The 121896-nt window shown below is 38.2% G+C and overlaps 1 protein-coding gene across 3 annotated transcripts; it reads left to right on the top strand.

Annotated features, from left to right (window-relative positions):
• Positions 1-45221: 45221 nt before the first annotated feature.
• On the top strand, positions 45222-113190 carry Abca5 (ATP binding cassette subfamily A member 5). 3 transcript variants are annotated; one of them, XM_034505512.2, is made up of 39 exons: positions 45222-45386; positions 53943-54062; positions 55459-55663; positions 56806-56967; positions 62715-62803; positions 65139-65368; positions 67539-67680; positions 68740-68928; positions 70853-71000; positions 72461-72629; positions 73314-73372; positions 75797-75907; positions 77115-77290; positions 77840-77959; positions 79501-79639; positions 80764-80854; positions 81031-81170; positions 82545-82664; positions 84120-84324; positions 86917-87086; positions 89283-89410; positions 89818-89955; positions 91027-91140; positions 93342-93512; positions 95134-95247; positions 95612-95746; positions 96496-96570; positions 97952-98043; positions 105590-105716; positions 105927-106044; positions 106138-106229; positions 106999-107174; positions 107643-107718; positions 107831-107925; positions 108796-108915; positions 110097-110246; positions 111142-111221; positions 112060-112115; positions 112873-113190. In XM_034505512.2, exons 2-39 carry the CDS (start codon positions 53961-53963, stop codon positions 112978-112980), a joined length of 4932 nt encoding a protein of 1643 aa, XP_034361403.1. In that variant the 5' UTR covers positions 45222-45386; positions 53943-53960; the 3' UTR covers positions 112981-113190. The 3 variants fall into 3 exon arrangements, with proteins under 3 accessions (XP_034361403.1, XP_034361402.1, XP_076791652.1); XM_034505511.2 differs by having other exon boundaries at positions 45265-45484; XM_076935537.1 differs by having other exon boundaries at positions 45340-45484; positions 62718-62803.
• The last annotated feature ends 8706 nt before the right edge of the window (positions 113191-121896 follow it).

Below are 121896 nucleotides of genomic sequence, written 5' to 3' on the forward strand. Positions count from 1 at the left end.
ACAGGTTTACCTACTTAACCTTATCTCATTCTTAGCAGTCTAATTAACATAATATTCTTATTAGGACACGAATTTACATATCACCAGCTCCGCATAGGGCAGTTTATGGCTCCAGCTTACCCTGGTCTCCCTTTTGGTGTTCGTTTTCCAAGTTCTGCCCTCCATCCGAAATCATCTCTCCTCTTAAGATGTCCTTGATGACGTCATCCCTCTATTCTATTTCGAAAGAATCCTCGCCAATTCATTCTAGCACCATTTGAGCTCTTATGAGGCATTTATCTAGTGAGACATAAACTCAGTGGTATCTCACTGTAATCTTACTTGCAATACAAATCTTAGGTTTTTAAAGATTTACTTTTTGTTTCCATATGTCTACATATGTGTACCTGTGTGAGTTTATGTGCACCATATGTGCACAGAGAATTGGGGAAGCCAGGAGAGGGCACTGGATCCTCTGGAGCTGAAGTTACAAACTATTATGAGCCACCCATTGTAGGTGCTGGGAAGTAAAGCCATGTCCTCTGCAAGTCCGGTTAAATACTCTGCAACACTGAACCATCTCTGCCAACCCACATGGCTAACCCACTCCTTTGGAAAGACATCCTCCCTTGACTCTTTTTAACCCATGACTCTAAGCTCAGCTGCAAATGGTCACATGTTCACTGAGTTTTTCTGGGTTGCCAAAAAGACTTGTTCATCCGATTGTGCTCATGCTTTTATTACCTAGATAATAGATGAGTATCTATTAGTTTAAATTGGCCGTCTTTGTTAAAAGTTAAAGTAATGCTTGCATAGGGATTTGTTAGAGGAAAATTAATTATGATATTTAGTTTAAATATTTTAAGACTCCTATAATGATTCTAGTTTCAAATTTCTGTGAGTGAGCTTTCCTTCATAACTGGCCATGCTTGAGAAATGCTAACCAGCTACTCAGTCCTCATCTGACTGCATTCTCATTGAAGTGTGTGTGTGTGTGTGTATGTGTGTGTGTATGTAATATGAATATTGGATGTTCCCTAGCAACTCAGAAGTCATATAAAGATCCAACATAGTATGATTTTAACCTTTACTCCCAAAGCAGAGTCCTGGATAGGAATGTTATCCTGAGCTGACAAACAAGCAGTTATCGTTTCTAGGAAGGTAAAAGTGGAAATTATTCTATTCTACCACGAAACCTACAAACATTTCAGGGCACCATTTGTGTGGTGTGTTAATGTGTTGGCAAGTAGAAAACACCCCAAATTATTACAAACTAACACAGGCCCGACAGAGATTTCTAATTCTGTTCAAGAGAAAAAAATTGGGATCAAAACTTCTGCAATATGCTTGCCCCATTTCCTTCACCTAATGCCTGATGTGTCTCTCTTTTCATATGGAAACACATGCACACATGTACATATGTATTATACACATGTATATCTTAGTCAGGGTTTCCATTGCCATGAAGAGACACCATGACCAAGGCAACTCTTAGAAAGGACCCACTTAATTGGGGCTGGCTTATAGTTTCAGAAGTTCAATCCATTATCATCATGGTGGGAAGCATGACCTCGTGCAGGCAGACATGGTACTGGAGGAGCAGAGAGAGAGAGTTCTATTTCTTGATCCAAAGGGAGCCAGAAGGAGACTCTCTTCCACCCTGGGCAGAGCTTAAGCATAGGACCTCAAAGCCCACTGCCACAGTGACACACTTCCGCAAACAAGGCCATACTTTCTAATAGGGCCACTTCCCTTGGGCCAAGTGTATTCAAACCACCACAATGTATGTATTCATATTCATATGTATATGTATATCTGCATAATTTTCCCTCTGACACAGTACTGGTAGGTAGCAGTCTCCTTCAAGGTAAAATATTCTATCTTGGAGGAAACCTCATTAAGATGCAAGATATTCTAATACAGTACTGGTAGGTAGCAGTCTTCTTCAAGATAAAACATTCCATCTTGGAGGGAAACTTGTTAAGATGCAAGGTATTTTACAAGTGGAGTAAGGTAGAATGGGAATGAAGGGGAAGATGTGAACCATCCAGTCCTTCAGAGAAGCTTTTTTTTTTTTTTTTTTTTTAAAGTATAACCCAACAGACAGTGGATAGCTTTTTATGGTACTGGCTTGCCTTGCCATTCTTTTTTAAGATTTATTTATTTTATGTATAAGTACACTGTTGCTGTCTTCTGACACACCAGAAGAGGGCATTGGATCCCATTACAGGTGGTTGTGAGCCACCATGTGGTTGCTGGGAATTGAACTCAGGACCTCTGGAAGAGCAGTCAATGCTCTTAACCACTGAGCCATCTCTCCAGCCCCCAGAGAAGCTTATTAAGACTCAGGATATTCTAAAGGAAGTGAAACATTCCCACCTTCAGGGAAGCTCCTTAAGTTTAGAAAGCAAACAACTCAAAAGTTCCAGGAAGTCCCTGAAACTGATGAAACTCACCAGTACCCTCCTTCTGCAAGCAAATATTAACATGAAGGAAGTTGGGAGACTCTCACACTGGCCAACCTGCCTGGAAGAAATACTGACCAATCTGTCAAGCTTCCAACATTTGTGTAATAAGCTCCAGGTTTCCAGTTTCCATGAGTCACTATCCATGTTGAGGCAGGCTTTCGGTGGTTCAGCTGTCTTTGAGTCATTTCTACTCTTAAAAATAACACCTCAGACATACTGAGGTGAATAACTTGAATAAGACTCATTGGTTCACCAGCTTGGACTTTGCTGATATTCTTATGTAATTTTGTCCTTGGCTCCCTGTGTAAGTGAGTCCAACGTTTGTTTACTTTTCCATAGGAAATAGTATCACACAATAAACAGTTATTAATTTCCTACCAGAATCTAAGCCCTTCTCTGTCTGACTTCATAAAAATGTGAATAACCCACAGCTTTGTTTTTTTAAAAAAAAATGGTAATATCTAAATCTAGGGTTCCTATGACATATACATTTGGTGTTTCTTTGCCACATACCAAATCGATTCTACACTTAGCTAATCACTAACGTGTACTATATAGGACAATTGAAAAGGAATTGCATACTTTTCACCCAAACCCCTAAATATCTCACCCTGTAACTCTTTCAGGGAGGATGCTCCCACAGCCTCACACTGGTGGTACTTCATCTTCCTTTAACTCTAAAGAAAGGAAGATTGGTTGTGGCTCCCTTTTCAGATATCAAAGGTATTTTACCAGCAGAGCCCACATTAAGCCGAGCATGCATATAGTCACAGTGCTGGAGAAGGAGAGACAAGAAAACCTCTGAGATTCGCTAACTAGCCAATCTATCAGAATTAGCATGAACACAAACAGACAGACAGACGCACAGACACACTGACAGAGAGACAGATACACACACACATACACACACACATGACAGAGCTGACATTTTTTTTTTATCTAAGGGACCAAAAGAAATATAAATTGATATTGATATCCTTACCTTTTAAAATAACAATAAGACTTTGATTAAGGTCTATACTTTCGGTAGAGTATGGATCAAGAAAGTAAATGAAGCATGGTCTCTGGTGAGGATGTCATAAAGTCCTTTGGGTACTGTGCATAGCATGTCTGTACTAAAGACACTAAAATGGATTGCCCCCACACCCTAGTTTACTCTCCCTTCATGTGGTTGCTTTTACTTTTTCCAAAAATAGATGCTTGTGAACCACCACACTGACACAGGAAACTGAACCTGGATCCTTTACAAGAACATCCAGGACTCTTAACCACTGAGCCATTACTCCAGCTCCACTGGGTAACTTTTGATATGAGTTCTAAAATGTACCTTCTTTAAGCTAAGGGGGAAATGGTAGCCTGTTGAGTCATTTTATTATAGTTTAATGATACAGCTTCATCTTATGACCAAGTAAGTCCATACAAGGTCTGTATATCTTCTTTACACTCTGTACCTTGGACAAGACACTGTGACAACTCAGTAAATACTGTAGTTTTTGTGGATGAGTCAGAAATTCTGATACAGGACATAGTGTCATGCCCTTCAAGCCTCCTTGGTCTGTTTACGTTGATATTAATAGATGGTTCTGGGCTCCATTCATAGACACGAACTATTCCGGTCATGCTGACCTGATGGACTTTGTAAAAAAAAAAAAAATCCTATTAAGTATTCTGGGAAATTTCTTAGGTAGATGACATATTAAAATATATAGAAAAAGGTATAAATGTCCACAAAAAGTTAAGCTATTTGTAGTACAGTTGTACAGAGATAGCATGACAAATTTTTTCGTAAAATCATTTCCTTTGGGTTGATATCCAAAGGATATATTTTATAATTGACAGTGTGTTTATGCCAGAAAAGTTTAAAAAAATGTTATTGAATTTTTTAAATTTTACTATCCCTTTTTAAGATTTATTTTATGTTTTTGAGTATTTTGACTGAAGGTATGTATGCCTGTGCACCACATGTGTGCCTGGTGCTCACAGAAGTAGACATGTGCACATTAATGAATATTCCCTCAGAGGCCAGAGGCATCATATCCCACCTCCCCCCCCACCCCACGGCTGAGGTTGCAGGCAGTTATGAATTGCCTGATCTGGGTGCTGGGAACCCAACTGTGGTCCTCTGGAAGAGCAGCCAATTCTCTTAACCTCTGAGCCATCCCTCCAGCCCCTCCCCACTTCTTTAAGATATGTCAATTCTAGACCAAATTTTAAAAAATGAATGCAATTTATCTTAAGTAATATATTGCATAACCGAGTAATTTTTATAAATATTATGTAAATATAAAGTATTTCTAAGGCACTATTTGAAAACATAAAAACATCTGATTAAAGTATTCTTTTTATCATCCATAAAAGGTAGTGTTGGACTGGAGAGATGGCTCAGCAGTTAAGACAACGGGTCCTCAGTTCAATTCCCAGCAACCACATACATGGTGGCTTACAACTATCTGTAATGGGATCCCATACCATGGTGTGTCTGAAGACAGTCAAACTGATTCTGATTTTAGCTTGATAGAGTGAAGGTGATGTTCAAGTTTGCTTTGTTTTAATTTTAGTTTTTTGAAACACACCCCTTCACACCCCCACACACTAGTGCTGAGATTAAAAGCATTGCACCACCACCTACCAGCGTCATGCCACAATTTTTTTTAAATGTGTGTCATTGAGTACACTGTAGCTGTCTGCCTTCAATCCCATTACAGATGGTTGTGAGCCACCATGTGGTTGCTGGGAATTGAACTCAGGACCTCTGGAAGAGCAGTCAGTGCTCTTAACCTCTGAGCCATCTCCCTAACCCCTCACATCACAATCGTAAATGACCTTTATATGAGGATGACCTCGAGCCAATAACAAGGCAAGATAATAAATCGTTACTGACTAGTCTCTTTTCTATTTAAATGTTTTCAGAAAGACAAAGGCTTTGAAAACAGGACTAAAATAATATCAAACTGGACATTACCAAAATATTAATATACTTCCAGTCCAGACACAAGCCTCTCTCAGTTGTTTCAGGTTCAAGCATTTATATAATCAAGGGACATAGACTCTGTATTTGTTGATTTATTTTGTTTTTAACGTTGCTTCTGCACAGCTCTCTCTCTCTCTCTCTCTCTCTCTCTCTCTCTCTCTCTCTCTCTCTCTGTGTGTGTTTTGTGTGTGTGTGTGTGTGTGAAGTGTGCACAAATGAGTACAGTTGCCAAAGAAGGCCAGAGGGAGCATGAGATTCCTCTGGCTCTATAGGCTGTTATGAGCCTTACAATCTGGGTGCTGGAAGTTTAACTGTGGTCTTCTGTAAGAGCAGTGCCCAGCGTTAACTCCTGAGACATCTCTCTAGACCCAGTGTGGATTTGTTTTCAAACGATACCAGTGACTTTAAAAGATGAAATTTACTGGCTGATTGTAGCGCTCAAGTGGCGGTGCATATATGTAATATGTTTTGGGGGGTATATTTCAAGCCCATTTTCAGTTAGTTTTAACAATGCGCACATACGGTGGTAGTGCAAAAGTAGATACATACACATGCGTGCAGGTGGCCTTGGAGGCCAGAGGCATCAGATCCTCCTAGATCTGAGACTGCAGACAGTTGTGAGCTGCCTGACATGGTTGCTGAGAACCAAACCCTGGTCCTCATCAAGAACAGTGCTGTGTGCTCTTAACCACAGAGCCTTCGCTCCAGCCGCCTCAAGTCCATTTTAAAAATAAGGAGTTAACATGTATTGCAGGAAATATTATTCTGATGTCTTCTGGATATTTTTTTTCCCTCCCTCAGATATTCAGCTTTAAATGGAAAGGTGTCTTAGTTAGGGTTTTACTGCTGTGAACAGACACCATGACCAAGGCAACTCTTATAAAAACAATACTTAGTTGGAGCTGGCTTACAGGTTCAGAGATTCAGTTCAGTAGCCTCAAGGCTGGAGCATGACAGCATCCAGGCAGGCATGGTGCAGGAGGAACTGAGAGTTCTACATCTTCATCTGAAGGCTGCCAGTAGTAGACTGGCTTCCAGGCAGCTAGGGTGAGGGTCTTAAGCCCATGCCCATAGTGACACACCTACTCCAACAAGGCCACACCTTCTATTTTTTTTTTTTTTTTTTTTTTTTTTTTTTTTGGTTTTTTGAGACTGGGTTTCTCTGTGTAGTCCTGGCTGTCCTGGAACTCACTCTGTAGACCAGGCTGGCCTTGAACTCAGAAATCCGCCTGCCTCTGCCTCCCAAATGCTGGGATTAAAGGCGTGCGCCACCAATGCCAGGCAAGGCCACACCTTCTAATAGTGCCACTCCCTGGGCCGAGCATATACAAACCATCACAGAAGGGAATTTAACAAATAAGTCATAAGTCTGTGCTGGGTTTTCATCTCTTAACTTATGGTTGCTATGGCTTCAGGCTCAGCCAATCACCCTTCTATGCTTTGATTTACATCGCCTTTGAAAAGACATTAGTGACAGGACCTACCTCATGGAGGTGAGAAGAGTATTTCAAGATCTGTACATTCAAAGCACTAAGGTCCCTGGTACTTTTGTGCTCCAAAACTCCTATTGAGAGTTTTTCCCCCTTTGTTTTGATTGTTTTATTTGTATACATGCTTTGCCTGCATGTATGTCTGTACAACTAGTGTGTGCCTTCAGAGGCTGGAGGAAGGCACTGGATCCCTGAAACTGGAATTACTGGCAGTCATAAACCACCATGTGGGTGCTAGGAATCAAAACACAGGCCTTCTGCAACAGAGCTGCTAGTGAGGGTTTTAACTCTGGGTTGTTACCGTGTTGTTATGAAGCACAGGCTCCGTTCTGGAGAATGAAGGCATTGCATTAGATATGGAGTGTACATATCTGTATCCTATCAAGTAAAATGGAGGAGAAAGAACCTTGATTTTAAAGCCGCAGGAAAGAAAATTCTGAAATTTAAATGTAACTACCAACATGAGAAAATATGAATAAAAGCTCTCAGACAAATGGGAAGAAAAAGAAGAAGATATATATATATATATATATATGTAATTTATTGCAGCAAATCAAAACACTGTTGGATGCTTGCATAGAGGAAATGGAGGCCATCTGGAGAAAATTTCATTCCATGGGGTGGAATGGATTCTAAAAAACAAGGACTGGCTAGGGTTAATGAATCACATAGGCCTTGGGCCATAGGGTGTCAGAGTTGAACAAGGCAAACAGCAGGGCCTTGGTGGTGGTTAATGAGGGACAGGAAAAGTTGCCCCGAGCCCACCAGCAGGATTTAGGATGTGGTTTTTTACTAAAGGAATAACAGCATATTTATTTTGGTTCTTTGCAATCACCTGAGAATCTTAGGACCTTAACGATAGGAGCTTCTGGCTGATTTACCCTCTATATCTTTCTTTCTTCTTATCAAATTAATTCTCTGAAGTTTTCATTCACATGTAACATGCATTCTAGTCGGTGTTCTCTCCCATCCCTGTCAATCCCCTGCCTCAAACCCCTTGCCCATAGTCATGTCTTTTTGTTTTGCTTTGTGACCTATTGACCTGAACCCATGGCTGTCTGTTATAAGCAGGGGTTCAGAACTATACTCTGGAGCTTGGTGGGTACACAGCAAGTACACAGCTGAAAACGGTGATTCCTCCCTCTCCCCAAATCTTTCTGTAACCAACATTTCAGCGGGGCTGGGCCTGTCTATGTACTTCTTATGGCTGTCGAGTTTGCGTCTGTCCTTCCTTGTAGCCATCACTAGTAAAGGTTTCCTTTTTGATATTTAACTTGTCAATGAACTAGCACAACATGAAAAGTTACATTAAGCGTATTTTAAGATCTTCAAGATGGGTTCTCCACCCCCCACCCCACCCCCCAGTTTCTTACTTATCTAAAGGATAAATACTAGAGGGATGTTTCATTATTAATCGAAAGCTGAAACCTTTCATTAGTGATCAATGGAGTCTGTATTTAAGGTAATTGTTTAATGTCTGTCCAAAGTGGTCCACATAGCATGTTTCAAACTAAACAGGGGCAAGAAAAGAACAAGAAAGCAGAGGGGGAAACTAAGATGATTTTTCTTATAACTAAATACGTTGTTTCCCATTGCAATGAGTTTTAGAGACCTTTGTGGAAGTTGGATGTGGTGGCACTTGACTGCTATCTTATTACCAGGGTGGCTGAGACAACAGTATGAGGCCAGCCTGGGCTACATATCAATAGCCTGCCTGTCTCTATATGGAAATTGAACAACCTTCCCTCATTGTACTAAGAGAAGCCAAGTCATAAACAACCTTCTGTAAAAATCTGCAAAGCCCAAAAGCTTAGAAAGTATTATACTGAAAATTTTTACATATTCAAAAAAAACTTCAAAAGCCTAACCTATGTTAACTAGAACATACATGCTGCCACCTTTTTCTGAAATGTCATTACCATTTCCTCTGGTTACTGTGACTTCTAAAGCCAAGTTTCTAACTTCAGGGGAAAATATACATATATTTAACCACTTATTTATTCCGATCAACTTAATTTTAGGAACTAATGGTTTTGAAAAGATAACGAATGAAAAAAAATTAAGATTTCGATTTTCAGGATGCCTGAAATTCCATCAAAGACAAAAGTTCCTGCAGGGTTACATATCCACCAACATCCCTTTAAAAAGTGAACTGAGCCTTGTCTCTGGAAAACAGTACCAAAAAAAAAAAAAAAAAAAAAAAAAAAAAAAAAAAGTCACGGGAGGGTTGGTGAGGCAGTTTAGTGGTTAGAGCCACTCTTGCCGAGGACCTAAGTTTGCTTCTTCCCACAACCAATGTCAGGGACTTCACTACGGCCTGTGACATCAGCTCCAGGGGATCGGACACCTTCTTTTGGCTTCCACAGGTACCTGCACACACACACCCATTTAAGTAAAGTTAAAATTAAATAATCATTCGTAGAGGAAATGAAGACCTGGAAGCTGTACCCCTCCGTGGTGGGTGGTAGTCCAGTTTCCTTTTCTATCCATTTTATATACTGCCTTGGATACAGGATGACACCTGATATATAATCATCTTTCAAGTCGCTGTGTGCACACACTCTTGGTTCTATTTGTGTATTCACTGGAACTGACAATTTAGGTGATGCACTTGAAATACTCACATAACCAAGACCAATTTTCCCTGAAGGTTATGAGCACTCTTGAGTTTTACAAATACAGAGAGGGAAAATTATTTCCCTGTTGTTGTAACATTTACATAATGATGTGGGCCAGGTTTACAGAGTCCCCAGGATGAGCCTCAGGAAGCAAGCCCACTGTGTGTATTGATTTTATTTGGGGATTCACGGAGTGGCTGTAAACAGTTCCTAAGCCGCATTGACTGCAGTAAATAACAGTGAGCTCCGAACGTGGGTTATCTCGGTTCTTCTTCTGAAAGCAAGTGCGCTATTGGTCTGTTTATCTTCCTGGGTCTAGGTTTTGGGAGCAGAACGCGAATCTGTGTGCAATCTGACTGCAACCAACCACCTGTTTTCTTCAAATGGAAGTGAGAAGGTCGCCTAAGGACAATACAATAATCCCTTTGGCACCGGGTAGCCATTTGCTTGTTTTGTTTTACTTAGAAGAGATGCTTGGAGCTTTGAGTAGAACGGCCTTCCATTTGGACCCGTCACGTGACTCCACCCAGCCTCTCAGCAGGCTGTCCAACACACAGTAGTAATGTAGGAGATTCCAAAGTTCAGAAGAGCCCTGAGCCTTGGCTCCCTCTGCCTTTCTCCGGGGATGTTTACACAGTGACACCGGCTTTAATTGCACCAATGGTGTCTTGCAGGAGAACTGAGTCCCTCGACATAGGCAGGAGCAGTATTCATGTTTAAAGCGTTCCTAACTGCCTGGTGAATAATCAGAAGTGCACATCCACGTAACACAAAAAGTGCAGCTCCTGCACTGCTCGGTTTCCTTTTCCTGAGCCCAGAGACTGGTTGCTTTGTCTGCCGCACAAACTTCCCCTGAAGTTCCTCCACAGTTGGGGGCGCAGTCCTGCCTAAACTTGCTTCTGTCACATTCCACACCCAGGGCAGAGTTCTGCATGTAGGAACACCATGCCCTTGCCCGGGCCCTTGTTATGTAACAGCCATAAATGCTCTGGTGTGCCAGTCTACAAGCTAGGAGGAAGAGGGGAATGCAAAACTCAGTTTTGAAGCCAGGTGTGGTGACACATAGCCGCAGTGCCAGCAGCCAGATGGCTGAGGCAGAAGGATCGTGAGTTTGAGGGTAGCCTAGGCTACACAGAAAGACTCTTGTCTCCAAGTAAACCAATAACAGCTACAAAATAAGTCAAACTAAGCCTTGGCTTCATTTCTACCCAAAAGAAAGCACAGGGGCTCTCTCTCAGTGTTTAAGCTCTGGTGTAAAGGCACCATTGCCTGTTTTACTGACTGCACTATAAGATCACAGAAGATTACTGAAACGGAAAAGGGGGTAGGAGTTTATAAGCCTTGCTTTAGCCCTGAGTGCAGAAAATGACGGCTGGTTTAAAGTTTTTAATAACCTGCTTTATTAACTGGTAGTTGGATTCTGGCTGCTTAGAGACCAACACGCTCATCCAGGTATACCCAGACATGGGAGCCATCGCGTTCTGTGACTGGATGGACTCTTTGGTTGGGGGTGGGAGTGGGGCGGAGTGGAAAGAGGGGGGCTAAAGGCACAAGGACCTAACGTGAAACTGCGAGCATGCTTTGAGGTCAGCTGAAATAAGTCTGAGTAGAACTTCACACATTGGCCCAACAGACTGAGAGGGAAAATCCAGTCATAGAGACACGGCAGGCAGCCTCTTTAGTTATTCCACTAATTTAAATGCTGTTTTTCATTGTTCATTCCCTCACTCACTCATTCACTCACTCATTCATTCACTCACTCATTCATTCATTCATTCACTCACTCACTCATTCATTCACTCACTCATTCATTCATTCATTCACTCACTCATTCACTCACTCATTCATTCATTCACTCACTCATTCATTCATTCACTCACTCATTCATTCACTTATTCACTCATGCATTCATTCATCCATTCTCTCACTGATTCATTCATTCACTCATTCATTCACTTAGTCTGTTTTGCAAGGAAGATCAGAATAGGGACAATAGTAGACCTTCCTATCTTCTTTGGTGACCTCTTTCTTCTGAAGTGGTGTGCTTTTTTTGTGTTGTAGACAGAAAGACCTTTGATTGTAAAATCAATTTTAGATAGCGATAGCTAGTTGGCAGTCACAGCAATTGCTTTTTCTTGACGATGGGTCTCAGGGCTTTGGAGTATAGCTCAGTTAATCCTCATTACTGAAAGGGGAGAAAAGAAGAAAAGGAAAAGGAAAAGAGAGAGAAGCAAAGAAGGGAGGAACGGAGGCAAGAAAGGGGGAGGAATATTATGCTTTGGCAATCTAAGAACCTATCACCACCAATGTTGTAGTCTTTGGTCAAAGAAAAAAGTAAAATAAATAGATTTTTAAAAAATAGGGGCTAGAGAGATGGCTCAGAGGTTAAGAGCACTGGCATCTCTTCCAGAGATCCTGAGTTCAAGTCCCAGCAACCACATGGTGGCTCATAACCATCTGTAATGAGATCTGATGCCCTCTTCTGGCCTGCAACCATACATGCAGACAGAATGCTGTATGTATCCATCCATACATCCATACATCCATACACACATACATACACACACACACATACATATAAAATAAAATAAAAATTTAAAATTTAAAAAGCTAATAAAAAATAAAGCCACAAAAAATATACCCTCCTACTCTTTAGGGCAACCATTAGCAAACATAAGCAAAGCCAAAATAAAGAAAACCAGAGCTGAGCATGGTGGTGTACTCCCATACCCTCAGTGCTCTGGAGGGAGAGGCAGGAGGGTCATAAGTTCAAAGCTAGCCTGGCTGACAAAATGTGACCCTGTTTCAAAACAAGCAAACAAAACCCAAAAAACTGGAAAAAACAAATGCTAGCAAAAATATAGTCATGGGCTCATTTGTGTATTACGGGTGAGACTGTAGGAGAATGTAATCATGTGGGCGCCATTATAGAAGTTATCTCAAAATTAAGGATAGAATTACCATATGATCTGTTAGTTCCATTTCTAAGTTAATACTTAACCGAAAGCAAGAGCTTGAAGAATATTTGCATTATCTGTATTGTATCATATTCACAGTGACTAAACATAATTTCTATAAGAGAATGGATAGAGAAAAGAGGGTGTCTGTGTACAGTAAAATATTATTTAGCCTTTTTTTAAAAAAATACAATTCTGATGTAAGCTACCACGTGTGTAAATCTTGAGAGCGTTTTGCCTTGTGGAATAAACTAGTTACAAAAATACTTCGGTATTTATTTTCTGTGCAGTTGCTACCATGGTGAAATAGAAATAGAAAATAAAATGGTTGCCATGAACTTGTGCTAATAAAAGTTGGTGTGTGTGTGGTGTGTGTGGGGGGGGGACTTACTGTTCAACTGGTGTAGTGTTTCAGTTTTACAAGAAGAAAACTTTATAGAGATCAGTAACAATTTACAACAATGTGCATGTTGTGGAGGTCTGAATAAGGATGACCCCCTTATATTTCTTTTAAATTTATTAAATATTTATTTTTATTTGTGTGTGTTGTGTGTTGTGTGTGTATGTGTGTGTGTCCAAGGAGGTCAGAGGGGCATTGACTCCCTGAATGCAGGTTTGGGAATCAAACTTTTGTCCTCTGCAAGAGCAATGTGTGCCTTTAACCACTGAACCATGTCTTCAACCCCAGGCTCATCTATTTCTATACTTGGTCCCAGTTAGTGAAACTGCTTGCAAGGGTTTAGGAGGTGTGGCCTTGTTGGAGCATGTGTGCCACTGGATGTTGGCTTTGAGGTTTCAAAAGTCTCTCTCTGCTTCATGCTGAAACCAGGTGTAAGTTCCCAGCTACTGCTACAGCACCATGCCTGGCTTCTTTCTCCAATCATGGTTGTAAAGTCTAACCACCTGGAATTGTAATCCCCCAAGTTAAATGTTTTGTTTTTACAGGTTGTTTGGGTCATGGTGTTTTGTTGCAGCGATAGGAAAGTAAACAAGACACACGTAAATAACACTACTATGCTACAGAGCTACAGAAATCAGAGTGAGGGACGCTAGTGCATTTTGTTTTTTTTTCTGTCCAGGATGTGATTGGCTCGCACCATCCACAGTGGGCAGGTCTTTCTACGTCAGTTAACCTAACCTACACATTCCCTCAATGGTAGACGTGGATCCCGGGTGATTCTTGAGCTCATCAGGTTGACAGTCAGCACTAACCATCACACTTCCCACGGCTCATCTACTGAGAGGAAGAGCTAAACATACCAGTCACCTTGACACGCCTTGAAATCCATGTGCAACTGATCTGTGAAGCTTTTCCTATCAACTTCTTCTGTTTCAAACCTCTCCCTTACCCAGATAGCCATATAGCTTACTTCTTCGGTATTCAAACCTGTGTTTTGTCACAGTGAGGCTTTCTTTGACTATTCAGTTTAAAGGCACACAGTTTAAAGGAGGACCCTGGTGTGTGTGTGTGTGTGTGTGTGTGTGTGTTAAAGAAGTTTAAACAATTATCTGTACATGCATACGTCTTTGTACATATGCCACAGAAATACATACCACTGGAGGTGAGTGGAGGGTATGAGATTCCCTGGAGCTGGGGTTAACAGTGAGTTGTGAACCCACTTGATGTGGGTGCTGGGAACAGAACTTGGATCCTCCACATGAACAGTGCATGCTCTTAACACTGAATCATCTCCAGCTCCTGACTATTCACCTTGTCTTAGACAAGATGGACAGAACAGAAGTGAGCACAGTACGGTACCTAGTCTAATTAACACACACACACACACACACACACACACACACACACACACTACATAAGTAAATAAATACGGTTGAAAGAGATGTATGGCAATTTGTGAAGTTTGACGGAGGGCACTGTACTGAGGGGGGAGAGGCAGGGAGAGACACTATTTGAGGGGCCCTTTCTGACTGTCCATCTCCAATCTGTTTGTTACCTGCAGAGCTTCTGCTGTAGAAATGTAGCCTAGGCAGGGATGTCAAGCCTTGTTCCAGTGGCTCTGCATCCAGCACACCTCCATCTGCAGGGTGGAAGCACCTTTTATCACATGACAAAAGTAGGTGACTCAAATCCTAGCTTCCTGCCCAGACTTGCCCACTGCCTCTCTCCTGAGTCCCTCCCTCTGAACAGATTGATGTAATACAGGGAAGATGAGTCCATTCAACTACTTTCAAGTATTTTTAGATTTGTTAATATGTGTGTGGATATTTTGATATTTTGCCTGCATGTATGTATATGCGCCATGTGCATTCTTAGTAATCTGGGAGGTCAGAAGAGAGTTTGAGTGATCCGAAACTGGAGCTTCAGATGGTTGTGAACCTAGCATCATGTAAGTGCTAAGAACTAAACACGGTTTCTGTAAGTGCTTTTAACCCATTAGTGAGCCATCTCCTCCATCCCCATTCAAGTATTTTGCAAGGCAGATACCCCAATCAAATAGACAAGAATGATTGTTATAACCAAGATTCAAATGACCAAAATATATGATGTAGAATTGTATCTCTATATGACTATTTCTATTTATCCAGCAAGCGAATGGTCCAATATTCAGTTGGTTATTAAAATTAATATCTAATTGGATAATTCTGTAATTGGAAGCTTAAGAGTTAAGCATTGTGCTAGGCTTATGACATATTGACAAATTCTGTAAAACACATTCTGTTTTCTCCATTAAAGAAGAATGAGCCTGACATGGAGATGCACGTACATAATCCCATCGTCAAGGTCGGCAGATCTCTCTGAGTTCCAAGCTAGCCTTGTCTAGATGGTGAGTTCTAGGACAGCCAGGGCTATATAGAAAGACTGTCTCAAGAAAAAAATAAAAGCTGGGCCGTGGTGGCGCACGCCTTTAATCCCAGCACTTGAGAGGCAGAGAGGCAGGCAGATTTCTGAGTTCGAGGTCAGCGTGGTCTACAGAGTGAGTTCCAGGACAGCCAGAGATACACAGAGAGACCCTGTGTATCTCTGAAACAATAAATAAATAAATAAATAAATAAATAAACAGATAAATAAATAAATAAATAAATAAATAAATAAAAGATAATAGGGAAAAAAAGTAAAGAAAAAGCTGGACAGATTATGAATGTTTGCCTGCATGTATGTGCAATGCCCTTGGAGATCAGAAGAGGGCATTGGAGGCCCTGGGATGGAAGTTAACAGTTTCTGAGCTGCTAATGAGTGCTGGGTATCAAACCTGACACCTCAGCAAGAGCAGCCAGTGCTCTTGATCACTGAGCCACCTCTCCAGCTCTTTATTCTTAACACGACTGTGCATTTCTGCCTGTGTGCTACTTAGCTGCAAGATTTCATCACGAAGATAACGAGAATCAGAACTGAAGAAACCCTTTTCGACTAAACATATTGATATTTTGGATGGCAACTTGTATACCAGGAGTTGTGGTTATTCAGAGACCTTTGTCTGGGCAACGCGTAATCGTATTCTAAACTCGTTGAAATTAATAAATCAGCGGGTAACAGTCTGAGGTCAGCATGTTGACTTGGGCAGGTGCACGGTATCTAACTGCAGAGCAAGCTTTTGTAAGAACGGAAGATCTGAAAGCCTGCTATCAGCAATTCCTGCATCCCAAGAAGCAGCTGACAATCCTTTGAAAAACCCCAGGGTATGAAAGATTTCCATTTTATATGAAAATGCAAAGCAGTTGAATTTCTTGTAGCCGAATGAATCCCTTAACTGTACACAACTTTTATCACTTATTTCTCTATGCTGATCTTGGTTTTTTGTAACTCTGCAAAAATATCAGTGAAGATGCAAAAAAGCCTGGAAGACAATATACAAAAGAGAGTATTTTGGGGCTAAAGAAAAATGTTTGATCAAAAACTCATCTAAATCAAACGAGTTGTTCTCCGATTTTGAAAATGCCTGGTTTTCTATTTTTATTTTTAGATAATATTTTAATTAATTTTTTGATCACATAATGCAATGTTTTGATCATGTTCATGCCCCCTTTCTACCTCCTCCCAGATACCCCAAACTCCCTTACCTTCCAAACATGTTCCCTTTCTACCCAGGAAGTTCAATTTGTGCTGCCTAGATACTCTTAGGTATGAGGCCAACTCTGGGCATGACTGGCTGACCTCCCAGGGGTCAGCACCTTAAAGAAAACTGATTCTCCCTCCCTCAGAAGCTATCAGTTGCAACAGGTCCTCAGATAGAGGTGGGCAACTTCACGCCTACTTCACCTTTTTCACGGATTTTCTTATGTTCACTATGCTTTCCTTCAAGTATATACATTTGTTTGAAGTAATTAAGCCAAGGGAGATATATTTAAAAAAAAATATGAACATTTAAATGCTGACAGTTTCAGCATTAAACACCAGCACAGGTACCACTCATGCATAACAAAAATGTTGGCATTTTTTGGAGCATGTTCAGCAGATAAAGGACCCGTATGTTACTGTAATTCGAATATTAAGCTTTCTTGAGTTCTGTATAAGACAAAAAAAAAAAAAAAAAAAAAAAAAAAAAAAAAAAGAAGGAAATGAAATTGAAGAAATTGGTGAACTTCACACGTTTCTTCACCACAAAAGAACTCGTTTCCTGAAATATGTCTGTCTGTAAGGTTAACAACAACAACAACAACAACAACAAGGCAGGTATAAAAACAGGATCCTTCTACTATTTTGTTTGGTTTGTTGCTTTTTATCTAGTTTTCGCGTGGTGCTGCAGAGAGATCTCTAACTTTATGCTACTTAGGCAACTCTGTTTTGAAGTACATTCTACTTCGATCTTGGTCCCTGTGGCATACCTTCTGTGAAACAGTGAAAATGCTCACCCTCCCGTTTCCCACGGTGAGCTAGAGAGGTTTTAACATTTATCCCGTCGGGTGTGTTACCTTCACGCCCCCTCTCTCACGACAGTCTTCAGGGCTGTGTGGCTCTCTGTTCCGGTAGATTTAAAGTCAATACCCAGCTTTCACTTCTTCTTTCTTTGTTCCTAAATTCTTTTCTTTTTTTTTGAGACATCTGAATTTTGTTGTCTAGCGTTCAGAAGGGCTTGTGATGGCTACTCTTTAAACCATCCCATGCTTGCTTGAGCGTGTGACCTTCCAAACGGAACGAACGGCACAGCAAATACAATATAATACTCTTTGCGGCGTCTTCCCATTCGCGCGTGTAGATGCTCAGACTTCAGTATGCACACGAATTACCTAAGACTTTACAGGTTGGCTTTTCTTTATATAATAATATAATTATCATTAATATAGTTAATCATACAAGTTAAGTTTTGGCTGACCATCTCCCCTCCCACCCCTGTCCATCGCCCTGCCTGCCCCGCCCCCACTCCACGTACATCTGTCTCCCCTACTTTCATATCACATATCACGTGTGTTGTACTCTCTCCCCACCTTCTTCCTTCAAACTCTCTCGTTCGTCCCTCCCAACCCCCATCCCCGTCTTGGGCCACTTTCTGGTTTCCTGACTCCCATATAATTATACATGTAACAAAATTCAGGCGTTAGAAGACAAGAAGGAAGATCTCCTTCACTGGAGCCCTACAAAAGAACTCTAAAGCTTGAGGGACAGCTGGCCTTCCAGAAGAAAGCAAAACAGGTTTCAGCTGGATTCTCCTTGTTAGACCTTAAGTGCAGGTATTCACCTGCCTCTGGGCCTTCTACTTGGAATCCCGCCCTCTCATCCCCCCACCATGGCCTTAGGGCCTCCTTGACCTTAAAGTCTCCTTAAAGTTACTTTCTCTGACCCCTGCTGACTTCCGCCCTTTCTCTGCTTGTTTCCACCTCTTTAATTTCCCATCAGCCTCTTCTGCTTTACTCCTCTCTCCCCACAGAGGTAAACCTCCCTAGAGCAGAGCTTTCTGTCCATCATACAACACCTGACGAGAGGTACTTCATCAACGTGATTGTTTTTCTAGCTCAACAGGACAGGGAGGATAGTAATCCTTGGTGGGCTTTTCTACTGCCACCTCTGTTCTCAATCTGCTCTAGAACCCACGCCGGAGCGTCTGACGAAAGCAGTCTTGTACCGAGAAAACCTGTCCAAGAGTGTGGTGAGATTGTAATCTGGAACCTTCTTATTCACCCAAACTGCATCTCTAACCTTAGCCAGCTTAGATAAATAACATATATTAATATTACATTAATATATAATATCATATATTATATAATATATGTTATTAATTTTCCACATCGTTCTGATGAATTGTATGCATGCACACACATAGAGAGAAACACATACATTAATATACAAGAATATGTAATGTATGTTCTTAATTTCTTTACAGTGTTTTGATGGTGAATTAGGCTAGGGGGGAAAAATTAAGGCACTTGGGAATTAGTGAGGCTGGGGGTGTAGCTTGGTGGTAGAGTGCTTTCTTTGATACCACAAAGGCCTGGGGTCCATCTCTGGCACTGCAGGAGCCAGGAGTGGGGTCTCATGCCTGCAATCCCTGTGCTCTGGAGGCAGAAGCAGGAGGAAGAGTAATTCGAGGTCATCCTCAGCTGTAGAGACAGTTGAGCCCTGCCAGCCCTACATAAAAATAAAATAAATAAATAAATAAATAAATCGTGAAAAAGGAAAGTTCCGTTATTTTTAAGTTGAGTTTTATTTATTTTTTAATTAAAGATATTTTCTGTGCTGGGAATAAAAGCCAGGACCTTGTTCGTGCTGGGCACTGAGCCACCTGGCCAGTCCCTGACTCCCTCATTTTTTTTTTTCTTTCAGTTGCCTTTTCTCTTGGCAACTTCTGCCACGATGCGAAACCCACTAATAGGAATTAATCTTCAGTAAGCAGGCGACTCCTGTAAGTGGCAAAAGCATGCTGCAAACACCAGGCCCTGCTTTATAGACTGTTTCCTGGGACCTCAGGATCCCAGGCACTTTTGGTGGAAGCTATAATGATGTCACCTCTCTCCTGGATTTCGGGGCTACTTAGTCAAAAATCAAAACCCATCTTACCATTGACAATTATCATAACTGTGCCTTCGACACTATGCCAAGTGCTTAGTATATCTTATCCTCAAAGTAGCTCAGTGATTTAGGCAAGTTAAAAACCTTTATTTTCACTGGTGGGGACTGAACTTAAGTCTAAGCAAGTGTCCTACCGCTGAGCTTCACCTCCAGCTCCGGGATTGGCTTTAAAAGACGGAAATGATGACTCTTTCATAAGCATCAAATGAACACACGTCCAAGTTCTTACGAACGTATTAGTTAATAAGGAAACCCATGGGTTGTTGTAATTGGTTCAGAGGAAAAAATTATCAATCGCTCCTGTACAGCTGGAAGTGAATTTACAAATACATGTACAGAAAGGAATTATCAGCAAGGAGCAGATGTTAATATAGCTTCAAAGTACCCTTTGTTTCACTGATAACCTCAAATAAATTGATGATGATCAGAAATAGCCCCATCTGTCAGATTTCTAACAAAACCTGATATGACTGGATGCGTCCCATTTGGCCACTTTAACCTGTTGAATGCAGATTCTACAACCTTGAGCTAAGTATCCCCAGGCACCCAGTTTCTTTCCTTCTTGATTCCTTGAGACAGGGTTGCTAGGCAGGAAACTTGGTCAGGGCCAATCACAGTTTCTCTCATTGCACTATCCCCTCCTTAATTGACATACTGTGCACCAAACACACTGTCCTCTCATGGTAAAGAAAAGGAAACCAGCTGGCTCGTATGCTCTCTTGGAGCTTTAAAATCATTGCTAGCTTCAGACCCCCTAGGAGCTGGCAGTTCCCTAAATCCCTGTCAAGATGAGGAATGTGTAACCTTGAGCTGATGATGCTTGGGCAGTCACAAGACACGGAAGACAAAACTGACCTCACTGTACTACGACCCACATTGTCACCAGCGTAAAGGATGAATATTTAGAACTTACGATCACAGCGGTGGAACTGGTCAAGTTAATCCCACTAAATACTCCCTTCTCCTCACCACACATGAGCCTGTAAAAGCAACACCTCAAAGTATCCCTAGTGTGGTCCTCACTCTGAGTTCCCTGACCGGCTTTATGCCTTGTATGCTTTAAAAACACAAAAACGAAAACAAACAAACAAACAAAAATCGTTCTCTTCTAAATAAGTCATGGGTTTGCTGGCCTTCTGTGTCTATAAATTCTTTCTTTTTCTGGCATCATAAGTTTATTTTAGAGTAACACATGTATGACATGGCACATGTATGACATGGCACATGTATGGCATGGCACATGTATGACATGGCACATGTATGGCATGGCATGTAGGTGGAAGTCAGAGGACATATTGTGGTAGTTCTTTCTTTTCTTTGATCTTGTGGATCCTAGGGATTGAACTCGGGTTGTGGGCTTGGTGGCAAGCACCTTTATTCACTGAGCCTCCTTGCCAGCTCCTGCTTGTATATTTGTCCATGCTAAAGGTTGAATTGAGGGTCTTGTGCATCTTGACAAGTGCTTCCCCAAAGCTGATCTTTAAACAAAGCAAGGAACCATAGAATATTGTAATGTGACAGATATTACAAACCAAGGCTCACATTTTATAGATAAGAGTCCAAGGTGAAGCAGATTGCCCCAAATCAGAAAGCTGGCTATTAGCACACCTGAGAGATTAGCAAAGTAAATTAGAGATTTCTCCTTAAGTGTTAGTAAGAAGCAAACACCAGTTACATAGCTTCCCCAAGCAAGATTAGAGACTGTGTTAGTGCCAGGAAGCCTGTTTTCTTCCACCACACAAAATATCATGAGTTCTTATTACTTAATTATGCAATTATAATCATTTTGAATTATGAATATGTTCTCCAACTGTAAGTTTGTACTGAGCTAATGACTTGATTTAATATATACACAAGGAGACATTTTCTGGGAAGACACACTCATCAACTGACATTCTCCTTTTAAATTAAGTCAAAATATTCCTCTGCCTTAAAGATACATTATCAAGGAAGTTCAATTATGGATGTGAAGGCTAGTTTTGTATAATTAAGGGTGTGCCTGCCATTTAATCCAACAGAATGCTATAAAACTTCAAGTAAAAGTTCAATCATGGGCCAGGCCCAGAGGCACATGCCTTTAATCCCAGTGCTCAAGTAACTGAGGCAAGCAGGTCTCCCTGAGTTCAAAACTAGCCTGGTTAACATAGTGAATTCCAAGCCCCCTAGGTCTGCATAGTGAAACCCTGTCTCAAAACAACAACAACAACAACAACAACAACACCATCATGTGCTGATCTGACTCCTATGTAACAAATGTGTATTAGAGAAAAGTCATTTGTTCTCACTTAAGCTGTGAAACTGAAATACAGGGCATCAGGCAACATATAAATATTTTAACATGTTGGAAAGTCCTAGAAACTCACTGAGGTGCTTATTCAATTTTATATTATGAATATAACAAAGAAAATACACGAAGGACCCTGGGCCAGACAACTGAAGTAGCTCTGTTGTTCAAACTTGTCTAATTAAAGCCCCTTGTTCGATTTGAGAAATACTCAATCTGATTTGGGGACAGCATTTCTTCTTCGATTATAGTCACTGATCAGTATTGGGAAAAGGTCGATTAACTCTTTGCTTGATCTCAGCCCAAAGGCCCAGTAGCAGTGGCTCTCCGAAATGACCCAAAGGCTGGAGTGCACCTGGCCAACAGGGGAAGCAGTGTTGCAATCTGCGTTTGGAACAGAGCGTGCCAGTCTTTAGGATAATGTGTGCTTGGCTTGAAATAATCCTTTGTGCTAACAAGGGCATAGACTTTTTCCAACATTCAGTGAGTGTCTTTCCAGGTAGATCTTGCACTGGGGGGGGGGGGGAAAGAAAATGTGGGAGGATCTTCTGCACATGTCCATTCTGAAAAGCTGCTTTTAAACAGTCCTTGATGAGTTCTTGGGGACTTTCCTTAACAGACAACACAAGCGCCTGGTTATCTGAAGAAGTAGCACCTGACTAGGTCCAAACCATAGCCTGTCACCTGTCATTAAAACAATGCAAAATGGGCTTTGGATCATATTACAGAGTCTTAATCTGTTTGTGCTTTAATATCAAAATTCCATAAGCTGGTTGGCTTACATTCCAAGTATCTATTTTGTTTTTTTTTTAAAGGTAGAGACATGGTTTTGTCTTTGAAGCTTTATGTTACTTTACAAGTGTATGTGCGTATGTTCATGTGTGTGAGTATCAGCAAAGCCATAAGAAGGCTTCAAGATCCCCTGAAACTAGAGTTACAGGTAGTTGTGAATTATACAATGTAGGTGCTGGGAACCAAATCTAGACCCTCTGCAAGAGCCCCTATTTGAAGTTTGATTTTAAAAATTATCATTGTTATTATTATTGTTGTTGTTGTTGTATGTGGGTGTGTATACATGAATGCAGTATCCAGAGAGGCCAAAAGGGGGCATAAGAGCCTCTGGACAGAAAGTTACTTATGAAATTCCAGATGTGGATCTTAGCAATCCAATTCTGGTACTCTGCAAGAACAGTATGCATTCTTGCATGCTGGGTCATTTCTCCAGCTCCTATATTTTTAGTGTTATTTCCTCTCTCTGTCTTCAGAATTGTGTCTGTCTGCCTTTCCTCTACCTCTTTAGCGTCTAATACAGGGTAGCTAAGTATGCGGTAGGCACTAAGCAAATACTTTGATGAATAAATGAATGAATCAAATTAAACTGAAATGATTCAAGATGCCTCTGATAAACCTCACATAACTCTATCTTAGTTACAACAGGGTGGAAACGGTACAGGTCAATTCGAAGCCACAATGCTCTGGGATATAATGGCTCAGATACAGGAGAGTTACACTTACTGGGTTCTAGGTTTAATAACTGAGAAGTTTGGAAATGTACTGCGGGGTTACGCTGGCCTCGCTCTGAGAGCTGCTAAGAAGGGTTCATCTTTTGAAGATGCTCAGTAGAGACGGGCCGCTGAGCATTGCCATGTCTATATCATGGACGCCAACGGAACTCATTTCAGAACAGATGCTTGTAAGCAAACGTGGCTGGATAAAGGATGGGCTCCCTTCAACCAGGCAATTATTTGGGTGTGTGTGGGGGGAGATAACAGCAACATTGTGTTTAATAGGGACAATATCCCTTCCGTTCCGTGTGTTCAACACACCTGGCGACTTTTACTGGTTCTCTAACTCAGTAGCTGCACTTGGTCATGTGACTCGTCATAGGACAGCCTAGCTGGCAGAGGGTCCATACCTATGGCCCGTAGTACTTTCTCGACTTAAACTTGGGCATGCAGCACTGACAGATCCCATGATTCAGACTGCAATGAAGCTGGCTGCCTAGTTCCTGAGACTGACCATAGATAACTGATGGTTTATATCATCTATTTCCCCTGGGGGGGGGGGGGGGGGAACCCTCCATGGGTCTGAGTTGCTTCTGGATCTCACAGCCCATGGGATGGATGATGGTAAGGTTTTCATCAGAAAGAAGTGGGCCATGCTTCTTACCTGTAGGTGTTCCTTCTACTGAAAAATACTAGGCAATGTCCTCCTAGCTGACTCCTCCAGGAAGAAGGTAGAGCTGACCCCGTGCACGCCCATGTCATCTGTGGCAGTGCAGGTCTCTTGATGCAGGGCCTCTCGACATGGTCTCTTATTCTTGACTTGAAGGTGGCAACGCTGTTCTAATAATGTCCCAGGATAGTCCTGGCATGGCATCGGAGACCTCATTCTTGACTGAGTAGTGTATCTGTTGGTGCTGCTGCATCGGAGGATGGCACAGGTAGGAATAAAATATAATTTACATAAAAATTATTTAAAAAATATATGGCTGGAGATATGGCTTAGCAGCTGAGAGCAGTTAATTGTACTAATGTGTTTGGTTTTTAAATCTGCGTTTGTTTTTCAATAATTCACAAGGAGGTTCGCAACTACCTGTAACCCTAGTATCAGAGGCTCTAGCACCCTCTTCTGGCCTCCATGGGCATTACATATATGTGCTACATTTAGGCAGGCAAAAAAATAATAAGTCAATAGTTTTTATTATTGAAACACATTTCTGACTTTGTAATCTGTTTTCTTATATAGACATAATATGAAATTATAGCCCAGCATACAAAAAGTGACAGAATTGAGTTAGCAGGGAATGTTATCTATAGAAGAAATGTGAGCATGTGTTTACACAAATGTTTTCAGATATAGCTATATAGCTGTCTTGTTATTAGTGGAACTGAAATAAAAGTCAATTGGTAGATTTCTCTAAAGCTTTTATATTTGTCATAGGAAATTAGTGTATATATGTATTAGGGTAAGCTAATATTCATTTAATGGAGTATCATATATATGTAGATATGTTTTTATGTCATGTATAATATATTAAACTAAAATAGATATAATGTACTCTAATCTAAAGTGTATGTATATATGTATTTGTTTTTTTAAAAATAGGTTGAGTTAGTCCTTCTATTATGTTATGTTTTATTTTAATTTTCCCTTTTTTTGTGTTTTATTTTGTTTGTTTGTTTTTCGAGACAGGGTTTCTCTGTGTAGTCCTGGCTCTCCTGGAATTCACTCTGTAGACCAGGCTGGCCTCAAACTCAGAAATCCACCTGCCTCTGCCTCCCAAGTGCTGGGATTAAAGGCATACGCCACCACTGCCTGGCTTAATTTTCCCTTTATTTTTATATTATGTGCATGAGTGTTTTGACTGCATGTCTAGATCTGTGCCTGGTGCCTTCAGAGGCCAAAAGAGAGCATTAGATTCCCTGGGTCTGGAGTTCCAGACAGTTGTGAGCCACCATGTGAGTTCTGGGAATTGAACCTGAGGTCATCTGGAAGAGTAACTGGTATTCTCAACTGCTGAGTCATCTTTCTAGCCTGCATTATGTTGTTTTTGTTTGTTTATTCAGTTTGGTTTTTAAGATTAGTTTTTTAATTTTAATTGTGGATATACATGTGCAGTGGTGGTAGGGTGATTATTCATGTCAACGTGAGGCCTGTGTACTCCAGAAGACGGCATAGGATCCTCTGAAGTTAGAGTTGTGATCCATCCAGTGTAAGCTCTGGAAAGAAAACCCAGCCTTCTGACGAACAGTCTGTGCTCTTAACCACTGAGTTATCTCTTCAGCCCTTCCTCTGTCTTAGTCAGGGCTTCCATTATTGTGACAAAGCACTATGACCAAAAGTCAAGTTGGGGAGAAATTGATGTATTTGGCTTATGCTTCAGTATTGCTCTTCATTATTGAAGGAATTCAAACAGGGCAAGAACATGGAGGCAGGAGCTGATGCAGAGGCCATGGAGACGTCCTGTTTCCTGGCTTGCTCATCATTGCTTGCTCAGCCTACTTTCTTATGGAACCCAGAACTACCAGCCCAGGGAGTGGTACTACCCACAGTGGGCTGGGCCCTCCCCCATCCATCACTAATTAAGAAAACACCTTCCAACTGGATCTTATAGAAGTAATTTTCTCAACTGAGATTCCCTTCTCTAGATGACTCTAGCTTGTGTGTCAAGTTGACACAAGACTAGCCAGCACAGCCTTTATTATGGCTTTTAGATTATGGTAATATGATCACCAGCAGGCAAAATAATACTTTGAAGAGACATTCTGTCATTGGATGGTAGACATTTCCTGGGAAGGTGATAATTTATGTATGGGACATAGTGACTTTGAAATCTTAAAACAATTAAAGAGCTTCTGGAGGTTCCCAGAGATAGAATGTTTGCCTAGCATATGAAAGGTTCTGGGGCTAATCTCCAGCACCACAAAATAAACAAACCAACAAGCAAAACATCAGAGAGGAAGTGGGCAGGAAACACTTGGGACATATTGTCTTTGGAAGATGGGTAAGGGCATTAAGAGGCATAGGTTTGTCAACTCTCTGTATTGACAGCAATGCAAATAAGCAAAATAGTTAAGTTAGGGTGAACAGAAATAAATATATTACAAAACTGTATTGTCATCCTAACTACACACAGACATTACTAATTCATTCCTGAGATAATCAATGCTAATCAATGCTTTGAAAGTATAAACTACCAAAGAGGCCATCTCCATAGCATGTTCTCATCGGAGTCCACTACTACAATACAAGAAGTGGTTTTGCTAAGGGCTGGGAAACCAACTCAATGGGTAAAAAATCCTTGCCTTGCAAATGAAAGGACCCGAGTTCAATCCCCAGCACCTACATAAAAATGCCATGCGTGGTGGTGTGAACTTGTTAATGCAGCAGTGGGGAGGGAGGTGGCTTCAGGAGGATCCCAAGGGCTTGACATCCAATTAATGAGCTCCAGTCCAATGAGAGAGCTTGTCTGAAAGAAAGCTGGTGGTGTGTCTGAGAATGACACCAGAGGTCATCCCCTGGTCTCTAAACTTGTACACACATAAACATGCACAAACACACAAACCCACACACATGCATAAAAATAATTTTCAAACATCGTCCGGTAGATCCATAAGACTAGACTCAAAAAGAATTATGCCAGTCTCTCTTTTCTTCAATCTGTTTCAAACTTTCTTTTGCATTAGATTGTAACTTGCTTGAATTCCTTTTAGTGTATTGATCTGTTATTTTTGCCTGACCTAGAGGAATAATGTTACCTGGTTTACCTTGTTGAGGCTCTGTAAATCTCCTGGGCAAGACTCTTATTTTGTTACTAGTGTATATCTTTATGCAGGAGGTGGTATGTCCATATATCTTGCCTACATCTGAAGAATACCACATATAGTACAACTTGCATCTAGGTCACCAGTAAAGTCTTTCACAAAGCTTCAGGGAGTTCACACATTTTATATTTCTATATTTTTGGTGCTTAAATACAGTACACAGGATAGTGCTTGGACACATAGTAGCTGTTCAGTGAATACATGTAACATAAATGAATGGAGGTCTTGTACAAAGATGATTACTGTCTGAGTTATCCCATTGAGGTTATCCCCATCTTGCTAAGTATAAAATTTGATCAAGTTACTGGGCTGAGCATAGGAATATAAAAGACAGATTCATAGCATGTGAACTCTAACATAAGCTCTCAAAACATTCAAATAACCATTTCTGTTGCTGTGTGGAGTGCTAGGGATGTGTAGAAACCCAGGACTTCAATCCAGTACTATACTGCTGAGCCATAGTCCCAGTGAAAAAAGTATTATTGTAAACCTATTATTATTATTATTTTTATTATATTTCTCAGAGGTCGTCTTTTCCAAAAGACAATCACAGCTGGAGTTTCAGGCTACAAAGTTGAATAAATAACCAACAGCAAGGAGAGACTAGATGAAAAGCCAAAGCACTTTGCTTTCCACCCTCATCTTTGTCCAGCTTCCAAAACTGTAAGATGGTAAGCCTGGACCTAAGGGGGTTCTTGATGTCCTTTGCCCTGTCTTCTGTAATTTGCTCCTGAGAAGGTGATGAATGTTACAGTTCCGAGGTCCTAAAGCAGAAAAGACTCATGTGTCACCTCCCAGGTGAAGCCTGGAGGATGAAGTAAATCAACTATAGGAACCTTCCCAGCCCAGAACAGTGCAATAGTATCCAAGAGTAATGCTGTCATAAGCCGAGTAGCTTTAACTACCAATTTGAAAAGACCTAGAGTTATCTAGAAAGAGTCTCAGTTAAGGAATTTGTCTAAGTCAAATTGGCCTGTGGGCATGTTTATGGGTCATTGTTGCCATTGTGAATTGGGAGAGTGGGAGACACCATCCCCTAAATAGGTGATATTTAGAAATCTGAAAAGCTATGAGGCAAGCAGCATCTTTAAGGTTCTTGCTGTACTTCTTTTTTTTTTTTTTTTTGTTTTTGTTTTTGTTTTTTTTTGTTTTTTTTTTTTTTTTTTTTGTTTTTTGAGGCAGGGTTTCTCTGTGTAGCCCTTGGCTGTCCTGGAACTCACTCTGTAGACCAGGCTGGCCTCGAACTCAGAAATCCGCCTGCTTCTGCCTCCCAAGTGCTGGGATTAAAGGCGTGTGCCACCACCGCCAGGCACTTGCTGTACTTCTTTGACTATGAAGTGAGTCCCTTGGTCAGAGGCAATGGTCTGTAGAATTCTGAACAGGCTAGTCTTTAAGGTCTTGCCTTGACTTCCCCTACTGATGGACAGTCAGCTGGAATTGTCAGCCAAATGAGCCTTTTCTCCCTGCATGTAAGGTCTTTTTATCACAGCCATAGAAACGAAACCAGAACCACTCTATCCGTAGATGACCCGTTGAATACTGAAAGAAAAGACAGTTCCTGGATTTATTAATAATGAAAATGAACTTCATTATTGATGAACTTGAAGTGTCAAAATGATAGACATGTGGGACTGGTGAGGTGCTCAGTGGTTAAGAGCACTTATTTCTCTTGCAGATGACCTGGGTTAGCTTCCTGGAACCACACAGTGGCTCACCACTTTTCTAACGTTTGTTCCAAGGGATTCCAAGCCTACATCTGATCTCCACAGGCAAGAGCCATCTATGTGGTATGACCACCTAGGGGCAGGCAAAAACACTTACAAGCATAAAATAAATCTTTTGAAAGATGGTAGACAGACTTGATTACTCAGTCTTAGCAGAGAGCTTTGGAGGCATATTGCAAACTCAACAAATGACAAACCTCTCAACAGACGTTATTAGAAGGCAGAGGATTAAAACAGGCCTGAAATCTCCCCAACAATGATTCTGTGAGCACCCCCACCCCCACCCCCACCCCATCCCCTCTCTTGGCTACTGTGACAAATACCTGAAACCTTTTAGAGGAAGATTTATTTGAGCTCGTGATCTCAGAAGTGCATGGTTGGCTCTGGACTGGTAAGACTGGGCTCCATGATGAGAGATGGCACAGTGGAGCAGATCTGTTGATCTCATAGTGTCTGGGAAGCAGAACTAGATAGGAAAGAAGGGGCCTGGATAGGACAGAGTCCCCCAAACCCACTTCTCATGATCTACTTCTTCCAGCTAGTCTCTATCTCAGACGAAGCCAGCAAGCTATGAATCCGTGAAGAAGGACTAAGGTGAATACGTCTAAGCTCCCATTGAGGGTTTCAATCCAGTCTCCTTTCGTCTCCATCACAGCCTGTTCCACATACAAAGGAGAGAGTGGTAGAAGTGGAATCCCGAGGTCAGAATGTACAGACATTGTTCTGCAGACATTGCTCTGCTGTGAACTGTGCTGCCCTGTGAATCCAGGCTGGATGCCCAAGCCCAAATATGACCAGTCTGTTAATAGCGTTACTGGGAGGTACCAGACTGGATCCCAAAGCGGACTTTGTTTTTATTGTAAATGGAATATATTTCTTGTTCTCCTCCTCACTTCTGCCCAGGCAGCAATCTACAAGTAGTAAGAGTCCTCACGAGATATCAAGTCATCCAGGAAGGTGATCTTGGACTTCAAAGGCAGTTAATCTATACTATTTTGTTATAGCAGCAATAGCAACAGATTAATACACACATTCTAAGCAACACATGTGACCTATATCAACAAGTTGGTTTTAGAGAGTTATTAGCAGTATAAGCTATTCTAGGGGCTGGAGAAATGGCTCAGCAGTGCATACGGTTCTCTCAGAAAACCCAAGTTTTATTTTGTTTTTCCTCAACACCCATGTTTGTGAGGCTCACGGTTGCCTATAATTCTAACTGAAAGGGATCCAATGTCCTTTTCAGACCTCCCCAGGCTTCCCAAGCACACTTATACAAATGCACACGCACACACACACACACACACACACACACACACACACTCAAATAAAGGCAATGTACATCTTTAAAATAAACAAATAAACATCATTCCATTGACATGCAAGGAAGCTCACTCCCTTACACCCACAACCCAACATTCACAAGATATAAATTGTTTACTTTTTTTCTTTGCACTTTCCCACCTAGGTTTATGCTAACATTGTACTGGGCTCTCTACAGAAAAGGTGACTTCGGAGGCATGGATTCTTTGTGATTGAATACTGACAGAGTGTGTCGAACAATGACTGTTGACAGTCATCACGAGGACAATGGCGTGAGTCAGTGAGTGAGTCACTTTTCCATTCTGACTCTGTTCCTGTCTCACCTTCTCTATCCAGTATTACTTTCCTGCAAAGCACGCTTTGTTTTCCTAACTTTGCCCTGAGTTGGCACCGAGTCTTCCGAGATGAAAATATCTCTCACGTCAGTCCTCCTGCCTCATAGCATTCTCAAGCTGTTTTCCCCATTTTAGCATTTCAAGGGTCATTCTTTCCCACTGCAGCCTCTGAAAGCTGCTTGGGTTTCTGGGAAAGCAATGCTTACGGAGTCTACGGAGTTCATAATAGAACAAAGAAAATTAGATACATCTGTACTGGCCAAAGCAGGTTAATGGTGTGTTAGCATCAGCCAAAGGGTACTTCAAAAGCCAATTAAAAAAAAAAAAAAAAAGATATGCTTCCTTTTATATTATGTGTATTAGTGCTTTGCCTTCCTGTATCCTCGTTACCCTCATGCAGTGCTCTCCGCGCCCAGAAGAGGGCATTAGATTCCCTTTGAATTGGAATTGCAGACCAGTCATGTACGTTTTGGAATGGAAGGTAGGTCCTTGCGAGAGAAACCAGTGCTCTTAGCTCCTGAACCATCTCTTTAATCCCTCAAAAGTCAGTCTTAGTGGTGTTCTTTTCTCATGGAAAACTCAAGCAGGAATGTTCTCCGTCCAGAAATTTTTTTTTCCTATGGACTTTTGAGTTTGCATCTTGATGTTATTTTTATACCCTGTATGCTGGTTTTCATCTATTACATAAATAGAAAAAAAAAAATCAAAATCAACTAGAAACTAAGTTGAGGAATTTAATAGAAATTTGGGCAGTAAGAACTGAAGAGAATGCAGAATAAATAAAAAAAAATAGTTTTCCCTTGGATAGTTAAGATGGCAATTATAGCTAGATGTGATGGTGCATGCTAGCACTTAGGGGGCAGAAGCAGAAGGATTTCTGAGTTCTAGGCCAGCCTTGTTTACAGAGTGAGTTCCAAGATAGCCATAGCTACACAAAGAAACTTTGACTTACAGAGAGAGAGAGAGAGAGAGAGAGAGAGAGAGAGAGAGAGAGAGAGGCCGAGAGAGAGAGAGACACAGAGAGACAGAGAGAAGCAACGAGGCTTCTTTTGTTTGTTCAATTTAGAACTAAAGATATGCAACTCCTAATTTGCTTAATGTCTAATGTGCTTTAGACACAACAGAGATCATGCAATTGGGTGTATGCCATATACTTGGAATTAAATTAGTTTCAAATTTAGTATCTTGTTGTGGTCATTGCAGCGTGGAAAAAGATGACTTTCAGTTCTATAGAAAATTATCTGACTCTACATTAAAAGGTTATACAATTGAATGCAACGTAGATAATATTGTGATGTTGGTATTTTCAATGTAGACTTTTTTGTTTCTGTTTTTCAAGGCAGGGTTTCACTATGTAGCCATGACTGTCCTGGAACTCATTCTGTAGACTAGGCTGGCCTTGAACTCTCAAAGATCCACCTGCCTCTACCTCCTAAGTGCTGGGATTAAAGGTGTGGGCCATCACCACCTGGCTTCACTGTCGACCGTTTAAAAAGACTCAAGTATGAATCAAAGAACAGGAGCTGGAGAGATGGTGATGGCTCAGCAGTTAAGAGTACTTGCCGCTCTTGCAGAGGACCCAACTTCTCAGCATCCTAATGGTGGCTCACAACCATCTATACATCCAGTTCCAGGGGATCTGGAACTCTTTTCTGGCCTCTGAAGGCACCAAGCACACAAGAGATGCACGTGCATAAATGAAGGCAAACATCCATACACATTAAAAAAAAAACCCACATTTTAAAATTAGAAAAACCATGTTGATTCCTATAGAGGAAGATCAGGCGGATGGTTTTCCTTCTATTTTTGGTGAGTAAACTGTGTTCCCTCTGATAGATGGCAAACTAAGGCAATTCTGTGTCACAATACTTTATCCAGAACGAAGGAAATTTAATGTATTGGTATTTCCCCATCAAAACAAAACGTCCTTTAATATATAAAACTATGACATAAGAATAATAACTCAGCTTTACTGAGACTGTCCAAATGATGTGTATTGAAAACTTTTAGACTAGTTAGAGGTTAATAAGCCCTGACCTAAAAGCAAAATAACAATATTATGTGATTAATTTGTGGCAATATAAGTGTCACCCACAGCTCCAATCACAACTATCTTGGGCAGTTTTGGTCTTGGCTGATAAGACTGTTCTTGGTTTTAGAAAATAGCCTTCCCCTAACACCAGTATTTTAGAGGCAAAAAGGAATAAAATGCACAAAGTAGCCCAAAATATAAAAACTACATATAAAGATATATTGAAAGGTAGATTCTCTTAGATCTTCAAGAAACAAAAGATCTCCAATCTCCTGTCTCTAATTAGTGTCTAGTCTCTCTCTCTCTCTCTCTCTCTCTCTCTCTCTCTCTCTCTCTCTCTCTCTCTCTCTCTCTCTCTCCATAGCCCACTTCCCTAAGACCTAGGTGGAGACACATAGCTATCACTCATAAAACATATAGACAATGAAAGTCTTGTCTTCCTTCTCTCTGAGCATCAGAGGATCTCACAGAGTCCCTTGACTGGCCAGGACTTTATCTATGTGTAATGGTCAGATTTTAGTGTCAACTTGATTGGAGGAAGAAACTTGAGCTGTGCTTCAATGAGAAGCGTCCTTGGGTGCCGGGAGCCAACCCCCTCGCCCCCGGCTTGGGGGTGAGAGAAGGGGAGAGAGAGATGCAGCTGGTTCTTCTTTCTTCTCCTCCTCCCACCGTCCGGTTCTTCTCCGAGGCAGCCCCTATGCTACTGTAGCTGACCTGCAGTCAGCATCCTGGCCCTAAGACCAGCAAGGTGTTAAGTAAATAGCCCTTTGCTATCCTAAAAACTTCTTCTGAGGGTAAATGGACTGCAGGCTAGGGTGATTAACACCTGTAGCCTAACAGCAGAGGATTAGGCAACTTGGTCTTTGTTCTATCTCAGCAGGAACTGCTGGGCTCTAACTTGCAGGAAGAAAAGACACTTTAGAAAAGTTACTATAGAGTTTATTAAGTGTAAAAAGTATCCTATGAAAGCTATCTGAGGGGAAACGTGGAAAGGTCCTGAGTGGGGAAGAAGAAAAGATTCTAACAAAGTAAAAAAACCCAAGGGAGAAAAATTCTAGGCAGGGGGAAAGGAAAGGGCGATGGGGTCCTAACTAACTAACTGACTAGTCTAACTCACCATCCTAACTGCCTATTCTAACTGCCTATTCTAACTGAACTCTCATCTCTTTGTCCTCAGAACTTATACATCTTTCAGAGTACATGGTCACATGTTACAAGGTTCATCACAAGTTCACACCAAATTTCAAGTCATAAATTGAAATAGAAGTTTACAACACAGAATGTTTACATGAATACCCATTAGGAGTAATTATCTAACTAGACATTCATCACCTGTCTAGCTCCACAGGTTCGCAGAAAGTTTGAAACTATAACTTAAGAAATTAGTGAAGTTTTGTACAGATAAACCCAGGCAATATTTTCTCTTCTGTCCTGGTACCTATAATAAATTGTGGATTCCCTCTAGTAACCTAGGCTAATTGTTTTATGACCTCTTGGAATGTGCTCTAAGCAGGAGAAGGTCCAGTTACTATCTCTCTCAGGACAATTAACTGTTAACACTCAGGAGACTGGCAGAGTTCTCATTGCAGTTTGACTATGCCTAAGAGACTTAATAGCAGTCCCGATATAAAAGAGCTTAGTAATCACTGATACAATTTTAGGAATTCTTATAGGATCATCATTAAGACTTAAGAAGTCATCTATTTGTCTATATAGTATCATTACAAGACAGTACATCTTCGTGGATCTGCAGAGATCTGCTACAAAGGGGTGGGCTATTGCTTAGTGATAGTTGCATATGTTTAATAATAATAATAATGGGAAAAGCATATTAATAGCAGGAATCTTTCCTAAAATCACGTCCACCACAGCCTTGCTAATGGGGCACACTCGTCGCAGATTATATAGTAATCCGAGGCAAGCATTTCAGGATGATCATCTGCTCATTATTAGCTTGTCCCATTATGGCTCCCGACACAAATCCATAATAGAATCAAGTGCTGTAAACCTCTGTGCCATTTCTCTAGTCCTTCGAATTGGCTTTTGAAAGGTGAGAATTGTTGACATTTTCTAAATTTAGGAAACTTATACCAAGAGCCATAAATCCACGCTTCAGATGTTCTTTGTCCCTGTTTCCAGTGTCTCTGGCAGACTTGCCTGATAGAAATGCTCTTTTCACAAACGTAGAATTTGGCTTTATAATTCCGGTCCATCCAACGTCCCACACAGTTAGTAATGGATTATGTGGAGAGGCATGACAATGAGAAACTGATTGTCTATCCTTGAAAGAAAGGGAAAAGTAATCACGTTTAACTGATTTAAAACAAAAATAATTTCTTAATTTCTTTCAGTCCTCTCTTGCTGCCATTTCAATCCCTCCTCGCTCTCCCTCCCTTCCTTTCTTACTCACAAGCTCTGCATCTCTACCTTTGAATTGAAGGTCAGCAGGCAATCATCTTGGTGCAGGCAACTGACTAAGAGAGACTCGGAGACCAAAGTGAGGTGCAGAAATCACTCTTTACAGAAGCAATCAAAGCACAGAGCAAAAAAGCAAGAGAAAGACAGGTTAGGCTACGGACACATTTAGAAAATTCGAGCCGGGCGGTGGTGGCGCACGCCTTTAATCCCAGCACTTGGGAGGCAGAGGCAGGTGGATTTCTGAGTTCAAGGCCAGCCTGGTCTACAGAGTGAGTTCCAAGTCAGCCAAGGCTATACAGAGAAACCCTGTCTCGAAAAACCAAAAAATAAAATAAAATAAAATAAAATAAAATAAAATAATAAAAATAAAAGAAAATAAAAGAAAATTCGAAATTGGCGTAGAAGGGTCAAAGCCACCGGAATTCCCTATCCGGAGGCGTTCATACATCTCTGCTCTCATCCTTCGGCATCATTTCGTTTCCCCGTGACAGCCTTGTGGTTGTAAAGACCCGAGTCCAGGCGGAGCTAAGAGCGCTCAGTAGCATTCAGTAGCTAGAAAGCACCCAGAGCCAATTTTTGATCACCCTCTCGGAAAGACATACGGGCCGGTATGCCTGCTAACACTGAGACCTTGCTAGCCAACCACACATATTATCCAACTGCTTTCAGTAAAGGATGTACGGAGCCAAAATGAGTCCTTATGGATATTCAGTAATTATCTGGTTCTTCCATTCCTTCCTGTCTACATAGCCAGCACTCATGAGGTTTTCTTAGGTCAAATCTAATATCAGATATATAAAAATATGTACATATATATAATATATAAAAATAAATATATTAAAATATATAAAATCTCTCTCTCTCTCTCTCTCTCTCTCTCTCTCTCTCTCTCTCTCTCTCTGTGTATGTACATATAACTGATCCCCACCCCCCCATGGTAGCGTGGACTTCAGGGTCTTGTACATTACTCCACATGAAAGCCACATCCCCAGCTCAGAATTCCATATTTTACTTTTGTTTTGTTTTGAGGAAGGGTCTCACTGTGAATCCATGGCTAGCATTCACTATGTAGACTAGACTGGCCTGGAACTCATAGAGATCCACCTGTGTCTGTTCACCCAGGAGCTGGGACTAAATGCCTGTGTCACATGCCCAGCCTCAGAATGGACATTTTCTTAAATGATACAGCAATATACAAGTAAGTAGTCACTCTTGACATTGCTTTTTTTTTTTCCCTGAGACATGATTTCTCTCGGTATCAGCCCTGGCTGTCTTGGAACTTCCTTTGCAGACCTGGCTGACTGTGCTACCACCACTGGCTGCTCATGAATATGAAAATGCATATTGAATCTTATAACATATCTAAAATTAGTAATTATAGGCATCCATCAAGAGACAAAATGTAGAAACATAACATTTATTTTTTATTTATTTATTTGATTTATTTGATTGTTTTCACACAGGGCTTCTCTGTGTAGCCCTGGCCATCCTGGAACTCACTCTGTAGACCAGGCTGGCCTTGAATTCAGAGACTGCCTCTGAAAGCCGTGTACCATCACCACCTGGCTAGAAACAGAGTTTTTAAACTGACTTTTTTCATGTTACAGTATCTTAATTTCTTTCTTTCTTTCTTTCTTTCTTTCTTTTTCTTTCTTTTTTTTTTTTTTTTGTTTTTGGTTATAATGTGGAACTTACATGTTAATATTTTTATATCTTCTCAAATATTTTAAACTAAATTCGTATTGAATAAGGGCTGAAGCAAGAGCCTGTCACTTCTAGGTAGAGAGAGAACTTGGTTTTGCTCTCTTAGCAACATGTGTTATTCAGATCACCTAAAATACCATTGATTCCCCCACTTCTCTCTCCCTCCCCCTCCTTCTTTCCCTCCCCTCTTCTTATTTTTTAAATTTTGGCTAGTAGGATAGTAGGGTTTGAAGAGATAGCTCAGTCTTCTAGAGGACCTGAGTTTAATTACCAACACCTTTGTGGCTGGGAACAGGTCCCTCAACAACCACCTATAACTTGAGCTCCAGGGTATCTGATGCCCTTTTCTGGACTCTCCAAGCAAGTACCTGCACACACACACACACACACACACACACACACACACACACACACTTAAAAATAAAGTAAAACAATTTTTAAAAGAAGCTTAGATGTTAGTGTTGTGAATATTATTATTAAAATCAGTTCCACAAATAGTATTATTATATTTAATATTTAAAGACATTGATGTCTAAGATATTATGTACACATAAGAGGCAAGCATTATGCAGAAACTGAGAGACACTCATAAAAAAAAAACCCACAACACAGGAAGTCCTTAAGTGCTGCAGAGATACACATGGCTCTTCAGAATAATGCATCTTTCATCTATTATTTAAACAAATTACTAAATTCTTTAAAGACTAGAACAGAATCAGAAGGCATTTTTAGCTATTGTCGTGTAACAGGGGACCCTTCCTGGTTAGCTATGCTAATTGAAATGTACCTTGGAGTATCCAAGAGATGAGGGGAAAATTTGCGAAGAGGGAGTGCCTCTTTCAAGTAGAAGTGAACATATTAGATTAGACAAGGAACTGGGCTGTTGTTAATAAGCTTAAACAGGGAAGGTCAGTCTCATTTTCCAGGTTCCGATGGTAGAAGGAGATTAATATTCAAATGTAAAATAGGGGAAAAGGAAATGAGAGTAACTCTTAGGTGGGGGTGGGGTGTGTTAAGGCAAGCATGGGTGGGGGCAGGGTGGGGTACAGCAGTCAGGGATTTAAAGGTAGTTTAATTTTTGATTTCTTAAAGGTTACATTGATCTGAGGAGAAAGGATATCTATCGTTGGGTTATTATTTAAGGATGAATTTATGCACCACGATCACTTGAAGTTTGTGTCGGGGTAGTTTCTTCTCAATGTTTGGATCCTCTCATTGGTTTTCTTACTTTCTTTAGTCTTCTGGAAGGTAAACTAGATCAGCATTTTGTCTCCCATGCATACAAGTACCATCTAGTGGTAAAAGAAGGAACCCACAAGGATAACCTTATAAAGTAAATGGGAAAAAACACACTAACTTATTTATTTTTTTACTTGCTATTTATAGTATTATTAACTAATAACAGAAGGCTATGTTCTAATTAGATAGGAAAATAAAGCAGCTTAAAGTCACCACTTTGCTTGATTTTTGGACTAAGAGAAACAACAAGTTATGAATCTGGATTTATAAATTCTAAAAAATATTTGAAAATGTCACCCGTCCAACCTCACATGTTATTTTAGATATAAACCTTGAAGCAAGATCTCTTTGAGTCTGGAGAGGGAGCTGAGAAAAAGGAAGGTCAGTGTAAAACACAAAACAAAATTGAAATAAAGAAGACAAAATGTTCTTCCAGAATGTTCTCTCTCTCTGTTTTGTAATGTTGCAGCTTGTAGTTGCCCTTCAGATTTTGAGATAGGTGCTCCTTCAGACACCTCCTCTCAGGTTTGGATTCAATCAGTCACTCATGTCCCTCTACAGACCAACATCTTGACTAGTGACCATTTTCCACTGTCTTCTCCTGTCTCCGAGTCCTCCTCAGATTCCACCGCTTAACAGTTGGTACCAAGCCTGTTTTTACCGTGACATCAAACATGCCCTTCATCAATATTTACTGAGCGAGTAGGCAGCATAATGAAGAGAGCAGCCATGGGGAAAATGTTCAAGGGACAGACATGGGAAGCCACCACTAGTCAGAGGAAAAAGAAAAACATTTCCAGGAAATGACTAGCAGTGAATGGTTTTGTTCGTCGTGTATTGATTTCCTGTCCGCTGTCCAGTTGTTTGTAATCTCGAGTGCCCTTTAGTTTTTGGCTACGCATCTCCTCTCTACTTCACTGATGGGGAGAAAATCACACGGTTCATTTTGTCATCAGAGAGGAAGTCAAATACTGCATAGAAAACATCCAGAGCGGCGCAGAGCACAGGCGAGGTGCTGAACAAGTGTATTTCACTATCTCACACAGCTCGTTTCCTGAGTTCTCTGACGCAGATGGTCAGACATGGCAGCTATTTTACAAATGAAGATGACGAGGAGGAGGAGGAGGAAGGGGAAGAACAAGGGGAAGGAAAGTGTGAGTGGTGGGTTATAATGAGAGAACGTTTATTACAGTGTTTCTGAATCTAGGATGTTTGAGTAGTAGGTTCAGTGTCATTTCTCTGGCATTGTGTTTATTAGCTAACGAAGGGAAGCAAAGAAGTGGCATGTGATTCTACAAGATCACAGTGCTGCAATGCAGAGAAAAGCCATCCTGACAATGAGGAGGGACTGAAGCGGAGAGATGGCTGAGCAGTAAGGAAGCGTGTTCATCTTACAGAGGGTCTGACTGGTTCCCAGCACCCATTGGTCAGCTCACAACTCTGTGACTTTAGGTCCAGGGGATCTAACACACTCTCTTGGCCTCTGTGGGTACACACACACACACACCCCTTTAAAAAGTGAATTACTGAGGGACTGTTAGTTTTCTATTGCTATTGTAACAAATTGCCACAACCTTGATGATTGAAAACAATAACACTGTTTTGTTTTACAGCCTTAAATTTTGAAGTCTAACACATCAGAGGCTCTGGAATAAAAATCAGATGTTAATTATAGATTCTGTTCCCATTTGGAAGCTCTACAGGAGAGTCTGTTTCCTTGCCTGTTCCAGCTTCTAGGCTACAAGTATTCCACATTCCATCTTTATGGGCTACAGTAGTGGATCAAGTTCCCATACTGAACCTCTCTCTACCCTCCCTTCCCCTTCTATCAGGTTATCTATGTATCTATCTATGTATCTATGTATGTGTATGTATGTATGTATGTATGTATGTATCTATCTATCTATCTATCTGGTTTATTTGTATTTATGTACATTGGTGTTTTTCCTGTAGGTATGTCAGTGTGGGGGGTGTCAGATCCCCTGGAACTGGAGTTAAACAGTTGTGAGCTGCCATGTAGGTGCTGGGAATTGAACCTGAGTCCTCAGGAAGACCAACCAATGCTCTTCATCACTGAGCCATCTCTCCAGATTCTCCCCTCTCCCCTGGCTAATCAGGATATATTTAAGAACTAGCGCCACTTAAAGTTTAATTCAGGCCGTTTTCTTTCCTTCTTTTAAATTTTTATTTATTTATTGTATATATATGGGGGGTTGTCTGCATGTGAATATGCACACCAGAAGAGGGCATTAGATTTCATAGGATTACAGTTATAGTTGGTTGTGAGCCACCATGTGGGTGCTAGGAATCGAACCCAGGACTTCTGGAGGAGCAGCTAATATACTTAACCTCTGAGTCATCTCTCCAGTGCTCCGATTTCCTTTTCTTAAAATCCTGGTCCTCTGTTTCATTATCTCTGACACTTTCCTCAGCTTCCTCTCCCTTTTAGGGACCCTTTTAATGATACTGAGCCCAGAGGCAAATCCTCCATCTTAAGGCCAGATGATTACTAACCTTAATTCCACCTACAGCACTAACTCCACACAAAATGACACCTTGCTTTGTTCCCAGGATTAGGAGACCAACATTTTTGGTGATTCATTATCCTGCTTCTTATATGTAGGGGTGGCGGTACTTAATTCTCAGGAAATAGTGGTTCAGGAGGAAATGAAGTAGGAGAGAAGAAGATGAGACTTCAAGTGGAAGCAGTACCGGTATAGCTGCAAATACCACCGGATATTATTTGTTCCCACTAATCTTGTCAGATAGCTGTGCCTTTTATATTGTTCTGACCTCACTTCTCCAGTGCTAGCTACAACAGTACATTTCACAGTTTGACACTTAAAGGAATTGTTAGGAGTCTGAAGAGAGGTAAAACTACAGTATCGAGTTCTAGTCCAGCCAATACTGCAGCAGAAAACCCTGCTTCACACAGCACCACCACCAACAAACTGTCAGTGTGCGAAATACAGTAAGGCATCTGCCTGCTTTGTACCTCATAAACTAAAATCCGTATCTTCTGCACCCCTGCAGTTCTATTGTTCTATTGTTCTTGAACTTGGGCATTCTCAGATGGTTCAGTTACATTTTCGTCTTCTAGCTCAGAGTTCAGTGTTCAAAACAATTTCATTTTCTATTTCGCTCTTTAATCATATTTTCAATGCTATGTAGTTTTTGTTCCATCCTTGGATTTGATCAGAAAGAATTCTGTGGTTTTTGTCTATGTAATTTATTAAAAAAAAAAAAACTATAGGAGAAAACTAAGGCATAGTTTTTCGACTAACTTTGAATTTGATGATCTTAAACACTTAATTTGGGGGCTTTGTCATAAAAATATCATGAAAGACAATAAGTAATTTATTAATTTATGTTTATTTATATCCCGCTTATAAAGTTTCACACTAACTCAAGGTTATGTAAGCAAGTGTGGTTTATTTTAGTTTGTCTTGTTTCTAGAGACCACTAAAATGTTTAATGATCTATTCGGTTACACTGTTCTGATCAAAAGTTTTCATGTCTACCCATTTCTGTGATCTGCTGTCTTTCTTGTTTTATAGTCCCTCGGAAGTTAGCAGCCTCGGGTCTCTGGTTACCTGTAAACACTGTGGGATGTAATTTGTACCTGGAAACATGAACTTATTTGAAACAGATAGGTGTCCCCTTACTGCCTCCTCACCTATCTCCAGTTTCAGTTATCCTTCCATGTTTCAATTGTACCAATTTAAAGTCCATCTCCTTTTCCAAAGTAGGACAGGGAATTCAAAGGAGACAAACCTGTCTTGACCTTGACCTTTTAAATCAACAGCTACTTCTGTTTATCGATGCCTAGGGAGGTTTCCCTCCTCTCTACTTTCTTGTATGTTCTCCTCATGAAACCAGTCCTTCCATCTTTGTCTTCTTGAAATTACCAGCTAGCTCTAGCTCTTGATAAAATTGCTCGACATAATTTGGCAACGAAAGGAATGTTATTTCCCATTGGTTGCTGTTTTTTTTTTTTTTTTCCGTTATTGTTTTTGTTTGTTTCTGAGATGGGTTTTCACTAGCTGACATACAGATTTCTGCCACACAGGCTCAAGAGAACTCCCTCCCCAGCTTTCTGAAGTCTCAGACTATGCAAGTTCCTTTTGTTTCACCAGGAAAAGTTGAATTTATTTATTTTGTAGAGATAGGATCTCTCTATATATAAACTCTGTTGACCCTGAGCTTTGGCTCCTCCTGCTTTGGTTTCTAGACTGCTGGGTTTAAGCATGCCTGCTTTTCAAATACCAGGCGCACTACCCAGCTAGGTAGCACAAGCCTTTAGTTAGCACTGGCTTAGCATTTGGGTGCTAGAAGCAGGGTGATCAGGAATTGAAATCCAGATTTGTTTACATAGGGTGTTTGAGGCCAGCCTAAGGTGTAGGAAGCTTTGGTTAAAAAAAAAAAAAAAATAAGAAAAGAAAAATTAAAATCAGTACAAATCAACAAACAACCAAAATCCAGACACGGGGCAAATATTTTTGTTGGGTGATCAAGTTTTAAACATTGATTTGATTTGATAGTTTCACATAACAATCTCTTTGTCAGCTTTTAAAAATCTCCCTGATTAGAGAAATCAGAAGGATGAAATACTCATTTTTATCCTTGTGAGATAGGAGCAGTTGTGACAACAGTCATGGTATTAACAGCAAGAAAGACCTCCAACTGGAAATTACCATCAGCACTCATTTCTTTGGCTGTCTCCCTAGCAACCATCCAGGACCATTACTCTCTTCTTGAGTCATTTAACAATCATTTCAGCCAGAGTTGCCATGATAGTCAAGAATTCTAGTGTTAACAGGTGCTTGACTCTTTTCCTACTTGGATAACCCAGTCTGATTTTTTTTTTTGTCATGCATTATGCTAAACCAAGATTATCTATTTGAAAAAAAAAAAAAAACCAAATTACAGCTATTCTCGAAGCCACAGGCCTTCTCTTGGCACCTCTCTAGACTTTCAGAAATGACAAATAATAATCATGTTTAGTAAGATTTTAAAATGGTACATATTGTTCCCAACACACTGTCAGTGATGCCAATACTATACAATACTATGCGTATTAGACACAAAGTTGTTATAATGATGACTTAGTTATTGTTCTCTTGCTGTGAGGAGACACCTTGAAAAAGACAATTTATTAAAGGAAGCATTTAATTGGGGGCTCGCTTATGGTTTTGGAAGGTTAGTCTGTGAGCATCATGGTGGAAACATGGCGGCCGGCAGCCAGGTATGGCACTGGAGCAGTGACTGAGAGCTCACATCCAATCTTCCATTTACAGGAAGGGAGAAAGAGTACTCTGAGGCTATTGTGGACTTTTGAAATCTCTGATCCTGCCCCACTGACACACCTCCTCCAAGAAGGCCTCACCTCCCAATCCTTCCCCAAACGGTTCCTCCAACTGTGAACCAAACATTCAAATACGCAGTCCTCTGGAGGCCATTTTCATTTGCCCCACCACAGATGATTTAGTAATCCTAATTTTAGCAAAATGGCCTAGAAAAATCCATTTAAATAAGTCTTTGGTGTCTAGCAAGCAAAAGTGGTGACACAACATAACCATTGTTCATCAAGTTGTAAGTTATTATTCTGTGTAGCAAGATCTGTTCTCCGCATTAAATATTGGTGAGAATTGTGACCCACTGTTAATTTTCTACAGCCACTGAGCTTCTTAAATATCAAGCTGGAACTCCCATGATCTATGAACTCTCATGTGCTTCATTTGTCTACAAGTCCTGTTAATGAGATGTGGGGATTTCAGTTGCCACCATGACAACCAAGATGTGCGTGGTGCTTGTTTCTATTTCCTAGATACAGAAGTGCAGAACGAAACATCCTCTCCATCTGCTGTTTTACTATTAAAACCTGGTAATTGTGGAAATTTAGGTAGACATTGTGTGACAAGCATGTTTACAAGATACAATGATATATAGCGTGCCTAGAGGCAGTAGATATGTCATAACCCACACATTAATTTGTAGCAATCTTTTTATTTAAAATATCTTCTTTGTGTTCTGTGTTATTCTAACAAACCTATAATCTTGTTGTCCATTTTAAAAGTTGTGTGTGTGTGTGCACATGTGTGTGTGTGTGTGTGTATGTGTGTGTGTTGCTGTGGATTAAAGCCAGGACCTTGTGCTATCTGGGCAAGCAGTCTGTCACTGAACTACAAGTCCAGCCCTGTAACACAATTTTAATATTTTCTGTTTCTATGGGTAGAATTTTGTTAGGTGAGTAGGAATAATTTTTGCAGATAAAACTATTTACATACTCTTTCTTGTAGGTGTTTTCTCTCATCAGTGGTATTATTAGCAGTATTTACCATAGTCTATGATTCATGAGACCTGAAATTTTAAATTAGTGTAAGAAAAAGCTCTTAACCTCAGGCTACTTACAGTGTAGCTAAGAGATTAATTAGCATGTAAGACAGTGAAAGGGATAGTATGGTGATGAGTGGGGTGTCAAAAGGAAAGAAAGCATTGTGTTAGGATGATGAGAAATGTAAGTATATTTATTGTATGATAGGGAACACATACATGCAGGCAAAAACAGCTACATGTATAATGAAGCAGAACAAATTCTATAGACTTATAGATAAATTTGAGAGGTACACACACATGCACAAAATATGTATGAATGATGTTCACATTCACAGAGCTGAAAACGTTTTAGAAAGTAACTGTGTAACACATAGCACCGGGGACTGCACGCACAAGACACATTCAAGATCAAGCCTGCAAAAATCCCAGCATGAATGGTGTGTGTGTGTGTGTTAGTGTGTGTGTTATGAATTGGCAGTTTGTGGCTTTGGATAAGAAAAGATCAGTCTTTTTCAGGGATGTGTAATCTTGGTATTGTGAACTTTACTTTGCAATAACGTTGGCCATTGTTTCCATCACTTTGGGTAACGAAACTCCTAACATCGGTTTGCATTTTAAGTAAAAATTAAGTGTGGTATATAGCCTCTACCAGAAGTCAACACTTGCAGATTTTTAAGAGGAACCGAAAGGAGGTGCAGGGTCGCAGTCTGAGGCTGAAGTGGGAAAGGCCATCTTTACAGAAGGGGGACACTGCAGCAGGAGGCAGGAGTGGCAGAGAGACTTTCATCAACTCTTTAAATACAAGGAAACAGAGAAAGATGGGAGGGTGGAGAACCAAGGCGGCACTTCAGTCTCCTTAAACCCAGCGAGCCTCCGTAGAGGGTGCGGTTAGCTCCGTAGGAGGCTCTGCTCACCGGAGCTAGAGTCTGCAGGGGCCGCCAACTTCGCTGAAACCCGACCGGTGCGCATACCTCCGTCGTAGCCCCGCCCACCAGTAGCCCCGCCCCCAAGCGCGCTCCCGTCTCGAGTTCCAGGAGCACGCGCGTTACGCACGCCCCGCCCTCAGGTGCATTCAGGGGCGGCAGGGGGCGTGGCTTCGGCGGCGCGCGCGGCTCTCTCGGCGTAGGGGTGGGGGGCGTCGGGCGCGCGCGCGCTCGGCCTCGCGGACTGCGTCTGGTCGCAGAATTTCCGAGCACCGTCACTTGCCGCGGTCTCCGCAGGTAAGCTAGGGCTTGGGGCCCGACGGCGCTGCGGCTGCGACTGCGACGCCGGAGTGAGGAGACGCCGAGGCCCGCGTCATTCGCGACTGCGGAGAGAGGTGACGGGGCGGCGGGGGGACCGCGGGGACGACGGGGACGGCCGAGCATCTGGGGGGCTGAGGAGAGGGTGTGACGGGCCGCGGGAGCCCGAGGATGCTGGCGGGTGGCGGGCGCTGACAGGGACGCTCGGCCATGGGGCTAGTGACATCCTCAGAACTTCGAGGCAGAAGGAAAAAAAAGGACAAACCGAAATGAAATACCCCCCCCCCCCCCAAAAAAAAAAAAAAAAAAACAAAAACAAAAACCCGAAGTCAGTTTTCCTCCTGAGGGCTCAGGAGCATCTCTCTGCTTGGGGGACAGATGGGTTAGCGGGTCCTGTGTGACCAGAGGACTCGGGGTGAGAGGAAAAGCCGCAGAGCTCGTGACACGGTTTTGGGGTTGAAAATATCTGAATTCCCCAAACATAACTAACGAAGATTGCCAGGCGCGGCAAGGTTTCAGGGAGGAGGAGAAAGCGGCCTCTATTTGGGGCGGGCGGAGTTGAGAGTCTTTCCGCCCCAGCTCTCTAAAGCTTGGCTTTCCGTTTTCAAAGAACCAAGTCTGGGGACAAAAGTTAAGGACACTCTAGAGCCCAAGATGAGGTTAGATCCTGGCTCAGAGCCAGGGTCAGTATTACTTCATCTTGACAGCAGCCCTGAGGTTGGAGAGGGTACTCTGTGTGGGAAATGGATCCTAAAGAGGTCAAATAGCTTTATTAAGGGTCCAGCTGGGAAAAAAATGAGCTGCTGAGATTCTCCCTCAGAGATTCCAGACTCTTTAATCCTGGTGCTTTTCCCACTGTATTTTATGTTTGCCCACAGAGCATTTTTATGTATTGTCAGATAAGACTCAATAGATGAGAACGTTATTAGAACACTGTGTGTGTGTTTACCCTGAAAGTGATCTTTGAATGTGAGTCGTTTGATCTGATGTGTTTTTGATAACACAAAACCTCAAATTATATTAAACACAGGGAAATCTTAAATTTTGTATAAATTTATTAATACGTTTGTTACATGCTTATTGTCTTTTACATCCCAGATAATCATTTTGTTTCTAAAGTTCCGAGATGAATATAGTATGTGTCATGTCTGCCACTGAGATTAATTGAAAGAGTAATTATGAAAAGCAATTCATAATAGCATAAATTGTAGTCTTCACTAAAATTAGACTGGAAATTTTTTTTTTTTTTTTTTTTTTTTTTTTGGTTTTTTGAGACAGGGTTTCTCTGTGTAGCCCTGGCTGTCCTGGAGCTCACTCTGTAGACCAGGCTGGCCTCGAACTCAGAAATCCACCTGCCTCTGCCTCCCAAGTGCTGGGATGGAAATAGTTTTGAGTGCAAACTTGAAACTTTTATATAGTGTGAACTTTATACTTTTATAAATATTATATATAAGAAAAGCTATTAGCTAACTTGCCATATGGGCGCTGTTACATTGTTTTTTTCCATACTGTCATAAAACTTAGGTTAAACTTTATTGGCATTAATATCTTGTTTTATTATATCACTACTTTTGGTCAATTTAAAAAGATCAGTGAAAAAAGCATTTATTAATGCTTTCTGTTAAGTTTAAAGGTTTCTTATATTCATTGTGAAGGCAGTAAAGTAGCTGCATAGGTTTTTCTTTCAGTGCATTGCTGGGTAGATTAGCAGCTCTTTTTCAAAAAATTAAATCTTAATTTAAAAATATAGTTAAAAGCCGATTGCATTTATGTTTTTGTGGTTTAGAGTTCTGGGGGGGGGGGAGTGGGGTCTGTAGGCTGCCATGTGCATTGTTTAACATGTAAATTATTGGAGGCACGGTGGATGGAAGAGTGGAGACATTTCTTTTGATTGTTTCTGTTTTCTCAGTGAAGTGGGAATCCGGATCGTGGTTTGGAGATGATGCTAGAGATGGTGATGTAGGAGTTTTGAGGATTGGGGAAATGCATGGACTTGTAAAGTGTGACGCATCTCCCTTGGGTGTAAAGGTACAGAGGAGGACTGGAGGTGCCGCGTGGGGTGCATAGAATCAGTGCTTCGTCTTGTATACAAGGTGCCCCACAGCCTGTTGTCAGTTTCGTCTTTACCTTGCTGTCTCGGGTGTACACCCTTGCTCTGCAACGTTCCTGGGTGTCGTCTGCCTCCACTGGGTTGTGGAGAGGTCTCTATTTTACACAGATCAAGTCTTTTGGGAATTCAGTGTCTCCATAGTTTTCTCTCTGCTTAGAAATTCTTTTTTTAACTCTTCCCCTCAACTGGAATTACAGTATCACATTTAATTTGATTTACTTTAAGTTAGTGATAGCAAGATACTTTGTTTTGTGCAGACATTCTTTAGAACATGTTAGAAAAGTGACCTGCCTTTTCCACTTACCTCCGTCTCCTATAGCTGCTAAAAGGAATTAGTGAATCTCTTTAGATGAGGAGTAAAGAAGTAAACCTCTTAGGCTTTGAAGACTGAGTAGATTGTCTCAGCTTAAATTTGCCTTCATAGCTCACAGTGGTCCAAGACAATGCATGTATGAAGCAGCAGGGGTGTGTTCCAAAACAGCTCTATATATGACATATGGAGACTCTGAGATTTGAATTTTTTATTTTCACCTGTCACAGTTATTGCTATTTTTTCCCCTCAAACACTTAAAAAAATGTGGCTATTTGGTAGGTAGGTGGATCTCTGGGAGTTGACAGCCAAGTGCTTCACAGTGAAACCTGGTCTCATTCCCCTCCCTCAGCCACACATGTTGTTAACTCTTGGATGGTGCAGAGTGAGATGTGGGCCGGATATGGACACCACTACCTCTTCCATCTTAGCTTTCAGACCCTTAATCTGTAAGTCCCAGGAAAAGGCTTGATGAAGGAAACTGCATTAAGATAATTAGCATTGGTGGTGTCAGAAAAGCAAATAGAAATAAGTGTCTACTTATTTTTCATTAAAGATTTTATGAGTTAGGGTCAAGATGAAGACATAAAAATGGTAATACACTATGTTAACTAATTGCAGTTAGATGTATTTAGTATAAAAAGGAATAAAGCAGTGGTAATTAGTTTTGCTTGAGTTGGCCAGAAATGACCTCAGTCATCTTTTGGAAGTACAGAACATATTTTCAGACGAGAGCCTTCTCAAGAATCTCAGATATGCTAAGAAGATCATTGACCACATCATATCAGCAAATAGCTCTGAATGTAAAGATTGCTAAGGTTTTTATATGATATAATCATACTTCATACCTCATAGAAGTAAACATGGATTTAAAATGAGCTCTACATAATAAATTTTAATTTCAAGGTGATTTTAGCCTTACAAAATAAAATTATATTGTTTATTCCAAAATACTTGATACATTGTTGCTAAGAATGCTGGACAGAGGTAAAGGTAATTTTAGGTAAGTTAGAGATTTTTTTCTTTTAAATGAAGAATCTCTTAAAAGCACATTTTAAACAAAGGCAATTAATTAAGAAAACGATAGGCTTCTCTTACATTTAAAAAATACTTTATAACTTCAAATTTCTGAGTTAGTAAACATTCTCAGTCCAGTGAGATGGCTTAGTAGCGGAGTGTACTTGGTGGCCAAGCTTAAAAATCTTGAGTTTAGTCCCTTCAGCCCACATGAGGAAGAAGAGACCCAGCTCCCAACACACGAACACACAGACATACACACACAGCTAATAAAGAAGCATACACACATAGTAAATAAGCAAAGTTTTCTAATTTTTCTGATTTTCTGGTATTTGGCTTGTGAAATGCTTTATTTGTAAGTTGATTACTTGTATATTAGGAAAGAAAGGTTACTTTAATGGACTTGGCGAGTTTCTCTTTACCTTTGTTAGCATCCCGGTCACTACTGTCAGGCTGTACTAACTTGAATGAATAGAAGCTCAAAAATGCTGAAATGTAATATTTTCCACACAGTTAGACCTGCTCTTCAATAATAAAGTTATAGAGTCATCATGTGATTCCTGTGTGTTCATCTGTAATGGATTTTGTACTTCATTGTTTCTTCTCTTTGTTCTTTCTCGTCATCCTCCTCCATTCTGGTGGAGTCACATGATTCAGTTTTACTTATGGTTTACCAGCTTGTCTTTAACAGCTGTCGACACTATAGAGACTCTTGTTTCTGATAATTTCATTTCCATCAGTTTTCCTTTATTTACCCTATTGTTCTTCCAATAATATGATAATGTTTGTTATTCATTTAATGGTTCTACTATTTTTGGATGTAGTATTGATCAACATCTATAATTAATCACTTGCCTTGTGCCAGGATTTCAGTTTTACGTGTACCAACTCATTTAGTCTTTTAAGGACCCCAAGTAGGCACTGTAATTGTTTTACAAATGGCAAATGGAGACAAAACAGTTCATATAACTTTTCTAACATCTCATAGCTATGAAGTGACAGAGGCAGAATTCATGCTAGTTGGTTTGATTATAGAGGTCACATTCTTAATCACTATACAATACCACTGCTTCAAGCACTGGTAATCGTTATATTTGTTGAGTTTGGTGCCTCTGTTGTGTTGGTTAAGATGCTTTTGGTTGAAAAAAATAATTATGAGAAGATTGTAGAGCATTACCCCAAGGAAGAAAAACCAAGTTTGAGCATAATAAGAATTTCCTACTAGGAGCTGGAGTGATGGCTCAGCTGTTAAGAGTACTAGCTGTTCTTCCAGAGGTCCTGAGTTCAATTCCCAACAACCACATGGTGGCTCACAACCATCTGTAATGGGATCCAATGCCCTCTTCTGGTATACATAAAACAAATCTCTCTCTCTCTCTCTCTCTCTCTCTCTCTCTCTCTCTCTCTGTCTCTGTCTCTGTCTCTCTGTGTTTATGTGTGTGTAAAATTTCCCATTAGGAGAAAACCTAATGGCAGAAAAGTGATATTGTCATAAATGTTGACTTTAAGGTAAATTCAGTTCCTATGACTTTTCAGTCTCTGATCTCCTGATTAAAAATTCCATACTGCTAGAAGAAGATGTAATAAATGCAATGCGAGGGGTAGTTGTAAGGAGGAAATGGAGATGGCGATGTATTTGTTGTGGAGATTGATGGGTGGGAAATTTGATTTAGGGTTTTTTATTAGTTTATTTATTTGTTTATTATCATTATCATCATTATTATCATTATAAGATAGATATCGTCTCTTTAGCCCTGACTGACCTGGAACTCGCTGTGTAGACCAGGCTTGCCTCCAACTCAGAGACCTGCCCATCTCTGCTGGGATTAAAGACATGGTCCATATACTCAGCTTGGATTTAGTTTTGTTTAAAAAAGTTCTCACTAGATGTGAAGTGGATAGCTAGGCTTGTGGACTTCAGACCGGAGACTCAAATATGAATTCAGGCAAAAGTTCAAAGAAGTGATAATAAGAATCCAGATATTCTGTGGACAATTCGGTATCTAAAAATGGACTGTTAAACATTCAACTTGAATTAGTGATGTAGTGGTGTTAGTAAGGTGGGTTTGCTAGACATATGGGGAATGTTCGTGCTGAGGTGGTTGGTGTTCTGTTTGTTTTCTATCAAATTACCTTTGAATGAATGTGGTTTTTCTTCTTTTTATTTTTTTGTCTTTTTATTATTATTTTGGCATAAAGATGATTATCAGTGTACTCTTGCTTGCATTTGTTGTGCTGTTTCTAGTTCCTTCTTATACCTTTATAATATATTATTGTTTTTTCCCATGTAAGTAATTACATATCAGTGACAAAGTTAAAGTTGTAATTTCATTGTTAATTTAAAAAGCTCTAGTATAGTCACTTTTCTCTGCACATAAAAAGTTAACTTTTAACAATGAACATTTACTCTGGAGAAGACAAACTGCTTCTAAATGTTCTTTGCTTTTTAAAATTAAAGTGGACACGATCAGTACTGGAACAGATTGTCTTTGTTTTGGAGAGGATTCACATCAGTGGCCTTTGTTTTGTAGGTTTATGTCAAACAGGCTGCACCAGTTGCTTTGGAAGGTTGAACAAGAAAACCTTGGGGTTTTTTTTTTTTTTTTTTTTTTTTTTTGTTGTTGTTTATTTGTTTTCTTTGTTTTATCAATTTTAACAATTTCAAGAAAAAAAATATGCACTTCAGTCATGTTCCATTCATTATCTTCTCGTACTTTCTTGCCCTTCCATCAAACTTCTTCCTAACAAGACCCTTCTTATTTTTGTGTTAAAATAATAATAATAAAAGAGCCAAACCAGAAACAACCTCTTATTTTTGTGGTACACTGCATTTAATTAGGGCTGCCTGCCTGGGTGAGTGGATGGGGGCTTTTTTTTTTTTTTACTTTAGTAAGGAAAATGGCACACTACAGAAGACTATGCCTTCCCCTCCATGAACTGTTCATGGCTCCTCAGGGAGAGGTGTGGTCCCGCTAAGCTAATAGTCACACTATTCTATGGGCATACACTTAGTTATTTAGAAGGCAGTTTGAGACACACGTCATGTCCATTTAGCAAAACAACTATAGTAGTTTTCCCTCTGGGGCCCAAGATTTCCCTAGGCTCGCTTTCAATGGGCTTACAGTATCAGGTGTGAATTCCCTTCTGGTGTGGTTTCATGCCCTTAGAAAGTGATTGCTGATGTCTGGAACAGACTTGCCACTCTGCATCAGTCATGCTATTGACTCCCTTCTTTGGCTGGCTGGCAGAGTTGCAGGCGGGGTCTGCAGTCGAGTGATTTTGTTCAGGGCTAACCATCAGTATGTGTGTTTCCAGTCTAGTGTCAAGTTGATCTCTCTGTGCCTCCCAAGAGAGCATTACCTACTTTGAAACTTTTTGTCAGATAATTCTAAAATTTGTGGGTGGGAATTTTAGTCCTTCAGATCCTAGCTAACCAATTCCTGTCTTTGAGCAAACACCACTTGCTGTTCTGTATGCCAGACTGAAGCCAAATAGATCGTTCTTCCCATGGTATGAGAGTTTTCTGAGAGCATCGGAATCTACAGTAAGAGCAAAGACAGCGCACGTGCAAATATGTAACCTTCTCAGAGTCTGATTTTATCTCTGTCTTATGTCAGGCTTTAATTCCTGCTCCTATTTTGCCACTTTAGTGTTGATTCTTAGCCCAGGTTTTAATTAATTAACTAATCAGTCATTTTTTTGCTGCACAATTATAGCTGTGTAAAATAAGGACTTTTTAATGTGGAGATGATGACTCTGGCCCACCGAGAGTCATCTACCACTCTATCAATATTTTTTTTCTTATTAAGCTGAATTTGTTTAAATTTTCTGATTTGACAGCACCATCATAGTTTGAAGGCAGATGCTGTGCTTCTTCTTTTTTTTTTTTTTTTTGAAGGGTGGGGGAGAAAATATACCTCATAAGTGACTTGGATCCAAAACATGTACTTTTACAAAACTAAAGACAACTGATCACATGAAAATATGGTCAAATATCAAGAGACCATCTTTCCAATGAGTATATAAGTAAGCAGTAAATATGTGAAAGCAATTTACTATCATTAATCACTATGGAGGCACTGAATAAAATAATAGAGAAATAGCATCTCTCACCATGGTGACTATAATCAAAGAGTTGCAAAATAAGTGTTAGGATGCAGAAGGATCCTAAGTACATAGTGCTATTATAATGTGACATAGTTTATGCAATACTGTCATTTTGACAGTGAGATGTATTGGACACTTGCCAAGTAATTTGGGGTTGTTTGAAACATGAAGCTTGTTCTTAATTTTGTAGAGGATGTTGATAGCTTCTCTTAGTAGGCTGTGGAAGTGTTTAAGTTTGGCCTGTAAGTTTCTCCCCACATACTGTGAATGCATCTTCTTTGATGAAATGTGTATTCTGGAGCTCCTCATTTTATTTGATCTCTTTGTTTTCTCCTTCCCTCTGGCTGCTGTTTTGGTCCTCTAGTGAGAAGTTTCACTGTGCCACTTAATGTACATACGCAGTGATAACTACCCCTCAGGACCCAGTGCTAGGAGAGTAATGTACAAAGAACAGTGGGGAAGAATAGGAATTGGCCCAGCTTGTTTGGACTGTAGCCCCACCAAACAGAGAGGACATTTGTCTTCGGAGTTTTGTTACGTTAGGCTTTGTTACTATAGTGGGTGTGGTACTACCCATCAAGTTGTCAGGATAAGGACTCGGACTAGAGTGGGAAGGAATGAAAACAAACTGAATACTTCACATCTCCTTGAGTATTGAGACTAACTTTCTTTGAGTCAGAATTTTAAGTTAACTTCTTAAGACCTTTCTGTCTTGGTGCCCACTCCTCATGTGCTCACTTTGAGGGGTCCCTAAGGAGAAACAGCGGTAAGCTCACTGCTTGCGTGGGGGTTGTTTCAGATTTTGATGCTGCCCTGTTTCACATGTCGTTATACATTCTGTAGTGTTGCCAGATGGCTCTGATGCATTCTGTACAAGTCGGAGAGATGGCATAACTTCATTTTACCTGGGAATGAAAACATGTATGGTATTGCCATTAGATAACACACGTGCTTTACTGTGTAGTTCAAGGGTTGTTTGTTTTCCTTTTAGTAATCTGACCTAGAAAACATGGCTACCGCAATTAGGGATGTGGGAGTTTGGAGACAGACCAGAACACTTCTACTGAAAAATTACCTAATTAAATGCAGGACTAAAAAAAGTAGTGTTCAGGTAAGTTAAAATATTTATCATGTCTTCTTATAGTTTGTTTTGCTTTGATGTGTTCTACTTTGAAGAGATAATTTTGCCGAAAATATTTTTATTGTAATTTTATTTTCTTCAGTTTTTTTTTTAAAAATAATATTGGGGGAGGTGAAGTTTTTTTTTTTAAAGATTTATTTGTTTATCTTTATTTTATGTATATGAGTACACTGTAGCTGTCTTCATACACACCAGAAGAGGGCATCAGATCCCATTACAGATGGTTGTGAGATACCCTGTGGTTGCTGGGAGTTGAACTCAGGATCTCTGGAAAAGCAGTCAATGCTCTTAACCACTGAGCCATCTCTCAGCCCCTCTTCAGGTTTTTAAATGAAACAAAAGCATATTGTATTGCTTATGATAGCGAGATAAAAAGGAATGAGCAAATGATCCTGACTGTGTCAGTGACTCCTCACTGCAGTTCGCTTCTGGCATCAGCATGGAATTTTGAACCTTAGCCATGTATTTTCTCCCTACTGAGGAGATAACAGCCAATATTATACAATTTTAAGCCCCCATATTTTCCCATTTTATGGTCTCTGAAGTAAGTTGTCAAAGAATGCTAAAATTATGTCACAAGAGTTGTACCATAAAATGGAGTATTTTTGATAAAAGAAAGTACAAAATATAGCTAACCAGCTTGCAATACTTTCAAGTATGGGGAATCTTCTGAAACTTGCAAGACAATTGAGGAATAAGATAAAATAATATCTCATTCCTAGATTGGCAGATAATAAAGCTAATTAAGTGTAATTTTAGTAGTATAATCTTAGTATTAGTAAGGTAGTATTCTAAAATTTGGGACCAAAGGGTTTTTTCATTTACTTACTTATTTTGCTTTTACCAAAGCATTTAATGAACAAATCCTTGTAGGGATTTGTTTTATAAGTTGCTTTAAGATTTTAAGAGTAGATAATGTTGATAGTGGGTTTTTCCAAGACAGTGTTTCTTCTTGAAACAGCCCTGGTTGTCCTGGAATTGCTTTTGTAGACCAGGCTGGCCTCTGCCTTCCCGGTGCTGGGTTTAAAGATTTGCTCCACCACTGCCTGGCAAATATAGTGGCTCTTGAATCAGTATCCCTAAGACATTTAAATGTTATTTTTATGTAACTTTATTATATGAGTATTAAAACATTTCAGTAGAATTGAAATTGATTCTTGATATCGTATTGAAAAGGATTGACTATGTTTGGGTTTGCTGGGATGCTCAATACAGTAAGTGTTTTAGGATAGGATTACTTTTACTTTCTCTACCTATGAGAGGGCCACAGTATTAACCCTTACATTACATGTGCTATTTGCAAAGAGATCTTGACTTTTGCCACCATTTCTGTACTTTGTAATCACTTTGTTTTTGTTTATTATAGGAAATTCTTTTCCCTCTATTTTTCTTATTTTGGCTGATATTAATTAGCATGATGCATCCAAATAAGAAATATGAAGAAGTATCTGATCTAGAACTCAACCACATGGACAAATCTAGCCTCTCTAACTTCATTCTTGGATATACTCCAGTGACTAATATTACAAGCAGCATTATGCAGAGACTATCTACCGATCATCTTCCCGATGGTATTGTAGTCTTTTAAAAATATTTATTTTTATTTATGCCTATGTTGTATGTGTTTATGTGAGTGTATGTACACGTGTTTGCAGGTACCCATGGAGGCCAAAATAACCCTTAAGATTCCTTGGAGCTGGAATTACAGCAGTCCAATGTGATCAGCTAGGTTCATGTATGAGAATATTAAAACTTAGAGAGTTAAGTCACTCATCTGAACTTACGCGGTCAATGAATAATGAAGTTAGATACCAGTCCCCTTGACCACAATTCTGGAGCTTCTGGGGTGAAGTCAACTTAATACAAGCAAAACTGCAGGAGAAATATTTTTTAAAAATAGTCTTAATTTATATGATAGAACAATTACATGGTTTTCTCCATTTAGCTAATTGCTGACATGCATCTAAGGATGTTCAGCTGTGGGTCACAGGCTACGTGTAGTGGAGGTAGTGGGTAGCTGTGAAGATGGCTCAACATAAATTCACTTCAAACATTAGGATTTATTGTTTGGTAACTTGGTTGAGTGATTCTTGAACATGAACCTTGTAGATAATCATGTTGTATCACAGTGTCAAAAAGCTGGGCATGCCTGGAAGAATTTTCTTCCTAGAAACAAATATTTAAAAACAAAATTTAACTACTTGGAGTTATTTTTACTTTGAAACAGGTAATTGAATTACATCATTTTTTTACAATTTCATTTCTGCCTGAAAACTTATAGACTTAAAAAAATTTTATAGACTTACCTAGTATATTCAAGGACAAGGGTTTATTTCAGTACCAAAACCTCCTAAGAAATAAAAGTGTATGATATCAAACTGTTCAGCATTAAAATACAGAATTATAACATATTATAATGCACTGAAATTTTCAAATAGTATATTTTGATGAAATAGCCTACGTACCGTTTTATATTTTCCTGTACTATAGACACAAATTATATATTATGTAATCTTGATTTATGTAATCAGGTCACAACTTAATATCTATAAAATAATACTGTTTATAATTTTATGTCATTATTTTCTTTGCAGTTATCATTTTCCAAGAATTTAGTAAGACAAAAATAATAATAAAATATTCCAATAATATACTATATTATAGTATGTTGTTGCCATTTGTGAGCTCATTACATTGTTCTAATATTTTATAGTTATAATTACTGAAGAATATGCAAATGAGAAAGAAATGCTAGCATCCAGTCTTTCTAAGCCCAGCAACTTCGTAGGTGTGGTTTTCAAAGACATCATGTCCTATGAACTTCGTTTTTTTCCTGATATGATTCCAGTATCTTCTATTTATATGGATTCAAGAGGTAAATAACTTTATCTGATCATTGAACTCAGTGTTAAGTGTGTTTCTTTATGCTCAAAATAAGATGGTGTCCAATACTGTCAATTTCAGCTGCACTTAGTTTTTGGGAAACTATCATGTGCAGCATAAATAAATTTAGGTGTGAGGTTGGATGTGGTGGTACCCACCTTACTGCCAGGCAGCTTTCTATGTGTTCAAGGCCAGTCTGGTCTACACAGTGAGTTCTAGGCCATCAGGGGCACATGGTAAGAACCTGTATCCATAAATAAAAATTGGGTATGTACATATATCCATACATCTGTGTACAGTATGTATACATTATATAAAATAGCGATAATATAATTTAAATATACTTATGCGTCATTTATATTTAAAAGACAAAATTGAATCTTTAATTGTATGCCTTTCTAAATATATTTTTCTTTCATGTAACCATTCTCACTGTGATCTGATATAAATATTTAAGATCTCAATCTCTTACCAATGAAATTTCTTATTTACATTTGAAACATAGAAAACTGTTGTTAAAACCCATGAAAAGATAGTATCATCTATTTATTGTACAATATTAAAGTCACTGTATTAAGTATGGAAAGTTTCCCCTTTATTCTAAAAGCTTATGTGGAAAATTCTTATTTCTTTTTATGAATTTGAACCTGCTTATGTGTCAAATGCTTTGAAATGTGCACTGTAGAATAATTTATCCTAAAACATAAAAGCAATTTGTTTTTATTTTATATTTATGAATATTTTGCCTGTTTGTATGGATGTGCATCAAGTGCATGCCTCGTGCCCACAGAGGTCAGGACAGAATTTTCAGATGGTCGTGAGCCACACACTGGGAATTGTACCTAGATCCTTTGGAAGAGCAGCCAGTGTTTGTCAGTCCTTTCTTCCTCCCTTCCTCCCTCCCTCCCTTCTTCCCTCCCTTCCTTCCTTCCTGTCTGTATTTTTAGTATTATTTATTTAAAAGAATTTTAAAATTTAATTATATTAAATATTTTATCTTCAAGTTTGTCTAGATTTCTTTCCTCTTCTACTCTCACCCAACATTAAGGTTTTTTCAAAAAAAAAAACAAAACAAAACAAATCAAAAGCTCAATACAACAACAAAACACTTAAAACCTAGAAAACACATCACCCAAAAAGAAAAAATAAGCAAACAGAAAATTCCCAAACTGTTGTCTAATTAAAAGTATACACACATAACCTGTGGTGTCCGATTTGCTGGTCAGCTATCTCTGACCATGTGATCAGTTCCACAGGGGTTTATACACTCAGTGTCACTCCACTGGAGAAAACTGATTCTCCCTTCCTAGCAGGTATAACTGACAGTTCCATTATCCTAGTGGGTGGCTTTATATATATTTATTCATCTTTAAAGGAAATATAACAAAATAAAATATAAGATAAAACAAAAACTATCACATTGAAGTCAGACAAGACAGTCCAAAAGAGAGCACAAGAGACCCACTCATTCATATGCTCAGGAATCCCATAAAAACACCAAACTGGAAGTCACAATATAAGCTCAGAGGACTTAGTGCAGTCGTACACAGGCTCTGTGTATGCTGCTCTAGTCTTGATGAGTTCATGAGCCATGATCATACTGATTTAGAAGGCCCTTATTTTCTTGGTGGCCTCCATTCACCTTGGCTCTTATATTCTTTATATATATAGTATATATCTAATGAGCTTTAAGTCAGATCAGCTATTGGTTGGTTACAACCACAAACTTTGTGCCATCATTGTCTTAGCATATCTTGTAGGTAGTTCACCACTGTAGTTTACATTTTTTTTCTTTTGATAGCATATAGATGTAGTTCTATAATAAAGGTGCTGGAACATAGGGGTAAACAGTCTGTGTAAGCACCAGCTCAACAGCTCCATGTTCAGTGAGTTGTGTAGGTGTTTTCTTCAACAGTGGGGCCTTGCTGTCAGTGTGTGGAAAGTAACCTATAGTTGGTAACAGCCTAGGCTATTTGGTGATTCCTGTGGGGCCCTTTTGGCCAACAACTCAATTAGATGTAACCCAAACCTGGTATTGGATGACAAGAGATGGCCAGTTTGGTCTTTGTCTCTCCCACTGGTGTTTTCATTTAGATCACCTTCATACATGTATATATCTTAGGTTTCTACTCTATTAGGTTTCCATACTACCCCTCAAAGTCCCTTAACTTTAGCTGTTTCTCCCCATACTTCCTCCTTCATCCTCTTCTCCACTTCTCATCCCAACTTGATCTCCCACTCATCAATATATTCATAAATATTAGTTATATTTTCTTTTTCTCATGAGAGCTCTCTATTCCCTCTGGTCCCCTACTCTATACCTACCTCACATGGTTTGATGGGTTGTAGCTTGGTTGTCATTGACTTCACTGCTAATATCCACATATAAGTCAATATAGTCCATATTTCTGGATCTGCAATACCTCATTCAGGATGATGTTTCTATTTCCATCCATTTGCCTGAAATTTTTATGACAGTCTTCTTTCCCCCCCAGTGGCCGAGTAGGTAGTACTCTATTGTGTAAATGTACCACATTTTCTTTATCCAGTCTTCTGTAGAAGGGCATCTAGGTTGTTTCCAGTTTCTGGTTATTATGAAGAGAACAGCACTGGACATTGTTGAGCACGCCGGGCAGTGGTAGGATGAAGCCTTCTTTTGGTATATGCCCAAGAGTTGTAGAGTTGGGACATGAGTCGATCAATTCCAATCTTCCTGAAGAACAGCCACACTGATTTCCATAGTGGCAACTAGTGTTCTTTTTTGTTTGTTTGTTTGTTTTTCGAGACAGGGTTTCTCTGTGTAGTCCTGGCTGTCCTTCGAACTCAGAAATCCACCTGCCTCTGCCTCCCAAGTGCTGGGATTAAAGGCGTGTGCCACCACCGCCCGGCGGCAGCTAGGGTTCTTAACTACTGAACCATTTCTCCAGCCCTAGAAAAATGACTTTTAAATAATTACATTTATAATGAATTTTCATTTTTATTTATTTATATCTGCTGGGGGCCTGCCCGGCCTTAGGGGCTGACGTAGGACACAGCATGGGACACAGGCCAGAAGACTGATGATCTCCAGCCTTGTAGGAACTTAACTCTTTCTTGCTGTCCTGTGCTAAAAACTTAATTCTTACTGTTCTGTGCTTCATTAAGCACTGGGGAAACTTAATTCTTTATTTATCATTTACTTTATAATTTCCCTGTGCTTGAATAAGCACTGGAAAACTTAACTTTTACTTTATAAACTTTATAATTCTCTGTGCTTGAATAAATGCTGAAAACTTTACTTACTTTATAATTTTCTGGCAATTAATATATACTGTATAGCAGCAGGGAATTCAGTAGAGGAATTTTTGCTAAGGTTCCTTTAGCTCTCTTGCCCAGAACCCTCTTCTTTTGCTGGCCAGGCAAGAGAGAGGCTTGGAGAATTAACTTTTAGTGTACCAGGAAAAGAAAGTCATGTTCACAGAAAGAAAAACTTTTACACAGGCAGTATGCACAGAAACACACACATTTATACATGCATACTATTTACATTTTTTGTTGGGTCTAACCACCTGTCTCATCCACTCTAGAAGTATTCATGCATATTTACATACATACATATATACATACATATAAAATATAGATACTTACATATATTATATATATATGTATGTATGTATGTATGTGTAAATATATATGTATGCATGTTTGGTGGCTAGAGCAAAGCAAACCTCTATGAGCAGGTTTCATTGAGCAAGTGCCAGTGCAGAAAGAACTCAGTTATTCTGGATGAAAAATAAGCTCAAACCTTTATTGCTCATAGAAGGCAAAAGCTATCTTTTTATCAAGTATGAAAAGCCCTGTTCTTGTCAGTAAGAAGAAACCACTGTTAAGAAAAACCCTGTGTCATGGTGAGAAGCCTGTGCTCGCTCTCTCTCTCGCTCTCTTTCTCCCTCTTTCCCTTTCCTTCTCCCTCTTTCCCTCTTTCTGTCTTTCCCTCTTTCCCTCTTTCTTTCCCTCTTTCCCTTTCTCCCTCTCTCCCTCTCTCCCTGTCTCCCTCTCTCCCTCTCTCCCTCTCCCTCCCTCTCCCTCCCTCTCTTACCCTCTCTCCCTCTCTCCTTCTCTCCCTCTCTCCCTGTCTCCCTCTCTCCTCCCTTTCTCCCTCTCTCCCCCTGTCTCCCTCTCTCCTCCCTCTCTCCCTCTCTCCCTCTCCCTCTCCCTCTCCCTTTTCCTCTCCATCTCCCTGTCTTTATCTCTCTCTATTCTCTCTCTCTGCTCTCTTTGCTGTCTTTCTGCTGTCTGTCTGCTCGCTTTGTTCTCTTGTCATAGTTCCTTGTGCTTTTTCAGGATTCATGATCACATGGTATTCCAAGCATCTTTTTTCAAAAGTTCACAAGTTTAAACATAAATTCAAATCATAAATTGAATAAGAAGTTACAACAGAGATGTTTACATGTGTTTCTATTAACACTAGTTATCTAATTACAGATTCATTATCTGTCACTAGCTCCACATGTTCATTAAGAGTTTAAAACAATAATTTTTATGTCTTAAGTTAGCATTGTTTTGGTCAAGTGGCAAATCATCTGCCTTGTATCTCATTAGTATTGAAGTTTTGTATAGATAAATCTAGACAATATTTTATTTTTTATCTTTGTATCTATAATAAATTGTCCATTCCTAGTTTATGACATTAGTTATTAGATAATGGCTTTATAGCTTGCCTAAAAGGAATGTTTTCCCTGATCATAAATTTGTTTCAAGCCTGTTTTCTATCTTAGTGGAATTAGCCTGTGACACATGAAGGTTTATAGAGCCTTAAATGCAGCCTTTTCTATAGAAGACTCAAAATATACTTGTATAAATTTAGGAATTCTTTAGAACCATTATTAGGAATTATGATATCACCAATTTGTCTATATTGTATTGTTACAAGAGAGTACATCTTTGGATCTGCAGAAAATCTGCCCAATAGGGTGGGCTAATGCCCAGGAATTATATCAACTTAATAATGACAGGAAAGGCATATCAGCTGCAAGAATCAATTCTGAGATGAGATCTCTAAAGGCCCTGCAAACTAGAGTTCACCCATCGCAGACCATTTAATATGATGTGTCCCCTCCAGAATGCCACTTGCATGCCTGTAGCCTTTCCTAGATGGCTCCTGACAACCATCCAGTATTCTATCACATATAATTTTTACTTTAAGTGGGGTATGTGTGTGTTATGTGATGCATATGTATGAATATATGTATGTATAGGATTATATAAATTCTGCTGCATCTGTGTTAGAGGTCAGAGGAAACTTTTAGAAGTTTTTTTTCTTTTCTATTTTGTTGAGGCAGGATTTCTTCTGTGGTTTCTACTGCTTCATACTCATGTTAGCTGGACCATGACCCTCTGGACTGTTTTTCTATCCCTGTGTTATCTGTCATCTCACCACAGGAATGCTCGGGTCACACATAACCACCATATCTGGCTTTTTGTGGCTTTCATGTATAAAACTTGGGTTATCAGGCTTATGTGGCAGGTGCTTTTACTCATTGGCCCATTGTGCCTGCACTTAACATGTATGATTTAGTCTGAGCAGTCAAGTCAATAGGAATTGTAACAGATACTCATCTTTAAGGAGAGTACCAGGTTTTCTTTGGTCCTGTAGAGAATGATTGATTATGCTACTTTAGTAACCTGCCATGTACAGTTTCAGAAGAAAGCACTTCTATAGAGTATCATACAGAATCTTATGTCTTTTTCTCCCTATAGCAGGCTGTTCAAAGTCATGTGACGCTGCTCAGTACTGGTCTTCAGGATTTACAGTTTTACAGGCATCAATAGATGCCGCCATTATACAGGTAAATGTAACAAGGAAGAAAACTGAACCACACTTTAACAATTATTCCTTAATTCTTTAAAGTTGAATTTGGTTAATTTACTTAAAAATGTAAATAATACATAACTTATAATCATTTAATAAAAGATAAAATAAATTTTTGAAGCCTTTTTTTGGATAGTTGTATGAATATGATTCAACATACTAAATATCAATATTTATTGATTATAGGTAATATTTCTGAAATATTCTTTTATTATGAAGTATCTGAGCTTTTAGACCTTTCCCCTTGAATTCATATAAGGTAAAGAAGGTAGCTGCTTTTATTATCTTAATTGTAGTGCTAGATTTTATTTTTTATTTCATAAACTTTTATATCTTATTCATTAAACAATGTTTTAAAAGTTATGTTCTAATATAATTCATTTAATGTTGAACAACCCTCTGAGAGAGAACCTGAAATAAAGTAGTATCAAGTAACTTCAGGACTCTGAATCACTGGCAGAGGACCAAATTCTGGCCTTTGGACTCCTGAATCTGTGCTTTAGTACAGTTTTGCATCTAAGATGGTATATACAATCTTCAATTATGTTCTAAAGATATGATGTGCTTCAACATTTCACACTTTAGAAACATTAGCCTTACATTCTGTGCCTTAGGATTAGAATTATTAGAATCACACAACACACTTCTCCATCTCCCCTCAGATCTGTGGGCTTTTCCTATAAGGTGTTTCAAGTTGAGATTTGCTATAAAATATTTTAGTTTGAAAATTGCATATGGCTGGATGTGGTGGCACATGCCTTTAATTCCAGCACTTGGGAGGCAGAGGCTGGTGGATCTCTGTGAGTTCAGGGCTAACCTGGTCTATAGAGTGAGTTCCAGGACAGTGAAGGCTAGACAAAGATAAACTTTTTCTTGAGAACAAACAAAAACCCAAACAAATAACAATAAAAAGAGAAATGCATATAAACAGTCTTCTCTACCAAACTATACATTCAGAGTATTTGTGAATGGCCGTACAAGTAGAATTGAAACCTAAGCAAGAGTCCTGGCTCTCCTTGTTGGTAAACTGCATGAAGCACATTGACTGTAACAGCGATGCTTTTCTTCGTGATAGAACTCTTGTAAAAACCAAATAAATTGATGTATGTAAAATTATTTTATAAATTCTTGTGGCTTGCATGCTATGATGGTATTATGGGTTTGCAATCCTGTGCTAATTCAATTGTATTGTGCTTAAGATAAAGACTGAAACATTAGATGATACTACAAAACTTAATTGTGTTTTAGTTAGACATTAGCAATTATAAGCCTAGACCACTGTGGGTAATACAGATTTGTTGTTTAAGCATTCATTTAAATATTAGAAGTATTAATTGGTAAACATCTTTATTACACAAATCAGTAACTACATTATTTCTACATGTATCAATTTTAAAACAGTAAGAAAACATGCTCTTTTTAAAAATCTGTTTGCCTTTTTTAAAAATGTGCATTGGTGTCTTTGCCTGCATGTATGTCTATGTGAGAGGGTCAGGCCTTACAGTTACAGACAGTTGTGAGTTGCCATGTGGGTGTTGGGATTTGAACTGGGGTTCTCTGGAGTGTTCTTAACTGCCGAATCATTTCTCCAGCCCTAGAAAACATGTTCTTTAAGAGAGCTTTTTAAAAAATAGCCATAGGAATGGTGGCTGTCAATCATTCCTTTGACTTGGCCCTCAGCTTCGAAGAAACATAGCTTTTCTTTTCTTTTCTTAAAATGTTTTATTTTTATTATATATACATTGGCGTTTTTCCTGAATGTATGTCAGTGTGAGGGTGTCAGATCGCCTGGAATGGAGTTACAGACTCCGTTGTGAGCCACCATTTGATTGCTGGAATTGAACCTAAGTCCTCTGGAAGAGCAGCTCTTAACTGCTTGTGCCATCTCTCCAGCCTCAGTTGAAATTTAAAGAAAGAGCATCATTTTGACATTAGTGAGAGTAGGGTGCACATCATTTATCCACCAGAAATGAAAGGTTTCAGAGAACTCGTTCCATTTTCATAATTGAAACATATTCTTATTATCCCTTTAATCTGCTTATATGGTAGTAAAATTGTATGATTTTATTTTATTGGATGAATTAATCAAAATTTATTCATCCACAGCCTTCAAACTTTTAATAACCAGAATGAATTTAAAGCAGAATTCTACTTTATATTATATTATGGCCATCCACACTTATTTCAGAAGTGTGGATTTTTGAATATTTTACTTGCACAATGTTACTTTTTTAGGTGTATAATAACTAGCTTTTATTAGGAGCTATTGTTAGAACTAGTTAATTTAATGTATTTACACTTTCTAATTATAGTTGAAGACTAATGTTTCTCTGTGGAGGGAGCTGGAGTCAACCAAAGCTGTCATCATGGGAGAAGCTGCTGTTGTGGAGATTGACACCTTTCCTCGAGGGGTCATCCTGATCTACCTCGTCATAGCGTTTTCACCCTTCGGGTACTTTCTGGCAATTCACATTGTAGCTGAAAAAGAAAAAAAGTTAAAGGAATTTTTAAAGATAATGGGACTTCATGACACTGCTTTTTGGTATGTTTAATGGTTTACTATTTAGTATAATTAACAGTTCTATTAAATATACTGTTCTTCAGCAGTGTACTTTCATTCACCCAATTTGTGGTAGTGCTGATCCTGATTCCTTCTGTTTCCATTTTCTTAGAATTTGAGACTAGTCGATTAGCTGCTTGTTTTATTGAAAGTTTCTGTTGACAATACATTTACATTTTATTTCACAATGTGTTCGAACCCTTGAGGCATGCACCATGTATATCATTGTAACATTACATGGAAGATAGGAAATCTCTAAAAACTAGAAGTTGACTACTAATGTCCTTCCCTGATATCAGAGCATATACTTAACACTGACAGCTCAGTTAAAAAGATTAAGGTCTACACATGTGGTTTCCAGATTCTTTTCCTCACTTCAGAACTTAAGGAAATTAAGATGAGGAGCGTAGAGGTAATTTATAGAGGTACAAGTGGAGAAAAAAAAGTTCCCATAGGTGAGGGTTAATATATCAGCATTTTTATACAGTGCTAATTTTATGATATTTATAAATAACTAAGTATTTTCTTCTCTTCTTTCTACTGTGTAATTAAGACAATTGTGTCTAAGCTGGCTGGCTTGTGGCTGCCTATGATGCTAGCACTCAGGAAATCAAGTCAGGGGTCTTGAGTCTCAGGCCAACCTAGGCTAGATTGCCAGATGCTGTTTCAAACAAAAATTGGTTTCTTCTTAGCTTATTTAAGAGGAAGGTTAGTACTTCTAGTAGAAACTATATAAAGTTTATAATTTTTTGTTATTGTATTTATAAAATAATTTTATAAATACAGAAATGCATTATACAATTTTTAAAAAAGATTTATTTTACTTACATGACTACACTGTAGGTATCTTCAGACACACCAGAAGAGGACATTAGATCCCATTACAGATGGTTGTGAGCCACCATGTGGTTGCTGAGAATTGAACTCAGGACATCTAGAAGAGCAGTCACTTGTCTTAACTGCTAAGCCATCTCTCCAGCCTGCATTTTGCAAATTTTTATTGGTCTATTGTGACAATTATAAAACTTTATGTAGTGGTATTATTATGTCTTAACATTTTCTTTGCTTTTTTATATTTTTATTTCATGTGTATGGATGTTTTACCTGTGTTCATGTCTGTGCACTGTGTATACATTGTCTGCAGAAGCCAAAAGAGGGGTTTGGATTCCCTGGAACTGGAGTTATAGATAGTTTTTAGCCACTGTGTTGATAATAGGAATCAAAGCCAGGTCATCTGCAAGAGCAACAAGCTGTCTTAACCACTGAGCCATCTCTCCAGACCCCCCACTGCTTTTTTGAGACAGGGACTCCACAAGTAACTCTGGCTGTCGTGGAGCTTCCCAGGTGAATCAGGCTGGCCTTGAACTCACAGGAACCTGCCTTCCTCTGCCTCTTGAATGCTGGGATTAAAGGTGTGCATTAGCACACCCACCGTTTTTTCTTAAATGTTCTAGAAATGGCCTTAAAGATTCATTGGATTATTATTTTTGTATTGAAATTGCTGGATGAATTTATCTCTAAGTGCTTAATGTGTATCAACTCAAATGTTTAAAACAAGTTTTCTTTAAAATATTTTTCAATGCTAATTGGAAAATAAATAAAATGTGAAATTAAATACTAATAATAATTCCATTGAGCTCTAACTGAAGGGAAGTTGAGTTAAAATAGTGCTTCTAGTTGATCTTATTAATCAGTAGCTTACATTGCATAAGTATGGTAATTATTGCTATTGATTGGTAAGGTCTTTTGGGTTTACGATAACCAAAGCCATCAGGGGTGTAAGTATATATCATTTCATAAAGACAAGGATTGTGTTGACTTAGTAAACTTTTACAGTTTAAGAGAATCAGAGGTGCCCTGCTCTCAGGCTTTTGAGAGTTTAAGCTTTAAATTAAGCATTCACTGCTACTGCATTCTAAAGCTTTTGACTCAGAGATCATTTTGTCTCTGTCAGTCACATCCACCTGCGGCTTGGCTCCTTCTTCATTCTTCATTTCCTAACAGCATTCGTGTTCAGTACATGAACACATGCAGATAAATTGATGTAAAGAATAAAATGGCTGAAACAAATTTGATGTTTAGTTTAAAATGGTGTTTTCACTACCAAAGCTTGTTCATTTGACATACCAGTGTATTTGTGTTTTCATTGCAGGCTTTCCTGGGTTCTTCTGTACACAAGTTTGATATTCCTTATGTCTCTTCTTATGGCCGTCATTGCAACAGCATCTTCATTATTCCCTCAGAGTAGCAGCGTTGTCATTTTTCTACTGTTCTTTCTATATGGATTGTCATCTGTGAGTACCTTACCTCAGAATGTCAAAGTACCATGGTAATGTACTTGGGATCTTTTTCTTTGGTAAACTTAGACAATTTTCTATTAAAGATATTTTTGCTAAGTTACAGATAAATAACTAAATAGTACATGATGTACTGTTATCATACTTCTTAGAAAAATTACAATATAATCTCATATTTAAATCTAACTTGTTTTGATATATTGTATTTTACACTTCTGTTGTTGTCTCTATTTGTCCTGTGAAAGACTTCACACTGCTGCACTTTTTTCTCCTTTCGTGAAGCCCTGACCTTTTCAAGTTTGCTGATTCTATAGGACAATTAGTTTTAAAGGTCTCAAGGTCATTTTTCTTTTTAAAATGTAGTTCTTCAGTAGTCTTGGTATTCATTTGGTATATTAACTGAATACTGAAATAATGACTGACTTTTGTGTCATGATTGGTTTATGTGCCCATATATATAGTTAAATAATTTTAGTATCATTTCCAGTCTTTAAAATAATAAATTATAAATAACTCATATTTCCAGCATAAAAAACTAATATATCACTTTTAACACTCAGACTAAAACCGGGTTTTGTTTTTTTTTTTTGTTTTGTTTTGTTTAAAGGCTACTGGGGACCTGTGGAATGACTCAGTGGGTAAAGTGCTTTTCTCACAGAGATAAGGACTGGAGTCTAGGTTTTCTGCACCCACACAATGCCTGGGTACAGAGTATCTGAAGCTTCAGTGTGGAGGTTGGGGATTGGGAGGTGAGGGGATAAAGGCAAGTGGGCCCTGGAGCTAGCTAGCTAACACACGGTTCCTTATGGACACTGTTGTGTAAATGTGGTTATATTTCCCTATCATACAGATAAAATGTAATCATTAATATTTGTCAGTTTAAAAATTTTAAATGTGTATCTCTGTTTGTATGAAAACAAAGCATCTTCCTGTAACAGAAACTGCATTTTAGTAGCTGTACTTTTCCATGAATGCATCTTTCTTTCATAAAAGTTTATTTTCCTTTTGGGTCAGTATATACAAGGTATACAATAACCTTACATTTATGCTTTCTAGGTGTTTTTTGCTTTAATGCTGACGCCTCTTTTTAAAAAATCAAAACACGTGGGAGTCGTTGAGTTTTTTGTCACTGTGGCGTTTGGATTTGTTGGCCTCTTGATAGTCCTCATAGAAAGTTTCCCCAGGTCGCTGGTGTGGCTCTTCAGTCCTCTGTGTCAATGTGCCTTTCTGATTGGGATTGCACAGGTGGGTCGTGCGTTCACCTGCCATTCACCCAGTACTTTCTCTTGTTGACAGTTCAGGCAGCCACGAGTCTTGTTGTGCCTCGAATATCACCTTTGACTTGTAAACAAACAACACTATCATCTCATGAGAAAGAAATGTCAGAAAACTTAAATTCCATCAGAAGAAAATGAAAATGTACATTGTATATCTCCTTTCTCTTAGAATTTCTTTAGTTTTAAGCTTTCAGTTAAACCTTGCTTATAAATTCCTCAGTTTTTGCTTTACTGTAGTGTATAACTCAGTTCATTGAAGTTACTTGTTTAAGTTCCAAGTAGTCTTCATTGCTCTATTGGAAACGTTTATACATTTACTTTAGAAGAATGCTGAACAGAAAATCATGCATGACAGAACAAAGTTGTCAAGATGAAAATAGTAAACTCTGTATTTGTGGTAGGTTTTCCTTGTCTAGGGAACTATGGGATTGTCATTTATCAAAATAACATTTACCATTAGGGGTAAGAGAAATGTCTTATTTGTTAAGAGAACTAGCTACTCTTTCAAAGGGTCAAAGTTCAGTTTTGAAAGCCACATGGTGGCTTTCAAGTGGCTATAATTATAGTTCCAGGGCTCTGATGCCCCTTTCTGCTTTCATGGGCAGCAGGCATACATGTGATGCTCAGCATACATGCAAACAAAACACCTGTATACGTAAAATATGAAAACATTTTAAAATGAAGAATATTTCGCTTTATAAATTTTATTTTTATTTTTTCTTATATGTGTAGTCAGAATCAAGTGAAAAAATCTCATAAGGAGCTATTTACAGAGTAGAACATAAATTCAGTTATTGTACAAAGAAATATGATTTCATACTATATTTGATGTTATATAGATGTTTTATGAGGTGGCATTACAATAGATTATTTATAAGCATATTAAAGAAGATTTAACTACTTAAGAGTTATTGTTCCAGCCGGGCGGTGGTGGCGCACACCTTTAATCCCAGCACTTGGGAGGCAGAGGCAGGCGGATTTCTGAGTTCGAGGCCAGCCTGGTCTACAGAGTTCCAGGACAGCCAGGGCTACACAGAGAAACCCTGTCTCGAAAAACAAAAAAAAAAAAAAAAGAGTTATTGTTCCACACTTTGATACTATACTGAGTTCCTCTTTTCTTCACAAAGTGGGACTATGGTCATAGGTTTTGTTGGGAGTGACAGAATATTTAAATGTCATTTGATGATCTTCAGTTCACAGACGAGAGGACTGAAATGGAGGGTGGTAAAATGAGTTTGTTCACACGGGAGGAACTCCTACCTGAGCAGGGCCTTTGCTTCTAGAACATCTCTCTCAGTAGCACAAGTGTCTGTTGTGTGTACTTTAGGAGAACCAAAGCACCTTCTTTCAGTATTACAGACATGCTGACCATAATTTTATCCTGCAGTTTTTATTTGGTTCTGTTTTCTTAGGTGTTTCAGCATTGCACATTGCTTTTATTTCCTTTGTTTATCATTCCATTAGAATTAAATGACTCAGGGAGTATTGTATACAGGCTTAGGAAGCACTGACTGGGAAGGACAATAAGTAAAAGGAGAGCATAGTGGTGCATGCCTTTAATCTCAGCATCCCCTTAAACCCTCCTTTAGTAAGGAAGCAGAAGCAGGTAGATTTTTGTGAGTGCAAGGGCAGCCTGGTCTACAGAGACAGATCTGGTCTCAAAACACAAAACAAACAAACAAACAAACCCCTGCACAGAATAGAAATGATAAAGTGAATCTTTTAAATAAACTTCTTTTGTGATCTGTTTTCCTTATAAGAACGTTACTAATTACTTTCTAATAATGTTGTTAATGTTACTCTTAATTTAATGAATTATGCTTAGTAATGTTAGCTTTGTTCTAATCATTTTTGTGGAGTAAAGTTGGTGGTCTGTTTTTTTTCCCCATCAGGTCATGCATTTAGAAGATTTTAATGAGGGTGCCTTGTTTTCTAACTTGACTGAAGGTCCCTATCCTCTAATTATTACTATTGTCATGCTAGCTCTTGACAGTGTATTCTATGTTCTCCTGGCTGTATATCTCGACCAAGTCATTCCAGGTATGTGGCTGGTTACTGTAAAGATTCTAAAGTAATTTTGCTCTTATGCTATCAATTTATTTTTTTCCTCCTAGCCAGAGTAGTTTACATCATATTGATGGTTCAATTTGCTCTTTTTAAAAAAATTTATTTATTTATTTTAAACTCCAAATTTTATTCCCCTCCCAGTCCACCCTCCGACTGTTCCACATCCAATACCTCCTCCCCACCCACCTGTCTCCGCTCCCCACCCCACCAGACCTCTAAACTTCCTGGAGCCTCCAGTCTCTTGATGGTTAGTTGCATTTTCTTTGACTAAACCCAGACCTGGCTGTCCTCTGCTGTATGTGTGTTGAGGGCCTCATATCAGCTGGTGTATGCTCCCTGGTTGGTGGTCCAGTGTCTGAGAGATCTCAGGGGTCCAGGTTAATTGTTGGTCATCCTACAGGGTCCCCCTCCTCCTCAGCTTCTTCCAGCTTTTCCCTAATTCAACCACAGGGGTCAGTAGCTTCTGTCCATTGGTTGGGTGCAAATATCTGCATCTGACTCTTTCAGCTGCTTGTTGGGTCTTTTGGAGGGCAATCATGATAGGTCCATAGCCTCAGTAATAGTGTATAAGTAACATATCCATATATTCACAATAAATAGTATATAAATAGCCCCTAGTGAACATGAAGAGATTGTGTAACTACAAAGATGTTTGTTTTGACAGCCTAGCCTGCACTTCATAACTCAATCCTTCATTATATTAATCTTTTAAAACTATTTTACCCTCTAAGATCCAAACACTCAGTTACAATGCCTCATAACTCCAAACACTTTTTTTTTATCTTTTTAAAATTTAGCTTTATTTTTAAAGATTAAAAACCAATTATATCATGTCTTTTTTCACTTTCCTCCCTCCAACTCTTTCTATGTCCTGCCTTACAACCCCTCCACCCCTACCCCTGCCTCAAGTTCATGGCCTCTTTGTTTTTGTTTGGTTTTTTGAGACGAGGTTTCTCTGTGTAGCCCTGGCTGTCTTGAAACTCTGTTATATAGAACAGGCTGGCCTTGAACTAAAAAATCTGCCTGTTTCTTTTTCCCAAGTGCTGGATTAAAGGTGCGCACCATCACTGACTGGCGTTGGCCTCTTTTTTTTTTTTTTTTTTTTGTAGTAATTGGATTTTTCTATATTCCAGGCCTGTCTAATATGATAACTACTAGTTAATATGACTTTATTTAATTAATCTTTACTAATTTTCTTTGAGACAAGATTTGCTGATTTGGAACTTGCTATGTAGCTTCTGCTGGCCTTGAGCTCATAGAATTCTGCATGCCTCTGCTTCCCAAGTGCTTGGATTCAAGGTGTGTGCTACCTACCATACCTATGTAATAGGACTTTTAAATTTAAAATTAAAGTAAGGTTATTTACTAACTATGATTTAGATATGCTTTCAAAAATAATTTGATATAACTCAGGTTTTAATGTTTATTTTTAGGGGAATTTGGCTTGAGGAGGTCATCTTTGTACTTTCTAAAGCCATCATACTGGTCAAAGAGCAAAAGAAACTATAAGGAGCTATCGGAGGCCAACATTAATGGCAATATTAGTCTCAATGAAATTGTTGAACCCGTTTCTTCAGAATTTATAGGAAAAGAAGCTATAAGGTATGTTTGATTTTTAGGTATGGTAGAACTGTTGCTGGAAATTGTGACATTTAAATCTTATGTTACACTATCACAGAAGATAAGGGATGAGAAAATCCACACTGTAGGCAGTTTGGTAGTGCTCACACGAACTGACACTGTAGCCCCTTACTGATTCAAGAAGCGTTTGATGAATGACAGATGAGGAGAATCTATGAATTCTTGAAACAAGTGCTTCACTTCAGTTGTCTCATCCTGAAACGGAGTGGTCGATGCCTAATGTGGAGACCAGGATTTCATTTCTGTAGCATCTTTAGACAATCGTGTCCTTAATGTCAATGTTATTTGGTTCTTTGTTTTAGCAGGAAGGTGGTTTATTATTTTTTTTATTAAATATTTCAGACTTTTCTTCTCTATATTTTGTATACAAATTTACTCTCATTTTGGACATGTGATTTCAGTATATCTCTCTAGTTCCCCTCATTCAGTATCTTCCCTCAAATTTGAATAACTGTTACCTTACTCTGTGTATGCAACCCTGTCTTAATAGTTTGGAAAGTGTCTTGTATTGCTAGAGATGTATATCTAGTTCAAAATTTAAAAGGTAATCTTAAAACAATTAAGACAGCTTGGATAAAAATATATGTTAACACATGTAATTAGAAAATTTCGTATATATTTTTAATATGAATCTGTGTTTTTCAGAATAAGTGGTATTCATAAAGCGTATAGAAAGAAAAATGAGAATGTGGAGGCTTTGAGAAGTAAGTAGCTGGCCCAGGATTTAGTCCATAGTCTCGCGTAGTACAGATGGAGAACCAGTCTGCATTGTTGTTGTCAAAGTTAAATTTACCCATTAAGATTTTCTGTCTTTCCACTGTAGATACTTTATGTGACTAATGTTGATAATACTTACAACATAGAAGTTATAAAGCCAGAAAGTAGTATCTGTTGATGTGAAAATACCTAACAATTTGAACCAGTTTATTTATATTCTGGTTCAACTATATTGTATTTTATTATTGTATACATGTATAAGTATTATTTATCTTGTTGTAAGATTCTTTTTTTGTGAAGTCTGTCCAGACAATTGGAGTACCTTTACTGATGTATCACTATCTTCCAGGATCCATAAAACACACTTACACACTGACAGTTTTAATTTGTGTGACTGGATCTGGTAGGGGACAGTGGTCTGTCAGTATGGTTTTATTTTATGTTGGCCCAATAAATAATGCTCCTTATCATCCCTTCAGTGGCCATTTGTTAGATAAAGGTATTCAAATATCCTATTCCAGCGTGAAGCCCGCCTTTTGGTTATGAGTAGTGTGTTTTGATGAGCATAAACAAATTCTTAAATTACACCCAATGCATGAATCTCATCATTTCTGGCTACAGTGCCATTAATGATAAATGATTATTCTATTGTTTAACTTAATATTAAAGGTTATCTATTGACCTCCACTGTGAGTTACTCAACTGATAGTCATTGCCAATGCCAAGAAGCAAGAGAAGGAAATGAGAGATACCTAGGTTGTAAAGGAAGCATATAAAGTGATCAGTCTCTGCAGTACATGTAGTGAAACTGAAAGTGTGTTTAGAAAGGTGACAATATAAGATAATGTAGAAAATCATTGTGTGCCTTCATTCCACCACTGAGGAACTGAAAATTAAAATAAAAACATCAAAATACTATGTACTTCTATGACGTATGTTGTAAAAAGTACAGATGATTGCTGACGAGTGTAAGAGCTGGACAGGTAGCAACACCGTGTTTAAGGGTTGGAAGTATGGATGTGTACATGTGAGTTCTAACCATGTAGTGTAGACTCACACTTAGACAAAAGTCTTTTAGATTTTTTTATTCATTTTGAAAAATGGATTCTGAAATTATATATAAATGCAAATGACATAGAATTGCCAAGACAAATGTGAAAAAAACCTAGCAAATTTGTACTTTAACATTACATTGTTTCAAGGTTTCATATAAATGCTATTGTAGTCAAGATAATTTTGGCATAAAAGAAATAGAAAAATCAGTGAAATAGAGAAGACAGAAATATTACTTATATTTTTATGAATAATTAAATTTTCATTCAAGTTTAAAACAAAACAAAAACTATAAAAACATGATCTGTGAGCCATGCTGAGCACTGTAGACAAAAACAAGTGAAGAGTGAGTCATGTAACCAAGTACAAAACTTAAATGACATAAAGCCTAAAGAATGAAAAACACGACAAGTATTTTGAGACCTGATTAAACAAAAGTTTTATGGGTTTGGCTCTAAAAGCGTGAACTGTAACTGATTGAAAATCTGAGTCTCCTGCTGCTTGTAAGATACTGCTAATGAAATGAAAAAAGTCCTGGATTGGAAGAAACGTCTGTAAATCCTGTGTCCAAGAAAGCACTTGTTTCTATATATAATATTTTAAAGTGCCTCAGAATCCAACAATAGGACAACAACAGCCCATGTGTTCTAGTTCTTGTTGCTGTGATAAACATCATGAGCAAATGCATCTTGGAGAGGAAAGAGTTTATCTCTTTTTACACTTCAGTCCATCAATGAAGGAAGTCAGGGCAGAATTCAGGCAGGAACTGAAGCTGAAACCATGGAGGAACACTACACACTGGCCTGCTGCCCAGGGAGCACTGTCTTGTTTCCAGAGGACCGGTTCAGTTCCCAGTACCTACATGGCAGTACACAGTCATCTAACAACAGTTCCAAGAGATCTGACACACATGCAGGCAACACATACGGACACACAAAATGAACACAAAACGAAAGTAAAAAGTTTCACAAGTGGAGCCTCTCTGTACTTTCTTACCTCTTAGCTTTTGTTGTCTATTCCTTGTTTTGTTCTTTTTGTTCCATTTTATTTAACTTCAGATACCTTGGTGAGGTAGATTTCTCTATTAACCTCTTTGACCACTGTTAAAAGTCAGTACACAGAAAACCTTTAAATATTTTGTATATACCTTAATTCTTAGTGTCAGAACCAATCAGTAACAGATGATGTACATCTCCTGCTACTTACACTATATCCAGAGTACTTCATATGCTTCATCTATGTCGGTGACTTTCTGCATTGAAGTTTGTCTTCCTTAAGATTATGTAGAATTATGAATTCCCTTACAGAGCTAAATGGATACATAAACATTTGAACCTTATTTTTTTTCCATGAACTAGATTTGTCATTTGACATATATGAAGGTCAGATTACTGCACTGCTGGGCCACAGTGGAACAGGAAAAAGCACACTGATGAATATTCTGTGCGGACTGTGCCCACCTTCTGATGGTAAGAGTTTTCTCACTTGAGAAAAAACAATTTCCTTTTTTTTTTTTTTAGTGTTATTAGCCAAGGAGTCACAGTATGTAGCAATCGTTTGTCCTCTTCACATGTGTGCTAGATGATTTATGTCAGTGATTTGGAATAGCTATTTATCTGTGAGGAAGTTTTCTCCATACTATGTATACTTAGTTTTTAAAATAAAAAATTGGTTCCATGGTATTTATTAAAGCAAGAAATATAATTTTAACTTTCTATGTATTTACTTTTTAAACATTTATTTTATATACCTATTTCTATCACATATTTATGTGTGCATATCTTTATTTCTTATTTGCATGGAAGAATAAATTAGTAACTAATTGGAAATTAAATTGATATTGGAAGATTCACAGATATCTCAATATACAGCTAAAAGAAAGAATGGTAACTAACACTGTGTTCCAAAATCAGATTTAAAGATCAGTACCTCAAAAGAATAATCTTGGCCTGGGATTATATTATAGGTGTAAACTCTGTGTGGAAGTCCCATGTTTTTGCAATTACTGAATACTGTCAATGAAATACATTTTATTATAAAGAGGCTAGATTGTATTGACTCTGCATTTCAACTTTGTAAATGAGACTTAACTTTCAAAATTAGTTTGATTTGTTCTTTATTTTTACTTGAGATGTTCTTGGACATTAGTCATAACATCTTACACTTTAGACACATGACTTTTAGAGTTCCCATGCATTATCACATTGACTAGTAGTTCTTAAGTAAAGCAAACTATCATTCCAATCTGATAATCAAATTATCACTTGATTCAGTTGAGATAAGAAAGCAGGAACTCAAGGCATTATGATGTTCAAGACTGACCATCCAGCCAGCCTGGCATGATTTATACAGCTTGCTCATTGTATCATAGTATTGGACGTGAAAGAAGTTGTGGCTGACCCATAAACGCTGTCACTGTAGTGACATATATGTTTTTTGTTAAGCTTGTAGTGTACTATTGCTCTTTCCACTGTATAATATGCCTTGGAAATGAAGTTGAAATATAATTGAAAATATACAACCAGTGCTATCAAAATGAGAATATATCTTCCAAATTTATATTAATTCTGGCTTTGTGTATGCGTTGTAACAAAATGAGTAAGTTATGATGTATATCAGAACATGCATTTTTAATACTCAATGTCTTTAATGCAAATTTAAATATTTTGCTTTTAGGGTTTGCTTCTATATATGGACACAGAGTCTCTGAAATAGATGAAATGTTTGAAGCAAGAAAAATGATTGGCATATGTCCACAGTCAGATATGAACTTTGATGTTCTGACAGTAGAAGAAAATTTATCAATTTTGGCTTCAATCAAAGGAATACCAGCCAACAATATAATTCAAGAAGTATGTTATTCATATGTAAACCATCACTGTATTTCCTTTATATTAATATGCTTTATAATAATTATACAGTAAATATGCTTGAAAAATCTAAACATACAAAACCACTCTAGGCCAGTAAAGAGAAAATATGAAGAATTGGATGGATTTGGAGTGCATACATTAGCACATGTGAATGATCCTCTTTTCCTCCTGAGAGGACTCGCTCCTCCCTTCTTCCTTCCCTTTCTTCTGCTTGATTTGCATCATCCCTTGTCAGTCTCTGCCTCAGCACACACAAAGCCTTCATACTCAGCCAGCAAGAAACAAAATTGAAGCAGACTTTTCCCTAAGAACCTTCTTACTTATTAGTTTCAAAATTATAATATTTGTAAAAAGTAAGCACATACTCACTTGACATTTTAAAGTTGATATTAAAAATAATTTTAAAATTATACTGCTTTAAATGATGCTTAAAATAGTACTTCAAAACTTAAAATATGTAAAGTCTAATTTTGATGACTATGAAAATGATATGATTGTTGATAGAACATTGTTTATACTTTTTTATAGGTGCAAAAAGTTTTACTGGATTTGGACATGCAAGCCATCAAAGATAATCAAGCAAAAAAATTAAGTGGTGGCCAAAAAAGAAAGCTGTCTTTAGGAATTGCAGTTCTTGGGAATCCAAAGGTAAATACAGTGTTAATTTCATTGATGAGATCACTTTAAATAGTATTAGATTAGAGATGTGGCTTAGTGGTTAAGAGTACGGGCTGCTCTTCCAGGAGACCTGTGTTCAATTCTCAGCACCAGCATAGCAGCTTAAAGCTATTTCTAACTCCAGTTCTGGGGGATCTGATACAGTTTTTGGCCTGTGGTTCACTGCCCCGTCCAGCAGGGCATTAAACAGGGTCCGGGGAGATCACCTAAGAGAGAATGGGGAAAAATGGGCAAACACAAAGGAACATGGCTTGTCTATAGGCTGATCAATTCGTAATTTTTACTTTTTCACACAGGGGTTATATACACAAAGAGGCAGGATGTGGGGAAGGGGATGATGCAGGAGCATAGGTGTTCAGGGAGAGCACAGGTATCTTCCAGAACAGAGTGTCCGCTGGGTGAAGGTTCAGGGGACAGATCACTATGACTCCGCCTATGATTCACTTGTCCTCATCTAAGTTGGTACTATCCACCAAGGCTACCCAAGGTCTATGACTGTCCACAAGACCTATGACTACTTGTTCTTATCCAGGCTGGTAAATGTCCACCAAAGCTGCCTGTTTACAATATCTTATAGCCATCTGTTTCAGTGTTTTTCCACAGAGATCCAAGACTTTATGTTAGCAGGCTGACTTAGGCCTATGGCTGATTTTCTAGGCCTTCAGTGTATAAGCAAGGCTGCCCCTGACAGTTCACCAGGGACACATGTAATACACAGACATATATACATGCATAATACTCATATGCATACAAAACTAAGAAATTTAAAAAATTAGAACAAGACAAAAATTAAAGGGTTGAGGTAGTCACTATCTGGTGTAGTGATTTCGCGTGTTTCTTTGCTGTTCTTTGGCCTGTAGAAACAGAAGCAACTTCACCTTACACACTGTTAGAAAGCTTTCATGTCTGCTTACAGCAGAGAGCCTATGGAAACCACTGCCTTGCTATGTTCCACCTTTCTGCTGTAGCATGGGATCAGGGTGGATTTGATTTTTTATTAATTGGACTTCCTGCTAGCACCCTTTCATGCTTTTTAAATTAAAAACAACTTGAAGCCAGATAAGGTGGCACATGCCTATAATCCAGCACTCAGGATGCTGAGTCAAGAAGATCATAAATTCAAGGCTAGTCTAGGCTGCAGAGTAAGAATCTATCTTAATAAAAAATGCCCTCAAAAAGTAGAAAGAAAACCTTCCTTTCCCAGCCTAGACTGCATCCCTTACAGTGATACAGAACATCTGTCTCTAACCATCAGTTGCTCTACTTACAGACTTAATCATTTATAGCAGTAGATTTAATCATTTTGCCATTTTTTTGTCTGATTGTCATATCAGTGTCTTATATATAAGTAACCAAGGAAAACATTCATTCACAATTTTAAACATTTATACTAACTTTAAGAAAGATTTTTGGGTGAAAATATTAACTTGAAATAGAGAAAAATTTCCAGTATCCACATACATTTTTAATATTTTGGTTTTCTTGCCATTTTTATACCTCTGTTCATTCAGATACTCCTGCTAGACGAGCCAACAGCAGGAATGGACCCCTGCTCTCGCCACATTGTTTGGAATCTTCTAAAATACAGAAAGGCTAACAGAGTGACCGTGTTTAGCACTCACTTCATGGATGAGGCTGACATTCTTGCCGGTGAGATGTTTGATTTACTGTAAAAGATAAGGGAGTTAAACTTAGAAATGGTAAATCCTGAGGAACAAAAGAATTATTTAATGGTACATATTCTAAACAAGTTTTAAAATTTTAAAATTATATATTTTTGTGTTCAGTGTTTTCCAGATCATCCTGTTTCAGTGATTTCTCAAAATAACTCACACACGATTTCCCATTCTTAATATATACTAATTTATTGTCGCAAAAGGCTATGAAGCAAAAGTAGCAAAGGGCTGAGTCACGTGAGGCAGAAGTCTGAAGGAAGCCAGGCACATGCTTTCCAGAGGCCCTTAATTTCTCCATGGCTTACTTGTAAGCAAATGCAAAGTGAACTATCATCTGCTAGTTTATTAAAGCTCAGTGTCTGTAATTCCTGTGTGTCTGGTTCATAGAGCTGTACTTCCTAACGCAGTACAACTCCAGAAGGAAAGGAAAGCAAGCAGTCAGCATAAACTATGTTTTTGTGTTCAGCGTTTAGACATAGTGGTTTTCCTTGTCTGTTTTGACACTAATTGAAACCTTCCCAGGTCCAGATTCTCAGTTGCTAGTCAAGGGTCAGCTTTGTAAGCAGGTCATTCTAAGGTAGCTCTTACTAGCCTGTTAGCCATTTTCTCTGCAATTTTGTATATGTATATGTTAAAATTATATATGTTGGGATTGGTTTTTAACACCCAGGACAAAAGTCAGAGAGTTTGAAATACTATAAGTATTAAATGGATAAATCCCTTATCTCTTCAGAAGTATCTATATCAAATGAACTAACATTTTTATTTTTGTCATTATGTTTCCCTTTTTTGTACATTTGGTTATAAAGGAATCATGATAACTCCTGTATTATAGGTTCCTTTAGGAAGGATCTGAGCTATCTGGAGTATGTACTCTGGAGTCAGGCTGCCTGAGGACAGTCTTGGCTTTGTTATGTTAATAGCTATGTATAACATGTCTAAGCACGTGTATTTGTCTTCTCTCAATATTCTCATTGGAAAAAATAGGTGATGATATTCTAGCGTCTTCCTTATAAGGTTATCATGATGATTAATGATGTAATACTTGTATTATGCTGTTATTAACTTCGAAATTGAAATATGAATTCCACTTCGTAGACAGAAAAGCTGTCATATCACAAGGAATGCTGAAATGTGTTGGTTCTTCAATTTTCCTAAAAAGTAAATGGGGCATCGGCTACCGCCTGAGGTAACACTTGTTCTTCTGTGACCTTCTTCTGTTTGTCTTTATGCTTAGCCTACTGTGACTGTTTTCAAGGCTTGCTCTATTGTGCCCTAGCCATGTTTAGTGATCTAGTATAGAATATTTAGAGTTTATTGATTGTTTATGGACTAATCATAAAATATGATTTTGGCTTTTCCTAGCATGTATATAGACAGATACTGTGCCACAGACTCGCTCTCCTCACTGGTCAGGCAACACATACCCGCTGCCACTCTGCTGCAGCAGAATGACCAACAGCTTGTGTATAGCTTGCCTTTCAAAGACATGGACAAGTTTTCAGGTATTTCTTTTCTTATTTTCAGTTTCTTGGTTGAATGGAGCTTTTGTTTGGGGGATAGGTTTTTCTCTGTCTTTTTTGATTATTTCTTTATGTAATAGTCCCAACTGGTCAGAGTTTGTAGTTTTTCTGCTTCAACTTGTCTTCAAACCTGAAATACTGCATACTGATATGTATGATTTTTGCTTTTGTCTTTTTACAAATAGTATGCAACTATCATTTGTTAATTTAAATACTTAATGGAAATAAAGAGCAATTTGTGTATGTTGTTAAGAAAACAAGAAAATTAGGGTGCGTTTGGTGGTCTTGTCTATAATCATAGCAATAAGGGGGTGGAGACAGCCAGAGGATGGCTAGAGATTTGAGGCCAGGATAGTCTGCATAGCAAGTTCCAGGCCAGCATAGCTAGTTGGACAGTGGGAGCCCTGTTTCAAAACTGGCAGAATTGTTTGTAGCTTACCTGAGTACAAGGTATGTGAGTGTGTGGTTTTGCTTTTTCTTTTTGTTGTTGTTTCGTGTATATGTGTATAGAGAGGCTGTTCATGTGTTTTCAAATAATTTCTAATTTCATAATAAATTACAAAGTAATTATTTTAATTTAGAATTATTATTTAATTGCTATAAAATATCTATTATTTTTAGTTTGAAACATGTTAAAGTTCTAATAAGTATTTTCCCATAATTAAAATTTTCTTGGCATTCTGTACAGTTTATAATGTTAAAAGTATCCTGACACCAAAATCTTTGAGTACCATTATGCTGGCTAAGTAAATTTAATCATTCATTCCCTCCTTCCCTCCCCTCCCCTCCCCTCCCCTCCCCTCCCCTCCCCTCCCCTCCCCTCCCTCCCTCCCTCCCTCCCTCCCTCCCTCCCTCCCTCCCTCCTTCCTTCCTTCCTTCTTTCTTTTCTTCTTGTGTGTGTTTTTGTTGTTGTTTTGTTTTGGAGATAGGATCTTAGACTCCAGTCTAAGCTGTCTGGTTGTCTTAGAACTCACCATGCGGTGCTGGGTTAGTCTTAATTTCCTAGCACTTCTCTTGTCTCAGCCTCTGGAGTTCTGAGACCATAGAAATGAAAACCTATGCCTGGCTCATTCTCATTTTTGAATGGCATTTTAGATTTTTGTGTGATTTGAATAGGTCAGTTTATATTGATTTTATTTACATGTGTGTGTGTGTGTGTGTGTATGTGTGTGTATGTGTGTATGTGGGTGCTTGCATGTGAGAAGCTCCTCAGCATCAGATTCCTAGGAGCTGGAGTTCAAGGCAGTTGTGAGGCACACCGACCCGGGGACAGGGAAGGACATACATGCTTTTAACTGCTCCATCTAACCACTCAGAGAGCTCTGTATCATTCAACTTCTTTCTCCTGCCTTTCAGGTTTGTTTTCTGCTCTAGATGTTCATTCAAACCTGGGTGTTATTTCTTATGGTGTTTCCATGACAACATTGGAAGATGTATTTTTAAAGCTAGAAGTTGAAGCAGAAATTGACCAAGCAGGTAAAAACAGAACTAAAGACCAGCCAATGAACTGGACAATACAAGTAATTATATAAGTAAATGAATTAATTTTGCAAGCATATGAAGTGTATGTTGCTGATAGTGATAGAGATTATGAAGGAAATGATATGATATTCTTGAGAGGTCTTATTGTCAGGGAGGGCTTTATTGAGATGTTTGAACTGAGATGTGAATCACCAGAAGTACTTACGCATGTAAACATCTTAGGGCAAAATGTACTGGATAAAGAAAGTTTCCACTTGCCAGGTGTTGAGAATTAGATGTCTTTGAGGGACCAAAAGCAGGCCAGCATGGTGGGAACCATGAAGGAAGTAATCGGCATTGCTGTCAGAGAGTAGCCAGAGGGCTGGGTCAGGTTTTGCCTTTGAGCATCTGGGAAGTGCTTCCTTTAATTTTGAGTTCAGTATCAAGGGTTTAAAGCAAAGGAATAACTTGGTAATCCTGGTCTGTGTTTTTAGTGAACACACTCTTGGTTGGGAAGGTAGTTCCACCATAGACTACTTGTCTGGCATCTGCAAGACTCTGGGTTCCTGTCTAGCTCTGAAAAGCATTTCTAATTATTGAATGATAGCTGTAGTGTGAAGGAAGAACAGGTCAGTCAGTAAACTTGTGTGTAAAATTGCACTTGAATTAGGGTGGCAGGAAAATCTGCAGAGTAGAGTTGTATTGTCCTGATCTCAGCAATAATGAATGGTTTGTGGAGGCTTGTTAGGGAGGGGCCAGGAGTCATTCTCAAGTTGTTGCTCGAGAACTGCATGTAGTTGCCACTTTCTGAGAGCAGAGGCGTAAGTAGGCTTACAGAAAGGTAGGACAAACATTTGCCTTCACTATTTGAGATGCAGTAGAAGCTACGTGAGGTGTAAGGGCTCGAGTTAGAAATCTTGAAGTCACAAAGATGCTGTTATGGAGACAGGGGAGAGCCCTTGGAGGGGGAAAAGAGGTCGTGGGAGGGGCATCCATCAGCTGATGTGAGCAGCTGGGAGAAAAGGAGGGCTGACAATACAATTTTTTTTTCCACAAAAGAACAGAGAAGCAAAATTTTAGTAAAAGCTGTCTTTGGTGCAAGAGAAAGTGGACTCTTGATTGTCAGGTATACAGAGTAAAATAAGGAAAGAAATAATTTGGAAACGGGATGGTGAGCAGCTTGGTAGTGAAGAAGAAAGTGGTGACCGGGATGAGAGCATCCTGGGTGGTGTGGCCAAGAGCGAGGCTGGAGCTGTGTGGTATACAATGAGAGTGAGCTGAGAATTTTATGACTGAAGGTTAGCATGTGTTCAGTGTCCATAGATGATGCCAAGTGTGTACGAGTTCCATTTTTGTTCAGCACCACTTCCAGATGTATGCTGTAACGATGTGTTTTAGTTTTTGATCTTTCTATTTCAAACATTTCAAAATGGATTTTTTGTTTGTTTGTTTACTTTTATTGGCAAATAGATTATAGTGTATTTACACAGCAGCCACGGGAGGAGGAAGAAACAGATTCAAAATCTTTTGATGAAATGGAACAGAGTTTACTTATTCTTTCTGAAACCAAAGCTGCTCTAGTGAGCACCATGAGCCTTTGGAAGCAGCAAGTATCTACAATAGCAAAGTTTCATTTCCTCTCATTGAAACGAGAAAGCAAATCAGTGCGCTCTGTGTAAGTATCCTCCTCCTCCTCCTGAAAACCTGTCTTTTTGAGGTTGTAAATAGAATTTGCTATCCAGACATTTAAATTATGGCATGTACACAGCTTTGTAGTTCTGAAATATTAAATGACAGTTTCATAGTCACGGTACTTTTATCACACATCTATGGTTCTTTAATCTTTTCTATTCATTCTTGTCTATCGTCTATCTATCTATCTATCATGTATCTATTTATATATCTATCATGTATCTCTATCTGTCTGTCTATCTGTCTATCTATCTATCTATCTATCTATCTATCTATCTATCATGTATCTATTTATATATCTCTGTCTGTCTCTCTGTCTGTCTGTCTGTCTGTCTATCTATCTATCTATCTATCTATCTATCTATCTATCCTTCCATCCATCCTATCTGAGACATAGTTTCACTGTGTAGCACTGGCTGGCATAGAACTCACTATGTAGACCAGGCTGGCCTCCACTTCACCTAAATCCACCTATTTCTGCTAAATGCTGGGATTAAAGATGTGGGCTTTTATGCCCAGCTCTACCCCTCTTTTCTAAACTGGTATTTTTTTATCTTTAAAATGATGAAATGACAAGAATACTACCTAATGTGTATTTTTTCAGTTATTGTCATTTTATTTTAATTTTTATTTTGAATTTATATAATTTTATAATTTTTCCATTCATTTAGTTTTATAATTGTTTTTGGTAAAACAAGAAAGTGAAATTTTATTCCTATTTATTAGTTGAAGAAAGTTGAAACAAAAAGTTATACAGCTAGTAGACCCAGAATGTAAAGAATTCTCTACATAGTTTATTCTCCCAGTTAGTATCTTTTTTCCTAAGTCTAGGAATGACCTAAGGAAAATAGCATCCTTCTTTCATGTACCATATGTCTCCCTTTTTAGAACTAAAATGATTGTAGGAATAAAATTTAATAATAAGAACATTCAGACATGTCTGAAATATTCTGGAGTTACTTGAGGTTTTTGACCAAGTTCATTTAATATAAAACAAATGTTAGTCAGGTATCTGATTGCTTCTGTATCAGTTGTCCTGAGAAAATATTTAAGTCAGCAAGTTTTAATTTATTTAGTTGAACATCATTTTGCTAAAACATTCTCTGAAAAACAATAAAAGTGACTTAATCCAGATTGCTGTAATAGAATACTCTGGCCTGGGTATTTCTGGAGGTTGGAAGTTGGTGATCCAAGTGTTGGCATGGTAAAGCCTCTTTTGTTCCTTGAAGAAAGTGCCCATCCCGTTGTACATGTTATCTGTATCTGGAAAGATCCCGCAAAGCAGCGCACTAGCACGCACTTGCTGGGGCCGCTTTCTTAAGGATGCTAGTCCTGTTGTAAGGACCGCATCTAATTTGGATTGCTTCCTAGAGTTCCTGTCTTTAGATATCACCAGATTAAGGAACAGGGCTGTATTATATAGATTTGAGGGGACACAAACATTGAGTTCAAAACAAAAAATGTTTTATGGTCAAATATACTACAAACTATTGCTTCTGATATTCTCTCAAAGAATAATTAGCATGTAAGAACATGGATTTTTTTTTCTAGTTTTGTAATATAAAATTTTAACATTAACCTGAAATTTCCATATATTCTTTATTCATGATATTTTTCTTTCTTAAGGCATCTACTAACTTACAGATCTAGATTTAAATGTAGTATCTTTTGAGGGATGCTGATTTTAGAATACTTAAAAATAATTTAATGATTTTTTTTTTTCAATTATTTTTGGAAATAGGGTCTAACACAGGCTGGTCTCAGGTTCTCAGTCCTCCTTATATGAGTATATTGCCATGCCCAGCAAGAGTGGTTTTTAGAATACATGTGGTCTAACCAAAGATTATAAATTATATAGTTTAGTGTGGTATTCTAAGCTCTCCAGCTACTGAACCATGTTATATAATATGTAGATAATACATAGGACATGCAGCTATTTATGATACTACAATGTCCTTTTGTTGTACTAAATATTCATGATGCTGTGTATGGATAATATGCTAATGTGTCTATATATATGTAGTATGCATTGACAGTATATTATATAATATAGATTGACAGTATTTCAATGGAGCAGTAGCAGTGAATGTGATTACATTGTGATAAGGATGAACATTTTTACCTGCAGCATTGTCACTGTACCTAAGGCTCTTCCCTGTACTTACACAGTACTTTGCCACCATATGAAGTTGAATGGCTAGAATAGAGTACAAGCAAAAAGCAGTTCCTTCAGAATATAGAGGCATGAGCATTTATGACAATATCTCATTTTTTAACAATTATGTTTGTATATACTATAATTTAAGAGTAAATCTAGTCTAAATATACTTTTCTAACTTTTTCTTCTCCTTACCTCCAATTTAATAATCTTTAAATTTGATATTCCAATTAGCTTCCTCTCCAGTATTATTATCAGGTCATTTTTGATAGTAGATTTTTAGGAAGGTTTTTTTTCTTTGCTCTTTGTTCTTGTTTTGTTGTTTTATAATTGAGTATTAAATCTATACTAATTGCAGGGAGGCATCTAATAGATTTTATGTTACTGTATATTAAGCTATATTATTTTTTCTTTCAGGTTGCTTCTGCTTTTAATTTTTCTTGCAGTTCAGATTTTTATGTTTTTGGTCCATCATTCTTTTAAAAATGCTGTGGTTCCCATCAAACTCGTTCCAGACTTGTATTTCCTAAAACCTGGAGATAAACCTCATAAGTATAAAACCAGCCTGCTGCTTCAGAATTCCACTGGTGAGAATGTGTGAAGGTCTGTGACTGTGTGTCGGTTGTGCACGGGGCGAGGGGTAAACAGAGCTCAGAGATTGGGCTTTTAGACCTTTTAAAGATAATGCAAGCACGACCCATTATTCTAAAATCTAAAGTAAATATTTACCTATTGATATTGAATGGTATTAGAAATAAAGTTTTGGTTTAAGTGTAGTTGATCATTTTTATAGTTTTCTAATTTGTATTACTTGTAGTTATTAAAATCTTTTTAAAAATAGTAATTACTGGCAGGTTTTATCTCAGAGTTCATGATGGGCTTAATGAATTTGAGAGTGTGTGAGATTTTCCTAAGCAAGAATTTATATTATGTAGTGTTTACACATAGTAATTGAGATGCTAAAAATTCATCAAGAACTATTGAAGAATGAATTATAAATTAACAACTAAGTCTACTTACATATAAAATTTACACCCAGCCAGGAGGTGGTGACATGTCTTTAATCCCAGCACTCGGGAGGCAGAGGTAGGTGAACATCTGTGAGTTCCAGTCCAGCAAGCTTGGTTAGCAGAGCAAGTTTCAAGACAGCCAAAGCTAGAAACCCTGTCTTCAAAAACCAAAAGCCAAAACCAAAAAACAGCACCAAAAAACCCTCCAAACAAACAAGCAAACCCCACCCCCAAGCAAACAATATAAAACAACTACAGATGAATATCTTAAGTTTGAAGTTAATAATTTTGTTTTTGCTATTTTTATTCTTGCTATATAATTGACAAAAGATTTTTTTATGATTTTATGGACTTAAGCTAATTTTAAATTAAACTTCTAAGTTTTTAAAATATTAAAACTTAGTAAAGAATCATTCATTCATGATCAGCTTTTCTTTAACATCTGCTTACATAATAGCCTGGAGTTCTAAGACTAATGTAGAAACTATTTTACTTTTGTACCCATTACACGTAAAGTAGGATGCTGAGTGTGATACATAACCTTAATCTTCTCTTGGAAAGATGCATTTAGCATGGAAAATTCCGTTTCAAAAATAGTTTACTTTTTTTCACATAGAAAACTTGTCTTCACTTTAAAATGTATTTTATATTGCTAAAATACAGTACTTTTATGAAATCTTATACTTTTGAGTGTTTATTTGTATCTAAAAATTATATATGTATCTCAAATCTCTCTGTTCTGATTTCATTTTTTTTCCTCTGTAGAAATTCTAATATCTTCATTGTTTATTTCTTCTAATACTTTCTGTAGTATTGTTTCTTGCTTTTGGATCCACCGTCTCATTGCTGGTCCAAAATGAAGCATACATGTAAATATACACACATGTATGTACATGTAAGAACTATGTGTATACACTGTGTATATATATTACATGAGCACATGCTAAATATTTTCTTCCTTCTTTGAGAGCATAAATTGCATGGTTACTCCACTTGTAGTGTAGCTGTTTTCTTGAGTATGTAGCCACGTTGGTAAAGTGAAGAGATCAGGTAAGGTCCTGGTTAGGAGAAAGTCTTTTGTGGAAAGCACCATTCTTTCTGACATTCAGGACTGGTTATTTGGTCTGCCCTGTCATTGTGTTGAGTTACTGAGAGTGTTTGGGTTTCTAAATCGCACGCGCTGTGTTTTGGTTCCTGACTTTGGTCATGGTAGAGCAGGACCCTCTGCTCATCAGACATGATGCTGTACAATCAAACACAAGGAGAACCCAAATCTTTGGGGGGGGGGGCATTTAAAGAATGTAGGCAGAAGACTGGTTTTTCTGCTTGGCTACTTTGGCATAATTAAAATTACCAAATAGATTATTTTTACTTTTTAGTCAAATTTCACGATAACTTTATACTGTTAAATAATATTTTTGTAGGCAGCAGGTAAAATTTACTCAATACTATATGCCAGGCTCTGTTTAGTGCTCTGCCCACATGTTCAGTCACTTTCTTGTCATAACCGTTGTAAGGTAGTCATTCTTATTCCTCCTTGGCAGAGGAGGAAACAAAGATCTTACATCATTGTAGCTTGCTTAAAGGACATATAGTATAAGTTGATACAACTTGGATTTGAATCTTGGCCAGCTGGCTACAGAGCCAATCTCCTAACAGTGTCTAGGCTGAAGAGAAAGGATCTCCTTGAATGAGCACTATTTCCTAAGGTTATTAAAAGTCTCTGGCTCTTTCTTACTTAAGGTGATTTTTATTATTATTTTCTAATTCTAGACTCAGATATCAATGATCTTATTGACTTTTTCACACACCAGAACATAATGGTGGCAATGTTTAATGACAGTGACTATGTGTCTGCTGCTCCTCATAGTGCAGCTCTAAATGTGGTGCGTTCCGAAAAGGTAAGAAGAGTGCTGGGTGTGTGTCCTCATTTCAGTTATAAGTACTAACACGGTCGTTCTGAAGTCAGTTGGCTGAACCTATCCCATTAGTCGTCATGAACTAGAGTCTGCTTTTAGAAGTAACTATATTAGTTTGTGATAGCTTTTATGCCCTGGTAAGAAACCAGTAAACATTTTGATTTTATTTTTACATTATATTTCTGCTTAAAGTTTCTGCATATTGTAAGCTGGGTTATCTTTAGTGTCACTATTTTTTCCTATCACCTGTTGAAGCAGTTTTTCACAATATCTAGTAAAATTTAATTAATTAAAATAATTAATCCAATAAGGCAAGAAAAGTTTGGTCCTTAGCAATATTAGTATATAATATCACCAGGTATATAATAACTCTTCTTTTTGAATTGTAGGACTATGTTTTTACTGCTGTTTTCAACAGTACTATGGTTTATTCTTTACCAGTAATGATGAACATCATTAGTAACTATTATCTTTATCATTTAAATGTGACTGAAGCTATCCAGATCTGGAGTACCCCATTCATTCAAGTAAGCAAACATACAAAAAGTGCATTTATCTGTACAGATCTCTTAATGTTAACAATTGAGGTGTGGAGTTAAGCAGTTTCCAAAATTACCTGGTTCAAGATCAGAGCAGCTTTATGTGAGGTTGATAGGTTTGTGAGACCGTGATATATTAATTGTATATAAAAAATGAACATTGTTTAATATTTTGTGTATGTGTGTATGTGTGTAATCTAGTTAGTGAGATATTGAAAGACATCTTGAGAAGTCATCTAGACAAACTACTTTTACTAAAGTATCAAAATGTTGAAGACTAGAGACAATAAGACAGTGATGAACTATTTCTGTATCATTTGATGAAAAAGGGGCCAGGCCAGGGTGCTTATTAGACATGTGGATTCTGTTTTAATGCAGAGTGCCTTGCCTGTTTCATAAGTATGCCATCTTACATAAGGGTAGCGATGAGTCCAGGAGTTAACTCATTAATGCTTGCTTACTTAGCATGTGCAAGACTCTGGTTTGCTCTGTAGCGTGAAGCTCAGGGTGAAGGAGGACAGAGAAGTGACTTGTTGACAGTAGAGGATAATACAAAAAGCAGCTTTAGTCTCAGGCACTTGCATTTGAGCTACTTACTGGACTGCCTGAGAAAATTAGCTGACTCCTTGACTCCTTAGGGTGACAAGGGACATGTAGCTATAGGAGCTAAAGTCGCCTTTGTCTGGGAGTTCTTGATTCTTTAGGACGATAAGCTTGGATATAGTTTTTCCCAGAGGAAAAAAAGGAGTGATCAAGATCCTATTTGACATAGTCATGAAAGTGTTCACAGTCAATGAAAAGCACCAGATACCATTCTTAGGCATTTCTTAGTCCATCTGGCCACTTGTGGCTATGTTAACTGTATATCTCCCATATTAATTAGTGGTAGAGTTGGTAGTATAGTCCACACTCCTGTTAATAAACCTGTTATTCATTCACACCACTGTGGTAGATATCATAATCGCTTAGGTCTTTAGAGATTTAAATGCTCTTTCAGGATGTTCTAAGGTATTGTTAAGTGGTTCTCAGATTCATTTTCTATTTTGTATTTGTATTCAGGAAATTACTGACATCATCTTTAAAGTTGAGCTGTATTTTCAAGCAGCTTTGCTTGGAATCATTGTTACTGCAATGCCGCCTTACTTTGCTATGGAAAATGCAGAGAATCATAAGGTAATTGCTCATATAAAAATTGCATGTATCAGGTTCTGTCAAGCTTGAGAACCTGAGTTGGATCCTTGGAACCCACATATGGAAGGAAAGAACTGAGTCCTCTAAATCACCTTCCCATAGCCCGGTGTGCATGCACACAGGGACACAGAAGTAAATGTAGAGAAATTGTTTTTTAATCTAGCTAAAAATAAATAACTAGGGGCTGGAGAGATACCTCAGCAATTAAGAGCACTTGCTTCCTTTGAAGAAGACCCCTGTTCAGTTTTGAGCATCTACATAGCAGCTCACAACTGCCTGTGACTCTAGTTCCAGGGAACTCTCTACTCTCTTCTGCCCTCTATCGTCCCCTTCCTGTGTGTGGTACCATAAACTCTGTCTCTCTCTCTCTCTATCTCTTTCTCTCTTTTTCTCTCTTTCTCCCTTCCTCCCTCCTCCCTCCCCCCATACATATATGTGAAAAAGTATGTATCTTAAAAAAAAATCAAAATATTGGGGCTGGAGAGATGGCTCAGCAGTTAAGAACACTGACTGCTCTTCCAGAGGTCCTGAGTTCAATTCCCAGCAACCACATGGTGGCTCACAGCCATCTGTAATGGGATCTGATGCCCTCTTCTGGTGTGTCTGAAGACAGCTACAGTGTACTCATGTACATAAAATAAATAAATCTTAAAAAAATTACAGGTATCAATTCCTGCTAGTAAGAAGGGTTATATAAAAATAAGCTGTTTGCCTCATAGAAAACTTTAAGAATATTTATTTAAAGAGTGTCTTAGTTATATTTCTACTGCTATGATGAAACACCATGACCAGAAGCAACTAGGGTCGGGGAGGATTGGCTTGTATTTCAGGTAACAGTCCATCACTTAGGGAAGTCAGCAAGGTAGTCAAGCAAAGCAAAGGAACACAAGGCAGGAATGGAAGCAGAACTTACAAAAGAAAAGCAGCTTACTGGTTTGCTCCGGGCCTGCTTACCTTGCTTTCTTATGCCATTAACCTGTTCTCTGTTTTTGTGATTTTTGTACGTCAAGAGCATATAAATGTAATTAGATTATACATTTGGGGAGGGGATTGACTTTATTTTCACTACTGTAACTTCCTAGTGCTTTCTTGAAATTCAAGACATTTGTGTCAGGAGACTCAATAGTCTATTTTCTTTTATTACAGAGAACTAGTTCAAGGTATGGGTGTATTGGGTTTGTGTAACCATTACTTGTTTAAAACCATCTGGACTGCTGCTAGATTTTACTAATCCAAATACGGTTGCTATGGATGTTTGTGTATAGATGTTTGTATGAATACTAGTGTTAACTTGTATATATGTCTGTGCACTGCATGCCTGCAGTACTCACAGATGCCCAAAGGAGGCGTCAGATTCTCTGAGACTGGAGTTACAGATGGTTGTGATGAGCCTCCGCGTGGGTGTTGGGAATCCAAGCTTGGACCTTTGGAAGAACAGCCAGTGGTCTCTGAGCCATCCCCAGTGCCCTGCTTCCTCCTCTAAACTACTCTTTGTCGCTTGTTTCTGTCTCTCACTCTGTGGTCTGCTCTGTGATATAGTACTCTCAGTTAATATGAGCAGATGGTTTTAGAAGTGCTGCAGATCAATGAGTACTATTGTTAGGTCTCAGGTCTTGGGAAGAGTTTTACAAAAAATAAGTAATGAGAGCATGAGAAGGAAAACTGATTATTTAAGAACTAATACACATGGAAATGTCAGTGGGAAACCATGCACTTATGTACTAGGCAGTTACTTTAGAAGTATTTAAAATATTTTCAAATGTATTTTCTTTGCATAAAGTTTCATACATAATCTGAAGTTCTGTGCACATGCAGAGGATATTAGGCAGCTTTTTTAATGCTGTGTTTAACGGTGTTTTAATTAAAGATAGACTTGGAGCATGATAGTTCTTTCCCATTTAAACAGATCTTCACTTACTTCTGCATAGTCTTGTATAACCGTGTTTGGCCACTTGTTGATGACATACCCACTATTTCTGTGTTACCTTTTGTCTTATTCTGATTCTTAAAAACTTTGTTAACATTGTGAAATCTCACAAATGAACCCGACTATGGGCTAAAATGAATGCATGGAAAGTCACTTTTTTGTTTTGTTGATTAAAATAAAAAATTCTACAATAATTGACATGTTCTTTATTTGTAAAATGTTTAAGATTTTAATAGTTTTTCTTTCTTTTTTCTAGATCAAAGCTTATACTCAACTTAAACTTTCAGGTCTTTTGCCGTCTGCCTATTGGGTTGGACAAGCTGTTGTGGATATTCCCTTGTTTTTTGTTGTTCTGACTTTAATGCTGGGAAGTTTATTTGCATTTCATCATGGACTGTATTTTTATCCTGTAAAATTTCTTGCTGTGGTAAGTTTGCATCAGTTGTGTTTGTGGTCTTTACAGGTAAATTTCTTAAAATTACATATAACTATGTGACAGCTGGAGGTTAAATAACATGTGTATTACCTTTTTAAAATAAAGTGAAGCAAATGGTTTTTATTGTATATGGTACATTTAATTCAATTTATATTATAATTTATATTTTTATATAAAAAGAAAGCAAATCATCATTTAGAGATAACTCTGTGAAGCTGTTGTGGTCTTTCAAGTAGACTAACTAGTTGCTTGCATCAGGTACCTGAATATAGCCATTTTTCTGTGTTCTCATGCCTAAATATATTTTACAAGAAAGAAATTGGTTTTTTAAAAAGACTTCTTAGTGTTTATGGGTGTGGGTGTGTATGTGTATATGTGTGTTAGCCAGTGTAGGCAGGGTCATAGAGGCTGCCCTATCCCTCAGAGCTAGAGTTAGCAGCATTTGCAGCTTGCCTGTCTTGTTATGAGGGTACTGTAATCCGTACTCCACTTGTTACAGTTGCCTAGTTCTTAACCAGTGGGTCATATCTAGAGCCCAGGGAAAGAAACTCCTTTCTCCTAAATTTTAAGTTTGTCTGAAAATAGGAAATAAATGTGTAACTGACATTTGTGATCTGTGGAAGTGTTTAATTAAGAATCCTTTGGTAATGGTTTTTAATAGAAAAAAAAAATAAAACAACACAGAGCCACATATGAAGACTGCTAGATGCAAACCTCATTTTGTTAGAGATCATTTGTATTTGATACATTAATATCCACCCTGTAAAATAAAGCTAGAAGTTATATTAAAGCCAGGTGTAGTACTGTTCACCTTTAATCCCAGCACTTGAAAGACAGAGGCAGACAGATCTCTGTGAGTTTGAGGGTAGCCTGGTTTATGTGTTAAGTTCCAGGCTAGCCAGGACTACATTATGACAAACTATCTGTCTCAAAAACAAAACAAAACAAAACAAAAAAACCTAACTAAAACAAACAAACAAACAAACAAACAAACAAAAAGTTCTATTGAATGTGATTCGTTAAAATGGTTGCTAAGTACTAGAGAGCTGGCTCAGCAATTAAAATTGTTCTGTTATTGCACAGAACTCAGGGTCAGTTCCCAATACCAACGTGGTGGCTCACAGTCATGCATAACTTCAATGCAAAGGGATCTGATGCCCTATTATGACCTCCATGGACACTAGTCATGCACACTGTACATATACATATACATGCAAGCAGGCAACGTACTTCATGTGTCAAAGGAAATACATTTAAGAAGCTGTAAAGAACGGTTGCTAGTATCTGAGAGTATAGAGTAGTTGTAACTAGCCATAATGGATTTGAATGCTAAAATAATGGGAGAGCATGTTACGTGGCATAAAAACAATTACAATTAATGGTAAGCTTAAATTACTTGGAGTTGTTTAAAACATTAAATTAATAGCATGATTTTTATGGCTTAATACAGTTGTAAATGGTAACCATTTAAATAACCACAGTGACAGTTTTGGGAATGATTTGTGGAAAATGAAAATTGATGAATAAATTACTTAATATTTTAATATTGCTGTGATATTTTATATTGTTATTCAGTACACATTTTACAGAGCCATGTGTTTCTGATTTTCAGTTCTTCTGCCTAATTGCTTATGTGCCCTCGGTGATTCTGTTCACATACATAGCTTCGTTCACTTTTAAGAAAATTTTAAATACCAAGGAGTTTTGGTCATTTATCTATTCTGTGGTAAGTCACACACTTTTATATTATTTCAGTTTTTCAGATCAGCTCATGTAGAATTCAGGGACACTTTGGTGCTGGTGCAGAGGGTGCTGTGAATCTTCTGTAAGTGAAGCATCTATGGAGAGAATTGGCAGTGTTTCTGTGGGTGCCTTGATCTTCCACCTCATCTCAGCAGGGTGCTGCTCACGATACTTAGAGCCAGTAACCAAGTGTCAGTATACTGCTGCTTCCTGGCTCAGGACCATCTCTGGCTGCACGGTTTATTTGAGGATCAAAAGCCTAGTTGGATGCTGAGGCACAATTTGTAAATAAACTTATATGAGATTTCAAATACTCTGCTACCTGTTTTCTCCTGTCTCCTCTTTAGACCGCATTGGCTTGTGTCGCAGTCACGGAAATAACTTTCATTCTGGGATACGCAGTTACAGCTGTTTTTCACTACACCTTCTGTGTAGCCATCCCAATCTACCCACTCCTGGGTTGTCTGATTTCTTTCATAAAGGTACATCTAGTGGCTGTTTCAGAGTCTAAAGTCTAGATATACATTTCTTAATCTTTAATATCTTGGTTGTTGTACTGAAAATAGTAACAAATAAGATTGCCTGCTGCTGCTTGATTATAGAATCAGCACAGGGTAAATAGCAGATCTTTTCAAGTATGACTTCAAGCTGTCAAAGGAGAAAAACTTACAGTCACTACATGGTTTCTGATGCTCAGTTTGATATGCATAATTTAATGTATGATCTGGCTTCAGTCAGTTTTATTTTTAGGAATTCCTCAAGGATTAAGTAATGTATTATATATAAAGTGATGTGAGAAAACTAATTGTAAGAGATCCCCCTCCAGGAAACCATAAAGGAAAAAAAATCACATTAATTTTGAGCATAGAAAACTCAAGACATTTCCACTTTATTAGGAAAAAATAAGTAGTTAGTAAGAGTAGGGGCTACTATGAGCAAACTATATTGCATGAAATTCTCAAGGAATTAATAAACATTTTATATTAATCAGCCAGTAAATTTGTGCTTTATGATTGCTTGATAATTTTTTTTTCCCACTTTGGTTTAATATGTTTGAGTATACTTGCCCCAAGAAATATTTCTGGGAAGGAAAATTTTAAGTTAGATATAAGATATAGCTTATTAATAGGAACAACTTATTTATAGAGATCACATATTTATGACTAAAATATATTTAATATTTTAAATTCAAATATTTGTGTATATACATTATAAAAATGTTTTGTTGTAGGGTTCTTGGAAGAATATACCAAAAAATGAGAATACCTACAATCCCTGGGATAGACTTTTAGTTGCTGTAATCATGGTAAGAAATAACAAAAACTGTTTCTGTGTGTTCGTGTGTCCTCATAAGAGTATTAGTGGGGCTGGAGGGATGGTTCAGTGGTTAAGAGCAATGGCTGCTTTTCCAGAGGACCCAGGATCAGTTGCCAGTAGTTACATAGTGGCTTACAACTTAACTCCTGCTCCAGGAGATTCTACGTTCTCCTCTGTCCTTCACAGGCACATAATGGTATGTTCATGTGGTATACATAAATCAACAACAACAACAAAAAAACAAATTAGAAAACTGCATGTACATAAAGTAAAATTAAAAAGCTGAAAAAATATGGAACTGTTTATAGCTGAGGATATAACTCAGTTATTAAGAATGTTTGAATGCTTGTCTGGGGGCTGAAGGATGGCTCAGTGGTTAAGAGTGTTCACTGCTCTTGCAGAAATCTTGAATTCAATTCCCAGCCACCACATGGTGGTTCACAACCATCTGTAATGGGATCTGATGCCTCTTCTGGTATGTCTGAAGACAGTGACAGTGTACTCATATATGTAAAATAAATAAACAAATCTTTAAAAAAAAAGAATGGTTGTCCAGCATATATGGAGCCCTTGGTTTGACCCTGAGCACAGTCACAGCTAGGTATGAGGATGCATTCCTAGGATCTCAGCACTTAGTAGGTGGAGGCAGCCTGCTCAGAAGCATGAGGTTGTCCTCGGGCTCCATAGTGAATTAGAAAAGCATGATTTGGTTGTCTGTATTTTGATTATTTTTAGTTTTTGTCCCGTTAGGTGTAGAATAAGCCTGTAAGTTAAGTTTATTAATGCTAGTGGATCTGCGTTTTTGTAGTAATGCCTTTTATTTTCCAACTATCTCCACTTCAACATCCTTGACTTTTCCATGCTACCAATTCTGTTTTAATAGAACTGGCTTCCTCCAAGGAAGAACATAGCCTTTTGTCGTTTGTGAGACAGGGTCTTAGATAGCTCAGGCTGGTCTTGGTCTTAGGATCCTTCTGCTAAAATTCCTTAGTGTTGAGATTAAAAGCCAGTGACAGATTCCCAGCTAAGTTTTTATCTTGATTATATTTTGTAAAACTGACAGTAGGGGCAGAAAATCTATGAGGAATTATTTTATGGAAAATAACATTCCTTTGTTACTATTAAAGTATATGACTGGGGTTACGGTTAGTAGAATAATAAAAGCTCTGTGTACATTAAGCCCAGAGTTCAACCTCAAGCACCAAGAAACTAAATACAACAAGTTACTTTTAAATGTCTTTATTATGACAAACATAAGACAGTTGGATTTCCCCTTCTCATTATGGTAAAGAACCTGAGCTATGTAGTCTTGGTTCTGTTGGGAAAAAGAAGACGATTTAGTTATGAACTCTTACATACTCTTTTCTTAGCCCTACCTGCAGTGTATACTGTGGATTTTCCTCTTACAACACTATGAGAAAAAACACGGAGGCAGATCTATAAGAAAGGATCCGTTTTTCAGGTTAGTTAAATTTTTTTTTACCTAAATATTATAGTTTCGATAAATTTACAAAATTATACATTATCACTTTAAACATCAATATAACTTTAAATGATTCCAGCACTTCAAATTAATGGTATCTATTAACAGTTACTTTCCTACACACTTTGCCATGCCTTTAAGCCCTATGCAACCACTAATCTCCTACATTCATAAAGTTTGCCTGTCCTGAACATGATATATTACTGGAGTTATATATAGAATTTAGTCATTTTTTGGTTTCATTCTTATGCTCAGTATATATTTCTTTTTTTGCAACAGTAATTAATGTATAGTGTCCTTCACATGGTTACTTGCATGTTCATTCTGAATATTTATATAATACATATAAACATTCATTTAAGAAAAATGATAATATATATTTGAAACTTGAGCCACTAAAGATTGTGGTTTTATTAAGTACTTTAAGTTGAACTTAAGTTGTATAGTTACCTGCTTTTTACTGTATTGGGCACATTAATGTTTAAAGAAATCAGATTGTTAGGATGTGAATTATCCATTTTTTATTACATTAGTATTTATTTTGTTTGTTTGTGGGTGTACATGAGCCACAGAGTACATGTAGCACTCAGAGGACAGCTAGCAGAAGCTCCTTCTGCCATGTGAGTCCCAGGGATTGACACGGGACAGGGACTGACTTTAGGTCATGAGGTTTGGCAGTGGACACCTTCTCTGGCTGAGCTGTCTCATTGGCTCAGTAGGCTCTAAACCACAACTTCTTAGGAAGCTCATACAGTCTTCAGTTAGCAGGATCTGGGGAGGCCCCTTATTCATCCTGTGGCATTGCTCCTTTAACTTTTTAAAATTTCATTCTGACAAATAACATTGTAATCATCTTTTCATTATGCTTGTTGTCATTGTAATGTCTTCTGAGAGAAGTGCCTATTTCTATTAAAAATTTCTGTTAACATTTTAAAAACTGGTTTCATTGTATTTATATTGTTGAGTTGTAACATGTTTTGTGTGTTTGGTGTATGACTATGTACTTCTCAAGTATTTTCTCCAAATTTACGTATCTTTACTAAATTATTTTAAACTGAAAGAATTATTACTTAGTGAAACATGGTTACTGATAATAAACAAATCCGCAGCTTCTCATCTGTAACTCTCACATTTGTGTATTGTGAGTTTTAATGTATATAAACATTGTACAGTTTGTGTGTGTTACTTTGTAGCTCTCATGTTTGTTTGGCAAGGTATTAATGTACATGGAACACTACACACTTTAGGTAATAAGTAGTAATACTTACTGGCTTTCTTAGTTCTCACATTAGAATATTGATGTATATAAACACTGGGCAGCTCAGATGAGTGTGCTATGCTGACTTAGGCTCTGGATTCCCTCTGCACCAAAGTGCTTAGGTCTGGCTTGCCTCACTCTGCCTCTCACTCTTTCTGCTGATGTTCGTGGGGAAGATTGCTATATCTAAAGACCATTCTTCCTAATGTTTAACTCTTGTTTTCTGATCTGCACCCTACTTCACCCACTGAACTTATATGTCAGAGCCGTGCCACCAGCTTTCATTTTACAGTATTTCTTTGATTTTTAAATTATAATTACATCACTTTCCCCTTCCCTCCCTCCCTCCATTTCCTGTCATGCATCCTGTTGCTCTCTCTCAATTTCATTACTTCTTTATATTTAATTATTGTTTAGATTTATATACTTATAATAAATAATTATATAAATTTTTATAATTTTAAATATTTTAATATCTATATCACACAATATATTTGTATATATTTCTATATTCATACAGAAAGAAATATTTTAAATATTATGTTATATTAATACATATTAATATTTAATATTATCAATTATGTCAATATTATATTATATATATTTATATATAACTATTAGATAGCCAACTGGGAGTTTTTGAACCCCACCAGCTTTTCTTTTTGCATGTTAGCATATCAATTGGTGTCAGTGTTGTGCAAGTCTTGTTCAGACATCCATCTTGATGATACATGTACTTCATGAGTGTAGCCTCGGAAATTTTCAGGAGACATAATGTCACAGCCAACTTCAGGTTCCTATGACCTTAGTCTTTTTCTTCCTCCTCCTCCTGCAATGTTCCTTGGGCTATAAGTGTAGTGCTTGCATTGTAGATGTATTAACTGAATGTGATCTCATGTCCTCTGCATTTTAAGTTTGTGGATTTCTGTAATGTTCTTTGTAAATGAACACTTGGAGCTGGGAAGTGCAGAAGACAGAATATATGATACTTGTCTTCTGAGGGTTACCTCAATAAGCCCTTTCTTAGTTCCATCTATTCTCCTTATAGTGTATGTGTGCCACATTTTCATTATCATTCATGTGTTAAAGGACATTCATGTTCTATGTCCATTCTAGTGTGGATAGGGCAGCAATGGACATTACTTACTGCTATCTGTGGAGTAGGATGTTGAGTCCATGGTCATATGACACAGAGTTCTTTGGTCATATGGTAGGTTTTCCTTAGCTCTTTAACAGTTCTCTGTATTTATTTTCAAAGTGGTTGTACCACTCCTCATTCCTGCAATAGACAATGAAGGCCCCTTTTCTCACAGCTGTGCCAGCACTTGCTGTCAGCTGGGCTGCTCTGTTGACCTGAGCCATGCTTACAGGGAGAGATGAAATGGCAGTTGTTTTAATTTGCAGTTTCTTAATTGCCAAGAATGTTCAACACTCTTTGAGGTATTTCTTAAGCATCTTTATTTCTTCTCTGGAGAGTGTCTGTTTAGACCCCCCCCTATTTTTTAATTTAACCATTTGTTTTTATGACTTTGTTTTTTAGTTCTTTATATATTTCCTGTGGGGCTGTTAGCTCACATGTCTGGGTCCTGTTGGGTGGAGTTGTGGATCCCACGTGTCTAAAGTGTGGGAATTTGACTGAGTTCACTCCTCAGCGTGCTGGGCAGACCCTGTGGGGCTCCACCCCAGCATGGGTAGATCTCAGTCTGAGGTCCTGCCGGGGCAGGGCTTTTGAGTGAGGACTTCCCCCCCACCCCCCTTACAAGAAGGCATGCAGGGATCGACTGGTCTCAGACTTCTGGGCAACCAGGTTCTGTTGGGAACTGTAAAAGAATTGAGACTGAACTGCCCTGCAGCTGAGAGGGATGAAAAGAAAGAAGCCTGGACAGGGCCCCACAGGTAGAGACTCTTAATTATGGCACTTGCTTGGCTGGTTCAAGGCTGGCTCGGCTAGCTTGCTTGAGTTGGCAGTGGCGCGAATATAGAGAAGTCTTCTGGCGGGAGATTAAACAGCTGCCCAGTAGTCAAAGGCCTTCTCCACAGTTCCCCACAAGCAGGGCCCCAAAGACACAAGGAAGTCTATGTTTTGACAGTTGTATTGTCATGGTGGATGGTGGATAAATCTGGTTGTACACCCCCCCCCCCCCCCCCCCCGCAGGCCTTTGGTTAAATACTATTTGTAAGGAGGAGGGTCTGGGAAGGAATACTTGATTGGCTATGCCCTCTGGCCTTTAGGTATCTCATTAATATGGAAATCTTTTGATGCTGAGTCCTGTAGTCATGCCCTCTACCTGTGTTAGGTGACACAAACCTCCCTTTGGGAGGGGCTGTAGAGGGCTTTGTTCTATGTGACTGAAAGGGTGCGGATCAATGGAGGCCTTGGCCGAGTGTCAGGAGCCTGGAGTCTGGGAGCATGGTGAAATGTATGCCATCCTTTGCAGGGTCTCTGGCCATCTCTAGCCAATGCTCTGCCAGAAACCAAGCTATCCTTTTCACTGTCCCACAATTTCCCATGTTAATCTCTGTCAGAAGTCTGTCAAAGATTTTCTTCTCTTCTGTGTGGTTTTTCTTTGTTTGATTGCTGGTTTCCTTATCTTTACTGAAGCTTTTTAGTTTCATGAGATATAACTACCAGTTGTTGGCCTTGATTCCTGGGTAGATGGTTTCTCTACTTAGAAACCCATCTTCTACAGCTGAGTGCTGTAGGAACTGCCCATCTGCAGCTCAGTGCTGTAGGAACTGCCCATACTTCTTCCCACAGTTTCAGCATTTCAGGTTTCACATTGTGGCCTTTGGTCCACATGGACCTTATTTTTGTGCAGGGTGATAGAATTCTTACCTGTAGCATCATAAACATCATTATCAGACTTCACCAGTAATTTTCCTATTCCTGCTTCTCATTTCTTAGTCCTATTGGACGTTCCTTCATATGACTTCATATCCCAGAGCTTTTCCCATTGTAACTGTATCGGGTAGTTCCTGTTTTAGGTTGTCTTCCCTGACACCACCTACTTTATTCATATGGTTTGCCTCTTTGATTATTCTCAACTTCATATCTCTTGGCACTATCTGCTAAAATTATATTTCTTCTCAATAAAAATAACATAAAATAACTTGGTAATACTATATGTTTACTATACAGAATAAGCTCAGTTTGCTCCTGCTTGGTAGCCTGTTATGTTTTCCTAATTAACCCTCTTACTTGGTACTCCAGGCTTCCTCTTTGTTCTTCAAATTCCCCAAATCACCTTGCACCCCACTTTTTAGTGAAATATTGCCATTTATCTCTGAAAATATAGTACTTGATTTGTGTGTGTGTGTGTGTGTGTGTGTGTGTGTGTGTGTGTGTGTGATCTCTGCAAATGCCACAGCTGCCAGAGTAGCAATCTGCATGAGGCAAGAAGGAAATCCAGTTCAACATGACCTAGTTTGGTGGTGTTGGTTCAAACTTGTAGAGTCTGAAATAGGTAATTTGTTTTATACATATTTAAGTACAACTTTGGAAAACAGTTTTCTGGAAACATTTATTTAAATTCCATATGCGTAATAAAGGTTAAGGATTGACCAGATTGAAATTCTTCTGCAAAGTACCTGTGATTAGTAGGGTTTTCAGTTAATGAAATGAATTGATTCAAGTCGAATCAAGAGTATAAGGGTAAGTTTATAGAGAGGCAGCTTTGGGTGGGTTTACCAATCTAACAGGTGGAGGTCAGTGACATCATGTGCCTGGGTTAAAGCCAGTGGGCTAGGAGCTTAGATTATGCCCTTACAAGGTAACAAAACAAAACAAAACAAAACTGAGTCCCTGGGCAGGAACTGGTAGATGGGAGAGATGACATGTTAGCTTAGAGTTTTCTCCTTCCCAGTGGGGTTTGGGAAAGAAGAGCAAACAGGGTTTCTTAGCTTTTACAAGGGATGAGCTGGGGTTCCAACCAAACAGTGATGTCTTCCATAAACATGGTTCTATAGTTTAAGAGGGGTACTTTTATGAAGTGTGACATCTCCTGTAAGGATGGGTTTTATTGACTGAAAAACAGTGTTCAAGATAAAGGTCTAGAGAAGAAGATTCTGGCTTAAACATAATAGTCAGGGCAGAGGTGGGGTGGATGTTGGTATAACCTGGTCCTTCAGGTAGTACAGATTACCAGGCTATTAACAACCACTCGTAGCCTTCTGGGTAGAGAATAGGTGCAAATCTCTCATTGAAGAGACAAGCCTGAGTGCTTCGCATTCCTGGTTTCCCTAGTGCTTATCTGTGAGCACAAGGACTCAGACCTTAACTTAGTTTCTAGTATCTGCAGTTTTACCTACATTGACCGTGTTGTTGCCCTTTCCATATCCCAGAGGAAGAGCTGGCTTTCTGTTATGAATCATTTATTCCATGCACTTAAGAATGTTGCTCTGTCAGTTTTCTCTTTTCTTTCTGTATCATTCTGAATCATGTATATGCATTTGTATGTTGTGGTGTATGTATGTGTGTATTCATGTGTATGTGCTGTGTGTGTGTATGTGAAGGCCTGATGGTTGGTGTCTTCCTCAGTCTCTCTCTACCCCAGTAATCCTCCTGTTTCTACTTTCCCAGCACTGACATTACAGGGTTGTGCTGCCACACCCAGTTTTTCAAATACAGACTCAGGGCCGAGTGCTTCTATAGCAGGCTCCTGACCAAGTAAGTCACTTCTCCAGCCCTTCCTTCACAACCTTAAGTTAGAAAAGAAGAATTACCACTTTTTTTCATACATAAAAGGACCTAAAGATCTTTTTCAAGTATATATCAATTTCTGGCTCTTTATATTATACCTTTGTTTGTTTTATAGTCAAATGCCTTGTGTTTATGTCCAGTTTACTCCTTAATTTTGTGTTATCTGGGCTTTCCTCTTAGCTCTTCACCTATAGTGTTGTCAGTATCTCTGCTTTGTGTGCTGGGCTCAGGTGGCTTGGCTCCTTGGTTGACGAGCCCCTCTCCTCCCCATTCTTTTCTACTGTCCTTTTGTTTCTTATAAGGTCACTTTCACTTACCTCTTTACCTCTTTTCCTACTCAAGATTCTCTTTGCAAGTACTTCTTTCCCTGTCTGCCATTAAATCAAATATTTCGTTGGATTTTGATTTTAGCCTTATCTACCCTTCCTAGACAGTTTCATGTATACTCAGACTGCAGTATCTTTGGAGGAAGTATTCATTGTCATAGTCAGGGTTTCTATTCCTGCACAAAACATCATGACCAAGAAGCAGGTTGGGGAACTTATTCAGCTTACACTTCCGCATTGCAGTTGATCACCAAAGGAAGTCAGGACTGGAACTAAGCAGGTCAGGAAGCAGGAGCTGATGCAGAGGCCATGGAGGGATGTTACTTACTGGATCACTTCCCCTGCCTTGCTCAGCTTCAGCTTGCTTTCTTATAGAACCCAAGACTACCAGCCCAGGCATGGCACACTACCCACAATGGGCCTTCCCACCCTTGATCACTAATTGAGAAATGGAGGTATTTCCTCAAGGGAGGCTCCTTTCTCTGTGATAACTCCAGTGTGTGTCAAATTGACATACAAAACCAGCCATTTTTTAAAGATTATTTTTTTTAATTTATTTGTATGTGTATATGTGTGCATGAGTGAAAGCCAGGGCCAAAGAGGACATCAGATCCTTTAAGGCCTGAGTTTAGGGAGTATTGAGTCTCCTGATGTGAGCGCTGGGAACCAAATTCATGGCCCCTGCTTTTAACCACAGAGACATCTCTTTAGCCCTCAGTTCCCCCCTCTACCTGTGGAATAACACCTTAAACATACCAGATATCTATCTATCTATCTATCTATCTATCTATCTATCTATCTATCTATCTATCTATCTATCTGGTTATAAATGATTGGGTTTTAATAATATCATTTAAGCATTAACAATCAATGAGCAGTATCATTTGTAATTCTACTTTTGAGAGGTAAAATTAGGTCTCATGTTGGTGTTCTTTAAAAACCATTTTATCTGTCTAATCTGTCTAGTGCCCAAATTTCTTAGTTTTTTTTTTTTTTAATTAAAAAAATTTTTTTTTTTGTTTTTCGAAACAGGGTTTTTCTGTGTAGCCCTGGCTGTCCTGGAACTCAGTCTGCAGACCAGGCTGGCCTCGAACTCAGAAATCCGCCTGCCTCTGCCTCCCAAGTGCTGGAATTAAAGGCATGCGCCACCACTGCCTGTCCTTAGTATTTTTATTATGTAACTATTTACTAAATTTCTTAGTATTTCAACTACATAATCATCTACTATTTGTATGTGCTTAGGGCCCTCTCACAAAAAGCCAAAAATAAGAAGTTTCCGGAACCACCTGTTAATGAGGATGAAGATGAAGATGTCAAGGCTGAAAGACTGAAGGTTAAAGAGCTGATGGGCTGCCAGTGCTGTGAGGAGGTACCGTGCTTCTTACTGCTAAGTCCTACTCAGTCTCAAAGGGCACACCACCAAGGCAGGAGTAAAGAAGAAACACTTTCCATCGCATATGAATGTAGAATTTATTTTACAATGCCCTCTTAGAAGTGAATCTAGTTCTTGGGATACATATGTGAGATATGAAATGATATCTAATTTATGACTCTGTTTAAAACCTGTTTTCCTTATTAGAAACCAGCCATTATGGTATGCAATTTGCATAAGGAATATGATGACAAGAAAGATTTTCTTCATTCAAGAAAAACAACAAAAGTAGCAACAAAATACATCTCTTTCTGTGTGAAAAAAGGTTGGTATTTATTTTTATTAAGAAAGTTTTCCAGAAGAGTAATTTCTGTTTTTATTTTGACTTTAATATATAATTTTTTCCCAATACCTGTAGGAGAGATCTTGGGACTGTTGGGTCCAAATGGTGCTGGCAAAAGCACAATTATTAATATTCTGGTTGGGGATGTTGAACCAACTTCAGGCAAGGTATGATATGTCCAACTGTGTATCTAATATGACATTTTAATTAAGATAAGTTCACTAATGACAAATTATGTATTGGATGGTCACACTTTCTGTGTTTCAGTATTTTTAGTATAGATTTTTGAGATTAAGGTCTTTTGGTTATCTGAAAGTAATGCCTGTGAAATTTTCACACACAAATAGACATATAGTTCTGCTTCTGGAAATTATTTACACATAAGGTAGATTTGTCTACCTACTTATGAAGACAGGTATAGTAATTTCTGGAGATAGGCAGGTTCGCCTGGGCCCTGTCAGTAAGTCTGCAGTTGTACTCATGACCCCATATCCATGCGTGTCTCCTTACTGGCTCCCCTTCACTCTCTTCACACTGGATATACACACTTTCTGTTCTCTGAATTAACTAGGAATACTCTTTTCCTTGAGAATTTGCCCAAAGTTAATTTTTATGTCAATTACACCTTATGTCTGAGAAACAAAAAGGATTTATTTTACTTAACTCATTAGTTTAAATATAGCGTTTCAGTGAAGCCCCATGACGACAATACTTAAAAAGGTGGCTTGATTTCCCACCCACCGGTATAGAGTCACCACCTTTTCTGGCTGGATCTCTAAATTCTGACTTAGCTATGTGTGGCCTTGCACCTTTAAAAAGCATTAGAACGCTGTTCAGATATCACTGTGACTTAGGGAAGGAGTTTAACAGAATCTGTTTACTACCTTGTTCACAATACAAAGCAAAGACAGTAAAATACGGTTTGCATTTTTGTAGATATTTCTGGGAGATTATGGTTCACATTCAAATGAAGATGATGGGTCCATTAAGTGTATGGGTTACTGCCCTCAGACAAATCCACTGTGGCCAGATATTACTCTGCAAGAGCATTTTGAAATCTATGGAGCTGTGAAAGGGATGAGTTCAAGTGACATGAAGGAAGTGATAAGTCGGTAAATCGCCTTTGCTACTTGGGGGCAGGAAATGCACATTTCAGTCTTTAAATTGTTTTTCATTTGTTCTTTACAAAGTTATGATACTTTGGAATTTTCTGATTCTGTTCATTCTGATTCTTCTTTATTTGTCTGAGACAGTCTTGCTACGGCAGACCCAGTAAGCCCTGAAACAGATCTACATGCATCTGCTCTTAAGTGCTAGGATTAAAGACATGTGCCAGCATGCCAGCACCATTCACTTTTTCTATTTCTAATTATAGGAAGAATATGCCACAAATAATATGCAAATTAACTGACTTATTTATAAAACAGTTTGTTTACAATGATGTAAATTGGAGATTTTTTTCCTTACCTAATTGACATTACCTAAGTGATCTTTTAGAGAGAACAGTATAAATGATCATACATAACATATTTGAATTAATACGGATGCACATACATAATTTTGTGTTGGCTATTTTGCAGAATAACAAAAGCCCTTGATTTGAAAGAACATCTTCAGAAAACTATAAAGAAACTGCCTGCAGGGATCAAGCGAAAGGTATTCTTCATCAGATGACAGACACATATATTTCATTAGTTGAGAGCCTGTTGCTCTCTGGACAGATGTCTTCAGACTGAACTTAGTCTGCCTCCTTCTTCCTTCCCTCTAGCTGTGTTTTGCTCTCAGTATGCTGGGGAATCCTCAGGTGACACTGCTGGATGAGCCATCCACAGGTATGGACCCCAGAGCCAAACAGCACATGTGGTGAGTATGACACTGGAGACACTTGCCACTTGGTGAATTGCATAATGGGTTAGAGTCACTGTGACCAATAGCTTCCTGTTAGTGATGTGTACATCTTGATTGTATAAAATAGCAATTAAATATGCAAACTTTTAAAGCTTTTTATTATATCTTTGTTAAAATGTTAATGATATTTTATATACTACAGAACAGAAATGAACACACAGCTGGTTACTAAAATAAATAATTTTACTTCCTGAATTAATTTTGGAAGATTTTTTTTCCCTAGTCAAGTAACAGTAAATTATGTTTTTCATATTATTGATTTGAATTTATATTCTAATTTGTTGAAGTAATTTAAAGTACTAGTTGGTTGAATAATTTTTAGCTTTTAATTTTCTGTTTATCAAGTACAAGGTTTGATTTAGATATATATTAATTCTATGAGTACACCTTTTTATAACAAAATCATATTGTGGCATACTTGATTCATTTATTCTTTCATGGTTTTTTACTTTTTCTTTTCTTTCTTTCTTTCTTTCTTTCTTTCTTTCTTTCTTTCTTTTTTTTTTTTTTTTTTGGTTATTGCTGCGGCTTGAGACCAAGATACTGTGCGTTGTAAGCAAGTGCTCTACCCTGAGCTGTACACTAGCCTGGCTATTACACTCTGACTTTATGGATACCTTTGAAATAATGAGCTTTCTTTGCATTTGTCAAGTTTCAAACTAAGAAAGAGTAAGTTAGAATAGAAAGCCATAGTTTGGTAGGATGCAGTTGTTTACAGCACTTGGTAATGGATAAGTTTTAGTCGAATAGTTGGGTTTTGAGAAACTCCTTTTCAGTATCAAGCAGGTGTATTTCTCTTACTTAACTTTTATTTATATTTTATAGGAGAGCTATTCGAACTGCATTTAAAAACAAAAAGCGAGCTGCTCTTCTGACTACTCATTACATGGAAGAGGCAGAGGCTGTCTGTGACAGAGTGGCCATCATGGTGTCTGGGCAGCTGAGGTAGATGTTTAAACAGAGTATACCTCTCAGGGAAAGACAGGAAGAGTAGAGTTTTTAATGTGATCTTTTAAAAATATAGAGAACTATGCATTGATTTGAAATGTCAAAACTTAGTTTTAAAAATCAGTTTTGTATAGAACTTTTTGGAAATACATATATCTATCTATATTTTACAAAATATGTCTAGCTATCTGTATCAGTATGTTTTTATGTCTTGTGTTTGTTATTTAATGATTATTAGACTATTTTAAAATAATGGACATTGTTTTGAATTATAACACAAAGTATAAAATGGATATCTGAATTTATATTTGCATAAAGAAATGGTTGATTGAATAAATAAATGTGTGCAAAGAGGCAAACTTTCCTTACACAATGATTCCAAATAATCTGTCTGTATTGTTCCCTCAAGGAAGCTTATCCCTCTTGACCTCAGGTTAATGCTGTATATAACCAGTCTCTCCTAGAAAATTGAGTAAGGAAAAGGAGTAAGAACTGTGAGCAGTAAGGTTCACAGTTGAAAAGCGTACAGGCACCTTAACTGAGCAGATAGTGCACATCCCTCAGTATGCTACAGTGTAATGAACAGACTCAGATGTGGCTCTCTGTCCACAGCTCATAAGCCTACTCAAACACGAGGAAAATAAACACAAAAAGAAGGACATTCCAACAAAACATGTGATCAGAATTCCTTAAAACTGTGCAAGTCTCGAGAAGGACTAAGTAAGAAATGTCATTAACTTTGGAAACAAGAGAGACACAGCAACTAGATGCATTGTGGGATAGACTCCTGGAAACTAGATGTAGCTTGGGATAGACTCCTGGAAACTAGATGTAGCTTGGGATAGACTCCTGGAAACTAGGTATAGCTTGGGATAGACTCCTGGAACAAAAGACACTTATGGAAAGGAGCAGAGTCAACCCAGGTCTGATAGTGTAGGTCATTTGATTTTGACAAACTTTTTTTGTTGCGAGAATAGAAGAAGGAAATATTAGGGAAAATGAGACTAGATAAAGAGTGTCTGAGCATGATGCATGATGTTTGTAAGTTTTATATACATGTAAAAGATTGCCAGAGTCATTTTTATATATATAAAAAAAATGTGGTAGAGATTGAAGCAAGAAATGATTGTTTGACATGGTCAAGCTGTTTTAGCTCTTTGTTTTAAAAATCCCTTCAGATGCATTGGAACAGTGCAGCATCTAAAGAGTAAATTTGGCAAAGGCTACTTTTTGGAAATTAAATTAAAGGACTGGATAGAAAACCTGGAAATAGATCGCCTTCAAAGAGAAATTCAATATATTTTCCCAAATGCAAGCCGTCAAGAGAGGTAACAACCTTTTAAATTTATTTAATACTTTTCATAAAGTAAAATTGTTTTTAAAACCAAATCCCAAACATTCAATTTTAACAAATGACAACTGAGGACCTAGACTCTGTGGTGAAAGGCTGCTAGCTGGAGAGGCAGAGAAGGCATCCAGCCGACCTTCTTCCCCAACCAATGTCCCAGAAGAAAAAACAAACAAGCAAACAAGCAAATAAAAACCCCAACAACCCATTTCTTCTCCACATTGTCTTAAAAACCTTCCAAATGAATGTCTCTCCTTTCTACTTCCTGTGTGTGTCTTTATCCATCCTCCTGATTTCCTCTCTCTCTTTTTTTCCCTATGTTCACTCCCTTTCAGCTGGTTGCTTCCTCTGCCTTTTAACCTTTGGCTGGCTTTATTCAATCTTGTTTATAACCAAAAGAAAGTTTATAAAAGTGTTTGCCAGGGCTCAGCCACACCAAAACTAGAAACAGGTTTTCCCAGTACACAGTCTCACAGTGTGACCAAATATCCTGCACACTTTTGGATTAAAGGTATGTGCTACAGCTGAGCCAGGCTAAAGCTAGAGACAGCCTTTAATATCAGGGTTCACAATGTGGTCAACAAGAAATCCTAAAAGTTTTTTATTTTCACTTTTATTTTTTATCTGTGTCTCGGACTGTCTTACTTTGGTGAGCCGTATTGTCAACAGTACAGGATTGTGCTGTCCGAATAGAGGCTTGTAGTTCCTTCAGGGGATTACTCACATGGTATCATCCTGTCATTCTGCACACAGGTTTTAGGAAAATAAATAGCAAGTAGATGATTAGAATTTAAACTTACAGATTCTGAAGCTTTAGCATTCAAGCAAACACAGTAGTTACATTTGTCATCCTATATTTTATGTTTGTTTTTCAGCTTTTCTTCTATTTTGGCCTATAAAATTCCAAAAGAAGATGTTCAGTCTCTCTCACAATCCTTTGCTAAGTTGGAAGAAGGCAAGTAGCATTTGAGAATATTGTAGAATAGTTTTTAAGTAATGAAAGGATCTTATTCAGAAAGTTTGGAACTGGGAGCCAGGTTATTGTTGCAGTTATAGCAGATACAATCTTTTGTTCTCTTATTCTAAGATAAATAAATATAAATATACTTATGTATACATATTTTACAATAATTAAAAAAGAATAGATCAAGTCTTTGAGAGGGAATGTGGGAGACATGGGAGGACTTTAAGTGGAATAATGCAAATTCATGGATATAGTTCACAAAACCTTAAGAATCTGAAACATATATAGAATTTTTATCATTCTCTATGGGGATTTTGAGTAGGACAATAATTACTTGTATCTTATGTGTCTCTGTACCTGTAGACTAATTATTAATTCTGTAATTTTTACCTTCCTGATAATTTCTTTATGATTAAAAGAATAAATATACTAACAATTTGATATTAGATTGGAAAAGGGGTAAAAAGCAAAGCTTATAATGAAATGTTAAGAAATGAATTTAAGAATCAAGAACAGGCTGTAGTAGTGTTTGGAGAATGGGGGCTGGAGCTCTGACACTAAGGAAACAAGCACTGGTGCAGAGTAAGACAAGGAAGGAAGGAGGAGCTACAGCTCAGGAACAGTTGATGCTAGTTGTTTACAGAGGATCAGTAGTGGACGGAAGAGAGAGAAGAAGCAGGGCTGAGGGAAGTTACACACTTGGGCAGCTCCAGTTTTGAATAAGTTGTTGACAGAGTTTTTAAAAAGCAGAGTAGATACTTTAGAGTTAATTGCCATTTTAGTCCTTAAAAATATCACTAAGTAAAATGCCATTTTTATGTTTTAATAGCAAAACACACTTTTGCCATTGAAGAATACAGCTTTTCTCAAGCAACCCTGGAACAGGTACTGTAAAGTTAAATTAGAAAAGATTACAGTTAAGTGTATCTAGTAGCAATTGCTTAGGTTTATAATGTAGAGACCAATATTATAGACATTTAAAACTATCTACTTAAAACACATTTACTTATTTCATGTGTGGGTGTGGGTGTACAAGTGACACAACATTTTCTGTGGTTGTCAGTTTTCAACCATGTGGCTTGGTGATTGAACTCAGGTCTTTGGGCTTGACAAAAGGTACTATTCAGCCATCTCACCATCCCCAAATTATAATTTAATTGGAATTACAACTTTAGCTTCCTCTTAGTTTTTTGTTCAATTTTATTTTAAAACATCTTTAATTGAATAGTCATATTATTTATATTTATTGCCTACAGTGTGATGGTTTGATATATATGTATACTATTGAATAATTCAAGTAAACTTTATCTTGTTAAGCTTGAACATCTTTTTCTTTATCTTAGTAAATATTTAAAAGGCTCATGGCACTATTTTCTATTAGGATACTTTAAATTGTTTAAATAATTTTAAGTTATTTTATGACACTGCTACTTCATATATTAATTAGAAAATTGATTAACTCTCTAAATATGTGTTTGTCTTTGTAGCTACTGGACATAACTTGCTTTGTTTGAATAGTATCAATATTAGCAACCCCCTTGATACTTGTTAAATATTAGTTATGGCATTGTATCATTTCTGACTTAGTTGAAAGTCCTTTGACTGATTCAGTAGTTTCCTTTCCCTTTTTCCTTCTCCGTAGGTTTTTGTAGAGCTTACTAAAGAACAGGAGGAAGCAGATAACAGCTGCGGGACTTTAAACAGCTCGCTCTGGTGGGAGAGAAGGCAGGAAGACACAGTAGTATTCTGAATGTCTGTGCTCGCTCAGCTTACTGACCCTCGACTTATTTATTCTTTTTTATTCTAGTTTTTCTTCTTTTATCTTAACCTTGATTTTAAAAGTTTATTACTTGAATTGTTATAAAAAACATGAAAGCACTTGGAAATTTTCTAAACTTCTTAATTTACACACCATGGTTATGTGTTTGGGTTTTCCTGAAATAAATTTGGTGTAATTGTCCACCTGCATGTTTATATCTGAAGTATGTTGAAGATAGTCCGTATGTCATTCTTTTCACATTTCACATTTCACAAAAACTTACTTCTCAACTTAGGATTTAAAGAAATAATAAAATAATAATTCTGAATAATATTTAAATTTTATACTGTTACATAATTATGTATTTTCCCAGTGCTAATCAAAACTACCAGTACCTGACCAATAACGTAGAAAAGAGACACAAAGCAGTGCAGAAACTGCCTTTTCCTTTAAGATTTCTAAAAGAGGCTCTTAGTGGAAGTTGGCCTGTGTAAATGCGAAGCGGCTGAGAAGTGATGTCCACTAGGTGGCAGTCAGTAAACATAGTAAATGTAGCCATGGCTACTCTAGTAAGTGATTGCAGATATTGGCAATTAGATGTTTCAACTTGCATGTCTTTTGCCTACATTAAAATTCAAATGTGTTTGGTGATCATAATTCACAGAAAGACTATGACCCGAGTCTTAGCATTTAATAGTCTGAGTCTCTGAAACTACAGTGGCAGATGTTTGTCGAGTAGGACAGTTAATCTCTCCCTTTCTTCAACCCCCCGAGGGTGAGTTGCAAAACTCTGTTGCCTTCCACACATAGAGCACACTTAAGTTTATTCTTAGACAAGAAATTGAATGGATAACTGTTTTTATTACTGAATTTTATTACTTGATTCTCTTGAGGTTTAAGTAGAGCAGCATGTCTATTTCTTTAAAAGGTCACCTCAGAACACTGGTAGAATATAGAAATTCTTTCAAGGGTTAAATTAAGAAATAAAAATTAGAGTTTCACTCTTATGACAGAGTTGAAATACGATAATTAATCTTAGAAATATTTCATTTTACGACTCATATGGACAGGTACACAAATAAATGATGTAGTTGATGCTGTATTTCAGTCTGTTGTGTAAGTGTTAGCTTTGTAAAGACACATGTATTGTGGTATGACTTTTGCATTACAGAGATGTAAAGAACAATAGCAAGAACAGAAGGGCTTACTGCCAACTTTAAATGATCAAGCTTTCAATGAAGTTACTAATTATTTAATGTTGGGAAGACTTAGTGAACTTTTAGTCCTGTTGGGTAATGAAATGTGTGATTTTAGGCACTAGTGGCTAATTGAAGTGTTCCTTTCTCAGTACAAAGTGGTACAGGGTTGACAATTTTCTCTATCGCTTTGACAATTTCTGTCCACCTTCCTAAAGGTACTTGTTTAGTCTCTTATCTCAGCGGCACTCTGATATAATCGAACCATCCTACAAGTCTGCTTGGATTTTATGACAACCCTACCTCCTCCCAAGTTCTTCTGTAAGATTTCATTGGCAATAGCTTGCCTCTTGATACCAAATTATAATTTTGGATCCTTAAGAATTTTACATTTAATTAATCATTAATTAGTTAATTAATGATTACTGCATGACACATATAGTCAAGATGTATTTAAGAAGAAATCTTTATTTTTGCTGATAAATTATAAATAGCACATTGTATTTTCTCGGCAACTCATTGCTAAATGGTGCCGTAAACTTGAAGAGCTGTCTTGTAGTATTTAAGTACCTTGGGCCTTTTTTGGGGGATGTGACTCTTGTAACTCTGTAACCTAGAACACATACCCTTAAAAACAAAGCAAGCTCTGTTTATAGTTTACTAGGACAGTCGCTGGAAAAGGTGGGTTTCATGTGTGTTTAAAGGCGTTTGGCCATTCTAGGACAGAGCTGTCTCACAGAGGTGGTGAGCATGGGCTGTGCCACCTGGTTTGTCATGTAGCTTTGGCCGCTGTCTATAAGCATTACTCAGTGTGTGCTCAGTGTAAAGTCTAAGTTTCCTAGGGAGTGGAAGTCCAGACTGTGCTGTCTAATCTTATTTGTTGTGTGTCCATTCTTATTACAGTGAATTCAGTTGGTTTTTGCACATTGATTTATTTTAAAGTATCTTAAATTATTGCTTTCAGAATTTTGTTCCCTTCAACACAGGTAAAGAAATAAATGTATTTGTTAGGCAACACGTGAAAGCAAACCACAACGTCACCTTCCTGCCTTATATTTTCCATCTGTGGCCAAACAGTAAGTGTAGAGCAAAGCCAGAGCTCTGCTGAGTTGAAGGCAGTTCTGTCGTCCGCAGGGAGGGGCCGGCCGGTCAGGTGACAGCAGCGAGTAGCACTCTGCTTGGTTTACCTATGTGGGATCTTCCACGTTATTCTGTGGAAAGAGCTGTCGGCTTTTTTTTTTTTTTTTCCAAAAATTAATTTGGCAAAATTTATTTTCAGTTAGTTTCAGTTTTCACTATTAAAACATTTTTCAATACTTTAATTTAGCACACTGTCCATGGCTGTTTCCAGAACGGGCTCTTTGGGTAGAAGGGTGAACTGTTTTGGCTCTGTAAGCTCTTACATTTTGTTAAGAGAAGGCTAGATACTTCAGTAATCAGTTATGACATGAAAATGCTTTGCTACTAGTTGTAAGAATATCTTACAGGAAACTGAATAGCACAGTTAATTTTACTAGGGTGAGTGTTGTTTTCCCAATTTTTTTTGCTGGTCACTCAGTGTCTCATTCTGATTGGGCCTTTTTCATTTGTTAAAATACCGTCTTATATTTTCATGTAGCATTTAAAAAGGCATGACTTTTAAAAAAATAGCAAATGCTTTTACTTAATGTATTTTGAATATTGTCAACATTGAGTTTTCATCTTTCCTCTTGAAACAGCATATTACATAAAGTGAAAGAATTTATTCTCAGGTGAATTATTTTTGTATCAGCTATTCTTATAAGGTAAAAACGTACTTGTTTTCTATTTATAGTGTGTTCTATGTACACTTCTCAATGCTGCCCTTTAAGGAAAATGAATGTGCTTATATTATTAATAATAAACTTTAAGACCTAAAAATCTATGACATTTCATTTTTTATACAAAAGGATTCTTTGTTATTTAGTGGTCATAATTAGATGAGTGACTTAAATTCAGAATTGAAGCAACAGTCTGTAACTAAAATGGTAATATCTCTCAAGGACCTGCATAAAGTAAAGGATAAGAAAACATTGGGAAGAATCATAGTTTAATCATATTCAAACTCAACAGTAGACAACTGAGAAAAAATAAAGAATTTTGTTGCTCAGAGAGCCACTGGACATATTATGGTCATTTTGTCTAGTTGAAAGTCAAAAAACCTTAAAATAGCAATTGACCATTTAAATGCAGCACTCTGTGTTGGGGAGAATGACTCTCACCAGAAATGTAACAATTCCAAAATTATTTATTTAAAGATGTTTTAACATTTAATGTTTTTAACATTAGATTTAAAGTTTGCATTTAAAAAATATCTTATTTCTGTTCTATGGAAAAAGCCCCAGTTTTTTCTAACATAATATTTTTATTAGTTATTTGGGGAGTTTCACATCTTACACCCCAATAACACTTACTTTCCTGTCCTCTCAGGCTCCCCCAACCCTTGTGACTTTCTTCCCACAAAAGAAGAAGAAAAATTAAAACAAGTCTAGTTTCTATTGCTAAGCAACATTCGAATAGACAGGGAGGAAAGATGGATAAACCCTGTGACCACTAGGTGGCAACAGAGGGCTGTGTGCGAGGGTACCTTTGGAATCCAGGAAGGGGGTGGGGTAAAGCTTTCTGATTAGAGGGAGAGCCAGCAAGGCAATCTTGGTGACCAGAGGTTCCATTATACTGAGTGTGTTGGCTTCATAAGTGCTAGTCTGTTTGGGAAGTACTGACAGGACTCAAGAGTTGGCGCAAAGGACAAGAAATGAGAAGAAACCAGTAGACAGTCCCAGCCATTTGTCAAACTGAAAGCAAAGCCATTACAAATACAATTGTGATGGGTTTTGTATGCCCGAGGCAAGGATTACACCACTAGTTCTCAGTCCCTCCTTTAAGGCCTTTAAGAAGTCACAAAACTGAATTTTTCAGGTACTCTACAAAATAGTCTTCAAGGATTTTTTGAAATTTTATGTTTACTTATTTTATGAGTATGAGTGTTTTGCCTGCGTGTATGTCTGTGCGCCACGTTCCATGCAGTGCTAGCAGAGGCCAGAAGATGCCAGAATCTCCAGAACTGAAGTTACAGGCAGTAGTGAGCTTCCATGGAGAGCTTGGGTTCTCTAGAGGAGCAGAGTGCACTCTTAACCCCTGAGCCAGCTCTCCAGCGCATGATCAGGGAATCTCAACACTTGTTATTCAAAAGCAAACTTTATTGATAACTTAAACTGGGAGGTGGATTGTCAGAGATGGGCAAACAAAACCCTTAAAAGAGGATTATTGGGATATCACCTTTGTTAGTAGAGACGTCTTTGCAATCTCCAGTTTTCGAATTTCTCAGTTCTGTTACTTTCAATAGTAAAGCTAGTATTATTTATGCATTTGAAATAGGTTTATTGTTTGTCTTACAGAGGTAATTCTTGTAGTGAGGGAATCAAGATCCCACTGATACTAAGAAAAATGGCATTTTCTTGGACTATTTGAAAACTAACTTCTCACCATTAGAAGATACTTGACTTAATTAAAGTTCCATGCTGGGGACAGGAGCTTGGAGGGTGGCAGTTTAGAAACTTCTTTGGTATGATTCTGAGAAAGAAAAGGCTGGGTAGCAAGATGGTCTTTATTCCAGAGATACAGAGAAAAAACATAGGGAATCATGGATATGTTCTGACCAGTGATAAACAGGCTATGTAGTGGAGAAAAAGGAAACATCTCTTGGTGTCAGCTATAGGGCCGATAGGGAGGGCTGGGATAACAAAGCCATAACTTATACATGGAGATGAGCCTGGCATCTCTGCTGAAAGACTGGCAGGGGTAGCAAACAGGAAGCTCACACTTTTTGTAATTCATAAATCCAGTGAGAGGATATGGTACTTCAGTGACTGCTGCATGGCAGGCCGGTGTTGGTAAAGGAATCCATTATCTGCTTCTTAGATCTTTCAATGGTATAGCAAGGTGCCTTCTTGAGAGGAGGGCCTACTGTTTGAGACTGAGACGCTTTGGAGATAGGAGAATGGAACAGCTGCAATTCAAGGAGTCTGGAGACATCATGCCTCGGTGTCCAGGTAGGCGGGAGCCATGAGAGGTAGCCATGGAGCCGGGAACAGTCAGACATCAAGCTGAGTTTAAACTACTGAAGGCATGGTAGTCTGCCCTACCCTGAAACAAGGACCAAGCCCCATCAGAGTAACTGGAGAACCAGCAAGCTGATTTGATCATGGGACTAGACCTGTGCAAGACATAGACCTCTCAGAATAACTGGAGAACAGCACTGAGCTCCTGGGGCACAGTCAGGCCTCTGGAGCTGCCTTCCTGGCATGCGCAGTTTGCTGCCAGGTAGAGCTGAGACCGTTTTGCTGTGGTCCAACAGATCGCTGTTTTCCTTTAGACTCGCTTCCCGCCATTTTGGTTTAATGTAGAGAGTTACCTAAATGCATTGAGACCAGCAAGCAGAGTGCCAGGTTCCCCTTGGTTCTTCCGCTCCAGTGCAAATCTCAGTACTCTGCCTTTTTCATCCTCCAGTGTACTCAAGGATGCCCTGTGGCTTGGACATGAGCTACAGCTTGATGCACAAAGTGGGAGGTTTCTGGAATGAATGCGAACCTGCCAAGTCACCAGGCTGTAGCTCAGTGTGCTAACGATGAATCCTGATTCACAAGGAGAGCTTGCTTCTAAGATGAATTCATCCTTGTAGTGGCAACTGATACTGGCTTGGCCATCCGTGCACAAAGAACAATAGCACACTGAATAGTAGCAAGAAGGGACTTACTACAACTGTACCTCTGCCATAGCTGGGAGATTGCAGCCTTGGAGAGAACCCCAAAAGAAGTCTCTACAATTCCGTTAAAAACTCTTAACCTTTTTCCATTATTCGATTTTTCTTTCATTTAACCCTCTTTTTTTTTCTTCATATTTTTAGTTTTGTTTTAAAACCCTGTGTATGTGTTTGTGTGTGTGTGTGTCTAGGGATAGGAGAACAGAACGGAAATGCAGAACTTTGTGGATGCTAACCAAGGACTCTACCACCTGGCTACATTTAAACCCCTTTGTTTTAACATGAGTTTTAGAAAGATTGTTTTTATTTTTTATTTATCTTGTTTACTTTCTCTAATTTTATCCCTTTGCTCTGTAGTCAGGTTTATCCATTGCTCTTTTGTCTCTCAATCCCTCTTTCCCTTTTATATTTAACTTGGCTGCTTTCTTTTTACTCTTTCCCAGACCCTTTGTGTAACCTGCTTATTGTTTTTAACTTCATAGCTTACTCTACATCTTTTCCCCTCATTTTCTGCAGTTATTGGTTTACTGGTCAGCCTTATTTGATTTTAATTGTATTTCTACGTCTACTTTTGGGTTTCTGTTCCTGTTGTTATGGTCATTTGTTTTCTAATTTCTGAGTGGTACTGGCAGTTGAACCCTCAGGCGAGAGCTGCTGAATAAGAAGATCCCAGATAAACAGATATCCACCTCAACGGGTGTACAAACTGCAACACAGAAACAGGAAGTGCGCAGAAGCAGAAAAGCATGATACCCCAGAAGGATCACACCCTTTCTATAGCTGAACCCCTATGTACTGATATTGTTAATTCTGGACAAAGAATTCAAACGCCGAGTGTTTAGATGATCAGTGACCTCAGAGAATTCAGATCATCGATGAATGGACTAAGAGGGTTATTCAGGACATGGGGAAGAAGGTTCACAGCTTCAAGGAAATTGCGATTCTGAAAACAAAAAAACCAAATAGAAACATTGGAAATAAAAACTCAGTAAGTTAAATAGAAGACACAATAGAGAGCACCACCAATGCATGAAAACAGGAGGAAAAGCAAAAGCAGAGATTGAAGACAAAGATGAGGAAGCGATATGATCAAACAGCTATAAAGAGAAAAAACATCATAAAAAAACCCAACATTCAGGAACTCAGTCAAAAGCATAAGATGAAGAAGAAAGGAAAAATTTGAACTAATTAGAAAAATTAAATGTTAAAATCAATTAACAAGAATCCTAAATATAAGTGCCCTTAGACAAGCAAATTGAAATACAAACAATATTTATTGTTTGTTGTTTGCAAGAAATATTTATCCAGACTAAAGATAAATGTGCTGAAGATGAAGAAGGATGAATATTGATATACCAAGCAAATAAAGAGAAAAGCATGTGAGAGTGGCTATATTTTTCTTTGGTTTTTACTTTAAATCAAACCAAAATCAGAAAGAAACAAAGTGGCTACCTAATAACAAAGGGAAACCCCATCACGATACAACGATTGTAAGTGTATTGAACATTGCGGCATTGAATTTCGTGAATGTATTGCTGGATTAGAAAGGGACAGCTAAGCTGGGCAGTGGTGGCGCACACCTTTGATCCCAGCACTTGGGAGGCAGAGACAGGTGGATTTCTGAGTTCGAGGCCAGCCTGGTCTACAGAGTGAGTTCCAGGACAGCCAGGACTACACAGAGAAACCCTGTCTCGAAAAACAAAACAAAACAAAACAAAACAAACCAAAACAAACAAACAAACAAGAAAGAAAGAAAGAAAGAAAGAAAGAAAGAAAGAAAGAAAGAAAGAAAGAAAGAAAGAAAGGGACAGCTAGGTCCAAATAAAATAGTGATATCAACACCACATTCTCACCAATAGGTCATTCAGACACCACAACCCCCTTCTGACCCTCCAAATCCACTGACTTAAACTTCAAAGTCTTTTGAAATGAAAGTGACCCCATAGTTGTAAGAGGGAGTTTTTTATAAGTGCATACATTTAAAAAGCAGAGAAATCAGGAAATTTACTTATCCATCTCAAAATCTCAAGAAATTTGCTTATTGCTCTTACTCTCTTACTCCCTTGCACTCTCGATCTCCTGCTCTCTTGCCTCTTGCTTCTCTCTTCCCCTCCCTTCCCCCCCCATTCTGCCTCTACTACCCTCTTAACTCCCCTCTCCATGCCCTGAATAAACTCTATACTATACCGTAAAAAACAAGGAAGACATTTACTTATCTATCTCAAGGTCTTAGCAAAAGAACAGCCAACCCCCTTCCAATTAAAAATATTAATAGATGGAAAGAAATAAATATCTGGTCAGAAATTAATCAATTAGAGATTAAAAGAGCAAAAAATAACGAAAAATGATTCATTCTGTGCCCCCTCCCTCTTTCTCACCAAAGGCTGTAAGCCACCAGTCTGGGGGACAAAGGGATCAGAGACAGAACAGACTTCAGAGGGCCGTGAGTATGGACAGAATGACCTCTGGAGACTGTTGCAGTGAGACAAGTCTACTTTATTGTTTCAGGGATAGGGTATATAAGAGATATTTTTAGGGGCACGAGTGGAAAGGGCTAATTTGTCATGGCATCAAGTGAGCAGGAATGCTGGTTGGTTATAATACGGCACCTAATTATCATATGGGCAGGAAGCCAGAGTGGACATATGAACTGAGTTATGCAGCCTTGCAGAGAGTTCTGTACAAGGTCACTTTTCAGCCAAGGCCAGCCAAGGCCAGCCACCTGTGTTCAGGGACATTCTTCTAAGACAAGCAGAGACGGTAAAGCCTTGCTAAGAAATGGTGTCCCCCATTTTGTGTGGAGCTTAGAAAGTCATCTCCTCATAGGGGACTGCTACCTTAATAGAGAGGTTCCTCAACATGGTTCTTTTGGAATCAGCAAATACTTAATTAAGAGGAAGTCAAAGGAAACCTAAATTAACCAAATTAGAG

Source organism: Arvicanthis niloticus, chromosome 6 (genome assembly GCF_011762505.2).
Source record: "Arvicanthis niloticus isolate mArvNil1 chromosome 6, mArvNil1.pat.X, whole genome shotgun sequence".
NCBI lineage: Eukaryota > Metazoa > Chordata > Mammalia > Rodentia > Muridae > Arvicanthis > Arvicanthis niloticus.

What these genes read in the sequence shown, in the direction of transcription:
- Abca5 (XM_034505512.2), top strand. Translation starts at nt 53,961, where the DNA reads ATGGCTACCGCAATTAGGGATGTGGGAGTTTGGAGACAGACCAGAACA. An exon ending in TATTTATATGGATTCAAGAG is followed by an intron (nt 56,968 to 62,714) that starts GTAAATAACTTT and finishes TTCTCCCTATAG; the next exon opens with CAGGCTGTTCAAAGTCATGT. An exon ending in TTGAACCAACTTCAGGCAAG is followed by an intron (nt 106,230 to 106,998) that starts GTATGATATGTC and finishes GCATTTTTGTAG; the next exon opens with ATATTTCTGGGAGATTATGG.